The sequence below is a fragment of the Coffea arabica genome, chromosome 1e, assembly GCF_036785885.1.
Source record: "Coffea arabica cultivar ET-39 chromosome 1e, Coffea Arabica ET-39 HiFi, whole genome shotgun sequence".
NCBI lineage: Eukaryota > Viridiplantae > Streptophyta > Magnoliopsida > Gentianales > Rubiaceae > Coffea > Coffea arabica.
Genome location: NC_092311.1, coordinates 44,872,343 through 45,014,305, shown reverse-complemented (window position 1 = coordinate 45,014,305; position 141,963 = coordinate 44,872,343). Strand labels below are relative to the sequence as shown.

The 141,963-nt window shown below is 34.4% G+C and overlaps 12 protein-coding genes across 44 annotated transcripts in view; 6 read left to right on the top strand and 6 right to left on the bottom strand.

Moving 5' to 3' along the window:
• LOC113706063 (protein ADP-ribosyltransferase PARP3) overlaps positions 1-3,661 on the bottom strand; it is a 5,462-nt gene extending 1,801 nt beyond the window's left edge. For 3 of the 4 annotated variants that reach the window (XR_011817776.1, XM_072057680.1, XM_072057692.1), the window contains exons 1-13: positions 3,506-3,642; positions 2,485-2,774; positions 2,096-2,294; positions 1,885-2,001; positions 1,752-1,809; positions 1,608-1,677; positions 1,307-1,481; positions 1,086-1,216; positions 768-945; positions 534-661; positions 380-456; positions 118-278; positions 1-26 (exon numbers count right to left, since the gene is read on the bottom strand). The exon at positions 1-26 is cut by the window's left edge. Coding sequence is in view for 3 of the 4 variants with exons in the window: in XM_072057680.1 (XP_071913781.1) it covers positions 1-26; positions 118-278; positions 380-456; positions 534-661; positions 768-945; positions 1,086-1,216; positions 1,307-1,481; positions 1,608-1,677; positions 1,752-1,809; positions 1,885-2,001; positions 2,096-2,294; positions 2,485-2,774; positions 3,506-3,511 (1,616 nt within the window). In the remaining variant the exon portion in view is untranslated. Of the gene's footprint in view, positions 27-117; positions 279-379; positions 457-533; positions 662-767; positions 946-1,085; positions 1,217-1,306; positions 1,482-1,607; positions 1,678-1,751; positions 1,810-1,884; positions 2,002-2,095; positions 2,295-2,484; positions 2,775-3,505 lie in introns of all 4 variants that reach the window. The other variant, XM_027227956.2, reaches the window with a different exon arrangement.
• A 3,825-nt stretch (positions 3,662-7,486) lies between these two features.
• On the bottom strand, positions 7,487-10,927 carry LOC113706056 (zinc finger protein WIP3-like). Its single transcript, XM_027227949.2, has 2 exons — positions 10,149-10,927; positions 7,487-8,055 (listed from the first exon to the last, which is right to left on the bottom strand). The coding sequence occupies exons 1-2, from the start codon at positions 10,776-10,778 to the stop codon at positions 7,615-7,617; spliced, it is 1,071 nt and encodes a 356-aa protein (XP_027083750.2). The 5' UTR covers positions 10,779-10,927; the 3' UTR covers positions 7,487-7,614.
• A 17,155-nt stretch (positions 10,928-28,082) lies between these two features.
• Positions 28,083-29,155, bottom strand: LOC113689470 (CEN-like protein 2). The gene is made up of 4 exons (XM_027207243.1): positions 28,955-29,155; positions 28,779-28,840; positions 28,422-28,462; positions 28,083-28,300 (listed from the first exon to the last, which is right to left on the bottom strand). The coding sequence occupies exons 1-4, from the start codon at positions 29,153-29,155 to the stop codon at positions 28,083-28,085; spliced, it is 522 nt and encodes a 173-aa protein (XP_027063044.1).
• A 3,605-nt stretch (positions 29,156-32,760) lies between these two features.
• On the bottom strand, positions 32,761-34,669 carry LOC113689462 (CEN-like protein 2). Its single transcript, XM_027207233.2, has 4 exons — positions 34,397-34,669; positions 34,216-34,277; positions 33,271-33,311; positions 32,761-33,160 (listed from the first exon to the last, which is right to left on the bottom strand). The coding sequence occupies exons 1-4, from the start codon at positions 34,595-34,597 to the stop codon at positions 32,943-32,945; spliced, it is 522 nt and encodes a 173-aa protein (XP_027063034.1). The 5' UTR covers positions 34,598-34,669; the 3' UTR covers positions 32,761-32,942.
• Positions 34,670-46,896: 12,227 nt separating this feature from the next.
• On the top strand, positions 46,897-51,775 carry LOC113706046 (uncharacterized). The gene is made up of 5 exons (XM_027227943.2): positions 46,897-47,025; positions 48,311-48,564; positions 49,187-49,398; positions 50,525-50,792; positions 51,319-51,775. Exons 2-5 carry the CDS (start codon positions 48,313-48,315, stop codon positions 51,607-51,609), a joined length of 1,023 nt encoding a protein of 340 aa, XP_027083744.1. The 5' UTR covers positions 46,897-47,025; positions 48,311-48,312; the 3' UTR covers positions 51,610-51,775.
• A 7,223-nt stretch (positions 51,776-58,998) lies between these two features.
• On the top strand, positions 58,999-61,834 carry LOC113706039 (probable lysophospholipase BODYGUARD 1). Its single transcript, XM_027227938.2, has 5 exons — positions 58,999-59,330; positions 59,447-59,709; positions 60,612-60,823; positions 60,916-61,177; positions 61,337-61,834. Exons 1-5 carry the CDS (start codon positions 59,186-59,188, stop codon positions 61,652-61,654), a joined length of 1,200 nt encoding a protein of 399 aa, XP_027083739.1. The 5' UTR covers positions 58,999-59,185; the 3' UTR covers positions 61,655-61,834.
• A 787-nt stretch (positions 61,835-62,621) lies between these two features.
• Positions 62,622-78,912, top strand: LOC113705982 (uncharacterized). Of its 21 annotated transcripts, none has more exons than XM_072057585.1 (16): positions 62,622-62,772; positions 64,280-64,508; positions 64,716-65,171; positions 71,491-71,679; positions 71,864-72,487; positions 72,595-72,689; positions 74,834-74,896; positions 74,993-75,081; positions 75,187-75,246; positions 75,403-75,553; positions 75,644-75,993; positions 76,066-76,137; positions 76,414-76,484; positions 76,569-76,623; positions 77,812-78,076; positions 78,449-78,912. In XM_072057585.1, exons 3-16 carry the CDS (start codon positions 65,104-65,106, stop codon positions 78,760-78,762), a joined length of 2,466 nt encoding a protein of 821 aa, XP_071913686.1. In that variant the 5' UTR covers positions 62,622-62,772; positions 64,280-64,508; positions 64,716-65,103; the 3' UTR covers positions 78,763-78,912. The 21 variants fall into 21 exon arrangements, with proteins under 21 accessions (XP_071913686.1, XP_071913742.1, XP_071913709.1 ...); XM_072057641.1 differs by lacking the exon at positions 62,622-62,772 and adding an exon at positions 68,868-68,919 and having other exon boundaries at positions 64,206-64,508; positions 64,716-64,820; XM_072057608.1 differs by lacking the exon at positions 62,622-62,772 and adding an exon at positions 68,135-68,559 and having other exon boundaries at positions 64,206-64,508; positions 64,716-64,820.
• Positions 78,913-86,401: 7,489 nt separating this feature from the next.
• On the bottom strand, positions 86,402-93,818 carry LOC113705956 (transcription factor TGA9). 6 transcript variants are annotated; one of them, XM_027227859.2, is made up of 13 exons: positions 93,275-93,812; positions 92,982-93,158; positions 92,755-92,846; positions 92,288-92,370; positions 91,900-92,151; positions 91,017-91,061; positions 90,716-90,775; positions 90,524-90,601; positions 90,356-90,404; positions 89,384-89,655; positions 89,071-89,292; positions 87,387-87,529; positions 86,402-86,723 (listed from the first exon to the last, which is right to left on the bottom strand). In XM_027227859.2, exons 2-13 carry the CDS (start codon positions 93,101-93,103, stop codon positions 86,636-86,638), a joined length of 1,506 nt encoding a protein of 501 aa, XP_027083660.1. In that variant the 5' UTR covers positions 93,104-93,158; positions 93,275-93,812; the 3' UTR covers positions 86,402-86,635. The 6 variants fall into 6 exon arrangements, with proteins under 6 accessions (XP_027083660.1, XP_071913674.1, XP_071913676.1 ...); XM_072057573.1 differs by having other exon boundaries at positions 87,387-87,477; positions 92,982-93,818; XM_072057575.1 differs by lacking the exon at positions 87,387-87,529 and having other exon boundaries at positions 93,275-93,817.
• A 10,079-nt stretch (positions 93,819-103,897) lies between these two features.
• On the top strand, positions 103,898-110,099 carry LOC113705937 (transmembrane 9 superfamily member 5). 3 transcript variants are annotated; one of them, XM_027227840.2, is made up of 7 exons: positions 103,898-104,064; positions 105,558-105,598; positions 105,746-106,334; positions 106,478-106,609; positions 107,946-108,102; positions 108,184-108,668; positions 109,473-110,099. In XM_027227840.2, exons 1-7 carry the CDS (start codon positions 103,922-103,924, stop codon positions 109,687-109,689), a joined length of 1,764 nt encoding a protein of 587 aa, XP_027083641.1. In that variant the 5' UTR covers positions 103,898-103,921; the 3' UTR covers positions 109,690-110,099. The 3 variants fall into 3 exon arrangements, with proteins under 3 accessions (XP_027083641.1, XP_027083647.1, XP_071913664.1); XM_027227846.2 differs by having other exon boundaries at positions 103,927-104,064; positions 105,558-105,665; XM_072057563.1 differs by lacking the exon at positions 105,558-105,598 and adding an exon at positions 105,599-105,665 and having other exon boundaries at positions 103,934-104,064.
• Positions 110,100-112,030: 1,931 nt separating this feature from the next.
• LOC113689452 (uncharacterized) lies at positions 112,031-113,476 on the top strand. The gene is made up of 2 exons (XM_027207224.2): positions 112,031-112,590; positions 113,009-113,476. The coding sequence occupies exons 1-2, from the start codon at positions 112,134-112,136 to the stop codon at positions 113,092-113,094; spliced, it is 543 nt and encodes a 180-aa protein (XP_027063025.1). The 5' UTR covers positions 112,031-112,133; the 3' UTR covers positions 113,095-113,476.
• A 2,956-nt stretch (positions 113,477-116,432) lies between these two features.
• On the top strand, positions 116,433-120,468 carry LOC113705911 (cytochrome b-c1 complex subunit 9). The gene is made up of 3 exons (XM_027227818.2): positions 116,433-116,691; positions 116,909-116,956; positions 120,106-120,468. Exons 1-3 carry the CDS (start codon positions 116,566-116,568, stop codon positions 120,151-120,153), a joined length of 222 nt encoding a protein of 73 aa, XP_027083619.1. The 5' UTR covers positions 116,433-116,565; the 3' UTR covers positions 120,154-120,468.
• Positions 120,469-121,622: 1,154 nt separating this feature from the next.
• LOC113705894 (serine carboxypeptidase-like 2) lies at positions 121,623-127,321 on the bottom strand. Of its 3 annotated transcripts, XM_027227801.2 has the most exons (14): positions 126,988-127,321; positions 126,714-126,859; positions 125,778-125,854; positions 125,406-125,528; positions 124,254-124,356; positions 123,739-123,776; positions 123,516-123,617; positions 123,308-123,394; positions 122,705-122,866; positions 122,532-122,603; positions 122,332-122,450; positions 122,136-122,249; positions 121,986-122,031; positions 121,623-121,876 (listed from the first exon to the last, which is right to left on the bottom strand). In XM_027227801.2, exons 1-14 carry the CDS (start codon positions 127,143-127,145, stop codon positions 121,793-121,795), a joined length of 1,431 nt encoding a protein of 476 aa, XP_027083602.1. In that variant the 5' UTR covers positions 127,146-127,321; the 3' UTR covers positions 121,623-121,792. The 3 variants fall into 3 exon arrangements, with proteins under 3 accessions (XP_027083602.1, XP_071913641.1, XP_071913645.1); XM_072057540.1 differs by lacking the exon at positions 123,308-123,394 and having other exon boundaries at positions 126,988-127,320; XM_072057544.1 differs by lacking the exon at positions 125,406-125,528 and having other exon boundaries at positions 126,988-127,318.
• Positions 127,322-141,963: the final 14,642 nt, after the last annotated feature.

Sequence of the window (141,963 nt, the reverse complement as noted above, 5' to 3'; positions counted from 1 at the left end):
CTGACAGTTTCAAACGCAGCTGCACCCTGCGCAGTCATACCAAGGATTCAGCTAACATAAATATATTGCAAGGTGCCAATATCTCGGAGAAAGTTCCCTGGGAAGAAATTGACTCACATGCTCTGCTAGATCACCCAAGTCACGGAATGTAAAAGGCCTTGTAGAGGGAAAAACTGTAAACCATCTTTGGCTGAAATCAGTCCAAAATGCCTCAGCCTTTGGTCCGGACTCCTCCATAAATTTCAATTTTTCAACAAATTCCAGGAGATAACTCTTACCTGCAATTAGAGAACCGCGCCCGGGGGGGAAGAAACTCAGTCCTCCTTAGCGTAAGTACAGCCAATGCTCTTAAATGATAAATTACAGAAATGAGCCTTACATCTATTCAAATGCACATCTGAGAGCATTCCGATGGGAAATTCTGGGTAATCTAGTCCCATCTCCGTCAAAGCATATCTGAGATCATGTAATTAAACTTTAAATTGGTCTCAAAGTTAAAAAAAATTCAGCAACTTATGCACAAAGGACTCTACCTATAAATCTCTTGACTGCACAAGATTTTCATGAAATTTGCCACCATCGGATCAAGCTTACTATGCACAACTGCTAATCCAAGTTGCCTAAAGCCAATTCCCCCATGCCTAACTTCCACACCATCGGCCTATTCCCGTGGTGGCACAACAGAAACATTAGCAAACATGAGTGTCACCGCATATGTTCTGTATAAGAAATGTCTTAGCCTGATTATGATGAGCATTGATGTATACCATGTCAAGGGGATAGAACTTGCCGGGCTTCTTCTCAAATTTCCTCTCTCTTTCCCACGGCTCAAACTCATTCCCAGTCACCTCCTCGAAAATCTTAACAAACTCCATAATTGCATTATCAATGTTTTCCCTTTCGTCTAGCTGATCATCTGCCCTCTCAATGTCACCAATTCTTCCCCTTTTTTGATACATATGTAATCGATTTTCAGGTACAATGATTAATTGCATAATGTGGAAGATGCATTAATTAGATTGATCAGTTTAAACCTGGAGACGGGTTAATAAATCCATAAACATTGGGAAAGGTTAGAGCAATACTTGTTTCCTCGTTTTTGATTGCAAAGAGTAAAAGCGCAATTGTACAGTATACCATCTTTCTCGAATATCTTCCCACCCTCATCCTGCAACTTTGTATCCTTATGGACACCCCTTTTTCCATAAACATTTAGCTGCAAAGGATGTATTGAATATCATTACAAATATGCTCGACCAATCAAAAGTTTTGAGTATGAATCTCCTTTATAAAAGATCAGAAGAACCTCAGCCGCAATAGTCTCGATTGCCTCTTCGCTTGGGTCCTGCTTGTCCAAAGGAATGCCTTTACCGCCTACAGCCAGATCACTCACAATGTCATAAGCATCCAAGGGTTGTGCTTCTTTTTTCTCAATGCTATCAATTAACCATTCCTCTCTAACAACAGGTATCCCCGTCTCACTGGTGAATATCGTTTTACACGAGAGAGAAAGATTTCAAAACTTCAAAATCAAACAATTGAATATATAAATCACAGATGCAGAAACTCATTGTACTTATCTGCTTAAAATACGAATCACCACTTACATTGCCTCAGCCAATTTGCCAGAGCCACCACGTTCTCGCTCAGCCGATGATGCAACTAGGCAAGTGACCCCTGGAATTGCATACTTCCAATAATTGAAGCTGATAAGGACATAACTGCATTAAAGAAGGGCTTTGTATCCTTACCAATAACATGGTTGGCAACCTTCCCCCCGTGCTTCTCAATCTTTGATCTCCAGTGTTGCTATAAATGAAAATACTGGATCAGGAACACCTCAGGGCTATATGACAGTCGAAGCAACAGAGATAAGAAACTTACATGCGTTCGACTTAGACGGCCTGACAGAGAAATCACCATTCCTGTAAATGGTTTATCAGCCAAAGCCAACTCCCTCTGGGGGCGGCTGTTTGAATCTTGATGTTTCTTTATTATCAACTAAATTACCAAGTAGCATGTTAGGCAATTCATGAAAATGGCTTCTCAACTTTAACTCGTATTATAGGTAAGGAAAAGAACAGTGTTGGATTACATCAGAAACCGGAGACTTCTCAACAGATTCAGGTATCTCCAGGGGCTCATTCCTTCTTGGTGGATTCTTAGTCGTATAGGTGCAACTTGACCACTCACTATATTCTCCCGTGCAGGTATATTCCTTACCGTTGCATACCAATGTGCCACCACATATTGGACAGTTAGCAAGTGGACCATAAAACAGAATGTCTTGGCTGCTTACAGAAAAAGGGATAGAAAGAAGACAGTATAAATTAAGGCCAAGAAACTGCTTCCAGATAATCTTGATGCATAGCTATTAATAGTCATATACTGCTAACATAAAAAAAGTGCAGGTCTGACATAATGAGTTTATGTCAATGATGAAAATATATTATTATTTTCATCTAGAAATGGAACCTTGCTTACCATATGGGGACAACAGCATCATCCAAACCAGAAGGATCTTGGCCATTTGCTTCAAGTATTCCGCGCATTTGTTCGATAGACAGATGCTCCCTCGTAGCTTTACAGAACTTGTCGAAATCTGCTGCTATCCCAGAAGTTGTTTTTCCATTATTCCGGTCATTGTCATTCTCTGATTTCGCCTTCTTGGGCGACTGCCCTTCCTCGTGCCCTTTGCTCTCTGCCTTCTGTTTCCTTGTTACCATTCTATCCTCCTCAGCAGGTTGATGAGCATGAGATCCTTTCTCATGAACCTACATATGGACACATCAAACCACATTAACTAGGACCTCATTGTAAAAACGAGTTTTATCTATGCACGCCCGAAGTACAAAGAACAAGTTCATTTTCAGTTCCTTTTTTTCTTTGGAAACATTTGCTTTGGAAAATCTGATGTACTAGTATTTGATTTGAGGAATCCCCAGCAGGTGAGAAATATGATGATACATACATTCCCTAGTCAGCTTTATTATATCATTTTCCCTTCAATTTTCTTATCCTTCTTGTTGGAAGTACCGCTAACCTACATACACGTTTGGCATTAAAGCTGAGGCAAAGTTTGGCCGTTTGTGTTTGCTAATTTTCGCATTTATGAAAATAAAAGCCAAGACTACCGTCCATGTTAATTGCACAAGTACACAACTAGAAACCAACATCTCCTTTTCTAGCTTCTTCTTTTCGCCATGCAAAAAATGGATACTATTCTATAATTCAGAAAAAAAAGAAAGATTTATACCACTAGACTATCCCGTCTTTCATTTGATTATTTGGCTATCTTGTTCTTATTTTTCCCCTTGAAGACGCACCATTTTCCAAAGAAAAAAAATGCTATAAAGAATAATAAATATCAGCTCAACTCTTTCGAGTTCCAAGGGCAAAATCAGCCCACTAACATATTAAAGTTACGGTTAATCATCAATATTTCTTTGAGAACTAACCATGTCTAAAGAAGCAAATTGAACAAAGAATCAGCAAGAATACAAACCTTCATCTTGAACCAGATTTTCTTTCTCTCGGTTTTGTGCTCAAATTCCTAACCAAGAAACAGCAAAATACAGAAAAAAAAAAAACACTGGTTTCTCTTTTTCCTTAGAATCAGAACTTCAGGTAAAGAAGGTTTCTGTAAAACATTTAGTCCTAGGAAGGTACTCTTTTTCACTTCACCAACAAGCTGGTGTTGCATGCACACAGCTCAGTGAACAGACACGTACTCCAAACATGGGTTATCTGTCATCCCACATAGCTAACAAGTGTTGATGAGAATTGCATCGCTTGCCACGACTATCAACATTGCCTAAGGTGCGGACAAGTGTTGGTTTAAACCCAAAGAACTTTACCGTTCGCAAGAGTTCTTTATTAGGTTTCTGGGATGTTGGTTTGATCTTTGTCAGATGCTTTAATTAATGCTACTAGATAAAAATGCAGGGCTAAGGTTTGTGTAATTCGATGTCTATCTTAAATTGTCCTGGGATGTTGGTTTAATCTTGGTAATGCTTAATTTATGTTACTAGATATAAAAACAGGATAATGCATGCAGGAGGACTTGGGATTGGGACTAAGGTTTGTAATTTGCATGCAAGAGTGCAGACAAAGGATGGCAAGCTAGTTTGTTTATTGTAGTAGCAATTCTTTTGACACTTGGCAGCTTCTGAAGTTGCTGAAAAAACCTATCGTGTCCACCAGATAGAATAGGGACTCGGGGCAGTAACGTTCCTGAAGGTCACGTGCATTTTACATACGGCGTAACTCTGTTTGCACCACTGTATAATTTACTTTCAATAATATGTAATTCTATAACAAAATTTTGTGAATCTTACACATGTTATTAAAAATGAGGTACAAGATGAAATTTGAACCTTACAGTTTTTTTGGCCAAATCTTGACCGTAAACTGCTAAGAACGGAAGCAACCGTTCCTGCCCTCTTCCGATAGAATAACATAGATCTTGACGCTGGAGTACGTAATGATGGAAGTATTAGGGGCACAATTATTAGATACAAATTTTTTTTTTGTGGGTGCGCTTTAGACATCAGACTTAGAAGTAACAGAAGTTTCCTCTACAAAAACACCAAAAAAAAAAAAAAAAAAGAAAGAAGAAAAAAGGCAAGAGGATATGGGCTATAAGCCCTTGACTAGTTTGAGAGCAAAGCCTTCTGACCCAAATTATGGGCAGCAACCGGGTAAGAAGTGATTGTTGAGATGAATGATTTCAAGCTATGTAGACTTGATCCATACAAGTTTTTTCATGTTACTATTTGATTATGTGTTAATAAAATCAGTCACTTACCAAAAAAAAAAAAAAAGAAAGTCAGGCACGGACATTTTATAGACGAATGAAAAATTAAAAGAAAATACTTGTGCATTATTAGTTCATAACAATTTATTCGACCATTTTTTTTAGCCCTATGTTAGACGTATTATAACCCTAAAGGCTTTCCACAAATGGAAAGTTATTATCATTTTCTGTTAATGCTCCAAAATTCAGGTCTAAACTGGTGGGAGTTTGCATGTTTTAGAAAATAGGGTTTTTTTTTAAGCTCTAATCCCTCTCCATTAAACACAATGCCAAACTAAACCTTCATGGTGGATTAAAGCAGAACTTTTCTGAGCTTTTTCAAGCTGGGATAACAATTTTGCAATGTCTATATATGCCCCTGTGAAGAAGCCTGAAAGATAGTAGGTATATGTATCTTCTACTATTGCCTTCAAAACTATAGAAATTTGGAACTATTATTAGAACTGAAGCGTTTTATCTCAAAAAAAAGGGAAATAACAACATCCTTTATCTTTTTATTGAATTTCAAATTAATACGGATGGTTTGATAAACACACAGAACTCTACTAACATGATTTGAAGTTCTGGAATAAAGTTTTTCAATTAACCCTAAAATAATAAAATCCTGTCTAGGAAGTTCCTTCTTTTTTCTTTCTTTCTTTTTTTTTTTTAAAAAAATGAACCATTTAAAATTGTTCTTTTCGATCAAAAGATAAAACTCTTCTGCAGTAATTCAAAAATCAACTAAAAAAGGTATGACTCCTAGGACTAGTCCTATTGCTGATATATGTTTGCTCCTCCTTGTATGAACACATTATCTTGTATGCATATAAGAAGCTTGGAGAAGGTGAGTCCCCCCCTCTTTCCACACTCGACAAAGCATAGTGGGGGGGATCCCCATCCCCCCTTGACCCTCATCTTCAAAGTGCAATCAGACTTTTTCCATTTTCACTGCACACCTTTGATTTCATCTAAGTCAAGCCTACCCCATAAACAAAGTACATACATTCGTGTATTCAACTCAGAAGCTTATGGGGATGACACATTTTTTTCTATTAAACACCAAAATTCTTCAAAGATTTTCCCTAAATTATTGACCTAAAATCAACTCCTGCTGCCTTTTTCCGCAATCTTGCATTTATCTAACACGTTTTATACAATCAAAGTAGTCCAGGCAAGGACCAAAGAATTCACGGAAAAGTTAATCTTTTAAAGTAATAATAATTCCCTTGTAAAGATGTCGTTTACCTTTTTCTTTGTTTTTTTTTTCCATTTACGTGTTGTGCCTCCAAGTTGGACTAACTTTTTTCTCATAATAACTTCTCCAACTTACAAACCGGAGCAGTGAATAAAGAAATTGTGGAGAAGGGAAAAGAAGGAGGAGAGGAAGAAAAGTAGTGGCGTTGATGCCGGCTTGACTTGCCAATTGGCTATAGTATTTGTCTCATTTTTCGGTAAAAAAGTGATGTAAACTTTATGTTCTACCTTCATTGCTTAGAATTATTAATGGTGCTTATAACATGGGGCAGGACTGTTCCCTAATCATATTACACGCCTTAGGATTTCCTGGTGGCTGACTTGTATTTGTATGCCAGGAGGTAGCCCAGTTCTATGATTCTACCCACAATCCAAGTTAGAACTTTGTACAATTATCATAGTAACTTGTCTGGTTATTAATTAGTCCTAATGCTGTTTGAGTTATAATCAGTATCACCACAGCGTGTTACTTGTAATCCATACCCAATCAAGAATCTAGCTACTATAGTACTGATAACAGTTACTACTAATTCAGGATTATTATCTCTCCCAAACCTATTGATATTTAAATATATGCGCCCCGTGTTTAATAGCATTGTCATAAGAAACTATTTCAGGGAGTTGAAATGTTTCTCCAAAATTAATTATACAAGTTTGGTACTATTTTGAGTTTTACAAGTATATATAATTCTCATAATCACAATGTATATATGTATATGGTGCTATGTGAGTTACTTCTTTCAACAAATGTACACCAAGTTTATTTATTATACCGTATATTTTGAGTGTTATCGAGACAATGCATGGTTGTGGGAAAAAAGTGGATAATAATAGCACATCATGGTACTACTACGCAAATCCAGATATTGAAAATTACAAGGTAGCCATGAAGCTGGTAGCTTTCCATCAAGAACAGTACCCACAATGGCTTACATGCATAATAGAACGATGGAAAAGCATTGGGATTACAATTTAGCAATGAAGCTGACAAATTTTCTCCATGCCTCACTAGTACAGAATCTTGATCATCAAATACAAAAGAAGAGAAAATTCATCTGCTTCACCACTTCAAGGCAATCACCAACAAACAGTCCAAATGTCTTGAAAGAAAATGATAAAAATTCACATGATGGGATTACAAATTAGCAATGAAGCTGACAAATTTCCTCCATCCCTCAATTACTACTGTACCTTGATCATCGTGAACAAAAGAAGAAAATTCATCTGCTTCACCACTTCAAAGCAATCACCTTATTATGCAAACCCGGATATCAAACCGTGCATAAAAACATTCATAAACACTACTCACCCCATAGAAATTGGTCAAGTGCTCCATAACAAACCGCCCCCTATATGCTTCCTCCAATGGCAGTCAATCGAGAATTTTTTGTTATTGAGCAAATGCCTGTTGGGAGAGAGTGAAGAGAGAAAACCCTCAAAGAAATACTATATAGAGGGTCCCCGACTTTCATCTTTTTTTTTTTTCCCTTCTTCTTCTTGAGAATTTCGAAATGTGGAAAAACGATTTTTTTTTTCAAAAAAAAAAAGCCTTCATGGTATGGTTAATACTGAGCATTTTCATCTTCAGAGCCACCAGTGATGCATTCCTTTTCATCTTCAAAGCCTTCAAGAGAAGGGTGTGGAGAATGACCGTTTCCGAAGGATCTTATATGATCCTTTAATGATCTTTTGTGTTTAAAATCAGAGCCACAGGTGCAATACCATAATTTCCCACAATTCTTCTCATGTGTCCTCCAATCTCCTTTGACTGCAAAACTTTTGCCACATTTTCTACAGTTGAATGGCTTTGCTCCATGCTTTCTCTTGTAGTGAGTTTGAAGGGTTCTGAAGTCTTTCAATGGCTTTGCTCGAGGATGATTGATGTTGTTTTTGCAGCCTTGTGCACAGCAATAGCAAGGAAGCCTAAGCATCGCTGCTGGTTGTGCCCCTCTTAGGGACTCTGGACCTTTTCTAAATTCAGAACCATGACCCCACATGTGCATCTGCATCAATAGAAATTTACTCTTACATTTGTACTCCAGATGATCAAATGGTAGAAAACTATTTTTGCACAACTTTACCTTCTAAAGTATACATTTTGAGCTTTTGTAAAGACAACAATAATGTGTACAGTCGAAAAAGTTGTTTTTATCGTTTTCAATACTTTAGATTCATTAGGCATCCCATGAATTAAGATGTCGTTAGATATAGGCTAAAGTGAGATAATACACATTAAAGAATTTATGGCGGTAAAATGTTATAAAAAATAAAGGATTAAGGTTAAGAACTTCCTAGGACGTTAAAATTGGAGTAAATGAATTTAGGTTTTTTTTTTTCCTTTGGATTGACGGATCTTTCTGTTATTAATTGTATTTGGCATCCATTTTCAAGTAGAAAAAGAATGGATAGGCCACTAAAGTCCAAATGTCAAGAAGGGTACCATATTCTTCCATCTTAGCAATTGCCTTTAGTCACTAGACTCTGAAGAATTTTTAGCATATATGACATTAAGGACAATGGAATCAAAAACTTATAAAGCCAAAAAAACCAGAAGTGTTTCTGCAACATTTTTTGCAACAATAAATAAGATAATAGACATCTGTGTAACAAATGCTCATATTTGTTGTTACAATTGGAGAATGCAAAAGAAAGAACATAAAGAAACGTCCATTGACCCAAAAAAAATTTATAGGTTAGGATTTATCTGTATCAATTCAAACCAAATATTGAACTTAAAAAAAAGATTAATTTCCTTTTACTGAAAGAGTTTGACATATGAGATGAATAATAATAATAATAACAATAATAATAATAATAAAGAGAGAGGCTAAAAATCAGGAAAATTGAATGAAGGCCTTGTGCTATATTATTATTCGTAATAGTACTAGTATAGCACGTATGGAAGCAAAAATGAAAAAAAGAGAGAAAAAGCTAAATCAGTTCATAAAAATGGTTTCAAAAATTTTTAACCATCCAATTGGGGAGAGAGAGAGAGAGGAAAATCATTTTGTTGCAGAAGAATAAGAATATTAATAACTCATAGTCATATTTCTATGTGTGCTAATTTGGGGGATTCATAGCATAGTCGAATTTTACTACTAGACAAGAAGTTGGAAATTGAAGATTGCAATCCCATTTCTTGCTTAGTTCACATTTTAATATCGTTCTCTTATCATCTTGAGGATTCAACATATCAATTCCTAGATCGAAAGAAAGCTTTGGAGGCTAAGGCTAAAAATTCTCCTTCTGAAACCAAGAAAAGGGGGGGGGGGGGGTGGGGTTTGCGGGGTTGGTTGTGTTCCATTGCCATTTGTTTCCATGAAATTCCAAAGGAAGAACCAAAAAGCCAAAAAGGACAGTACTATTAAGAATAAAAAACCCCCCACAGAAGAAATGAGAGCTAAGGCCACAATTTTTGGAATCGGGAAGTGGGCACACATATTGCAATTTCAATTCCCACCTCAACCCAAAGACTTTCCCCACCGGGATCGATCTTCATCCATAGAAAGCAACCATTGCAACCACGTCCAAATCACAAAATTTCCATCCTCGAGGCCTAGAATAACCATACACTTTTCCTAAATTTCGTGAGCTAGTTTGGAAGCACAGACCATGGAAAGCTCGAAAGTCCAGTTCTGCTGCTAGGTCTGCGGTTTATAGCAAACATCTGGTTGCTCTTACACGAGAAAAAAAAAAAAAGTATTCGACCCCAAAAAATATAAAAGGAGTAGGAGGAGGATATATGAGAAGAAGAAAAGCACACGGAAGTAGGATAAAACGTCTGGCTGCTAGAAAGAGGAAACAAACGAGTACTAGATAGCCGATTATACAGATGAAAAATGACCTTATAGTTTCCCATGAAACAGGTTTCTTTTGCTTGTTTACAAACCAGACTTTCTTTATATGGCCGGCAGATTTCTATTCGTAGTATTGGCTCTTTCTTCATGCATGGAAATAAAATAACATATTTATATAGTTTCAAAAAACCATCATGGAGAGTGCATATAAGTAGTGAGTGCCCATCAATTGTATAATTTTGTGAAGGTGAAAAATCAAGAACCAATCCCCAGGAATAAATAAAATAAAATTCACTAACCTGCATATTATTGTACCTATTGAAGGTCTTGTTGCATATGTTACAAGCAAATTGCATTGGTCCAACAAGGATCTGTGCTGGTGTTGGGATCCAAAATCTACTCTCATTGTTGAAAGTACAACCGTCAGTACTAGGACTCTTCTGATAATTATCCACAGGTTTTTCCTTCAAGTTGTAGGGCTTTGTCTCACTGTCAGAAGAAGCACTACCTGAATCAGGCAATCCTATGTGAAGGGCAACTGTTACTTTCTCAACCTTATCTGATCCCTTGATTCCAAATATACTCTCTTCTTGCCCTATTCCATTCTCATCTAATTCCTCTTTCAGTGGTTTTTTGGTGTCGGTGAACTGGCTAAGAAGAGGCAAGCATTGGATGGATTCATGAACTGCTAGCTCTTCTTCTTGTTGCTGATAAAAGAGAGGAAGTTTCAAGAAACTCATGGGATTTGTGAATTGATCAAGGAATTCTTGTTGAGTACTACTTATGGTGGATGAAGAAGATGAAGATGAAGATGAGGATTCATGCGTTGGCTTGAGCCACTCAATGAAGGTTGGAGCTGCCTGAAAGCACATATTCATGTCTTGGACATGGCAGTTTGTTGTTCTAATTCCCATCTTTGGAGAACTCATTTGAAATCACTACCTCTGAAGGCTTATATGTAGAGACCTATGTGTGAGAAAAGCTTACACTTGAGGTTGATATACAAAAGGCAAAAGGTGGTTTGGTTTGTCTTTTTGGAAACTTTTTCCACTTCTCACCATTCTTTTCTCCTCTGGCATTTGCACAGAGAGAGAGAGAGAGAGAAGGGTGAGAGGGATTTAACACACACACACACATACATACACATACTGAGATTAGTGGTGGGGTTAAAGAAAATGACATGCAAATATGTGGCTCACTATATGAAGAGAATCCTAGAATAGTTCAAACAAAATCCAATTTGTAGCAAGTCAGGTTATTGGCTGTGAGTTAATTTAGAAATTCGATACCTGTGTAAATCCATAATCAAATCAAAAGCAAGAAGTATTTGGGATGTTATCAATTAAGTCAATATTACATCAAAAACAAGTAAAAGACGGAGAGGAAGTATTACTATATAGAAGATGCACACACACAAGCATGTACCTCAATTGAAACATGAAAGAAATCAGTTACTTTATCATGTTAGACTTTTGGGCAAGATTTCAGTCAAATTCTTCTATAACATCATGAATATAGACTAAATGGTTTACTTTTGCTTGTAGTTCATTAAATGTATTTAACTATCCTTCATTATGCGTCATATTTAATTTCCCTAAAATCAGTTGAAATGTACCTTTAATTCTTATATGTCCTTGGACTGGACTATTCTTTTGCAACCTTCCATCATCATCATCATCATCATCATCACCATCTCTCTCTCTCTCTCTCTGGTTAGAACAGCTCCCCATCTCAAAAAAAAAAAAAGAAAAAAAAACTAAAAAAACTAAAAAAAAAAAAAAGCGCCCTTTCACCTCTAAGTGTCCAATATGCCTCTAGAACTGGATTTTGTTTGGCTGATGAATTTGGTAGGTATGCCTTAGTCATTGATCATAATAATATCATCCATTGTATTGCATGATAAGTCAAAAGATAAGAGCAAGTACCTCCAATACCTAACGAAAACTGTTGGGATATTTATTAACCAAATAATTAATAGTAAATTTGTTGGTTTAACCTCAAGTTCACTTCTTTCCACATTTTTTTAAACATCCCTTAAAAAAATCAAGAAAAAGAACCGCTTGTATCCCTTAAAAATAAAATTTGTTTAGTTGAATTCCCAGTGGATGAACGAAGCCAATCTAATATGACAAGAGATAGCTCATTTTCACTCTTTGGCTCTGAAAAAAGGTCATCCATAAAGATTCCTTTTTTCGTTGATTAATCTTTCCTGGGCAAGTGTATTAAAATTTCCCTTTCTTTCACAAGGTAAAAACACGCCAACTCTCGTATTTATTACTTGTGAATTAAAATTTTATTTAGCAGCACCCAAAAAAAAAAAGCATTTTATTGGCTATACAAGGTAAATTTTTTAAGCTTTTTTTTTAAAAAAAAATCTGGCTCAAGAGCTTAGACATCAAGTTTATTTACACTGATATGACCTCAAATCAGTTTCTTCGAAGCATGATCAAAAATTTCTGATTCAAGCTCTATGCCAAAGGAATTCTGATAACTCGCCATAATTGCATCTGGAATCTAAATGTCACTATTCTTGCTAAGTACACCACTTTTCCACTTAACAATTTTTAATGTCTTAATCAATGTCTAATGTAAGAATCAGGAATAAAAAAGATCACAGAATTTATACTATCCGCAGAGGAAAAATTGAGCGTTTTTTTTTTTGAGGAAAAAAAAATGTCCAAAAATCACGTGTTTGACCAGAAAATGAAACCACGACTTTTGGCTGGGGCTTGAAGGGGGAAGATACCAAAATTTTCTGTCTATCACCAAATCCATGGAAACAACTTAGGATTTCAGTGTCGAAAATCTACACATTGCTAGCTTCTGTTTATTTTGCTTGATCATGTTTTGACATAATTTTTTGTCATGTTTGACGATCCCATGACATCTGGTGTCAATAATTTATGATTCTAGATTGACGTGTTTGTAGATAATAAAGCTTTAGTTCTTGTCAACTAAAACTCGTACAAGATTTTTAGGTACCCTCCAAAAGGGCAAAGATAGGATCTGCCTCGTGAACATATTATTGAAATTGTCATCCAGTAAAATGTCGCCTCAACAGGCTACGAGATCTCATATTGATTCCCATTATTCATCAAGGTTCCAAATCTTTCTTTCCTTCTTTCTTTTTCTTCAATAGGTCTCCTTGTACGTAGCTGGCTTGAATGGTTATGAACAATGCCCAAAAGGTGGAGATATTTATTTTATCCAATAATTATGCTTAACGTGTGAACCTGTGGAATTAAAAGGTTTGGAAGATGTCAACAAGCCAGTCTCCAAGGCAACAAACAAACACAAAGTTTGAGTTTGATAGCAGCGTACGGCTTAATTTTTTTTTTTTTCCAACAAACGATACCAATTTTATAAATATTAACACTTGATATTACAGCGTACGGCTTAATTGTTGATCTTTGAAAATAATTAACACAAAAGTAATTATTCTTTTGCTTTGACTCTAAATTGAAACTAAGGAGGTATTTGGCTTGCATTCTTTGTTATGAAATTGGGGTTTTACCTATTTGGTTGGAAATCCGAGTGTATTTTATTCTATTAGTGAATTGTTAGTGAATTAACAAAATTTAAAGCTCAAGCAATAAGTGGAGAATAATAATGGGCGGGCAAAAGTGCACATCATTTCTATTGAATGATTTTCATAGTGATTTATCAAACAATAGATATGTGGATATCATTAACTCAAATATTCCTTCTTGACCTTTGTGTCCATTACCAAACACCCCCTAAGATCATACAGCTAGCCCCAATATTTGAGACCTAAATACCTCATTAAGATACCTCATTAAGATTTTGACAAAAAAAAAAAAAAAACACCCTCATTAAGATGCAAAATCTTTTTATTTAGCTATAATTTCAAAAACAAATTAATTAAGGTGTCGAGAATGTAAAGATTAAACATATATAGAAACATGAGTACATGCAAGCCTACGAAAAGAACTTGTGAAATATGAGTGCATTTCATCCAAATGACTAACCAAATGATGCTCTATAATCAATCCTTCCCTTGTAGCTTCATCATTAATTCTCTAATTGATGCACTCTAGTTGAGGTTAATTAAGTGCTATGAATTATCCGACAAGACATCATGAAAGCGGATTTTAAGGAGATTAAAAAGAAGCTGATCCATCTCTATCGGCCTTTTAACCTTTTCCATTTGTATATTATTGGCACTGTGTATGATTCTCTCTGCAACCACCTCTTTTTCCCACTTTTTTTCAAACATAATACTTACCAGACATGTACCCTTTTCTGCTTTGTTTTTCAACCTTTCATACTTCCAATCAAGGAAACCAGGTCCTGACTTTTTGGCATTACATTTTCCCACCATCACTGCCCTCACAAATATCAAATAAAAAGCTTTTCTGCCCTTTGGGCCTACATTTGCTCTATTCATCACAAAAAGGAAAACCAATCACCAATCTGGCTAGCTTAAGAAAGGGTTAATTATCTTTAGGCTGCCCTCAAATTAATTAATAACCTTTGTATAAAGAATAAATCTATGCTAAAGAGTCAATTATGAAGTGGTCGGACCAAGACAAAGGTGTCCATTGATGCATGGTCATGGCTAATTAATTTTTCCTGCTTTTTTTTATATCTTGATTTTTGAACTTTTTTTCTTTGCATGCTACACTATTTTTGCTTACAGAAGTTAAAACGGACTAGCTGCACAAAAGAAATGTATTTCCAATAATTCTCAACTTCAGAGGACATAGTGAAAAAAAAAAAAAAAAACTTCGGAGGGCATGGTGAAGTTACAACACATCGCACTTAAATGATATGAGCTAGTCATATTGTAGTTAATAATTGCCCCCACAATATTTATGCGTTTTTTTCTATTCCGTGCCCACTGTTAAGCACATTAAAATAACTGCTTGTTTGGAAGGTAAGTTTTTTTGGTGTTTGTATAAAATTTTACTGTAAATTACTGTAGAAGTTGTAGAAAAACTTTTGTAAGATAAAAAGTTTTTTTCCTTTTCAATTTCTTTCTTTCTTTTTCTTTTTTCTTTTTTTTCTCTCTTTCTTTTTTCTTTTCCTTCCTCCCTTCCCGCTTCTTCTCCCTCCCCCTTCCCTCCTCTGTACCCTCTCCCGGAGACTTCCATGGCAGCAACTTTCTTTGTCTTTTTTTTTTTTTTTTTTGCTTTTTTTCTCTTCCATGGCAGCCACCCCTCCCTCTCACTTCCCCGCCATCTCTCTTCTCCCTCTCCCTCTCCCTCTCCCCTTCCCCTTCCTTCCCCTGCCACCCCTCTTTTTTTTTTTTTTTGCTTTTTTTCTCTTCCCCTCTCCCTCCCCCGTCACCCCTCCCTCTCCCTTCCTCGCCATCCCTCTTCTCCCTCTCCCTCTCCCCTTCCCCTTCCTTCCCCCGCCGCCCCTCCCCTCCCCCTCTCCTCCCCTCCCCCACCACCCTCCCTCTCCCCCTTCGCGACGCGATCTGGTCGCGTCCCTCCCCTTTCCCTTTCTTCCCCCGCCGTCCCTCCCCCTTCCCCTCTCCTCCTTTGCGATCTGGTCGCGCGACCAGATCAGTCAAAGAGGGAGAGAGAGGGTGGCAGGGGAGGCAGAGGCGAAGAGGGGAGGGAGAAAAAAAAAGGAAAAAATTTTCAGAAGGGCACCAACAGATCGGTCAAAAGGGGAGGGGAGAGGAGGAGAGGGGGTGAGGGAGAGAGAAAAAAAAAAAGAGGAAGGCCGGAACTGGCGGCCGGAATAGTGACCGGCGCCGGAAGCGGTGGTGGAGGTGGTGGCCGGCGGCGGAGGATGTGGTGGGTTGGGTGGGGGAGGAAAAAGAAGAAAAGTTGAAGGGAAAGTTTTTTGTGTATTTTTGAAGTATATAGGTTAAAAACTTTGAATAAGTTTTTGGGGTTCCTGTAGCAAAAGTTGTTAAAAAATTAGTAGGTAAAAAACTTGCTTAAAAACCTGGCTTCCAAACAGGCCCAGTGAGTGCACAATAAAATTCTGACATTATCATCACCTCCTATGTTGGATACATTTTAACAGAGTAAATTTAAATTATGGTAGGCAAACAAAAACCGGACCAACTTTTTGTCTTTAGGGCATATAATAGAAGAATTTATTTGCATTTAACTAAACTTAAGAATTTTTACCTTATTAGATTAGGGTGTGTTTAACAAAACTAAAGTTTGAAATCTAAAATTTAAAATTTGAATTTGTTAATTCACTAAATTGTTAAGTACTAAATTCGTAACATTTTAGAGTATTCTTTATTAAGTGATAGGTGAACAGTTTGTCACTTGTTATTTTGAGTAAATTTTGGCTAAGCAATTCAAAATCACTTAAATAATTAAGACTTTCTATTTTTTGTTATCAAATGCATTTAAACATATTAAGGTTTAAACACATTAAATTTAAATTTTGAATTAGATTATTAAACAGAGTCTATGTTTTAAGGGTTATTATCACTTTACCCCCTTAACGTTTTGTATCACTATAAATTTTCCTATTAACGTTATTTTTTAGTCACTTTACCCCTAAGAATAACAGTGAAAATTAATAGAGTTTGTTAATTCAAGTGAAATGACATATTTAGTCCTTAAAATTATTATCACTTTCCCCCATAAACTATAGCCTTATTATCAATTTATTCCCTAGAGTTAATTTTTATGCAATTTATCGTACTATTAGGCCAACATAGCAAGTTAAAGAACTTTAGAAAAAGTGGCCTCCTCTTTTTGTAATAAAAACAATAAAAAATTTAGAATGACTCTTCTCCTTTTTAGTATCAAGAAGAAAAGTTAAAATATTAATCTTTTTTTTTGGCAATCTTATTAATATTGAAAAAAATAGAAAGATAGAAGGGAAGAGAGAGAGGGAGAGGGGGAGAAAGAGAGAGCTCAATTCTTTTTTGAAAAATTACAAATAAGAAAGAATTCAATATTTTTATTATTTTGAAATTACTTCACTTTTCTATTTACCACCCAATTCCAATCCTAATGCTGACGATATTAAAGTAATATGATAATATTATATTCATCCTTATTTTCTTTCTTTGTAAAATCTAATTTTCTGTTTCCTTCTCTTTTATTTCTTTTTCTTTTTCTAATATTAATAAGTGTGAAAAAGAAATTTTATAAAATCTTTTTATTTTTATATTTTTGGGTTTCTTAGAGTGAAAAAAAAAGAGAGAATAACCATTCCAAAATTTTATTTTTAATTATATATAAAAAAGTAAATACATTAAAAAAATTTTGAACATACTAGTTAGGTTAACAATCAGGTAAAACAGCTAGAAAATAATATTAGAGAGTAAAGCTATTATATCATTATAATTTAAAGAGATAAAATGATAATAACAATATAGTAATGCTATAAAATAAAATGGTATTTTGGTCCAAAATTTGTTAACATGTTAAGGTGAATTACCTATGGAGATAAAGTGACTAAAAGATAACAGCTCTGAAAAACAAGTTGTTCATAAACAATGCTATAATAATACACAAATAAAAACAATTCCAAAACACCACATCCATACAATATATCAAAAACAATCCAAATATACAAAAAAAAAAATAAAAAATACACCACCACCACCAACCACCAAAAACACACCACCACATGTCGCCCCTTCCCCTTCTCTCTTTCCTCCATCCTTCTTCCTCCTCTTCTCTCTTCCCCTTCCCTTCCTCCTTCCTCCCCATGTCTCTCCCGTTGTCCCCCTCCCCCTCTTTGGTCACCCGCCATGGTGACTAGATCTAATCCAATTGCCATGGCCAACAACCAGTTTCTAGTTGCGACTCGCGACTAGATTTGGTTGCGAGCGGCAACCATGGTGACCAGATCTGATCCGGTTGTCATGGCCAGCGACCAGAGAGAGGGGGAGGAGGAGGGAGAGGGTGGGGAGGAAGGAAAAGGGGAGGGGAGGGGTGGGGTAGTGGTGGGTAGTTGTAATATTTTATAAAGTTTTAAAAATATATCAAAATATATTTTTAAAAACACCATTAAAAACATGTACAGTAAAAGTTTTTCACCTATATTATTACAATAAAATATTTCAAAAACATCCCCAAAAATAGCTAATTCAAACGGAGCCAGCATTAGGAATAAATTGATAATAATGATATAGTTTGAAGAGATAAAGTAGTAATAACTCTTTAAATGTTATGACCCAATCTTGCCTTTAGCTAGCTAGACACACAGTAGGAGAAACCGTGTACGTCTTTGAACTTTGGTATTCTTAATTTCACATGTCGTTCTCAACATCACCTTAGAAGCTGGGTTACCTAAAATTCTTTGCTTTTAAAGTTTAGTTTAAAGCCAAGACTTCTCAGCACTGTGTATGATTCACATAACCGCGTAAACTTGTTTATGGTCTTCTCCGTCTATTGTCAAATGTCTCCAAAAACATTCTTGTTTGACCTATGCTTCTGAAATTTGTAGCTAAATTTGGCTTGCAAGTTAGGTGATAAGTCATGAAAATGATTCACAAACTTTGACTTGCTTCTATGTACTGAATTTGCTAGATGCCAGATTATATTTCGTCAAAGAAAATTCTGGGTCCATGTATGCATGTATGTTTATTCTTATTTCTTTAAATGATCATTACATCTCTTTCATGTGCAGGGATGTCCTGGTCCATATTTATGACTAACCTTCCAATATCTAATTTACCTCAAATTCATTAAGCATAATGCATAGTGGTTTTGTTGGTATCCACGACATATGATCTAGGTATTTGCCATTTAATTTTCTATCATGAGTCTCACGCTGCTTATTGAACTGTTTCTTTTGGCAAATATTTTTTCGGTAAATAGAACTATTTCTTTTACCACAGGTCATATTTGGATTGCAAATTTTCTCCAAAAAATTTTTATACTTTCCTTTGTGGATGAATGGGGTGGTTTAGAAGGCGTTTTCTGATTTCTGATTCTTTGATAAACACATTTTTCAATAATTTTTTTACTTCATATATATCAAATCGTTATAGTACATTTTTTTTTTTTCAAAACTCCACAAAATAGCAATTCAAATGGGCTTATTGTGGCCCAAAACTATAAAAGCACTCTCTAGTCTATAGATAAATTTGAGAGTCAAAATTGAAATTCAAATGAGTTTTTGGCATAAAGACCGTAATGCCCTTAAAATTGACACTTTGAAATTGTTGAAAGTGTCCGAGTTTCACGCCTTGAAAAAAAAGAATTTGAGGCAAGTATATATTGAAGTAGGCAAAGTGGGGCATTCTAAAAATTAGGTGGTGTGCATGCTTTGCTGTGATGGAAATTTAGAATTTAGTGGTGTATTCTATTATTCATTAGTAGTAGGCCTTCTCACTCACAAATGAAAATTACAAGTACAATAATATACACACTTCTACAAATAAAATTATACCACTACTTCTCAGCCCAGTGGCTAATAAAATTACACTACTACATTCTAATCATTACAGAGTTTGTTGTTTTTGTTTGAACACAATGGAATTGCATTATGTACAGTAGGAGACTGCTGCAAATTAAATATTGTTGAAAACTCACATCATTTATATTTCATCTAAATTTACAATTGCGGTAAGAAAACATTTAAATTTCCTTTTATCTTACGTTAGTCATCCTTCCACTCAACAAAATTTTTTTTTGTTAAGGTACAAATTGCATTCAAATTTAGTGGCTAAAAGTTCGATAACCCTCTGAATCATACTACTCAAAACATCTTTCTGCTAAAAAACTTTAAAATAAACAATTAGAAGATGGAATTTATTTCCACAGCTTGGAATATTGTGGACAAACTCTTTCTACGCCTTAGGAATAATTAGCCAGGTTTTTATATATATATATATATATATAAAGGACAATTTCAATTCAATATCTGCATTAATGGCATCAAATTTCAAAGTATGGTGAAGACTTAATTGACCTCAACAGTGAAATTGCAATCATTTACTTATTTATGGGCTGCAATATAAATGTTGAGTGCCAAAAATACTAGTAAACGTGAGTGGCAGACTAGTTAAACCCACTAGATACATAATCCAGTCAAGTCAACAATAGGTACACCAAAATGAAATTTTGGCCACCTTTGTGAACTATGACCTTAAAGAAACAAGATTTTAGTCCGATCCGTGTTGAAGTAGACCAATTCCAGGGATTAATTTTGTTCGTGGCATCTGTCCCTCCTTATGAAAGACTACCAAACAAAAGTATAGATTCTTTTTTCTTGGATGTTTTCAAGTCCTAATTAATTTCAATATTTAGGCTTTTTGAAATCTCTTTTGTTCAAAATTCCAAGTTCATCCCTACCCCCTCCTCATTTCCAAGTTCCAACTGGCAATTTTGATCCGGGCAACATTCAGGTCCTCTAGATCATTGACCTCATAGTTGGCTACCTAAGACTATGCAATCGGAATTAATGGCTTTAATTTGTACGGGTGGGAATGAATCGTATCATGTCGTACTCTATCGTGTCATTAATGGGTTGTTTACTTTCTAATACGTTAGTCTAAGCCCTTATGAATTTGATGACTTTAGCCTTTTCTGCATCTAATTGTTGAAAAAGCTTTTCTTAATTGGAATGTAGTTTTTCAACCTCGCATAATTACCAGGACCTGTGATTTCTAGCTCCAAACTTGGTCTAGGCAACATTTAGTCCTCTAAAAGAATTGACTTCATTCAGAATTTACTCAGCCGGTCTTCCCACGGCCAAAGTTTTGGTTGATCCCTTGTCTACGTGTAGACCATAACTTAAGTTTATACCCCCTTTCTTTTTTTGAGGGATTTTTTACTATACATTTAATACTTATATAATCGTAGGTTTACATCAGGTTTACGTAAGAATTGTTTAATTCACCAACATGGTGCACAAACAGTAGCACTAGTCTTGAGAAATTAAATTCCAGGCATGAAAAGTTCCTACATAAGCCATAGGTAATTCTTCCCGTTTATATGGTTACTTTTTGGAGTTTTCGTAGAAAAATTTACTGTAACGATTGTGTATATATATATAATGTAAAATAGTTATTGAAAAATATGTTTTACGAAAAAGATGATTTTTTTTTTTATAAAGAACTGCAATCCAAACACCAAATTCTCGTAATGGACTTTAAAAACTTTGGATATCGTCATAGGTTCAGCCGAACTTTGCGCTTTCAGTGCCCACTAAATCACTACTGTTGTCCAGAGTAAAATATTTGAAGCAGAATTAAGTTATTACATTAAGCATATTAATGACTGATTACATAATTTAGGGTATATTTCTACTCTTATTTTTATATAATAAGGCAATTTATCAGCTAAACCAAAAAGGGAATTTTGGGAATATAAATGTATCTTAACATCATGCATGTTTCGAAGCTGTTGTAAGCTCAGCTAAACAACAATTAATATTCATCTAATTGAAATCATAATTTAAGAAATTTTTTTGCTGACAGGTGTGCCCTAGCACACTTAAATTATATAACTTGTCATGTAATTACGCACAATCACAATTATTACATCCCCTGTATCTAGACATTTCTCCGGATTAACTACACTTTTCTTGAAAAATTAATACTTGAGACCTCCTCTTAACCGCCGGTTAGCCAAACCGATTTAAATAAAGGAGGATTAAGTCAATGTAATTTACCCCAATGAATATGAACGTACCAAGTTCATTGAATGGCCAATCTACCTTCATATCAACCACATATGCCCATAAAGCTAATTCATTAGCCATATTTTCTTTTCTTAATGGTCCAAATCCTTAGATTCAAAAATCCCTTAAATTAAATAAGACTTTGTTATCGGAGTTAGGATGCAATGATCATGTAAACCAATTCTTATGTGTGTATGGAGAATTGTTGAGAACTCTTTTTAGATCTAGAATGGAATTAATGTGTGAAGAAATTGTAGGGCAATTTTTAATTGCATAGGCTAATAAACAAAATTTCACTCAATTCATAGTGCAATACTCGAGGTAAAGGCTCCTAACCTATGGCCCAAATTTCATGGTTTAAGAAACGGCCGAGGGAAGTTCGATCGAGCCCAGAATAAAGTGATATCAAGAGTTCGGCCCAATTGAAGAGTGCTTTCAGCGAATTTAGTGTACTGCTCTCCAGGTTGTGAAAATTTATGCCAACCTCCCACAAAGATTTAGTAAGACAAACCTTTACTATGATGCTTAGCATTCAGAAGAACATTAATTCGTTGAATCAACCATATTTCTAACTTCCTTATGCTATATAAGATTGAGTTTTGGTCAAAGAATAGTTTGAATTTCAACCGCATAGGTGGGGGGCTTTTTGGGAATGTGAAATGTTGTGTATTAGGTTAAAAGCTTTAGGTACAAGTTAAGGAAGCATGTATTTGGGTATGTTTACTGAAACGACCCCATTTTAATACATTTAAAGTTGTCATTGATGAGCCATCTAGGTATTGATGGAATGTGTAATTAGTGTGCAACCGTTTTTGCATTTTGTACAACCCATATATGCTTGTGTGTTAGTGTGATTACCGGAATATCCCTTAACTACCAATAATTCCCCTTTTCAGCCGCAGATAACCGTTTGAGATGTTGCTTGGTCTGAAACGTTTGAATGGCAATTGGATTTAGGAAATAAGCCAATGATTTCTCTATCAATGGTAGGAACCCATTTCTCTATCATATATAATCTGCATTTATGAGCCACAAACGTTGGTCAGTTTATCCCCTTTCAGTTTCAGGAGTTAAGTTTTCCCTTTTTGCCTTTGTCTACAACGATTTGCCTTGTCGTTTTCTCTTCCATCCGAGCTCAACTCAGAAATTACCTATTATTTCGTCATTAATTACACCCAATTCAATTACCGAACCGTTGGTATGTTAATGCCTAAACGGTTGATTATCAGTTTCTCCCTGTTCGCATTCTAGGATTGGGATAATTCTACCTGGCTTCATACTAATCAGCTCAGAATGCTCTTAAGTCCCAACTACTCCTGGTGGTTCAACGTGAGGTTAGATTGTACCCTCCTCAATTTTTCAGTTCCCTCCTTAATTTTGTCGGTGTGTTCTTAGTACCTACAATTAGCGACTCTTATCGCGTTGCCTAACCCCAATTGGTCTAGATTGGTTATAATCTTATAGGTTTGGAGCAATAGCAAGTAAGAGCTCTCGGTGGGGAATCTAGAATAAGGTTAGCTTTCTGTGTTGCTCTGCCTTTCTGCATTATCAATGACCTTCAATTTGACACAGTTTTATTGTAACGCTGTGTGAATTGATTGATTATATCGTTTATCTTTTCATACTAAGTTTTATTTCTTCTCACAATGTACTATTGTTTGTTCAACAAAAAAACCTCCTTCCCCACAGGCATTAAACACCCGCGCACTACCCCTAGTTTTTTTTAAACAAATTATATTTCTAACTACATTGAATTGTTATTTAGGTATCATTGAAGGGTACATCAAACATTATTAATACAACTAGCTGCTACAATCTTTCTTTATTTTGTTTTTCTTTTTATTAAACCTTCAATTAATGCAATCTTGCTTTGTAATGCTGTCTAATCAATTGGATTAATATTTCCTATACTGTCAATGTATACTCCGACGGGGTTGGATGAATATTATATCATCTGAATTTGAATTTAGACATCAAATTTTGTATATATTGAATGCATCTAGGCCTGCTAGTGTATACACTATCAGTATATAAAAAATTTACCCTAATTAATTATGGAAGATAACCATAGTACCATTAGATTTTTTCAAATAACTGAATTTAGTGTAAATCAGTAATAATGACCTTCTGGCTTTTCTTATTATGGCACTACTCTTCTAATGTTTCAAAATATCCACATAACCTCCTATGATTTTAGGTAAAGTAAAATTTGATAAAAAGCAATCTCAATAACGTCATTAGTTGAAATATCACTTAAGTACTTAAATAAATAGAACGAGGGTCTAACTACTTTACATGAAACTGTAAGAGGATTATGTGAAGATTTATGCCAAAAAATCGATGAGATCAAGTGGCTGTTAGTTATACTTTCATCACACACATTTTTCGGAGACGTATAGGTCAATTGGCGTAACCAAAGGTGCTTTTCGTCTATTTTATGCTTTATAAAACTACAAGAATTTCATGTGGATATTTCAAAACCTTAACGAGATCATGTAATAATATGCAAAATTACTAGGGGTTATTTATTAGTATTTTACTCATAAATTTATCTGACCAATCAAGAGTCGCATTTACTCATGATGGTACAGGCGCGCAATTTTCGTGTCCCTCTCCATTCTTCCCCTTGTACAAAACTCGACATGCAACATAATTTTAACGTGGTTAAGGCATTGATATATGGATTTACAAAGCGCAGGTAAACTGGTAAAGGCAATGGTGACCCTCTTCACAAATTATATGGACAGCCACTGATCATGCGCATGCTTGCCTAATCTAGCTTATGCTGAAATTGCTAGCATGGATGAGCTTTCAGTAGACGAAGCTGTTTATGACGTGTTTACAACTCAACAAAGGAGCCCGCTGCCCCCTTCCTATCTAATCATTCTGCTCTAGACACGTTGCATAGAAAATTTAGGCAGATCGATAGCAGCAGACCTTACCCCTTGTAGGATTTGAAGGGTTATGTTTCAACTTTCAACTTTCAAAGGACATGCACAACTAGCAAGACAAGTCGTCTTATCCATACTGGTTAGACTTCTTGGTATCAAGTCTATCTAAACCATCATTATCGATCATGTGGTGATTTTATTTTTGGTCGAAAAGCCTACCAATGCGCTGCCATTGAAGTCCAGTCCTTCCAATCCATGGCTAGGTCCAGGAGTTCAAGCAACTGGCCAGACTTTTTATGCCTAAAAGACCACCCAGATTCATGACTTCTTTTGCTTTAACATCTTTGTAGGCCATGGAATGGAAATCATGACAGCTCCAAGCTAAGACATGGGGTTGAATTGCTGACAATTGTCTACGAATGTCGTACTGCGTTGGATTCTGCTCAGAAGGGATTGTGAACCAATCAGCTTGATCTAGTTTGTGCTGTATAGTTTGAGGAAGGAACTTATCATTTTGTTCGTTTACTTTTGGAATGTGGGCTAGCGTAGCTCCTATCTTGCTAGGCTAGCTGATATGAGATCAGTTAATGTAGAATATTTTACATCAAATGAGAGATTTCTAGTGGAACTGATTACGTGCAGCACACATGCATGATTTTTCAAAAATTTTGGACGTAATCACAAGCCCTAATCCGCCATGATTTTTTTTTTTTTTTGGCTCTCTATGAGTCTTAACTATGCACGTGCAATGCACATGATCAGCACTATTGGAAATCTTCAATTTAACATTAAAAGTCCTACATTCGTTATGTTCTTAATTTTCAACATAAGGGATTAAATTGACTAATCGTGCAAGATAGGAGAACCATAGTATCTCAACGACAAAAGACCCTTTTAATTTTCATAGTTTTTAGGCTAATCCCCAAAGGCGACCCCTCATGTTTCAATTGCATCAATGCCATCCACATCAATTTCCCATTTTTCTCAAACTCCCCAAATCATCTTTCAGATATCATCCCAGCCATTAAACAGATATACAATAATGAAATCAAAATAAGATGATAAGATGAGCTCCATGTTTAACAAGCACTGTACATAGACATTGAAAGTACAAGGAGTGGAGTACTTTTGATGGCAAAACTTGAAATGTTGTAGGGATTTCTGCCTCGATATTTACCATAGACTGGCATACATAAGATGTATTGCTTTGGAATCATCTGTTACTCTTAAGTCTGAAACTCTGCATAAGTCCTTGTAGAATCAGAAATTCACAATACGGTAATCATTCATATATTCATATATATCCAGTTAGCATCTTCTTGAGCTTGATGCAGACTTAACTCTACATGAATGTTCTACATCAGAGAACTGGAAAATGAAATTTTGTACAAGCCAAATAGCAATAATGCCACTTGAAATTCAGTAATTCTTAGCTTCCCAATTAGCCTGCTTGGATTTGTAAAATGCTATTCAACTTCGATATTGAAATTTGAATAGTAGTACCATCACAGACGTCTGTAACATTTAGAGTTATAGACCCCTGTTTTTTAATTTTTTTCATAAGAGCCTTCTAAAATTATAATTTGTAAAAGAGTCCATTATTAGTATTAATCTAAAACTAGCTATCGACGACTATTCATCTTCCAACATATAAAACAAAACAACGGGAGAACAACAACAGTCTTGCTATTCATTTGGGCAAAAAAACTTGCAATTGTTGTTCAAGAAATTTAAACAAGCAAATCAAGATTGTGATTATCTAAACAATTCAAATAAAAACCCATAAAAAAGTATCAAAACCTGCTTATTGTAAGTTTTTTTCTAATTTTTTTTTTATTTATGTCGATGACTTATAATATGGTATGAATATAGTTTAAATACTAATGGTGGATACAGGAATTAATTAAGTGCCATATTGTTATTAGGAGATTTGAAGAGGACCCATTATTTAAGACAATAATAAGAATTAAGTGCTCTTTTCAGCAACTACCATAGGGCGCCCGTAACTTCCAAGAAGTCAGGGACCGTGGTGATGGTCATGTTTTCCTTGAAATTTTTATCTCCCACTCTCTTATTTGGTATGAAATAAAAATCATGCTCATTGTGTCTCCTTCCCCAACATAAGTCAGAATGATCCAACAGAAAACTTCAAAATCTCCTTTCCAGTACAGTTTTAAAAGAGAAGTCTCCATTCCAAGGGTAATCTCCTTTCAATGTATAAACATAAATGTCCTTATATGTGAAAATAGATGTACAACATACACTACTGTTACCACCTAAAAACAGTTAAACATTGGTTTCTACTTTTTGTCCATCAAATTTACTCCCCCACCCAAAGAAAAAAGAGAAATAAAAGAAAAAGAGAATGTGAGAGTACTTCATGTATATGTTATGCTTCTTATTCAGGAATTCATAAAATAATTATCGAATAAGGTATAATATTTTCTCTTATCCCCTAAATACCCGTAAAGGGTTTGGTTTGATGCATTACATTTATTTCATTTGGCTGTAAAAGAGTAGTAAAAAGTATGCAATGAAACCCCAAATAATATGATGAAGCTCAATAGTTGAAGTTCTTTTTTTTTTTTTTGGCAAAAAGAGTTCTTACTTCGTTAATATTCCCTTCTTGTGGAGACTGCACTCAAATCTAGAGGGATATGTTCTCACTTTTCATTAATGAGTTTTTGAACATTCAAAATAAAATATTTAATTATCAAACTAGACTCAGATATGAAAAAAGAACTCCCTTATTTGGATTGCTGCTATTTTTTTTTTTTTGGAGTTTTACAATTAATTATCAAACAATTCTTTGACAATTAAAAAGAATTTACTTCACACTTGTAAAATAAATCCTGCACCTTTCCGTAAAACTTGACAAAGTTCTTAGATATGGTATAGGATGTGTGCCAGTCAATAATAGGTCGTTCCATAGGCTAAAAGATTCCAAAGAACAGAAGGAAATTGTGGATGACTGTAGAATTACCAATAATAGGTGTAACTCTAAGCTACAAGGGCACTGTATGTATATGTAGACTGTCAAAGTCTCTTCAAAAGCTGAGAGCCTTGAAATGGGATTTTAGCTGTTTGACAATTACTATATATAACAATTTGAACACATACTCTTTATCCCCAAAAAAGAGTCTTTACCCCCAAAACAATTCGAACACTTGCATATTCTTCATCCCCAAAATAGAGTCTTTACTATATATAACAATTCGAAAACATGCTTTTTATCCCCAAAATAGAGTATGAGAATATACATTTTCATGATTGATGCCCCTTCGTTCGTGCACAACGGGTTCCTGGTTGAACAAGTACCAAGTCATGGCAAAATAAACCTCAATCCAAAAGTGAAAAACACATTATTATATTGCAATTTCTCTAGTTTGAACAAATCGTTGGCTTAAAAAATATTGTGACAATGCCCCAGTAATTAATAAAATGGAACGAGCTAGAAACTGACTCATCCCATTCTGATTCGATTTTTTTTGCTGTCACCAATTTGCACCAAAGCAAATTTCAATAGAAAAGGGCAAAAAAGAAAGGTTGAAAAAACAAAGGAACATGCTAAGAATAATATTATTAATGGTTGAGCAACTTCTCACCATTTAACTAATCTTGTTGCATATATATTACATAACCTGAAGTCTCTAGAGTAGACAAACTAGTACATAAAAATGGATCTAATCCCACTGTTACATTAGTACTTTTCAGATTTGCAACAGTTTTATTTGCTTCATAACATTTTGGTCCTTGTCTTCAACGCCTTCTTGGTGCTGTTTCCCTCCGGCAGTTGAAGAAAACAGCAGCAACAGGAACGCCAAGTTCATTTTCTTCGGCAAATTTTCTTGTGCTGAATTGATCTCTTAAAAGTGGTGCTTTCACTGTCTGTCTTCCTTTCTGCTTGTACAAAAGGAATACAAACCTGTGGACCCCTATATTTGGGCTTGGCACTTCATAAGTCACCACTTCTCTTCCTGTTGATATATTAAAAAAAAAAAAAAAAACCAAAAAAAGTTTAATAACAAAAGAAAAATTCCCAATGTATGTCTGGTTTATTCCTCCCTGAATGTGAGGATACAAAGAAATAACACATACCAAATAAGGAATTTGTCGTCCCTGGGATGTCTGTAACTATCCTGCCACATGGTCAAATCAAGTTAAGAGCAGTATTGTAACCCTACGGACAAATTTTTCTTTACGAAAGTTTTTCATTCACTTAAGTCAGCTATTTTAGACATTTCACTAAGACTAACAAACCAAGTCTAGCTTAGTTTCTTCAACTACTAACGTGCATGTTTGGTGTTATGCATATTGCGAATTCTCGGCCAATTTCCACACACATATGATGCTCGGTGATTCAGCAGGACGTTTGGGTCATGCTAGCTAATTTAGACAACAGAGATACAAACACAAAGAGGAGATAGATAATATATACTTAAAAGAAATGCATACCAGTGCAAGTGCTCTCTAAGGTATGGATCACTAGGACCAGGAGCATCAGGGTCAGTCATGATCTGTAGGATTAAAACAAACTCACTCAATAAAGTGGTCATAGATACAAAAAAGAAATGCACAAGATAAGATTAGAAAATGGCGAAAATTGGATGCGGAAGGATGAAAGTGTTTACCAGTGTGAAGAAAGATCTCATATCACCTCCAGGAACTTCAACTTTTGGTTTGTTGGCAACTGAGGAAGGATATAGCTCATGCCCATTATGCACTTGCTTGTTCGAATTGTAGGTTATAGTCATCTTTGTAGTTGAAGTGATGCTGTCAACAACATCTCCAACAACTCCACTAATCACAAGAGGATCTGCAACTTGTGCCATTCTTGAAAAGGTAGGAGAGGAATCAGCTACTGCTTGAGAAGGTATTCAAAAATTGGACAATACTATGGGTTTTTCTTTTTGTCTTTTTTTTTTTTGATTTTGGGGGGGAGGGGGGGGGGGGTTGTGTGTGGAATTCTATTGCTGAGCTGAAGAGTGAAGACAGGAGAAACCCAAATTTATAGTGCAAAGAGCACTGCTCACGCTGCTTCAGGACTCAGATGACAAGTCCATTTAAAAACTACTCAAATGTGGAAACCAAACGAAAAGTTCTTCTAACTCACTTTCTCTAGGTTGCAGCACGTTTGATTGTATAGGGAAGCCTGAGAAGATTGATTTCATAATTAAGGTTACTTCGCAATCCTTTGTCCTCGACCGACCATGTGAATTGACAACAGCGACCCCCTCAAATCTCTTGTGAACCGAACCTAAGCGTGAGCGTTGAGGCTGATAAAAGTGTAATAACTTCACAGTTGTTTGCTTTCCTCGATTCAAATCTGTCAGCTTTATCAGTAGAGTTATTAGTTCCACATCAATTGAGAAAGGAAGAATCCGCACAGTTAATTGGTTAGTGATTTCTTCTTAGGCTGGACGAGTGTATCATTCTATACTTGGTATTGGACTCAAGGGTGTTCATCAACTAGTAATTAGTAATTTTATTAAAATCGAGTGTTTAAATTCTTTTTCTACAAGACCAACATATTGGTAAAACTTATAATACAACATATTTTTATAAATTATAACATAACAAACTCATTCCTATAGAAGCATAAGTTATAACCCCATTAATTAACATATTAACATGTAATATAACATATTAGTAGGTGCATAACATATATATGTATATATATAATATACTATTAATGTATAAAATTCCAGAATTTAGGAGTTGAATTATAATAACCATTTCCAAACTGTTTTGCCGAACTTTTAAAATTAGATTGAGTTTTATGGAGATCTGATATCTCAATACCCAATCACTTGATATTTCAATAGATATACATTGAGCCTCTTTCGTACACTCTCACAATTGAATGTATACAATTTTGTGATCCTTAACAATTTAGGGTTGCACCAAATTTCTTCAGAATTTCATTTAATTATTCATGTCAACTGGCTTACTAAATTCTAAAATGATTAGTTGGACCATCCTATCTGTTTTCTCATTTGAAATAGTCAAAATATATGGCTTGTGAGGTACATACTACATTTGTAGGTATTTTTGTTATGTCGTAGAGGAGAAAATAGTATAGTGGTTTAAATGAAGCTTTAAAAAAGTTTGGTGACTATTGAAGCACCTTGTTGGAAAACCTTTTGAAAGCTGAAGTAAAGAATGATAGGAAGACAATCTTCTTTAAAAAAAAAAAAAAAAAAAAATCAAAACGCAAATTATCCTTGCAATCCTAAGTGTTTAGGAAAAATTATTGAAGTGCTTCAACAAGAAAATACCTTGAATCATAAAAGAACAAATGAAAAACTAATATCCCTTACAACAGTGTATTAAAATTATAGCAACTTTTGACCGATTTATTAATATTGTAGCAAATTACTTCACACCAAGTCTACAGTAGATAAATATTAGTACATAAAAAGTACTACTACAACTCTACCAATCACAGGGGATCAACTATTTTTGCCATTCTTGAAAAAGAATGAGTGGAATCAGCTACTTCTTGAGAAAGTATTTTAAAATATTGGATAAACGCTATGGGTTTTTCCTTGTGGAAATATATTGCTGAGCTGAAGACAGGCAAAACCTATATTTATAGTGGAAGCCAAACCGAAAGGTTCTTCTCTCTCTCTCCTTCTGTAGGTTAAAGCACATTTGATTATATATAGTGGAAGCCTGTAAAACTTGATTTTTGATAATTTTGTTTATCCTCGATCCACCATGTGAAGTAACCCCTCGAATCTCTTGTGAGATGAACATGAACGCTGAAGCAGATAAAAGTGCAACAAGTTTTGAAAAAGGAAGACCAAATGCTTAATATACTTGTAGTAACTCACGTGCAAAGCATGTGATTAGATCACCCTAAAACATTATATATGCTATTACTAGATTTTTTTTTTTTGTGAAATGATAATTGTCACAATCATGATATAGTATTTTTCTTATTTTCTTTTACTAATTTTTTTTTACATTGAAATCATACATATAATATTTTATAAAATTTTATCTAGATTTATATATAACTTATAGTTCAAAGTTTGACAAATCAAATATTGGTATTATGATATTCAACCAAATTTATTAAATACTCATAATGTCATTACACTATCATTAAGATTTTATATATATCCACAAAACAATGTTGTTAACCAAGAAAATATAAGTGGACGTCAAGTATTGGAGCAAGAAATAGAATTTATAAATATTAGTAAAATGAAGGTTAAATTTATAAAATTGATTTCTAGAAGGTTATTATAGTAAATGAATTCATTTATTCTATTTCTATCATTCCAAGTCAGTTGTTACGCAGCATGTTTACCCCCTCACCATGATCTCCCAATGAGAGTCTAGATATGCCTTCTTCAACTAAAATGAATGGTGAAAATTTTAGTGAAATCATCAAATTTAAACAATTGAAAAGATGATATTTGACCATTTCCTAGAGGATTTGACATAATTTCAACAATTTAAACCGTATATACAACACAGATATATCTAATCACTCTTTTCACTTTTTTATTTTTTATTTTTCCTAAGAGCAACAAATTGCTAGTATAGTTAAAATGAGTTTATTATTTATAAATTGAATATCAGAACCATTTTTTTTCTTAAGATTTAGGTTTCATGAATTTTCATGTGAAGTAAAACTTAAAATTTGCATAGATGCTGTTTCCATGTTCCACTATGAACACCATTACCCAGTAAAATGGAAAACATATATGTTGTATATATAAAGTCTCATGCATGGTTAATTTTTGTTAATACTATTAGCAACTGGACCTAAGTGAAACAAATTTGAGGAGTTACAGTGTAAAGTGAGAATGGGATAAAAGTTTGATGCACAAAGTGGAATTAGTCCCCATATAAATATGAGTGTAAAACGTATGAGTTTAACTTTTTTTTAACCTACTAGTTTAAGTTTTTATGTCATTGTTGAATTCCAAGTTTTATATTGAGTCTCTTAGATGGACTCTCTCAAATTTTTTACCCTAACAAAATGTGTGACTTCCTCAATCCCCCATTCGAATGATAGAATATATATATATAGTACATAAGAAAGTCCGTGAATTCCTCAGTTCCCTATTCACATGGTAGAATATAGTGCATTACCCTCGTAACAAGAATGTATATTTTTCTGGTACTTAATAATTTAGGCAGAGCAGTTTATCAATAAAACACACATTTTGATGCATCGATGCACTTATATACCTGACGCTTTCATGATTGTACAATTACCAAGTCATTGCAAAAAAAAAAAAAAAAAACCTCAGTACAAAAGTGAAAAAACACACTCATTTGAACAAGTAATTGACCTAATATATCCTTAATAATGCTTTTATCCGATTTTGGTTCGACTTTCATTGTTGTCACCAATGTTGATCCTACAATTTTTAAGAGACAAGGGCGAAGACCAAAGGTGGGGAAATGGTAGTGAAGATGATTAAGCAGCAGCTCAGCGCTTTATTAATATCGCAGCAAATTACTTCACATGAAGTCTAAAGTAGATAAGTAGTACATAAAACTGGACCTAGTTCCACTCTTGTAATCGAACTTGCAACAGTTAATATCTTATTTGCTTCATAGCATTTTGGCTGATATCTTTATGGCATGCCATATCTGTCAACGCCTTCTTGCAGCTGTTTCCCTCTGGCAATTGAAGAAAACAGCAGCAACAGGAAGGCCAAGTTGATTTTCTTGTGCAAAATTTCTCGTGCTGAATCCATCTCTTGAGAGTGGTGGATTCACCGTCTGTCTTCCTTTCTGCTTGAATAAAAGGAATACGAACCTGTGGATCCCTATATTTGGCCTTGGCACTTCATAACTCACCATTTCTCTCCCTGTTGATGAATATAAAAAATTAACAAACAAAGGGAAAAAAAAAAAAGAAGAAAACCAATTTATTTATCTGTGCTTTATTTCTCCCTGAATAAAAAGAAAGAACACATACCAAATGAGGAATCTGTCGTCCCTGGGATGTCTGTGACAATCCTGCGACGTGGTTAAATCAAGTTCAGAGTTGTGTGTCATCATATAGTTTGCCAAATATTTGTGTGTAATCACATAGTATGCCAAATATTATCAATAATGTTTTCTTTGCCAAAGATTTTCATTCCCTTGAGTTAGCTATTTTAGACATTTATGCCAAAAAATTTGCTGATTGAGAGACTAAGATTTAAAACCAAGCCTGGCTTAGTTTGTTCAATTACTAATTAACATGCATCTATAATTTCATGCACAGTGCATGATGTCCGAATTTCAAAGGACTAAGAATTACCATCAAGCTCAAGGTAAGTTCTAAGAGTGTCCATATTATCTTCTCGTTTCTTTCATCTCCTCCCAATTTTACTTTATTTTTTATTTTTAGGGTTTTTCTATTCTTTACCTGAAAAGTGCACAGAACAACAAGCACATAAAAGAAAGGAATTGGCCCATGACAAAATTTTTACATTACCAACCGTCCCCTAAGTTGAGAATGCTTTAGTGTTGAAAATTTGAACTTTTTGCAAGCAAAGTTAAACCGGATCCGAAGAGTACTTTTGTTAAAGATAATCTCTTTGTGGGGGATTGACCATTCCCATGAAGAAGTGATAGAATGATTTCTAGAATATGATGCTAGCTGATTCAGTGGGACATTTAAAACAAGCCAATCAATAAATTAGAAACTATAAGCATAAATTAATGGATAAGTACATAACTAAAAGAAATGCAGCTTGAGCTCATGCAGTAGGAACAAAAAAAGGCAACAGCTCCGTGTTTCCGGGGGGTCTACCAATGAAAGATGAAATTTTACTATTGGAGACTGTTATATTGTGTATAAGTTAAATTTGACAGCTTTATTTCAGATGCTTCATCAGCAGCTAGTATAACATGTTATTTATTCACTGTTTCATACCAGTGCAAGTGCTCTCTAAGGTATGGATCACTGGGACCAGGAGCATCAGGATCAGTCATAACCTGCAAGATCAAAAGAAATTCATTGAATGTAATGGCGACTGATGGAGAACTGAAATACACAAGAAAAGTTTAGTAAATGGAGAAAGAGTTGAAGGATAGGGAAGTATGTTAATTTTTACCAGTGTGAAGAAAGATCTCATATCACCTCCAAGAACTTCAACTTTTGGTTTATTGACAACTGAGGAAGGATAAAGCTCATGCCCATTATAGACTTGCTTGTTGGAGTTGTAGGTTACTGACATCTTTACAGTCGGGGAGATGTTGTCAACAACATCCCCAACAATCCTACCAATTACAAGGGGGTCTGCTACTTTTGCCATTCTTGAAAAAAGAATGAGAGGAATCAGCTACTACTCGTGAACGTACTTGAGAGATTGGACAAGACTATGGTTTTTTTCCTTGTGGAAATCTGCTACTGAGCAAAAGACAGGGAAAACCCATATTTATAGGGGCTAGTTGCACACGAATTGCACGGCTCAGGCACCTTGAGGAAGCAGGTTAAAACTTGAATTCTATTAAAAAATGTTCAAAAGTGGAAACAAAAGGGAAAGGTTCTTCTCCCTTTCATTGGTTTAAGTCTAATATGGGCTTTTGTAGCTGTAGAATGTATAAAGCACGTTTAATTATATCAAAACAACAGGAGAAACTTGATTTGACAAGTTCAGTTACATCTCCCACGCTTTATCCTGTAAACGTACCCCATTGATTAACCCCCTCGAATCTCCAGTGAGGTGAACGTTGGAGCAGAGAAAAAGTGTCACAACTCAGCTGTTAGATTGCTTTGCCCGTATGTGACTTCCTCAGATTCCGATTCCAACTGTAGGATATAGTGCATGCCCTCGTACAAGAATGTATATCTACTTCTTTTGATACTAAAAGGTTTTAAGAGAATTGGGAAGATTACCTGATTCTGTGTGTAACATTGCAGTTTACATTTCTTGTACCAAAAATGTATAATTTCACATAACACCTATTAACGGTTGCTACCATAATCAACTTTTGGGGGACATGTACAAAAAGTAATCTGAAAATTCTGGTAGATATCATATATCTCCACAGCATGATTCAAATTTTTGTAGATATTCTTGAGGTCCCTCATCTATCTTGATTTTATGGTTGTGTACGATTTTAGGTATCTCTCTTTTGTCCATTTCATTTTGTTTTTCACGCAGTTGTACGTCTTAAGCGATGAGTCATGTTACCCTTCATAGTTTTTATGGTATGAAAGGGAAGGTGAAAAAGAAAGTGGCACACATAGTCTCTTATACATCATAATTGACCAATTAAGTCCTTTATCTCGACAACGTGTAGCTAGTGTAGTAGTATTCTTAACAATAAATTAGCAAAATCGAATTACGGATCAAATATGTGCACTGTGCATGTACCTAGAATAGAAAGGGAGGTTAATCAACGTAATGGTTCCTTACATTTTGAAAAACTTCTTTTCCAATCCTTCATATTAAAAAAGGGAGCAAAATGATCCCTTGTTTATACAAAACATGCTATTTTGATCCAAGAACTCATTTCTAGCCAATTTTCTGGCTATAACTTAGATTGAATTATTAATTTATCACCTAAATTACTAAAATCAGCAGCCAAATTATTGCATTTGGTCCACAACTCAAACCCACATAATTATTAACTTAAACAAGTTGGAATCAATTTAATTTTGCTGCTAATCAAAAGTTTAATGGTTAAACTTTGATTGATTCCAGAATTTAATTTCCTTAAGACTAAATTAGTGTTCTAATGGGCAAAAACCTCATATGCTGAGCATGTGACTACTTTGATGAAAAATGTTGTTTTTTTCATTTTTCCTCAAAAATTATGGGCACATGAATAGTTTGTACCCTTTTTTTGGTCAAAAAAGTTGGTTTGGAGACCAAAATGGCATTTTTGCACTGTTTTAAATGTAAGAAACCAAAAAGATATTTTTCTTGAATGTAAAGGACCATTTTGGCGATTTTTCTTTGTGTATTGATGATACACATGAGTGCACATCACCAAATCCATAGCATTTATCCAATTTTCCATCAAGAGTTCTAAGTCGGTTAAATTTTGTCAAGATAATGGACTAAATTAGCTAATTATGATAGATGAGGGACTACATTAGTTAATATACCAAAAAATAAGGAAATAAAACTGTAATTCCTGCTTAGATTCATCATTCTAGCTAATCCTATTCACGAACTTTTGTCGATTACAAAATGGAGACAGTGTAGATGTTTGTTGAGTATTGTACACACGAGTTAAAATTCTTCCTCTACTCTACCCCTACACAAGAAAGGGGAAGCAAAGAGAGAAACTGTTGAACTCCAAAAATGCTTGTTGATGTTCAGAAGTGGTGCATGCCATCGGGTCTTCTTCCACTCGCACACCTTCTTCTCTGGCGCATTCTTCTCTTACAATAAAGTGGCAAAATTTTTCTTCAAAATAGCTTTCGATGCAGGCCTTGTTTGGATTGCAGTTTTCTATAGAAAAATTTTATATTTTTCATGAACATATTTTTTAATTATCTTTTTATCTTATATATATCAAATCGTTACAATATATTTTTCTATAAAAACTTACTTATAAAAGTATCAGTCCAAATGACTCGTAAATGCCAGTATTGCTTTCAATGCATTTTTCCATTACCGAGGACTCAGATTTTCTTCGAGGAGCGTCCAACGAGCTAATACTGTAAAGCAACCTGGTATCGTTCTGTCATATATATTAATGATATTCTGCATCATCATTTGCCCCATACCTTTCACTTGGTTGTGAAATAAAAGCAAAAGGTAGTCTCGTCGTGGTGTCTTTCCTACACTCAATTTTCCTCTGCCCCATATCTAAAATTTGTGGGCCAAAAGTACCTAAGTGTGCGTGTGTGTCCACCACAGTCCACAGGAGCTTTCAATCCAGTTACTGTTGGGACATTCTCAAGCTGCTAAATCATCAAAACTTTAGCATTTAAGGCAAAGGACAGACAAAACCTCCTCTATGGTGTCTTTAGAACTTTCCCAGAGCAGACAAGGTTTCTACTTATGGAAGCCTTTAAAAGAAGAGTGCACGAGGGTATAAAGGAATTCCGTGGAAAATGTCGCAAAGAACGATAGTGAGAGTGTGACAGGTCATTTCAAGAATGGAGGAATTGATTGGTGCAATTTCTCCACTTGAACTATTAAAAAAATGGTAGCACAATACTCAATAAATGGAACCCCAAAATTAACATTTCTTTTTTCTAAAAGTCTGTTAGGGAGAAAAAAATTCTGAGAAAGCCCGCTAAAGAGGCCATCTAAGCGAACTCACATAAAACGGCCAATATATAAATCACGAATTCAATGTAGATCCAAAAGTTTAAACTGCTAGCTCATCGACCTTTATTTACATATTAAGGGTTCTTTCTCTGTCTCATAGACCCATTCTTTTTCAAGATCTAAACACCATTGACTCCTTCATTTAATATCAATCAAATCCCTTGTCAAACTTTCGGTACACCTAATCTAACACCAGTCAATCTTTACGACACTTTTGGTCCATCATCAATAAGAAAATTTCACCAACCCGAATCCGAGAAAAATTCACTTGCCAATGAGTAACCCAACTCATAATCAAAAGCCTCAAACACCTTACCAAACTCTTGGTGCACTTGGTCCAACACCAGCCAAATTTCATGGTACTTTTGGTCTACAACCAAGAAAAGAATCTCACCAACCCAATTCTAATAAGAATCCACTTACTAATGAGTAACCCAACTCATAGCCAGAAACTTTGTTACCACGTCCGAGAAGAATTCATTTGCCAATGAGTAACTCAACTCGCTCACTTTGATGCCACGTTCGATAAGATATCACTTGCCAATGAGTATCCCAACTTGTAACCAGAAGCATTGCCATGCTAATTAGTAGTTGTAACTAGAAGCCTTGATATCACTTTGATAGAAAAATTTACTTGTCAATGAGTAGCCCAACTCGTAACCAGAAGCTAACCAAAAGCCTTGCCAATTAGTAGCTCCACTTGTAACTAGAAGCCTTGATATCACTTTGATAGAAGAATTCACTTGCCAATTAGTATCTCCACTTGTAACCAGAAGTCTTGATATCACTTTGATGGAAGGATTCACTTGCCAATGAGTAGCTCAACTCCGCTTTGATACCACCTTCGAGAAGGATTCACTTGCCAATGAATTAGAAGCTTTGATACCACTTGGACTACTTGTAACCAGAAGCTCCTATTAAGAAGGAAGAAAAAATCCAAGAAAACCCACCAAGTAGGCCAATATGTAAGTTAGAAATCCAATATTAATTCAAAAGTTTAAACTATAAGGTTTCGAATCCTTATTTATATATTGAGCACTCTTCCTCCATTTCTCAAATCAACGTGGAATACAATTCCCTACGCATGAACTTAACAAAATCACTCTTGAAGATCTAAATTTCATGCCTTTCTCAATTGCACCTTTCTTCCTTTTTCTCCTTTGTCGCCACTTCTTTTTCCATCTTTATTATGTAGACCTCACGCTTCCAAAAGAGAATCCACAATTTTGTTCTTGCCTACTTCTAAGTTACCTACTTACCTCCCTATTGCTGGCTAGAGGCACAGTGCCATATGGCTATCAATTAATTTTCTTGGTTTTTTTGTGCTCTGGGGCGTCTAATAAATCTTAATAAAAACTTATGCATCATCAACTTTTATGAGATGAAACTTATCAAAGTTGATTTTTGAGAATCATGATAATTTTCCCTTGATTATAGTGTGTCTTTGTGATTGCAACGTACTTGATATAGATAAACGGCCAAGGATGCAGAAGCTATACCGTAAACATAACGGGAACAAAAGAGATGAAGAATCTTACTGTAGAAGGACTATGCGTGCAGGTTACTGAGCATTGAACTACTCCAAGTAAGTTCGAAAGACTCCAACTCTCAAAAAAAATTTTAAAGTCCAAGATAGTGGTGTTGCTCAACTGTTCAATTGTCAAGTCAAGATAGTAGGTTATTAGAGTTCTCTTTAGCCATTGGCTCTAGAAAATTGTGATTTATATTGTTCTATTGTACTTCAGGTGCTTTTGTTTATGATACAATTCCAATTCGATAGACCCCAAAAAAATAATAATAAAACACTCCTAAGCAAAAATTGAGTGTGAGTGGAAGTAAAAGTAACTCACCAAGTTGCAATAGGTAGGAATTTGTTATGCCTATCTCGTGACTAGCCGTACTGGTTTTAGGATTAATCCCAAAGTTCTTCCACCACTCAGCCTCCCTGCCACCACATAATCAAGTACTTAATGAGCAAAATATTAATTGTCAAGATAATGAAAACAATATTTGAGTTAATCTAGATTTTATTTCTCGTAATGGTGCCACTTAGAGTTAATCTAGATTTTATCATATCAAGCTAAGAATTTTCGTACACTTACCACTAAACTATCAACGAAAGCACTCCACGCTATTTGAGCAACTGAAATGCTCGGATTCTTGAGAAATTACTTTTTTCCTTAATACTTAAATCATCAAATTGAAAGAATGTATTTATCCGGGACCACAAAATTCCAATTATTGTATAGTTTGATAGATTTGCTCCCCACGTAGACTTTGCATGCTAATAATGATAGCTTAAAGTTTACTGTTAACAAACCTTAAGCCATGTACACCACCAATTCTCTAGGAAGTTTTTTTTTAGCACGATTATCACAACCTTTGGACGAAACTGAGATTAATTTACAGATGTATGTATGTACGCTTTGAAGGTGATAGATATTTAGAGATGAATGTATATATGTTGCATGTATATACAGCTAGAGATTGTATGTATGTACATGCATATATGTACACACATACGCGTACATGTATATGTGTGTGTATGAATTGAATTATTCCGGCTTATGTTGAGGCAAAAGAAAAAAGTCAAGCATATTCTCATATACTTTAGGAAATTTAGAAAAGAAAGAAGCAATAGAATTTCTTGTTTCCCTTATTTAAGCCCTCACATAGTAAACAATTTATCTGCTCCTCCTTGGTCATAATTCCTTGTCTTCCATTTAGAATAAGATTCTGTCGGCATAATCTTTAGCTTCTAGAAATTAGTTTGATAATGTAGAAATGTACTTCCGGAATCAAACTTTGAGGTAATGCATAAGGAATCAGTAATTACACTAGAATTTGTAACAAGTCATGATACAATTATCACTGGTTGTGCATTTTCGCTGTAAATGATTATGACGAAACAAGTTCTTGTCTTTTGAAGATCTATTCAGCTTTTGCTTGATATCAATAATAATCTAAGATTCCATAACGTGGACTGATGTGATAATTACTGCATTTAATATGACTAACAAAGTTACCGCCTGACCAATGGAATAAATCTTGGCATAATTAAATATTTCTGCTCTTTTTTAACTAGTTTAAAAGAGTGACCATCTTGATTTTTGGTATCATTCTACTTATATCTATATATATATGTATGTATACATATGGAAAAGCAGAGGTTAGAATGAGTATAAGGGGTTTTTCTGCTTCTTCCTTTGATCAGTTATTGCGCTCGGGAATTTCACTTCACTACATCAAATCTTCTAAAAAGAATGAGCTCAATCATCAGATTATGGCAAAGTTGACATATTGATCTCCAGGCAAAAGAAAAAAGTAGATATAAAGCTATGGATCTTCCTTGACAACAATAATATGATTCATTTCCTCTTCAAATGAGTCTTGAAATTTCAGAAAAAAAAAAAAAAAAAGGCACCTCTTCAAATGTATTGACAACTCCAGTGTCAAAAATGAAACTTACGATTTTTTAGCTATAATCTTCTGGAGTGATTTCAGTTTAGATTTGACTCTTGAAAGCATGCATCCAATTTGGTACAAAGATTATTTGAAGTTGAATATGAACATTTAGAGTTTCAAGGGTTTTTTCTTTTCCTTTAGCAGAGTTTCAAGGGTTTGATTCTTGTTAATTTTTCAGCAGGGAAGGAGATCCATTGTATTTGTAGTTTTGTTGTATTTGATGCATGTATCTATTGCGACTACTGTAATAAATTAGGGATTTCAGACAAAAGAAATCAAAAAATGCCCAAATTTCAATATTAAGATGATATACAACCACCAGATAGCACTTGGTATATTTCTAGATGCTTGCATTATTGGTTGACCAGGTTTATCCAACTCAAGGGAGACAAAGATGTAAAATTTAGTTCTTGCATATACATATAAAAAATTGAAAACGGAATTTTTAGTAAATGTAAATTTTAATAAATTGGATGAAAACCCTTTTTTCTGAAAAAAAAAATTGACTAAGTATATTAACCTGTTAGTGTTGACAATGAAGCGTAACTTAGTTGATAAGACATAATAAGAAGACTCTTCACCTAAATTCGATATTATGACTTTGAACATTAACAATGAAGTGCAATTTAGTTGATAAGACACAATAAGACGTTACGATTTCAAATCATCAAGAGAGTAAATAGGAAACACAGTTGATCTTTAAATATATATTTAAAAAAATATTTACTTGATGGTTTTGGTTCTGTCCAGAGTATAATTTGCCTACGGGAGTCCGCAAATCCATTTGCGAACTTGCACACCCGCAAAAAGGCTTCAAACTTGTCATGCCTGTGGCGCCCAATGTTGAGAAAGCCCAGCCATTCCAAAGCCCAGCCCAAACAAGTTAAAAGTATTTGCTTTTTTTTTTTTTTTTTTTTTTTGCTTATTTTCGTTTTGTATTGAAGTGATCTAATATCTATTTTGTTTTTTGGCAAGGAAAACAAAGTTAAAAAAAAAAAAAAAGAAATTACCCATAACATACCAGCTCTTTATGGAAAACTGACAAGTTTTGTATTTAATGTGCTATTTAACCAATTTTTCATATTTAAACAAATTTACGAAAATTAAAATAACGTATTTGAAAGTTGCGCTTTTTAAAATAACGTATTTGAAATTTTGAGTCTTAAATATGAAAAATTGGTTAAATAGCGCATAACATACCAACTCTTTATGGAAAACTGGCAGGTTTTGTAGTATATTTTGTACCTGCTCTTTATGGGAAATATACCAGCTCTTTATGGGAAAAATTGATTAAATAGCGCCCAAAGAAAAACTAGTATGTTTTGTATTTAACATAAATTAAATATGTGAAAGTTAAAAAAAAAAAAAAAAAGAAATTGCCCATAACATACCAGTTCTTTATGGGAAACTGGCAGGTTTTGTATTTAATGCGCTATTTAACCAATTTTTCATATTTAAACAAATTTACAAAAATTAAAATAACGTATTTGTCCAAATCTCTGGGATCGATTCGTTATTTGATCAAATCTCAAGGAAGGTAAATGTAATTAACCCTTTTCTTTTTCCTGATATCAAGTAGAATCACTAATGTCTCTTAACAGCAGGTGGGTAATTGTTAAATGTCTGGTTATTCAAAGGCGTGGACTGTTATTTGTCCAAATCTCAGGGATCGATTCGTTATTTGGTCAAACCTCAAGGGAGGTAAATGTAATTAACCCATAGTATAAAAGTTCAATTCACTCCAAATTTTATTTTACTTTTTGGAAAAAAATTTGAAACATAAATATGATTGATCTAAATTCGTGAAGTTTAAGATTTTGAAGTCCTACTTATCTAAATACCTCACAGTTCATATGATATGGTCTTAATTTCCACATCATACAGTGATCTAACCAACTTCTTATTATGAACGGGATCAAATTTATATATCTGAATCGTGAAACCGTACAATAGTTACATCGGACCAGAGTTTAAAAACTACAGATGCAATTGTAAAAAGGCAGTAATCACCTCTAAACATAACCCTCTTTAAACAAAATCCATCACCACTAAAAGTTTAAAACTAAAGGAGTATTAATCAGCCAGCATCTATTCATAAATGCCTGGACATATTCCTTATTTGTCCCAATTAAATGACTAGACATCTTCTACTATGGATATCTAAGTTGTGTTTTGACATTGGATTCCGGAAAACCAAAGATAATGAAGGAAAAAATACTGTATGGAAAAAGGTGATAGGGAAATGTGATCACGGAAAACGACAATATTTTTCGACGGAAACAAGCAATCCAAACAAGGCATAATAGTAGAAATGTCCTACTCACTATTCCAAAGTAAATTATACTATCAAGTTTCAGAAGTTTACCATTTTCTTCCAACTTTCTAACACGAACCAAACTTTTGTTGCCGGATTTTAATTCTTCAACGTATTTCGAGAATTCAACAAAACAGTTTATATTTACTTTTCTGGATAGCAGATAGTCTCAAATATAATTTTAATAGCATTTCGATCCGTGTTATCCTTTTACATGTCAATTTACATTTTAGAGAAAAATATATGAAAACTAAAACTAAAGAGTTAGAAAAAAAAATGTCTTAACTTTTTTCACTTATGTTGCTTATGGATTACTCAAGGCATATTCAATATTCTTTTTTTTTTTTTGTCAGCAACGATACATTTGTATAACCTACTCTATTCTAATCTAGGGGGAGGGGGAGCCTAAGGAGGCTGTTGTAGGGGATAGTGGGTATACAGATCCAACTAAACCAAGGGAGTGCTATGGCACAACCCTTAAATTTTTTTTCGCTGCTGGTCCAGTGGTTATATTCAGTATTCACTAATGAAACACCAAGTCAACAATAATGTATCTCAATAATCAATGTCACCATTCTCTCTCAATCACACTCTCCGTTGCATTATTGTACCTCGGTCTCTGTCGTGCAAGTCACTCTCAGCTGTACCAAGAAATGGATTGTCCGCCATAGGTTTGGACATTTGTGGAAGTTACGTGTTTGGATTGCCATTTGAAAAATTATTACGTTCTTCGTGAACACATTTTTCAATCACCTTTTTACCTCACATATATCAAATCGCTACAATAATTTTTCTACAAAAAATTCAAAAAAATGCAATCCAAACATAGTGGTTCAGTTCCTCGGAGACACCTTTTTAAACTTTGCCTCCCATAAAAAGTATCAATTTTTTTAAAAAGGTGAATTACAAAAATTCAATTACTATGGGTGTAAACTTTACCTCCTATCAATGTGCTATTATATGTGATTTTTTCTAAATCCATATGGGTGCATAGTATATCCTCCTGGTTCGATAGTGGTTCAGTTCCCGTTGGTTTCTCTAGATTCCGTTGGGCCACTTCCTCCCCCTAGTGTAAGTTAGAGTAGGAGTAGGAATAGATTAGATTAAATGTTGTCGTCTGATAAAAAATAAAAAAAAAAATAAACACCTATTCTCATGAAAAATGCACAATTTACTAGTTATTATTGCACTTAATAAATTTCTCGATTTAATTTCTCCTTTTTAAAAAATTTGATAGTTGAAGTCCTAGTTAAAGATAATATAGTAGTATAATATAACAAAGATATTATTAAAAATTTAGTATCATTTTAGAAAAGAAGAAATCATATATATATGGACAATGCATACACTATCACGGTTGGATGCATGATACATGAGCAAAATTTGAATTTAAAATTTAAATTCAGATGAATTGTCATGTATCTAATGGTAATGGTATATGTAAAAGATTAATCCTTTAGTAAAGTAAATTATTGTTTTCTTTGGCTCTAATAATTACGAGGAAAATATGAAAGTTTTAGAGTTGTGACTCCAATGTTTGGATTGTAATTTTCTATTAAAAAATTTTTACATTTTCGGTAAGTACATTTTTCAACCACCTTTTTTACTTCATGCACACATTAAATCATTATAGTATATTTTTCTATAAAAACTTTAAAAAATAGCAATGTAAACAAATTAAATTAAATTTCCAAGTCTACCTTCGAGGATCTCCTCAATCAATTTTAAATATCTCTATACATTTTTTTTTTTTTTTTGCTTTGTATATCTCTTTGTCAAACATGGGGAGATTCTGGAAGAGTGAGACGTACAAGGGACCAATTTTTGGTATCCATTTTTTCTTACAGGTGCAAAACTACCAATGAACGGGGCGTAGAAGAAGTTTCCAGAAATTAAGGGATAATATCAGAAACCTCCCTTTTGAAGTTTCTCTTAATATCACTTGGAACCCTTGAAATTTTAGAAATATCACTTACCTCCCCTAGTAATTGTAAAAAGATTATTTTAACCCTCACTTGGCACATAATTCACAACATATCAAATAAATGGAACTCAAAAATTTTAAAAAAATTGAAAGTCATTTTCTTCTTTTTCCTTTTTTTTCATCATTCTCTCTTACTCATATTTTTCGGATAACTATGCAATATTTTATTTGTAAATTATAATAAATTAAATTTTGTTTATCTTTTACTTTTTGTGATTGTGATAAAATGGGATATGATTTATTTGCTTATTTTGAATTGATTTTTATAATGATTAGTACAGTTTAATAATTTGAGTAAGGGTTGAGAAGATATTGGAAAAAAATATAAATTCTTAAGAAATCGATTTTTAGCATATAGAATTAAATTGATACAAGTGTGTTTCTTTTCAAATATCTTTTTTATTTTTCAAATTTATATTTTATGGACTATGGCATTGTGATGCAGTAATACTATAAGAGATTTTTTTTAGGTGATGGTTTTCTTCAAGTGAACTAAGTGATTTAGGAATATTTTTATTTAGCAAGTGAAAGAGTAGTTTAGGGTTTTTAAAAATTTTGTTACACAAATAACAAAAGTAAGAGAGGTAAGTTGTGTGTGTGTTTCTTCCGGCTGTTGAAAGAGAGGTAAGTGATATTTTTGAAATTTTAGGGGCGCTAGGTGATATTAAGAGAAACCTTAGGGGAGGTTTCTCAGACACTTGTTTTATTCCAAGTAGACAAGATTTCTGCATAGCTCAATCGAACCGAAGATGATACTCCCTTTTACGTATAATGATCTTGATTTTTCTAGGTCATTTTCTAGGAGTTTATTGGCAAAATAACTCTTCTTCCAAAATATATATCCAAAGTAACCTTATTTTAAAATTTATTATCTTTATGATCCTTTTTTTGCCACTTAGGCTGCATATGTGCCAGCATGGAGATAAAACCACCCTCCATTCCTCTTTTCCATTTAATATCTTCTCCAATTTTCTCTCTAAACCTTTTCGCATTTTTTTTTTTGGTTATCTTTTCCTCGTCAAATGTAATTCTAAGAAGCCAATATTTATATTAATAGCATCTAAAAAATATGCTTCTCGAATCAATAATCTCGAGGCAAATGAAGATTATTCTCTTATCTTTTCAAGGAATAGGAAGGATAACATAAACAAATATAATAGTCTTGAAGTTTTTGTAATTGTTTACAATTTTTGTATTTTTAAAATTTATTTTTTGAAAAAAAATATATGCAATAGGTTTGATACATTTAAAAAAAATTCAGAGACCAATAATAGCAAGATCAATAATGGTAGAATTTTTTTTTAAATAATTATAAGGAAATTATAAAAGTCATGCAATCTTCTTGTACCTCTATAATAAAAAAAATTAAAAAGTTTAGGTCATGTTAAAAACTATAAAACTAGATTAGAACCTTCCTTCTTGTTATCCTACATGGTAATTAGGATAATTAGATGACAACAATAATATTATTATGGGAATAAAATTTGAAAGTGAATCATATTGAAAATATTTTTTAACAAGAGTGTTATTTTGGCAAAAAAAACTTCATTTTCCAGCACCCAATGTATAAAACATAGGAAACATAGAACGTGGCTGACGGTCCAAAGAGCAAGAAAGTATCAGCTGCATCAGCTAGAGCTTACAGAAGAAGAGCAAAGAACAGCAGCTCTTTTAAGCTTTCTTCAAGTGGGTTTTTCTTATCTTTTCTCGTTTTAATGTTACTAATAGCTATTGCATTTCTTTGCTAGCCTGTTTCTGTTTCTTGGATGTTCTTGATGTTCAATATGTTGCTATACCTCCAGGATTCCATATTGCAATCTTTTAATCTGTAATTATTTTAGTGGATATGCTTTTGAGTAAATTGGATTACAGGACAGTTCTAAGATGCAGTAGTTAGAGCTGCTTGTTGGAGCTTAACTAAGCACTTAAGCTTCAATTTTGGTCTTCAATTTTGCCATACTAATGTTGAGCATAAAGGGTTCTGATTTAGAAGAGTTTTAACTTTGGTGCTTGCATCATGTGTTTTTACCTGGTTCTGGGTCCAATCCCAATTATACAAGTCCTTTGGGTGCAGAGGGCATTAACCTAATGCCAGGGGAAGTTCTCATGTAGGGCTATGTCTTAACATAAATTTGATTTTTTTTTTCATAACAATTTGATAATTTATGAGGTGTATTTTCCCCAGCCAGGATAATCAGGCATTAAGTATCCCATTCATTGGATTCCTAGAGTACTTGTGATTTTCTGGACTCTGGACAGTTACTGAAATGAGTTTTTGTAGCCAAAAGTTTAGGTCTTAAGGGTGTCATTCAAACATTTCTTGGAGTTAGAGCCATGCTCTTTTGTTCTATTAGAGTAATTTTAGTATGCCAGGAAAAAGAACTCGAGAGCTAAATCCAGCTTAGAAATTCCATATCTTGAACTCAATTTCATTATTTGGGTATAATTTAATTACCAGTCACTAACATAATCAGGCTATGTCATACTTCAAGCACATTGAACATATAGAAGCATGAGAAGCAGTATGTTGCTAGATTTTCTGCCCTATTCAGAAGCATTTTCTTGTTCTATCAACTATCATGCTGCATCAATGAGAAATCTATCATTACTTGAGCCCAAAATCGGTCAATATGTGGTACCTGTTAAGTTTATATTGATCAAAATTAGCTTAGATCCTTATTATTGCACAACTAGAACTAGTAAGACTTTCTAGATTTTGGATCAGCAATTACATTTAAATGAGCAGTAAGAATCTTGCAACTTGTGTATAAGCAAATAAACTTTACTGTTAGAATCCTTCAACGTGTCTAGTTGGGTGCTTATTGCTAAGTATTCTCTTACTGATCCATCCCTGCTTGACATTTTCTCTTGTAAGACTTGGTTTATGATTCATGCCTCTTTGCCCGGTCTATAATTGATATTTAAACCAGCGGCAATATGCTGACTTTCACATTTTCATTTCTGTCTCCAGCAATGTTTGCACAAATAGCAGTGGGAATAGTAGGGGGTTTTCTGGTCTGGGCTTATCTTTCAATGAAGCCTGCTCCTCCAAAAATATGTGGTTCCCCTGATGGCCCTCCAGTGACTTCACCTAGAGTCAAACTCAGTGATGGGAGATATTTGGCCTACAAAGAGGCTGGTGTTAGCAAGGAACAAGCTAAGTACAAGATCATTCTCATTCATGGCTTTGACAGCTCCAAAGATATGATCCTGCCAATTTCACAAGTATGTCCTTGTTCTTGAAAATTTAATTTATCATTTACATTTTATGTCCTGTGAGCCTTTAGTTGGGCTTCTATCTGCTTAAAATTATCGTGCAGTAATCTTGGAGGGAATAAAGTTTTCCCTACCCACTTCCCCAGCACTCAAAAAATATAAAAGCAAAGTTGTCTTCAAAGACAAAAGCGCTTGAGTTCCTAATGGGTAGCCAAACCAAATTATTTTTGACAAATTGATGTGTTTTCTAAATGTAAGAATTTGATAAAGTTCTTTTTCTGCACCATGAAATTGAGAAAGTTATTGTTGAAGAGGTGGAAAGTGTGTTTTTGGCTATTCCAGACAACATGGTTGAACCAAAGGCTTAGATGTGTACATCAGGTTCTGGTTCTGTACCACAAAAGACCTGGAGTACTTTGTTTATGCAGCCACTCTAGCAATCAATTTGGATAAGACCTTCTGGGGACAGATTGGAACTAAGTTTAGGTTTCCAAATATCTATCATATGTGCAACATTTAGAATTTATCATGCAGTCTCTTTACATAGTAAAACATATGTAGTTTATAGTCACAGATCTAATTTGATCTCAACCTTATGAAAACATCTAATGACTCCTATTTATGTGTTTAGGATCTGATAAACGAGCTCCAGATATACCTTCTGTCATTTGATCGTGCAGGGTATGGGGAGAGTGATCCATATCCAAAGCGCTCAGTAAAGACTGAAGCATATGATATTCAAGAGCTAGCTGACAAGTTGCATATTGGCCCAAAGTTCCATATATTTGGCATCTCCATGGGAGCATATCCTGTTTGGGGTTGTCTGAAATACATCCCTCACAGGTAGAAACGAATGATTGACTTTTCCTCAGTTATATTTCTAAATAGCTAATCACCCCAGTTCTTTGGTTCAAACTCTCCTGATATTCAAGTGCTACTCTATAATCACATTACTCGAGACATTGGTAGTTACCAGGAGCCTTGTTTCCCTTATTGTGTTCCTCCTTATTTCAACTTCTTACCACTCAAAGCTTGTTTTCTTGTTGAACTATTACCATCATCCTTGAAAAGGCTATTTTTCAGGTCCCAAGATGTACTCTAATGCTGACCTCTGATTGAAGTGCTATAATAATGAAGATGGTGCTGAATGTTTCCCTTTGATTGAAAGTGGTGTTTTTTTCTTATTTTTTTTGGGTTGCCTAATAAGAGCATCATATTCGCCTCGAGGAATGCATTGCTTTGCTGGAGATGAAAATACCCCTCCCCCCCGCCTCCCGGGCCCCCCCTAAAAGAACTGAACAAAAATAATCTAAGCGAGGCAAAATTCTCTTGTATGACGGCATCTGCATAAAACACTCATGAAAAATGTTACCCTGCCTTGGCATGCTTAAACTTGTATTATGCAGAGCAACAAATATAGCTTATTGGGTGACACTAACTTCTTTCTAGCATATTCAGTATTAAATTATATTCTGAAAGACTGATACTCACGCCAAATTATAGTAAAACTAGGTATCAGAATAACCACTGTGATTCTGAAAGTAAAACTATTCTTGGTCCATGTGAAAACCTTTATTTGATTTAGTGCATGCTATATTTCAAGTGTAGTACGTTTTGTAACCTTCCAGTGAAGCACATATGTTGATTTTCATACTCATGACTGAATTATGTTAACACTCACCATGTGGTGTTTATCACCTATTATAAAGGTAAGTATTTGAGGAATCCCTGTTTTCCGTTTTAGTCAAAAGCAATTTGTAACCATTAGAAAGTATATGCTCCTTTTCCAACATTTATCTTATGTACCCCTTGATTGTTAACTGAAAGTATTTGATTGTTAGGAGAGTTGTTGCATGCAAAATATTGACATGTATTGTTTAATCAAGTTGAAGGAAAATCTATTGTTTTGTTCTTTTCAACACTTTGTTGAACAAATTTGTCTAACGTTCATTTCCACCTGTATGTGCAGGTTGTCAGGAGTTGCACTGGTAGTTCCATTTGTTCACTACTGGTGGCCTTGTCTCCCCGCCGAACTATCCAAACATTCCCTTAGGAAGCTACTTGTTCAAGACCAATGGGTATTTCGAGTAGCACATTACACCCCATGGTTGCTTAATTGGTGGATGACCCAAAAATGGTTCCCATCCTTAAGTATAATGGAAGGAAAAACAGATATTTTAAGCAGCCAAGATCTTGAGATATTAAAGCAGTTGTCAGGTGTCTTAAATGATGGACAGGTATTTGTACTCTTTCTCTTTTGTTTGATGTTGATAGAGTGTAAATTTACTATTTGCTTCATGAAAGAGTTCATGTCCTTTACCTTTGAAATGTACCTCTTGAGCTAGTTCTGCATAGGGTAGATTAGATATATCGATCATTCTATTGCTGAATTGACTCTTAAAATCACTCTGATATCAAAATTATTTCACATGATAGGTTGGTTAAGTTGAAATAGTGTAAAAGTTAAAAGCACTAAGAAACTGCAGGAGTGCTTTCTAAGAAATCAGTAGTCTATTTGTAAGATATCGACTTCAGTAGCAGCACAAGAGGGAACAACTGCAAATGAATGCAGTATTTGTTGTCTGGGAAGAAATTTTCCAAAACCTCTACAAGTTGGAACCTGTGAAGATAATAAGCTTTTCTCTTAATACCACCCTCAGAAAACTATGGCATATTACATTGGCATGATTGCACCAGATTGTAATTTTCACAATCATTTTTAAAGTACATATCATCTGTAACTCCAGAACCTTTCTTTGGCAGGAGAAAGTGAGACAGCAAGGTCTTTATGAATCTCTCTATCGTGATATACTAGCCGGTTATGTGCAGTGGGAATTTGATCCCACTGATATAGCTGATCCATTTCCAAATAAGGAGGGCTCAGTTCATCTTTGGCAAGGCTATGAAGATAGAATTATCCCATTTGAAATAAATCGTTACATATCAGAGAAACTGCCATGGATTCGATATCACGAGGTTCCTGATGCTGGACATTTGCTGACCTTCAATGGCAGCTTATGTGAATCCATAGTGAGGGAACTTTTGACTGCATGATGTCGTTCATCCTCATGATGGCTTCAAAAAGTTTTACAAATAAATAATGTCTTCATGAGTACGTCCCCTCGAGTGAATTCAACATATCCATAGAAAGCCTTCTCATCTCTGTATTAATTGTAGGGATTTTAAAAGCAATGCCAAGTTTTCACAAGTTTTAGCTTCACTCTTCTTCTGCTTGTTCATTCTTTGCATGAATTTTTATGCTATGCTTTAACACTTTCTACAACTTTCTTCCCCTTCTCCTTGCTCCCTGGCCGTGGAACCTTGGGGAAGAGTGACAAAAAGGGAAAACATATGAAAGAACAAAGAGACAGTTCAAAGCAAGATAAGATGTGCTGCAGCTTGGTGTCAAATGATAGAGTGCCTACTTTTGGTTTGACAAGAAACCATGCCCCTATTGTCCTACAAATCTAAGCAAGGATCTTTTTTCATTTCTGACTTGTTCCAGTGTTCTCCCAACCATCCTAGAATGTCCAAGTTAGGTCAATTTACAATTTACAGCAATTAACTTAGTTGAACAGTACCTTATGGTTGGTAGACATATAAGATTACTCCATTTTAATGCTAAAGCTAAGTGCAATCATGCATACACGTCCCAATCCTCTTTCTCTCGCAGACAATTGGATAAGGAAACAAAAAGTTAAGCTTGGCAAGTCATGTTCCATTAACTGTTTGGCAGAAGAGCTCTTACTTAAAAGATCATTGAATTTGCCAAACTTGTTATCCATATATTATATGACTTGTCCAAACTCCACTACCATCACCTAAGACTTTTGTTTTGTAACGGGTGTTTAGTAGATACTCGTTGTATATCATTGACGATTTAAATGCACACATTCATAATTTACTAAGTCCCCTAGATTTTAACACTTTCAGAATACTAGCACCTGAATATCTACAATCAATGCCCCTACAATGTATATTCACATAAGGTAACAACTACGTTCCACCTGGGTGAATTCAACTTAGGAAAGGAAATATTGGGATGCAGCTGATGTTGAAGGGGCTAAAATTTTTCCTCATCAACATGTTTGTGTTTTGGATTCATCTTGCTATTTTTTGTGTTTTTAACTAGAATTTCCTTGATTCGATTTATAAAATTAATTGAAAACATGATAGATAGCAAAACTTTTCCGACAAGATCTGGTCCATCTGCTCATGTAGGCCATGTTTTCCTTGCAAGGGAAATGTGTAAGAAGAGATTATAGCAAGCTGTGATACTGCAAAAACATTTGTTATCTGGTTTATCAGAAGGAAGCAACCTAAAGAAGATGACAAAAAGTATCAGCTCAAGGAAATTTCGCCACTTTGCTCATGTTCTCGGGTTCAAGAAGTTGTAAGTACAATTCCCATCACTCATATATTACCACAAAAGGGCCACCAGCCGTCACGACCAAGCAATTAAGTCTTGGTGGTGTGAAAGGTCAAGTGTTCAACTTTTACCTCCCACCAATTTGCCACTGTATGTGGCTGCCTTCTGTGGCTTTTTTCCGATGGTGATTCAACTCTCATCGGCTCTCCCTTCCCTTAGATTAGGATAGATTAGATTATAAAAATGTTACCGATGAATTTTATTAGGTAAATCTTTTCTATGTTCAGCTCTACACAAATCTTGAGCATATTTTAAGCAAAAATGTAATGCCTGCTTGATGCAACAAATTTTTTACAGAGTTTTAATGCTTTGTTTTGATACTTATTAGTCCTCAACAACAAAAATGTCAAAACCCAAATGTTTTACCTTTGAATCTTATACTATAAAACGTTGATTTGATTCCCAGAATGTCCTTTGGTGCATGGACTAGTATTGATTGCCCTCTTCTACTGCTCAAAAATGGCCCCAATTGCTGATGCAAAATGGTCAGGTTCAGATGGTATTCAAATCGCATGAAATTATACAATGACATGCTCTAAAACAATACATCAAATGGGGGCCAAAATCACTATCTCCAATAGATTAAACAGACACAGTAACATCACCGAACGTAATAGAGGAAATGCTCCATAGAATATTCTTAAATCTGGTATAAACCAAACAGATGATTCCATTATTCCCGATTGTGCTAATTACCATATTGAAATATAAATTTGTCTCAAGATTATTTAATTCTAATTTTGTTTTGGAAAGAATTTTATTGTGCTACAAGTTACAGGTGCACCAGATTTTGCAAGCAGCCAAACTTGGCAAATCTGTAGTTGTCATCAAGATGGTTTGAAAGTCTTCAGACTATATTGTCAAGTGGTAAGAGTTGGCAACCGGGTAAATTCCACGAGTCAATACCAAATTAAATTATTACCACTTGCATGTTTAATGATGAAGAAATTGTAAAGGGAACTCTACAGAAGTATAACACATGCAAGATTAACAAACGCAGGACTTTTCTTTTTTCCAATCAGTTTGACTAGCACGTGCCAAATAGGCGACCATTAAGAGGGTTTCTGGTGTTAGTTTTTTTTTTAAGTATAATTAATTCAGAAAAATAGCCAAATACAGGGGATGAGTCGAGTTGGACGAGGTCGAACTTGACTTAAAATTTGAGGTCGAGTTGAGCTTGAGATTGAGCCTACTTGACTTGAGCTTAAAAAAATTATTTTAATTTTAAAAAAATAAGTAAAATAGTAATTTTTCTTAACAAATAATAAAATATTATGGACATATATACGTAATTTCACTATTAAAATAAAAAATAATATTGCGAGTTAACGAGCTAAGTTTTTCTGTGCTCAACCTCAACTCTAATTTGATGTTGATCGAATTCGAGTCGAGTTTTGATTGAATTGGCTCTCAAGTGCCCGCATGTGACTTGAATCGTTTGCAACCCTACATATAAGTGTGTTTGGGAGAAGATAAATAATACTAACAATATATCAATAATCACACGTAATAATAACAAGGCTATCAATTCTTAACTCTTCTCAATTGGCAACAATATTAAGACCTATTTATAAACCCTCTCAATTGACAACAATATTAAAACTCCCTATTTATAGACTAAATGATTTGGTAAATAAGTCTTACAACAACAAAAAATTGAGAGCCAACTAATTCCTAAATACTAAAATTACTACAATTTAATTCCAATAGAACTACTAAAATCTTAATTTGAGTAAAACACTGCTATATAATAATATAAGGAGAAGAAGTGGGGTAGAGAAATTGGTAACTCATCAGGGGGCCAGCTTACAGGCTAGGCCTCTCTCTAACCTGAAAACTAGTATTATTGAAAAAAAAAAAATTTTTTGACTTGATTTAATATGCCAAATGGAATTTTTTTTTTTTGAAGTTTCTTACATATGCTCTTAATACACCTTTTTCACATTTAATTTGGAGTGAGTACAAACCCTTATTTATATTATGTCTTTTATATTTAAACATTACGGATTTAATTTTACTTTTAAGAAAAATATCAGTATCACAGTCCATAACTCATTTGAATAAATGACCTTCTACAACCCACTTTTTTTTTTGTGTAATTTGGAGGTTTCAAATCTAAAAACTCTCACTTATATTTTCTTTTCCTATATCATCTAACACATTCCTTTTCCCTTTGACAACTCATTTTTTTAGTAACATAAGTGGAAGGATTTGAATCGAAACTTATCACTCATGTTTTATCTTTCGATACCACCCAATCTATTACTTCCCCTTCAACCACCCACTTGACAAATCCTTTACAAGAAATAGATTTTAGGAAAGTAGAAAGCTAACGTGAATCATTGAGTTGGAATATTGTATGAAGAATGTCCAAGTGTTCAATGGATGAGGATGTCTTGCCTCCCTCGTCCATTGTCCATTGTCCATTGTCCATTGTATTGGGATTTCTTCGTAAATAGACTGCATCATATAGGCTGGCGGTCACATGTTTAAACTTCCAAGAAAAAAACTGCCTGCTTACGTGTTTCTTTTTTTATATCCAAAATTTCGCTTGACTACTATTGCAGCATTTTGCGCTTACGAAGCCTCCTTAATCATGGAAATAAAGCAAAAGACAGCCAACAACTCCTTGTTTTTAAGCTATTCTAATACCTATATCTATCACGGAGGCAAGTCATGATTTTGTACCAGAGAAGTGAAATAGAAGATAATACACCTCTTTGTTTTTAGCAATACTTTTCTATATTTGTATTTATTGCACAAGCATGTCATGATTTTGAGTTGATTTTTGTAACTTTTTTTTTTATAATAAAACATATTTCATTAAAGGATTGCTGGAAATTGTCCAGCACAATTGAGATACATTGCTACCCTGATGGCAGATAAACATGCATTAAAATTATAGATCTGCAATTTAACAAATACATAGGATTTGAGAAATTAAGGACAGATCTAAAAAGTACCATCAATTTGAAAAACATTTCATCATAGAAAAAGTCGTTGCAGTTCTCTTTGTGCATGCTGTAATCGTCAGATCTGCTAATCAACAGTTGTAAGGTCCAATAAAGATGGTGAGATTTGCCGAGATTGATCCAAATCTGAAATATTCCCTTAGATCTGCTATCCAACTGGTTCAAGCTCAAAACTGAAAGTGAGATCTGATGAGAAGACTGAAAAAATTGTAGATCTAACATATAGATCTAAAAAAACTCCAAGATCTGAAAAAGTAAATAACAAAACTAAATAAAACTCTCACTAAGATAGTTTAGAAGAGACTAAAACTCTCAATAGGACACCCTAGGAGAGAAGAAAACTCTCACTAAGATAACCTAAGAGAGACTTTATTGAATGAAAGGAAGAGCAAAGGACAAAGGAATAGGAAGGGAGACCTTGGTTTAAGGCCAAGATTTCCCTCCTATGGAGGAGGAAGGGTAGAGGAGGAAACCTAGAGAGAAGAGTTGATTTTTGTAACTAAATGTCTAGACATCCCATCTTACATTATAATCTTGATCGACACTTGATTTGTTTTTCTGTAACTGGAACATATTTGTTGCAATTGAAACAAACCTCACTATAAACATTTGTATGCAATATAAAATTTCCATTACAATTAGTTTCATTAAGCCCAATTAATCACTAAAATTGGCCTTGTGATCAGGAGAGAGCTCTTAAAGGTCTCTCCACTGTCACGTTCAGGGTTCAAATCATGGATGTGACACTGTAAGACCGGAAAAGATACGAGTGATAAGTGTCAAACCACCAAAATTAAAATTCCTACTCTAAAAATTTAAATTCAAGTATAATGATGAGTAGAGTTGTCTACTCATGGACTGGATGATTCATTTCCTTCCAAAACACTAAATAAAATGGAAATTTTTGGAAAATTTAAAAATAATTAATTAGAAAAGTAATTTGTGAAAATAAATAGGAATTAAATCAACGATACATATGATTCTAGTCAAAAGTGTAACTTTTTATGTATGGTTCACACAACTAATCATCGATGCAAAAATAGTTTAATTATTAATTAATAGATTGGTTATAACTATTAACAAACTCTGACAATCAACTTTTCTTTACTTTATCGATAATCAATGTACGACCCTTAACTATTTATCTAACCAAGAAATAACCTTGGCTATGACTATATGACTTAATTTCCTAATTGCATTGGAAACTAGAAAAATCCAGCCCTTACTAATAAACATGTTACGAAGGTTAGTTTAAATTAGATCATGTATTTTCCTAATATGAAATCAATCACGCTAGTTGCTACTAGTATCAACCAATCAAATAATTATGGATTTAATCGATTAATATGACAGTAGATTATTAGATTAATTTGAATATCAGACCTTTGACAATCAAACAACGAAACAATCATAAGAAATTAAATTAGAAAATACATGAATACCAATGAATTAAAAGAAATAATAAAAAATCAATTTGATCTCACAGATGCTTGAAACCGTGTTTTCGAATTGACCCTTGACTAGAAAAGAAATCAATTGTTCATCATGGAGAAAAATTCCAACGCAAAAGATGAAAGTATTACAAGGTCGTCCCGTCTTTTCACAAAGATGAAGATACGATGTAATGTTTCCTGCTTGGACAATATAAAAGCCAAACGTTCTCTTTTTCCTTGTCTAATTAGCTTCCTAATTTCTAGCTATCAAGATAAGGAGAATCCCCATTGAAAAAGTAACTCCTAAAAAGATAACCTAAACAAATGATTCCTATTAGGAATTGGAAACGTCTCTGGGAAGAAATATCACGTTCACACTCCAACTCAACGATCGCAACTGCTTTAGTAAACTCGTTTGCATCGGAATCCTGAGTTTTTCGAATTTGACAATAGGATTTAAATGCGTTCGCGCGAATCTTTTGAAAAATCATCTCTTTTATCTTTATTTGCTCCACATTCCTGTAATTAGCATAATTTACCAAATCTGAATGAAATATACCAATTACTAATACAAAATATTTAGTCAAATCAAGGAGAAAATATTCACAAATTCACTAATAGAATGCGCCCTATCAATGAGGAGGGGTGAGAGGTTAGAAAAACAAATGAGAACCCAATTGCAGAAGTTTCTTTCCTTTTGTCAAATGTGAATGCGCATTAGACTTTCAAAGCCTACATTTCACAGATGCTTCCAACGCTCGGAAGTTGGAAACTGCCAAGAATTCATGTAGAATGCCCTCAAATGTGTTGGAAAGAGGCTGCATCTCCCTTTGCTAGTGGGACCAGGAGAAAGAATCCTAGGACAGTAAAGCTTGAAAAAGGATTAAATTGCTAACAATTACAGCCTGAAAAATATGAGGAAGAAGTTTCCTTGGAAAAGAGAAAGTGTGGGGCTCAAACAATTGGGCCAGCAGCCAGTTTCTTGACAACTTGGTATTTTTTTTTTTCAATTTTTATAGCTTTCAATTATCAATATATATAGTTCAATTTTTATACGCTAATACAACAATTAATTGCTGCAAAACGTAGCTTTCACCTGTACCTATTTGTGTATAAATATCTTTTCATTATCGTTTTGAATTCACATTTCGCTTCATTTCCTAGCTCCTTCTTTTCCGTTTTGGGCATTTACAAGTTGATTGGGACAAGAATTAAATTGGCATTATTAAGGAAAATACTTCAACAAATTCTGTATTTTTTTATTATGACATTTTGCGCTCTATAATTGTCTCAAACTAATGAACCGTCTACATGCATAAATACATCGATACATGCATACACGCACATACACCCGTATTACATATATTTGCTTATATTTGGAGTGCAATATTGCAATTAGATTTTTTCCCTTTTTTTTTTTGGGTAATCTTGGTGGGATTTGTTGTATTGCATAAAGGCCCTCGAATTCTCGATTAATAAGACAATAATCCTCTCCTAACCCAAGAATTAAGTGGAAAACCCCCAACCACAACCCCCGCCCTCCCCATCCAAAAAAAAAAAAATATATATATATATACTTAGCACCTACTTCTTACCATTATAAAACCATCTATAAGTTACAATCAGGATTCACCAGGGCATCAAGCAACAGGTTCTTGCATATTGAAAAATATTTGGGCTGATAGTTTAGAAGTGGCCAGTTGCCAGGCTGCACAAGGGGTGACAAATCAATTAAATAGTTTCAATTTTAAACTTAGAAGTGATGGAAGAGTGAAATACACACAAATAATTAGTAAATGAGATCTCTTTTTTTAAAGGTTTCGAGAGTTTACAGTGTCTCCAACAGGACTCCAAGGCACTCCACAACTGCTGACCCCGATAACAAAACTTCCACCGGAGAGCCCATATCCGCCATCGCTTCTGCTGAAAAAGCTGGCTCAGGTGAGCTTAATTCAACCATCCCATCAATTAAACGAAGAATACAAGAGTAGCCCATGTTTCAATTTCCTGAAATCTAATCAGTAAATTTATTTGTTGATGTTTTTGTCATAATTCAGACATGGTCTTTAGGAGATTTTTTGGTATGATGATTGGCTGCCTCGGATTAAGTGATCAGCCTACACTGCCATCTCCTTCTGAGGCTGCTGAAACACAGCCATTAGATCTAGCTGAAGTAAACAAATCACCAAGAATCAGGCTGAGTGATGGAAGATACTTGGCTTACAGAGAAGTAGGAGTCCCCAAGGATAAGTCCAATTTTAGAGTAATTTGTGTTCATGGCTTTGGCAGCTCCAAAGAAATGAACTTTTTAGCACCCGAGGTATCAGCAACTTTTTACTGATCTGAATCTTTTTGATTGATTGAATGAATGGATGTTTCATTGTTTACCCGTCCCAAAAGTTTACTTTTTGAATGTTATAAAGATTTTGGGTATTGCATGTTCGTCAAGTTGGAATCTTGCTTTGAAATTTTATAGGCGTAGCATGAAACGGTTGAAATTAATGTCAGCTTGCTTGAAAATTAGATTGATTGGCTAGTTTTCAGTGTTAACTTGTATTAAGTAAAGGGGATTTTATCTATATCGGATTGATTAATAGTTCTTGCGGGTTCTAGGCTTTCATGTTTTACAGTTCTCTAGATTTGGTTTGCCATGAATATCTTTATTTCATGTGGCACGATTGTAGTATTATGCAGGTCTGCTTTAAGTTTCTGTTCCAAAATGTTCATAGTACAGATGGATGGTATTGGGCTCCAGGGTTTCAGTAGCCGAACTTTGAATATGAAACGCAGATTAAATAAGTCTGCATTTTCACAGTTCAATTTGGAATCATCAATCTTGACTAGCTCTGTTTTGTAAGTTATGGAGGAAATTAGCCTTTTTGATTTAGCAACACAAAGTAATTTACTGATTTAATGATATATGCAATTTACAAGGGTCAAGATAGTGCAGTTAATCTGGTTATTTGTGGAATGATGATGGAAGAGTGTAACTTTATACATGTGATGGAATGACTCACTAATGAATTGTCTACTGAACTGTGAGGGATCACCACTTTCAAGATTGACATACAACTAATATTAATAACAAGTAACTTTGTGTTTTCTCATTTGACTAAGATAATACAAAATGTATAGATGGGGTGGCCTTTACATTTGTCCAGTGAACCATTGTTTCATAAAGATTCATTATATAGAACAATCTCATTGTGTACTAGTCTCCAGGAACTAATGGATGAGTTGGGAATATATTTCCTCTTATTTGATCGAGCTGGATATGGGGAGAGTGATCCAAATCCAAAACGCTCAGTAAAAAGTGAAGCATCTGACATTGAGGAACTAGCTGATCAGCTAGAACTAGGACCCAAATTCTACGTAGTGGGAGTTTCTTTGGGTTGTTATCCTGTCTGGAGTTGCCTCAAACGTCTACCACATAGGTTAGAACTCACCTCAAAAACCGCCTTCAGCAGTTGTCGTGCCTATTTCAAACCAGCAAATTTTACATCTATCTATGATTTATGAGATGCAGGCTAGCAGGTTCTGCGCTCATAGTCCCTATGATCAATTACAAGTGGCGCACTCTTCCAAAAGATCTGGTAAAGGATGACTACCGGAAGAACCTTTGCCGATGGATTATCTGGCTTTTACGCCATACTCCTGGGCTGCTACATTGGTGGTTGACTCAAAAAGTTTTCCCCTCATCCAACGTTCTTGATAAAAACCCTGCATTCTTTAGCTCGAAAGACCTAGAATTCTTGAGTAACACTAAAGGATACCAGTTATTTGCTCAGGTAATTTTCTTTGTGCAATTTGTTTAAAAAGAGAAGGGAAGTTTGTTCTTGCAACAATCTTTAAATTTGTTTTAAACATCCTAAGCAAGGCACTAGTCTGTTGTATCATTTTGTAAAGCTGATGAAAGATTGACCATCTCATTTTACCTATTTGTACAGAATGGATTTAAGGATCGCCACACGTTTGAGTCCATTCGCAAGGACTGCATTGTGGCCTTTGGTAGGTGGGACTTTGAACCGATGGAACTAACTAATCCATATGCTGAAAATGAAAGCTCTGTTCACATCTGGCAAGGTTGCGAGGACAAGGTTGTGCCAGTTAAATTGCAAAGGTATGTTTCAGAAAGGCTACCCTGGATTCGGTATCACGAGGTTCCTGATGGTGGGCATATGCTTGTGTATGACAGTTCGGTATGTGCAGCCATCTTGAGGTCTCTTTTGCTTGGAGAAGATCCTCCAGAATACAAGCCTTATTAGCCAATCAATTGTTGGCTTGTTCTTGTAATCAAATTGATCATTCTGTAAGTAAATTGGATCACAAAGTGACATTTATTTGTTTGAAGGAACTTCCAGTAATGGCGGATATGTTTTCTATATTAAACTGTACATAAGCTAACCAAGTCAAGGGAAAAGGAACGGGAGCTTGAATTTCTTTTCTTTTCTTTTCTTTTTTTTTGTTCTTTAATATATATTTTTTTACATCACCTAGAAAGCAGTAATGTTCTTCTTGCAAGACATAAATGTATCGGAAAGTGTTCTCAGTTGCAAAGCTCACATCTCTTTTATTTGTCTACCATTCTTGTCGTGTGCAAGTTGAAATAGGATCTTGTAAGTGGTCAACTACTGAAATAGAACAAATGTCACGTCTCTGATGTTATAATTTTTGTTTGCTTCCATTAATTTCTATTGTCTGTCCTGAGAAGAGGAAAACTGGAAAAGTGAGATGGACCTCAAGTTAAGGTTTGGTCAGTTTTTTCGTTTGGGCGGCGGAGGACCAAATGTTTTGCTGCAATCTACACCCATATCAAGCATATACAATACAAAAAGATTGAGTGCAGATCAAATAATCAAAACCTAATCCTGTTCAATGAATATTGACTCGTGCATTTATTATCTTTTGCCAAAGATGTCTCAATTCAACCGGATTAAGAACATCAACTCATTGCCATTGAATTTATTCACAGGCTCACCGTTGAATTTCTTCCCTCATACGCCTCCAAAATCCTGCAAAACAACAACAATACATCATTCCTAGGATTGATAAGCTAAATTAAACCACTATTTTTAAAATGCATGACTAAGATTATTGAGCATGGTATATTGTTCATACTGACAAATTTGTGATTTTTGCACCTTATTTTATCGTAGAGATTACAAGCTTCCTAATTTTTTTTTGGTTGATTAAAAAGAATTTATACTCCAGAGAAAAAAATAGGGAAAACGTAAAATGAAAAAGAAAGTAAAGAAATAGAAAAAAACACTCCATATCTTCGTCAACTACTCGGCGAAACAACACCCCTCTTCAAAGTGCTCTGTTGGTATGATACAAGCAACTGCTGCAAATCTGGGCTGCCGCTTGGTCGCAACAATTTTAAGTGAGTTCTTTATTCATTGAAATTGCATATCTTTATTCAAATGGGTTTTTGAGTTGTTTACTTGTTTCTTGAATTCTTGCCGCATGCGACATATAGTTTTTGACTTGAAAAATATCAAATTCTCAAATGGGTCATGCATATTTTCATCAGGTATCCTGTAATTTTTAATTTTTGTGGCTCTGATGATTATATGAGATTCCCTTCTTGCGTAGTAGTGGGTATTGTGTTGATTTCATATAATCATTTGCATAAGGGATAATTACATAAACCTCTCCTGAGGTTTTTGATAATTTCACTTAGTACTCTTAAAGTTTTAAAAATATCACTTACCTATCATATTTTCAAATTTTTGTAACATTCTCAACCCAATTCATATTATATGATTAAAATACTCATTTTACGAAAGAGAAAATAATTTCTTTCCAATTATGCCCTTCATTGCCTTAATTTTTTAAATTGTAAGTATAGTAATTATATGTTTAAAATAAGGACAAAAAGCATGAAGATGTTCTTTTTTTTAAAGGAACAACATATAATAATTGCAACCATAAAAAAATATGCTTTTTTAAAGTACAAACAAATAATAAAATTTTGTTTAACATGTTTTCAAATTACAAAGTAATTTTTTTCCTTTAATGTTTGTCTATTTGGTAATCTAAGGTCACATAGTAAGAAATAAACCTGATATTATTGTTATTATTATTTTTTGAAAAAATGTAGTGTAGATTTCTTCTACAAAAGTTTGTAATTTTGGAGGTTATTATAATTTAAAAACTTCAGTGTTTGTCCAATCTTTATTTATCCATATGTTTATCACATGCCCTTAGATTATCGAATGAGAAAAATATTTCTTTTTTTGTGTAAAATGTTTTGATTGAATCTAATATGAATTGTTTAGAATATTTAATTTTTATTTATTTGAATCAATGTCTTGAAAATTTAGAAAAGGAAAAAAATTAAATTAAATTTATAATTTATTTGAGTTGTTTAGAAGATGAAAAAAGTTATTTTTCACATCTTTACAATATTTCAAATAGTTTTTACATACTTTGTTAATTATTTATGATTTGTCAATTTAGAATTTTGTATCCAAATTATAGATAAGATTTGTTAAAGGATTTCTCAACTCTAAACTTATAATTTTTTTTACTAAAAAACACATTCATCAAGTTTTAACAAATATGAAAGGATTTTAAATTGATTTGTCATTGCAACTAAGGAATCACAATAGAAGGGCAACTTTGGAATGAAATAACTTTCTCTTTAAGTTGAGAGAATGTTACAAAAATTTGAAACTAAGGGGATAAGTGATTTTTTAAAACTTTAAGGGTGCTAAGTAAAACTATCAAAAACTTCAGGGGAGATTTCTGAAATTATCCCTTGAATTTAATCTTTTGGATTATTCCTGACATTCTTCTAGGCCTAAAAGGTTTTCTTTTCTACTCAAGATAAAAGGTTTTCTTTTCTAGCCTTCTGATGTAATCCTTATTTCTCATTTTTTTGGTAGAAATTTCTCATATTTTATGAGCATGCTTCACACACTCATGAAAGCTGTGAGATCAAGAAGTAACGTAGGAGTGATATCATACTCGATGAAAGGTGGTGCAAATTCACTGGAGATTGCGAAATGGGGTTTGAGAAATCTTGGGGACTGTCCAGAACATGCGGAGGAGAATGCTATGATTGTTAAACTGGACCTGAAGAAGCAAGTGTGCATTTCACTTTTGGTTGCATGGGTTAGTATCTGTAAAAAAACAATATATTCAGATTGATGTCTGTTACATTCTTCTGCAAGATATCTTTTTATTAGGATCATTAAATGGTGGATATTATTCCTTTCCATGGGCTTATATCTTGGAACTTACTTCTCTGTCCTTTTGGATGGTTTATCTTAATGCTGCACTCAGTGAACTGATACTACGTATAATCATATTTGTTCGCAGGCAATGTTTGATCAATTCTTATAGTCAAGTCATTTTTCTTCGATTTTGACCTTTGAAGATGCTGATAAAGTTTTATTTTCCAATTCCTTTTGGCATCTAAAGGAGGTAATTCCCGTTTAGCTCATAGAGTATTTGTTCAAGTGAAATATATTCAGTTTTTCTGAACTGATGGCTTGTATAATTCATCTGTTCAACTGCTGTTCTGTTAAAAGACATATTGTATTATTTCCTTTTATTATTTCTTTATTTGCTTTAATGATTCTACATATCAAGGAGACTAGATCAACTATTGTGGAGTCCAGTGCAACTAAGAAGATGGAGATGTCTTGAGGCTGAAATTTGATGATTCTGTTGAACTTGCTACAAGTTTATAAAGCCTGCTCAACAAATGAAACAAGCTATATATTCTAAGATAAATTCCAAGAGTAGGCTGCATGTGTGGTGTTATTGTTTCAGGTATAGTTTTACTTTATTGAGAATCTGCTTGGTGATAGATTGCACTCGTCTGACTTCAGGTGTTTGGATATGATCAGCAGTTATAAACTTGGTGTTTGGCTTGATATATGTGGGGATGCAGCTTTCTATATGCTATCAAACATGCTGCCTCTTTTTCCATCTCATTATATCCCATTTCACTTTTCACTTTGCTGTGCATTAGGAAAATGTATACTGATTAATCTAAGTGAGATAAGAGCAGCACTGTTCTGCATTTTGAAGTTCTCTTAAACCCGCATCAGTGTTAGAACAAATATTTTAACATTTGTTCTATCACTGCTGCTGCTGACATCAGTATTTTAGGGAATATTGTCATCTGTCACTGATACTCTTGTGAAACATTAAGTAATCAGGAACAAGCATTTTTCTCTTTCATTAGTTTTCCTTTCCTGGTGCTGTTAGGTAAGGTATTGTCTTGTCAAGGGAAACCGTAGATGATCCAGAAGAAGGTTATTTGTGTTAGCGTCAGTAATTACAGAGGAATTCTTAGGTTGCTTTTTCAAAGGTTATCAGTGGAAGGCACAAAACACTAGCCAGAGGCTCGAAGATATTGAAAATACTTTTCCATCAGGAAAATATAACAAAAGATGAGTAAACCAAACTATGTTTGTGAAGAATTTCGTAGGGCTTGTTGAGGATACTGATCCATGTTGAAGTCTACTTCAACTGTTCATAAGTGTTTGGAAAGGGATACAAAAAGTTGAAAACAAGCAAAGCAAGACAAAATGTTAGAAGCACCAGTTCTTGCATTAAGTTTCCAATAGGTCATGCTTGCAATTTTACATTGTCTCTCAACCATATGCTAAGGGTGTGGAAATTTTATAGGAGTATGAAGGATGTGTGGCATTCAGACATTGAGATCAGAGAACAGTGCTTGAAGAATTCTAAACATGGAAAAGTATGATTAGCAATATTTGCAGAAAAATCAGAAAGATAGAGATGACATGGGCAAATGAGTAAATTGGAGATATAACTGATTAGCTGGGAAATTGTTGTGTGATTGTTGGGGCTTCTTGAAATACAACAGATTGAGTGGTAACCACAAAGAACAGTGCTACAGAGCATCTTAAGAGTAAAACTCGTAATAATATGTTGTTCTTCTTTACACATTTCCTACTTAAAGATTTCATACGAAGTTGATGAATGGGCTCTCCAATTTTGAAGCATTTCTGGATGTATATTCACCAAGTTTACATTTGATTGAGTGTGTCATCAATTCCATTTGTCCATTTGCATTCTGCATGATGGACTTGTGATGGGAGAAGTTGCACAAAGCAAGGTGTTTATTTCTCTGTTGTTCCTACTTCATTGCTGAGAAATTGGAGTAGTGGCAAAGAAACTTCCATTGCAAGGTTTTAGGGAGACAAGCTGTTTAAACTAATTACCTGTTATCCCCCAGTGGAATATAGGGCTCTTCTTAGACATCAAGAATATTCATGGGCTCTATTCTGCTCTTGCAGAAATAAATGGGTTTCAGGACTTGTAGGAGAACTAGAGGCACCAAGGAGGGTAACAGGCAAGAAGTGCGGATTGTAATGAGATCATTGGAGAGTTAAAGAAATAGACCAGCTATATCGTGTGGGTTATGGTGAAGTATCATAAGAACTTGGGTTGGGTTTCTGTTAATTTATTGAAACTTCTATAGAGGGCAGAAGAAGGTACGCCGTGCAAAGAGCAGTCATGGAGAATTTCTTGGTTTGTTCTGCATACCAACTATCAAAGTAGCAACTGGAGCAATATCAAGGAGGAATGTAGGAATCGGAAGATGAGGGCTTTGGAGTTCAGATTAGGATGTCAAGAATAGGAGCTGCGACCTTCCCATGGTTTGTCATCTAAGCACTACAATTGCAAATCAGGACAAGTGGATATGTAGAGGAAAGATTCATAAATGTTTATTGTGAAACCTGATTGTATCATAAATTAGAAGGAAGACTAGAAGAGCATGGATTTTTGACAATCGAAGCTTCCAAGAAAAAAGTTGTTTTCAATGCTGTGCAGCTTAGCTGGTGATTCTGACAGAGAAGGAATTTTTAGCAAGGAAAATGGGGAAGACAAACCAATTGCTGCAGCACCTTAGATATGTTGACGACTTAAGGAGCATTGGGAAATCTTCTCCATGTTCTGTTTTAGTGGGCAATACTTTAGTTAGCCCAGGAAAGGTGCTGAAAGAACATTGGGAAACATTCAGCAGTCCTTTGGATGATAGGAGGAACATAACGTAAGGTTTTTCAGAGAGAAAGATGAACATTGTGGGCTTCATTAGCTTGCACAGTTGCTAAAACTTAATCTTTGTAATATTTGTTGATCTGAAAATATTTTGTGTTAGTGGAGATAGCCATTGTGGAAAATTTGAGGAGAAATAGTATTGCAAATGTGAAATTACATGTGATTTTGTTTAATAATATTGTTCCTTTTTTTGGGGGTTTTTGGGGGAGGGGGGGGGGTTATGATTCAAGTAGTCGCATTCGGTATATGTAGGACATTTTTGACTATCTACTAACTTGGAGGTTGACCATGAAAAATCACCCCTTTCCAGTATTGCTTGTACTTGGAAATAAATGGGATCAGATCTAGAGATTTACTTTCAACACCCCCCTTTAAAACCAAACCCCCAAATGCAAAATTGAGCTGCAGCAGGCATGCAGATTTTGATTTAAATGTTCACTTATTTATGGATATGGATTTACAAAATTTGTGCATTGAGGACCTGAGACCTATTTCAAACATAATTGTTGTCTTAGTGTGGGATACACTAAAGTTTCACGATCACCTTGATTAAAGAACATGACATCCTTTTCGCTCTAAATACAAGACATTCTCACCTATGGAGCTGCTCTAATGCCAATTTGTCAGGCCAGTGAACTTGGTGGTGTGACCACAAGTCAACCAGCATAACTTAATCTGATTTTGGTCTTATGTTGCAGACCAGATATCTTATGCTGCAAAGCAGTACTGTGGCTCATACTTGTAAGACATTCCAAATCTTCTCCTATTTGATGCAGTCCTCAGACTCTCCTTGTCAAAGAGTGGATGTCCTTGTAGTGCCCTGGCACTGATAGAGTTCTTTTAAGAGGTTGGTTGTCTCCCCTTGGATTGAGTGCAATAGCATGGGTAACATCACCGGGTTTGTTGGGATCTGGGTGTGACAAAATGGTAGTGGAGCAGACCTGTAATACAAGATGTTTACAGGATGAACTTTTCATTTGTTTCTATACTTTGTTGCCTGCCACAATCTCCTGCATGATAGCTTCTCCTGTCCTACTGGTTGGCATGGTCAGCAATAAAAGAACTGGATTGCTTTACTTGTGATCAAGAACTATGTCGGATGTTTCTACCTTCAAATAATGGTGTAAGCAATGTTTTCTTTTTTTAGGATCCTACAAAAATGATAATCATCCTGTAGAAACTGTCTTTGTCATCTTACTTGGATGATATGTTTCCAAATTATGAAGTAATAGATCACAAATTTGTTCCGAACTTATGTGGTGACAATATCCTGAACCTTCAGTTAAATTTTTCAAAAAGAGGAGAGAAATTTATATTGAGAAAGTTGTAAATAAGTGCCACTGCATGGTGGTTCCTTGAGACAATATAGTAGTTGCTTGAAAACTTTGTTTCTGAGTAGTTTATTGATCAATTTGAGACTTTTTTGTGCAGAGAAACAATATGATTGATTCAAAGTTTGGATATGCTACTAAAACTTGCAGAGGTAGAGTAAATAACATATTTGGGACATCTTGCTTGGAGGATTTCTATCATGTCTTCAATCTTGGTTGGAAACTTTTTATCGCTTTTTGGTTGAGTTGTGTTATTTTATTAGTCAATTAAAGTTGCTGGTTTGCTGAGAGTCTTCTCATAAGCGTTAGTCATATAATTTCCTGTTTAAGAGACTGAAAAACTTTATAGTCAAGATAGTTTGGATTGATATTCTGTGCCTTCTTATTTATTCCACCTAAAATCTGGTATGGATGTATGTGCATGAAATTATTGGGGAGCTATTTTTTAAATTTTCCTGTCTCTCCATATAAATTATGGATTTAATGCATGTATTTGAAATTTTTGTATATGCTATGTAAATGAGTCATAGCAAAATCTTTCTCGTTGATTTCCTTTTCTGAAATTAGCATCTTTGAGACATTATATTTGTTTCTAAGATTGACTCTTTTTTTTGAAGCAGAGATGATTTTAAGTAGGGAAACAAGTCAACGAAATGAGTCGGATTAATCAACGCATTATATCGCATTCAGAATTTATAGGATTTAGGTGGTTGTAATGGTTCACTTACTTAAATGTTGGGTTTTACGAGTGACATAGGTGGTAAATTGTATGTTAAAACCAAAGAGTCTTGAGCAAAATAGCTGTAAAAGCGGTTCTGTTACTGTTCCAAAATGTATTGCAGACACTAATCTAAATGCTTCACATTTAGATTAAAACTGGTTTTATCGGGACTTTTGGAAGCTGTGGTTGGGCTACTAATTAGATAAATCAGTTATAAATTCTTACATTTCTAAACACAGCTAAACACAGCTAGGGTTTTCTTCTCCGCCGGCTCCTATACCAAAGTCTTTAGGATTGTTCTTTAACTGAAGAGGCTTATAGATGTGAAGATAACTGTAGAAGGAGAAGAGGAATTGAACTGGCTTGGGCTTTTTTGGGCATCTTCATTGCTGGTGCTCAAAAGCGTATAGATTATCTTATTCTTCCTTTCATTCATTTCATTCATTTCATTAGCTGAAACTTTTCTTGTTTTGTAGTCCCTTTCTTTCCCTCAAGTAAAGATATAATCTGATTGTCGTTGCGCTATTCTGGATTTTTACTTCATTTCTGATAGCACACATTGCTTCGATTTCCAAGAAAAACTTTAGGAATATTTGTTTGGAAAAACTAGGAAAAGTACATGTTTCTCACAATGTTAATCTAATATATATGCATTTACTAGTTTTTCTACGTAGCATTTGTAGGTTCATTGTTTTCATTTCTAGAAAATTTACAGGATTCAAATAGCCAAAACAGAACTAAATGAAGTGGTCTACCATTGATGTTTGATTACTTCCTTTCCCGTCCTGATTTAACTCCAACACAAGTGTTTCCAGAACATTTGATTACCTTAAAAAGAAGTTTCCAGAAAATTGAGATCATCATTTCTCCAATAAAAGTTGCATTCATGAGTGATGCATTTTATGTTTTCATACTTTAATAGGTTTAAACACATGTTTCTGTTTCATTGGACATGTATTTGTTGGTAACTGCATTGATCAGTCGGAAGGAATATTTGAAGCAAGTGATGCCCTTCAATATGAAGAAGGCTTAAAGTGTCTTGCACTGAATTTATTCTTAAAAGTAGTTAATAATAGTTAGCAATTAATCTGACATTATTTTGTATTTGGCTGTGGGTTTTATCAGTAGTGATACTAGAAACTGAGTATCCTGTTATTGGATCTTTTATCAATTTGAAAATCCAGGTTTTCATGCAGTGAATTGTCTAGTTCATAATGATCAAAGTGTTTATAAGTCTGGCTTTCCCACAGACATTCATCATGCTACAAACAATCTTGCTAAGTTATGGGTGTTTTAGAAGTCATTTGAAGTTGCTTGGGATATTGGTATTCTGGAAGTAGAGAGAGAGAGGAGAGACCTGATCGACATTGTCACAGAGAGCTCTCGAGTGAATTTTTGAGGCTGCTTTATATGCTGAGGGAGAGGATGAAGACGTCAATTGTTTTACTAAATCTAGTTTCTAAATCAAGGTTAGAATGAAATATATGCAGCAAAAGGGGGAAAAAAGGAGAAAACAGCAAATGTATGGAACAGAAAAAGTAGTAGTTATGACATCCTTTCTCTAAACCTTGACAGTGCTAATTCGAAAGACAAGAGTAAAAACATTCATTGAGGTTGGTCTAGTATGACACCCAATTTTAGAGCTTGTGACTTTTTCCTTGGGGGTAGGTAGGGAGGATGCTGCCCCTTCCCTTTCCCCAAAGACAAAAGAAAATGAAAAGATCAAAGGAATATGGAGAGTGGAAAAATAGAATGCAGAGAAAATTGAAAAGCTACGTCATATTGTTGATCTACACTAACTTTGGACAAGTAATATTATGATTAGGAATTATAAAGCTAGTTGTAGATATTGAAAATTGATGTTGTAGTTACTATATCTAGAGCTTAGCCTTCTAATGCTGCCTGTGTGAGAAGGATATGTAGCACTGGTTGTTCATCAGTTTTATTCCATATAATTTGTAGCAAGTTTTTTGAGGGTAAACCAATTTTACCTGGCATGTAGAGCAATGGCATTTGGAACAAGTGAAATCAACAAAATGGACCAGTCAATTGAGCCTTCAAAAGTAAGTTCTCCTGCAGCAGAGGGGAATAAGCTGGGAACTGGTGACACTTTGGAGGACCAGATAACAACACCAGAAGAGAAGATGAAAAATACTAGAAACAAGTATGCTGTACAGTTTGAAACTTCATCGTGAGTTTGAGATTGCAAGAAAAGATTAAAGAAAATATTGCTACACATTTTGTAGTTTTGAGAAGGACACATTTTTCTTAACCTATTATCTTTAGTTACGAGGGGGAAAAAGAGAAAATCAGTGTAAATTCTCTAATGCAAGTTCATAGTCCATTGATGCATTCCGTCTGTGTATTTTTTCCAGGCGTACAATCCATGATGAACAAAAAGCCAGCAGTACAATAAACATTGATAACTCCAGGATACCTAGAACAAATTCTATCTCACATGAAGATGGATCATCCTGTCATCTCTTATCTGGAGTTGTAGCGAATCTCAAACTGCCTACAGAAGAGAATGGAATGTCGGCAGGCATGGCCAATAACTGTAAACTTGCGCCTTCGACCATTTTGTCTGCTAATTACATAACCAATTGTGTTGCCCAAAGACAACATTATTCAATGACAAACGATGAAACCCTGACGCCATTGCAAGATTTGGCAACATCTGATCCAGGAAGTAGGTTTTGTAAGAACTATCCCGAAATGGAGAAAAATTGTGGCAATATTTTCTCTACAAATCTTCTTAACATGACAGAAGGATCAGGAGTCACAGAAAACAAATTTAAAGGAAAGGGTACTCATGCAGTTGGAGCATCTGTTGCTGCATATTGTGTAGCTGAAGCTTTTAATGGAGAAAGCAGTAATGATATGAAAAATCAAGGAAGGATTATCTCGGCAACAGTAGATGTCAATCCAGGAGCAGAAAAAGATGAAAGTTTACCTTCAACAAAACCAACTACGAGATGCAGCTCTACTAAAGATAAAAGGTCTTGCAATCTTCACTGCTCTGGATCTGGAAAGGGTTATTATAGTATTCTTTCCTACTTTTTCTGTTGTTTCTTGCTTTACCAAGTATTTGAAATATTGATTTCAGTAAATCTGGAAGTGTACCACCAAAAAAGTTGAGGAAATGTGAGGCATCTGTTCTTACTGGACCTAATTCAAACAACAAGCCTTCAGATATTACAGGTACAGTTTGCCATATGCTCTTGTACATTCATTGAAATGTATCCAAAAAATAAAAGACCTTATTTTTTTTTTATTCTGCTGCCTGGTTGGTGTCAGGAGCTTTGAAAGACTATTTTCATGTTGGAGTTTGTCTAGAAAGTTAGATGTAGAAATATTTTCACCAGCAAAACCCTCTTTGGAAGTTGATGGGATCAAAGCTGATGGTCTGTTTTCATGATGGTTTTGAATGATTTAGGAGGCATATCTGGGTGAATGGAAGGACAATATCTCTAGCCTGACCTGACTGTCCAATAAGGTCACTTTGATACAAATTGCTTGATGACTGTAACAAGCATATTTTTTTCTTTTAGAAAGATCAATTCATGGAGCTATCACGCTTCTTTTTTCTTAAACTGACTCAGTCAAGGGGCAATTGATATGTGAAATTTGAGTATCTATTAACCATCTAACATCAGCATTATATATTTGGAAGGCTGGATAGAAGCAGCGGAAAAACTAAATTACGCTTGTAAATTTTCATGGTTTGGGGTATCCTTCCGGTGACTTCATGTCCCTTTCTTCTAGGAAATATGTAAAATTGGAGCGAGATTAGCCTTCAGTTGTGTGAACATCCAAAAAAAGAAGGTTCTGAGCCTACACATAGATAATTCTGCTATGGTTCAGTAATTGTGTCTCTCTTATGAGTCCAAATCTAGGTTGGTCCATGCATTTGACTCTTGAAGGATGGCAAAGAAGGGGCTGGCCTTGTACATAAGTGGAAGGGCTGACCCTAAAAGAGAGGTTCCTAGCATGAATAGAAATGATTATTGTGTCTTTCAATAGAAAAGTGAATTCAAGGTGCCTGTGAAAGGCAAAATAAATGATGATGCGCTCTAGATGAGGTTGTTTGAGAATAATTGCTGATGAAGGTCTTATCCGTAATCTAGACAAAAGGACTTGTCCTGGTTAAAGTAAGAGTTGCTAATGATCATGCAGGAGTAGTTTAGGAGTGAAGAGGTACCTATATTTGTTTTTTACTTAAATTTTCCTTGAGGACAAGATTTATTTGATGAGCTGATGTAGTTACCCCTGCAATCATATGTATTTCTCTGTCGAATGCTGTTCACAGCCATGATTCCTAGTCAGCTTTCTGTCTCACGTGATTTGTGTCATTTAGCATTTGAGTTCAAGAAGGAAATATTGCTCATAGTAACTCAATGCCACCTAGAATTGGACAGAGTGGAACCATGCCATGTGCATTTTCCACATCTAATCTCCTTTGTATGAGTTACACCTAGGCATTTTAGTTGATAAAGTGCTGGCCCAAGGGCACTCTTGAGGTGGTTGTGTGGATGGGATTTCTTTGTCATGAGCTTATTGCTTCCGGAACTTTAAGTGTAAATACTGTTTCTAAGCAGTGGTGTTTGTCCTATATTTCAAGCTAAGTGCTTGGCAGAGTAAATGTTCTTGAAATACTTACCCCATAATTAAATTACAAAACATGTCAAAGATACTGACTTTTCGTTAGCAGTGGTAAGTTTTCAACCTTCTGAAGTTACTCTCCTTTTGCACTTAAAGCGCTCTCTTTGAAGAACAAAAGGAGATGGCACTAATTGAGTGAAATGTACGATTGATATTTTAATTAATGATTGAAAACTTTGTAATTTGGGATTTACATTGCTGAAAAGGAATCAAGACAATGGGCTTATGGAAGCACTACGTGTGGTACATTATGTTGACTTAATATCAGGGACCTTAGAAGGATGTTAACAGGATGTATATGCCTGAATTCATAGTTTTAAGATGTTCAATTGGAAAGAAAATAGGGAGAATAATTAACACATAATTGAGTAAATCTGCCACTGTGGATGGGAATATGGAGTTAATGATTATGTAGGGGTAAGTATCAGGTCTGATTTACTTGAACTTTTGCTCGTGTTAAAAAAGACATTTATTTGAATTTCTGTCTTCTATGATGTTTGTAGTTGCATGCAATATATTGTTGCTCGTGTCTTGGTGACCTAGTAGTTTCTAGTTCTACAGGATTCTTCTGTAGTTTGCAACGTTGCATTGGGATGAACAGGATAAAGGATGACAGCATTCAGAGAAAATAGTTGACTTGTTTTGAAAACTGTATTAAAACTATTCTGAATGTACTTATCCAGGTGAAACCGATGATGATCACAAAGAATTGTTAGTGGCTGCTGGTTCAGTTCATAGTATACGCGGTACATATCTGAATCTTATCTGTTTTCTTAGACATTTATTCTTCATACTTTCTCAACATGAATGTGATCCTAGTGATATATATGATGTACCTGCAGAAAATGCCTGCTCTTTTCCATTTTGGAAGACAATGGAGAGCTTTTTTGCTCCTGTCACTTCTCAGGACATATTTTTCCTCAAACAAGAAGTAGTACCTAAATAAATTCTCATGCCTGATATATACATTTTGTATTTTGAAGTTTTAAATTCTTGATACAGCATCTATTTCTTACACGTTCTCTTCTTTTAACAGCTGAATTTTGTTGAGAACCTGACTCAGTCTCAGATATTTGGTGATGAATATGATAGACCGGTAATTAGTTGCCCATTTTAATACTCCTTTTTATTTTCTTTCATAAGTTTGCAATTTTCTTAATTTGTTTGGCAAAGATAGAACCAGCAAAATACAGGGATGAATACAACTAAGCTTTTGACTCAAGTAATTTGATTGTTGAGTTTATTTTCTCAGGGTGGCATTAGTAGTTCTCCTCGAAGGGAAGTCAGTAATTCAGATCAACAATCAATAACATCAACTGCTTTTGGTAGATCAAATAAGCCATCAAATATTGTTCCTCCATTGCTTCAAAGAGTCCTCTCAGCGTTCGTTAATGAAGATGGAGGTGCAGACAAATCTAGTTCAAATGAAGTAAGGATCATTTCTTTTCAGTGCATAACTGATGACCGTCATTTGTCTTCCTGTACCTACACAGGTTCTGATCCCCATTGCTGTGAGAGAGTGGAATTTGAACTTCAGCCAGAGTTAGATATGCAAGCTCAGAAGTATTCTTCTGTGTACGGATTATGTTCTAATAAAAGTGCTTCAACGTATAGCACAGGAAGTGTATCCAATACTTTCAGCAATCAAGGGCGACTGCAAGCAGATGAAGGCTTGTCCTATTCAAACGCAGGAATTTTGCATGGGAATAATCAAAATGATCCAATTTTAACACATGCTTCACAAGTAAATGCACCTCCAGGTTTTCCTTTTAATTGTTCATATCAGATGCTGTCTCCCAATGACAAACTATCTCTGGAACCGTGGAGCATTGGTTTAAATGCGGTAAGGATTTGACTGATCAAAGCTCTTTTCATTTTGGTCTGATCATTTTTCTAATTCGTCCTTTTCTAACAGCCTCTTCTAGACAGTAGAGAAGGATGGATTGATCGAGAAATTAAGCGACTTAGAGGGGAGCTGTGGCAAAAGGTTAGAGTGATTTCCTAAGTTTTTCAGTGGTTTTATATCTTAAAGTTTGCCATATTCACTAGCACCTAGTTATACTGTTTTGATCTCTCTCTTTTTCTTTTTCTTTTTTCTTTTTTTTTTTAAAGCTTCTCAGCAGATAATTTTATGCGACTCTGTTTAGGAAAAAGCATGGTAACATGCATTTTGTCACTTAGTGTCAAATTTGTCATCTTTCACAATAACTTGATAGGTGTCAAATTCTTTCATCCCTTACAACAGATAATTCAATCTTGATAGGTTTCAATGGTGAAGAATAACTTGAGGAAAATTGGAAAAGCTATTAAATGTGAGCAAGACTTGGAGAAAAGGTATGGTCACACACTGTTTGAGTCTGAACTGATATCAGGTAGCTCATTCATTTTGTATATGAGAATAATGAGGTTTTTCTTTAGGAATCTTGAAGAATCTGCTATGGATCAGCTGGTTGAAATGGCCTACAAGAGGATGGTAATTGAGATAAGCTGATTCCCATGTTTTAATCTAGAATTTTAAACGATCAGTATTTGATTATCTAGTTCAGGTCTATAGATGAAACTTTGTGTCTTCGTCACTTCCTGGTTACGTGAACCATAGGTGCTACTAGCTTTTTATAAGTGCAAATTGCCTACTAATATCTGGATTGTGGGAAATTGTGATATTTTCTTTCATTATTTCATTTTGATTATGCTAGTATTAGCTCTAGTTTTAGGACAGAAAAGCGTTTAGAGTAAAGAAGCTTTAGCTCTTGGTTGATAACTATTTTTAACTGAAGGTACTTTTGCCAAGAAATTCCCTTGCCATTAGCTTTGCATTGGGAAGGAGGGTTGCTGTTTTAAGGCTTTATGTCACTGATAGGCCCCATGTGCTGTGCTTATTGTGCATGTATAGGGCATGTAAAATTCTACAGTGAGGAAAGGGCATGTATGGTTCTAGAGTGAGGAAACACTTTGCTAAGACTTGCATTCTCAAGTTTGTCATCTGAGTCCCTTCTGGTTGTTTTTTTCCCTGATTTTGCACCATACTTATTTGCCTCATGATGTGCTGTACCTTCCTCGTTCCCCTAGTCCGCACCCAAATACGGGCACCTAGTGCCATCAAGAATGAAAATGTAAAAGAAGAAAACTATTACAGCAGCAATGGATCCAAATGTCACGGATCCAAATGTCCCATTTGTTGAGGCAGATGTCATTCTGCTTAATTGTATTCGTTCTGTATAATCCAGGTTATATTCTTTGGTAAAACCCATGGCCCAGGGAGGGGGGGGTGGGGGTGTCCAAACTGACATGGGAAATCTCATGTCAAAGTGTCCATACGTTTTACATATCTCAAAACTCACAACATAATACATTATTCATCCCACTGGCCTCCGTGGACGCATTTGATTTAAATTACATAACTGGAAAGTAAAAATGAAGTGTTCTTGGGCTACTGATAAGTAACTCAAATAGTCTGTTCTAGTCATGTTGCTTGATTGTTGAAATCATTATTTAAATCATAATTTCTTTGCAAACAATTCTTTTTTACTTTTGTTGCATTCTTGAATATTTTTATTTTCTTTACCCAAATCAAGGAACTCCAAGGTCATTGTTGATCGAATCCCGTCTATGTCATGGAGTCACTTTGAGCCTTATTATTCAAATCAAGTATCTTTTTCAGTTCCAGGGTGGTTGGCGAAGCAAGTCTTCAAGGATTCGTAAAGTCTCTGAACGAGCTGCTTTGCCCTTTGTCAAACGCACTCTTGCTAGGTGCAAGCAATTTGAAGACTCAGGCAAGAGTATCTTCGGTCAGCATGATCTACTGAGCAGTATCTTATATAAACCTTCAACTGAGAAAGATCCAAGGCCTATTGAATGTGATGGCTCTATGATACTTGATAACAAATGTAAACGAGCTCATGGCAAAGCAAAGCGCAAATGTTCAGGTACTACTTTGTAAAAGTCTCTTCGTTATGAAAGAAATAACCAAAATCTTAACATTGTCTTTAGATGAGGATATATTCAGGCAAGAATGTATTCAGTCAGTGTGCTCTGCTGAGCGGTATCTTGTATAAACCTCCAATTGAGAAAGATACAAGGCCTATTGAGTTTGATGGCTTTATGATACTTGATAGCAAATGTAAAGAAGCTCGTAACAGAGCAAGATATTTGGTAAAATGAATGACAAAGTTTGCTTTTTGCTTTATTGTGTAGTCAACAGTCCAGTTTGACGCCAAAACATAATTTATTTTTCTTCTGGCGCTAAACAGCAGTTTTCTTTATTGGGCTATTCCAAATAATTGAGTACTGATTTTCAGAGATTGGTCCTGCGTTGGGTGCAATTCAGAGGCTTGACTCTCAGAATAATAACATGCAGAGAGGTTCTTCTGGGTTACAGGAGACTTCAACTCCATTAGACCCTGTAAAAATCCTTGGTGAGACTGAAGATCTTAGTTCTTTGTTGAAATTTGATGAAGAAGGCTTGTTAGATGGTGACTGTATAGGACTTGACGTGCCAATTCAGAAGTGGAGATGTTTCTGTAATGTTGTGCTTGTGAAGTGGCTGAGTTCTACTTTCCTCAGCATGAACATTATTCCTTCTCTTTTCTTCTGCAGAGCAATTCCTGATTGATACAGATTTTAGGGTCTTCTTACTTCTTGGGGTTAGAATTTTTAAATTCCTGGTTAAGTCTGGTTTGCGGTATTGGAATGTTATTCTGACTGTTTGAACTCGAAATAATTTGACACTTTATTAGATGCTTGAACTCATTGAAATTCAAGATTGTAAAAATCTGGCCCATTACTTGCTTGTCTTTCCAAAGTTTCCAAAATACCATGTGCCATTTAGGCTTCTTACCTGCATATAATCCCTCCTTATCACCAGAACAGAATCGCTGTCCTTTAGGTTCCTTGAATCTTCTTCAGTTTTTACTTGAAAAAAGGCCTTTGAGGTATGTGGTGGCCTTTGAGGTTGTAATAAAGTGGTAAAAAATTATCTGTGGCTTCCCAGACTCAAATGATCTCAGATTCAAGTCCCCTACTATGAATCACCAATGGTTTGTTGTCAAACAAATAAGGCATCACTTTAATTTTCTCTTAAGGTTAGTTTTAGATTTGGTTGTAAAACTTTATGTAGGAAGAAACCAATGTTTGGTTCCTTAAATCTGTGAATTCCATTTGAAGTTGCAAATTGGCCCATATGTGACTTGATATTCCATTAATGTGACTTCTCTCAAATGCCCATATAAATAATTCTGATTCTATTACATCTGCTACATTTGAGAATTAGAATGGTTGCAAGTAAATCATTTAGAATCAACATATACACACAACTAACGATTGTACTAACTCAAATTATGCATGTATAAATTTTAGTACTGTAAGAAAATTTTACATAATATTTTTGGTGTCTCACCATCAAAAAAAAAAAAGGGTAACTCAATAATTTGTGTCATAAAATTTTTAAATTTTTGATTGACGGTTCAATTTGGATTGCTAATCTTAATTATGGTCATTCAAAAGGGACATTTGTATGTGCTACTGGTTACCTATATTTTGATATACAATTGAAAGATTGGAGCACTTCATAAGTTTTTGAATAGAAGAAGACTGTTTCTACATAATCTAGCAAAAAAGATGAATTTTCTTTTTGTTTCGAGTATTAATTTTTAAATTAAATTCGCTTTAACCACAGAATACCATTAGAATTTCATGGACCCAAATCTGTCAACCCACGGTTTAGAAACCTAACATAGCCTTGACGGATTGATACACAAGAAACTCTACAGGCCTACTTTAGTTTGCATTCTGTGAAAATTGCTTCATTTTATTTCTGTTTGAGGATCTTAACAAAGTATATATTTTTTAATGTTCTATCTGTCCTCGAGCCCTTTTTATTCTCAATTGTCAAGTTTAAGATTTGAATTCCGAACCTTGATAGTGGAGAGAACTTGAAGAGCCCTCCCTGGCTATTGAGCCAATTCCAATGGTTTTCTATATATATATATAATGAAGATGTTGTAAGTAGAATTTTCTACTTTTCTAAATGCTTTAACTTGATTAATTGTGCTTGTCTATTTGATTCTATATATTTCTTGGTTGGTACATCCAATCAAATTCTTAACCAACCATAGGCTATTATATGAAAAGATTCTTTCCTAAAGATGCTGTTCATCATTATTTTATTTTTAATCGAGCTATCATGATATTATATTTACACATAATGTTAATCTCTTAAATAGTTGGTTTTGAATCATGATGGTTTGTTTATTTTAGTGGTTGTTGCAATCTCTAAGTACATGAATATTGAGAAGGCTATCTGATTTGGATTAGGTTTTGTAGTCTATGTTTAATCAAAGTAAAATTGATTAGCATCAAGTGATAAAGCACTTTTCTTTAAAAAAAAATGCCAAGGATTAATGTCCATAATTGTCTATCTTATAGTCCCATTCTTCTTTAGTTTTGAAATAGTAGAATATATGTATTACAACAACTTCCCAAAACAAAACAAAAAAAAAAAAATCCAGCCCGCTAAGAGCTTTCAAAGCTTCAAATGGGAGAAGAAATTAGTTAGAGATTATATATTAAAGAACGATGTGTTTAAGATGTATTTCAGGTGTTAGATTTTTAGAAATATAAGATTAATTAGGGAAAGCATATAAATACAAGGGGATTAATTAGGAAAAGTGTATAAATGCAAGAGAAAATAATAATTTTTAGGGTGTGTATATACATGATAAGATAGGATGGAATGTAGGTATGTTAACGTATGGTCACCCATTAGAAAAATTCATTAAAATAAGAGCATTTGGTCAACTGTTCAGTCATTCTCAGAAAAGGAAAGGAAGAGAAAATTTTAACTGCTCAAACACTACCATCTGGCAATTTCTTATTGTTTTTGCCAATTAGTTTAGCATGGACTATTGTCATTTATAACAAAGGAAAATGGAAGTTCCTTTCAAATTTATCTGCTGTTGCGTAGTGTGATAGGAACTAGTACTAGTTTTATAGACAGTTAATTGAAAGAGGTTAATTGTATGCAAAAGCCAAATTAAGTAACTAAAAATAATTGTCAATCTTGTGCTTGATTACTTTGTGAAACATAGCATTGTCACTATCTACACAGAAATCTTGATATATTAAATAGAAACATACCAAATTCAACCTGATGCAATATTTATGTCATTCTCCAAAACAAAAAGAAAATAGAAAAGAAATGAAGACCTTGACTATCATTTTTCACTGTAGTTTCAAATGTAATCACATAATTCATTAGGAATTTAGTTACAAATCTCTATGTGTTTAATTAACTAAATCCTCATTGTGACATATTGATGGGAGTTCAAAATCTTCTTCTCATACTCATAAAAATGCTTGTGGATTGTCATCTTCTTTGGATACTCAGCCTAAATGATTAGCTTGCAAATCCAAATTGTAGCATCCTTTCTAAATTGCCAAAGGCTAATCAAACCCCAAAAACAAAGGCTTAAAAGGAACATAAGAAATGAATGACAACCCCCTTAACGTTTTGTCTGTCTTTCAGGAAACCATTTTGACAAATTTTCCTTGAAAGCAAGCTCCAGAGGGAATTAATGACCAGTAGTTGGCTCCAAAACTAGCATCATTCAATGATCTTTTTTTAAAGAAAGAGGATGTCCATAATAAATAAGAGTAAATCTTATATACTCTTACCGTGTATACACTGTCACAGTTGAATATGTGACACATATGTAAAATTTATATTTTAAATTCAAATTATGTGTCATGTATCCAATGATGAAAGTGTACACACTGTCAGTGTATATATAAAAGATTAATTCAATAAATAACCAAAAAAAAAAAAGTAAATTGAAAGATTGTATAGTACATGCTTATCTACCTCGATGTTGCTATATGATTATTCAACAATTTGTCGGCAATTATATTAAGCAATCAAAGGAATCAATTATTGATCATTCCTGAATAATAATAGTTAAACCGGTTTTGGATATGTGTCTGATATTGGATTTGGTGCCCTTTTGCTTTAGATCTTATCATTTCTTTATGAAAGGTCAGGTGAGCTTTTGCAATCACAGCAGTCCATGCCAAACAAGATGTACTATAAAGATCATTTCATCTACAATTCAAATTGACGAGTTTAGTTATGCAATTTCTTTCTTTCTTTTTCTCTTTTTGGTGGGGAAGTTTTGTATAATTCTTTGGTTATGTTGGAAACGAAGAGAGTCAACCTAAAATTTGTGGGATGAGTTGTGCTTTGGATTTCTCTTATAGTCAATGATGAGGTATTGTCTGCCAAGTATTTTGAGGCGCAAAAATACAGAGTTTCAAGCTGCAAATTTTGTACGTTTTAAACCAAATAATATTTTCACATTTTTTTATAAAAAAAAATCATCATTCATTAAATCTGCAGTAATGACAGAAATTATATCAACCATATACAGAAGCAAATAGATCTGAAGAACAAAACTAGATACTACAGATATGAAAAATTAAGAGAATGTTAGATTAAAAAGTTAAGTATTTTTGAGTTTCTATTTTCACATTTATGTCAATGAAAAAAAAAAAAACACTATCCTTTTTGTTTCTTTTGGCAAAGTGATCATCAAGAATGTTCCAATGTCACAACAACATATTATGACTTGGCAACAGGGAAATCCAGTGGTTACTTGCTGAGTTAAGTTCAATTCCCAAATCAGCAAAAGAGAATTGAATTGTCTTTACATTGTGAAAGCACTCAAATTCCAATTTGCTTTCCTGGCTCGGTAGTAAGTGAACTTGTTTTTGTGGACCACAAGACACTTAAATTGCTATTCCAACTTTTATTAACCCCAAAAGGCAATGATGAAAGAATGATTATATTTGGTTAATCAAAGCTAATTTGCAAATGACGTATTTGATTTATACCCAATAATTTTCTAGGGTTTACAAAAGCACGCTGATAATGACGGGATATTACCGACCTTTCTCTTTATTTTATGTTAAAAATTGCTTGTCATGCTAACCCAAAAAGTAGAGGCCGAATAGAGTCCATTAATCACACATCAATTTAATTATACGTTAATCTCTTTCTTTGACTAATCCAACTTTTGACAAAGAGATTTATCGGCCAAAAGACAGTGTTAGTTAATGTCGTTTGTCGTTTAATTACTTTTTATCAGAAAAATCCATCTTCTCACGGTTGAAATTGCTCCTCCTAGTTATGGTTGATGTCCTTTATAAGCCACTCACACCGACTTGACAAATAAGTCAAATTAAGCTTCTTGATGAGCTATTCTTAATTAATCACTCTTTGCATATAATTCTTTCTTAAAAAGTTTTCAATGTCCATGTTTTCACATGTTGTAAAACTCTAAAGCAGATTTGATCGAAATGATGGATCCGGGGTTGAAACTGTTACTAGTGAAACCGTTCGGAGCAGTTTCATGCATTTGAACAAAATGTAAATGCATTTGTTCGATGTGTAAATCAATTTGAATACAGTGTAAATTTAGTTCATCTTTTATATATGGACTCCACACACATTGTTAAAATGGATGTACGACTTGTAAATTAAACCATACAATCCTTTCTTGACCGATGGAGGCTGTGAAATGTTTAGGAACCGTTGCTATTGAAGCCATTCCTGCCCCAAATCTCAAAAGGATAGACTTAACAAATTCAAACTCATTCAACATACTACTGGTCTGGTTGCATACAATTGGTAATTCTTGGTGTGGGGAAGAAGAATTCTTCCTTACTGTGCACGTAATCTAGCATGGCTAAGAAATAGCTGACAATGCAAAAGTTTTTAATAGATCTATAGCATTAAATTGGCAAATACGAACAGGAAGTGTTTTTGTTTTAGCCATTGTTTGAAGAAATACAAACAAAATATATTCGACCAATAGTTTGATAGAAACCCAAGGCCTTCTCCGATATAGAAAATCAAATTAAGTTGCGAATTTGGATGCAGTTAACTAACCCCATAATTTACGCACTTAGAATCCTCTATCCCGTGTTTATATAGATGCCATGTGTATTGATGCATTGATAACTCAAGCAAACCTTTGACTTGTTGAGTTATCAAGCAAATTTAGTCAATTAGTCAAAAGTTTGCTTGAGTTATCAATGCATCAATACACGTGGCAGCTGTATAAACACGGGACAGACGGGATAGAAGGTAATTTCAGGATAGACGATTTAAATCTAATTTACGTTGACTTTCTTAGCAATTATACTAGTATCCAGCAATTTAAAATATATGTGAAAAGAATATCCTTTGTTCCATGAATTCAAATTCAATTTTTGGTAATACAGCCAAAACGTCAAAACAGAACTTGAATCATATAAAGGTGATCACGTCAAGAAACTGAGAAATTCTCTTATGCCAATCTTTGGGACCAATATGTTCTAGCTAGCCTTCTCTGAGCTAGCTAGTATATATCTCCTTGATATATATTATTTTCAAAGCATTTAGTCAATAACTACTAGGGTTGATCTAGTGATCAGATGAGAGTTTTAAAAGTTCTCTCTGCATGCAGCGAGATTGTAACAATATTGACACATTCATGGCAGACAACAATATATAGCCTATCAAGTTATGAGTTTTTAAAACCACTTTTCTTTTCCCCCTCTTCGAAAATCACTTGTTTTCAGTGAAGCTCTAGAAAACAGAAACAGAACGAATAATAATACGACATTAGACAATGTAGAAGCATATCTAGCAAGTAACGTCCCTAGATGATCCTCAAACATATCAACTGAGCTATGGAAATATCCTAGTGAATACAGTCCAATTGTAAGGTATTCTCTTTTGTGTCCGGATCTTAATTGTTTGATTAAGAACAGAAACAGAAAAAGGTTTGCTGTATCTGAATATTCAGATGAATCTCGTTATAACCCTTTTCCACCTTGTTTAAGCCATAAAGATTCTCCTAAATTACACGATCAAAATTTGCAATGCTGACAAATGCAATTGGAGACTAAATAATAATGATGACATTTTTTAGCCTTTTCTGTAGAGCTTCCAACTAAATCAAGAATTTTCATGACTTCCAGTTCCAGATATGATTTTAGAAGATTTTCTTGCAGAAATATAGAGATCGGTTCTCGATTGCTTTTAGCTCTTCCAAACTTGTAAAAAAAGCTGTCATCTATTATGGGTATTTTGGCGAAAAAATAATCAAAATGTTACTTTGCTTATAAAGAATCTTATTGAAAACAGTTTTTTACAGAAAAAAAGATAAATAAATAAAATTAACAGGCTAAAAAAGAAACAAAAACCAACGTCTAGCTAGTTTGAAAGTATGTTGATACTAATTCAGATTTCAGGTACAATATCTCTTGTAACAAAAAAGTAGTAGGAAAGCAATTCATTCTCAAGCATTTAGTTTGCTTCAAGAAACATGAAACTAAGCAATTTATTAAATTTAAAAATTAGAAAACAATTTTGTCAAACCTCAGCTATTTCGTTGTGTTCTTGATTTCCTCGATTCAATAAATGTGCAACCGAACTTCTTCTGTCCTTTGTGCATTAGTTTTTGTGTTTATCGTCAAATTTTATGATTAAAACCACAAAGGGGACGAGTTTCTCTCTTATCTCTCTAGTATTTGCAATAAAATATCCACCTCCATGAAAGCCATGCAAGCACAGAGTAGCAATATTCATCCCCCTCTTCCTACTTCTGCAAATTTCCTACTCGAAAGAAGACAATATGCATCATCTAACTTCCTTTCTCTCCTTTTTCTTGTCCTTTGTACTTTAAGATAATCTTTATCACAACCACCTCAATTAAATGAAAAGCTGCAACCACCTTCTCATCCTAGTTTTTTCCTAGTTGATTTTCTAAATTGTTGTGTCACAAAGAGGTCCAACCCCACCCCTTCCCCACAACCAAGAAAAAAAATTAAAAATAAGGGAAATGGGCAAAAAAAAAAAATTTTAAAAAAAAAAGAAAAAAGAAACAAGAAAGATATCCTTTCCCTATATCAAATACTTAGTATATATGTTACAATGAAAAAATCTCCAACACTTTTTTCTTTCATGCAAAGAAAGTAGACTCATTTATAGCTAAGTATCAGCTCGCATTGCAATAGCATTGAAGCATTGCACTCTCGAGGCCTTCACCTTAGTCCTCCTTTGTAACTTAGGACTAGAAAAGAACTTGATTGAATACGATATTACAAAATCGTCTAGAAATATCGACGTTTTAAAATTGTTTTGTAAATTAATTCACATATGGAAAAGAACTTGATTGAATATGATATTACATAATCGTCTAGAAATATCGACATTTTAAAATTGTTTTTTTTTCATAAATTAATTCATAGGGAGCTTCCTGATGCAGATAGATCTGATTTACATTTACAAGATCATAATACAAGTCAAGGATTTTAACAAGCTAGAATTTTCAAGAAATGCTACTTCCTCTAAAGTATATAGATTGGGAAGCCCTAAAGCTAAGAGGCATGGGAGGAGGCTATGGGATTTGAACATCAATACTCTATCAGGCTACTCTGAGCTAGGATCAGAAGTTGGCGAATTGATTCTGGGAAGATTGTACCATCTGCAAATCGGTGGTTGTTTGGCAAGAGTTCTCATCACCAATCATAGTCCTGGCAATTATTGAAATCAATGATTGATTTATGACATGCATTAAAAATTGTACATATATAACTAAACAACAGCAATAAATAAAATTAAAGCGCTCCACACAGCAACATTTCAAGATGCTTTAATGATTTCCATTGTCAAGTTTTAGATGACACTACTAACTTTTTCTTTTTAGTACATTTTTTAATTTAAGGAGAATATCTTGTTCTTCTTCATGTACAAACAAACTCGTCATCTTATGACTCAAAAAAAAAAAAAAAATGAGTCACCTTACGAACCTCTTAAAAAAATGGCCACTCAACATTTTTATAAAGTTTATAAACAAGAATTAGCTTGTAATTGGGGGAAGGGAGTGTAAGTTAAAAATTCTGAGTTCGAAACCACCTACTTACACTAAAAAAAAAAAGAAGAAGAAGAAGAATTAGCTTGCAATTAGTTGTATTAATCCTTGATAATCTTCCACTACTTGAGCATTTCCCTCAAAGGGTTTGCAAATCTTAAGTAAAACTTTTGCCATTTGCATGTTCTCTCTAACAAGGAAATCAAACAAAACATAAAAAGATTTCTTTAACAAGCTCCTGATTCTAACTTGCTGATGCTTCTAATTAGTTGATCTATGTCTGGAAGAAATAAAATCAGAAAAAAATTCATCCGTTTTATCTTACTCTCTTGGCCGTGATGCCCAAAGGGAGCTAAGTGCTCGGAGTCGACCATAGTACTCTCCAATGACCAAAAAACATCGTGCCACTTGTCGAACTGTCAATATTCGCAACAGATGATGAAGAGTTTGCTGTCTTAAATTATCGGCCTACAATTCAAATTAAGATTTCAAAAGCAAAACCCTACGACGACACACCATGTTGTCATAATAATGCATAGGCAAGAAGAACTCCAAAAGATGTAGCAAAAGAGTTGAAATCATGTACGTGGTTGTTTTATTCATAGGATTTGGACTATTTTGGTGAAAGATAGATTAAGAAAATGAAGGTTAAGTTTTGAGTTGTCAACTAGCTAGTTCACAATATTCCAAATCCATCTGTAGAAAATTTGGTCGAGTGGTCTAGTAAGGGTTTTTATTTCAACAGTTGTCCCTTTCATCCACCATCTGATAGCAACACATTTTGATGGAAACATTGCATCAAATAATGTCCTTTTTGCACAAGAACATTCAAAATTAAAGAAAGGGACAACATTTAAATTAGTAAAATCACCGCTTAATCGACAAGGCGGGGGTTGTTAACCACAAATTATTCTAGTATCAGGATTAGCAAGGGATGACGAAACCATGACCTATATATATATATATATATATATATATATTTGGAAGTTTGAAAAGAAGTTTTCTGTGTCAATCCCTAAACTAGACTGCCCCTTTTATAAAATGGAACAAAAAAATATATTCTAGCAACGAAGGGATAGAATTTAAGAAATTGGGAGAAAAACAGGGGGATTAGAACCCAGAATCTCTACGTTTTGGAGGACTGCCCTTGAAAGTAATTCATAAAAACTTATTTTCTTCTAAGCAGGTGTCTACATTGCAATTATAGTACTACAAAAAAAGGTTTAATTGCTTTAATATACTGGGTTTTGATGGAACCATGTGTCAAGTCAATTTTTTCTTTTTTTTTCCCCCAACTTTTAAACCAGTCTTTTTCTGCTAGTGCCATGTTTTAAAGACATGCATATAGTCAATTACTTCACCAGGAAGTAATATTCACTCTGACCAAGGCCAAGGGGAAAGTTGAAAGTAGTTTTTTCCTTTCGTTAAATTTAGAAGGATTGACTCCATATTGCTTTGGATAACTTTTTTATTTTCTCAAGCAGAACCAGCTCTAGAGGGATCTTTCCCCTAGAAAAAAGGGAAAAATGAGTAAAGAATTTGATCCTGTTGGCTGTTGGAAAGAAGGGACGCAATGGGTACTCTAAAGAGTGAAAAGAAAACCCGAAAAGAAAAGAGACAGAGTTAAAAGAAGCCAAGATAAACAAGGCCCACTCCCATGCCTCCTCTACAACCTTTACAAACTCTCTTTTTATCTCCTCTTATCTTTCGGGCCATATGGATGCACAAGAACCATTGCTTATTATTGAAATTTTCTTGAATGGATCCACAGATAATTTACACCAAAGTATGGTCATCCAAACGGAAGACTGATGTGATATCGCACTTGTCATAACTTTAAACAAGAAGGATGTTGCATCAGGACACGAGAGTTGATTAAGATTTCTGCCAATTTTGCTCGTTCAGAATTAAAATGTTTTTCCCCGTTCATGCATATGACTAATCCTAGTTCCTAAATGCCAATCACATATAGAATAAACACTGGGGAAAATGCCGTAAATTCGTTTTACCTGACGGACAAAACCTTCAAGATTGGTGAGCTTGCCTAAGGCAACAGCCATGTGATGCATCCCATCATTGACAGTGCCACCGGCTATAGTTTCAATCAGAGACTGCTGCAATTGTTCCAATCCTTGCGAGAGAGCCTCCTCGGCTTGTTGCGAAGAATGTTGGAGACCATATATCCCCACAACTTGCTGCTCCGTTAAAGGGTCTAGTTGCGTTATTAACATCTGACAAAAATCAAGAAAGCCGTATAAAAACGTAAAATGGATTTGTGTGATTGATTTAGCATATGTAAAAGTGGAAGGATGAAAAGCAAACCTTGATTAGCTCAGAGGGACGAAAACCGCCCATCCAAAGAAAGCATCTTTCGGCAGGAGTAGTCCACATTCCAGTGATGAGATGGAATACATCAGATTTGGCTGCTACTCCCTTGAGGCGGAAAATCTCATCATAATGTGCAATGTATCCATCAACTATCACCCTCAGATCACCATCTGATAAGTGAGCTTGCAAAGCAGTTCGAAGCTCTGACATGTGCCTGTGATCATCATCTAGCCATCTTGCATATTCCATATCGAATATCGCAGCTCCTGCATTAAAATTAAGCAGTATTGCAAGTCCTATTAGCCTTATATATACACATGTATAAGCCCACCAGTATACTTCCTTGAGCTTTTTATTTGATTGTTTAAGCATAAAATGAATTTGTCTGATCATTTTTTGTCCTGAGAGTGGTTGCATTGACAGAATTAGTAGTGAGATTTGCAACAGTTTTTTGCTCCAGGGAAACTGTTAAAAATGCAAGGACATTCTTCTTGAAACATGCAATATCTATTGGAAGCCTTGTTAGCATCTAAATCAAAAAGACGATGGAATTAAACAAATTGTGGTCATAGTCATTCTCATATGCCAGGTTACTAAGATTTGACATGTGACGTTTGACAGATTTGACTATTGGCTCATGGGTAGAAATTTCGATTAAAAGGCAGCCGGTGTCAGATTCATGGTTGAGAATATGGGATTTCATGTTGAAATGTAGAGAACAAAGTTTGACAATTTAACTTTATTCCGCTTAGCATATAGGAAGAGTATGACTTACTTTTCCTCACAAGCATGGTACCTAATTTCTACAGTGCTGTTAACATAACTGCCAAAATTTCTTCACTATAAACTTGTCCTAACCACAACTAGAATCTAGAAGATAAAAACAGGAAAAGAAAAAGAAAATCAAAGGTGGATAAAGACAAGATGGTTAAAATGGTAAAATCAATTTGCAAATGATAAACTAACCTGAGCTGATGTTCCCACCAGGAGCACCACCACCACCCAAGAAAAATCCCTGTTGGTGAAAGAAAGTAAGAAACTAGTCATTCCCACTAGTCAGCAAGAATATCAATAAAAAAAAAAGTATTGTCCCTTTGGTTAAAAAAGGAACGTCCTTCTTAGGAACTGACCAACCTGAGCACGGGCTCGTTGAAGGTCTTGTTCAAGTTGAGTAAGCCTTATCCTGCTTGTTTCTAGCTGTTGTACATAGGCCTGCAATACAACACATTAAAAATGTCCAAGTACATAAATATGGAGAATTAGGTCAGTGGAACTTTGTTACAATTTAGTAATGCCCCAATAAGAAGCCAGAAAAATGGCACTGACCTTTTTTCTAAGCCTACTTTTCCTCGCAGCTTCTCTGTTTTGTGCTAAACGTCTCAATGTCTGCAACCACAAAGACAATTATCAATCGTGGATGAACACTTTGGAATTTCTTTATTATTAAACTGTAATTGACACTAAAATATGGCCGAATGACTCAAAAAACAAAAGAAAAGGCCGAATGAAAGAAATTAAGAAAGACAAGGTGGTGACATATCCAACAAAAAGAAGACAAGACTGTTTATATGGGCTTTTATCCTACGTTTTCTTGCATGCACACATATTCCATTTGTGTGTAAACTACCTTAGCATCGAGCACTTTCTCTGAAGTTGAACCAGGCCCTCTTCTCTGCAACATTGAAAAGTGAAATAAAACTATATAAAGAGAGTAGTTTGGTTGAGTTTGAATAGCATGCCTGATATTATAATAGTAAAATGAAAAATAAGTAGTTTACGCAATAACTGCTACATTAACAAGTTAGTAGAACTTTCGTCCACTTCTAATTTTCAAAAGGGTAGAAGAAGTGAAGGGTAACGTGTCAGCAATGCAGAATCTGTTCAAAGATTTGGTCATTTTTATTCCAAAAAATCAAACTCATAATTGTTAGGTAGAGGGTCTAGAGCGAAGACAATGTGAAAGGCATTTTTCATAATTCTGATGCTGATGTGAAAACTGTTTCTTCAAGATGGTAATAATGAGGACTGATCCCATGAACTAGCTAACGTATGCTATCAGCAGCTGTGATTCTTTTCTCGGATTTCGTTTTTCTTTCCCTAATACCAAAAGCAGATAAAGCATAAAAGACAAGTAGTTAAACTAGAGTTCTTGGGATAAGAAAAGGTGGTAATTATTATCAGAACTTAAACTACAGTTATGGAAATCGAGTAAAGGAAGAGAAGCCTCTTTAGTACAAATAAGATAAAAACAAGAACAGTGATACTGCCAGTACTGAAAAAAAGATCCGCTTTTTTTGCCTCTCATGTCAGAAACTGAATCAGAGAATCACTGAGAAATCAGAACAGGCTTCGATATTATTTTCTGACAATTGTTGGGATTTGTGATAATGAAGAGAGAACGGGAGAGTATAAAATTTCCTGAAAGGATGCCAACTTTTTCCTGGATTTTGGGATGTGATGACTGAAGAACTGGGAGACTAGACATGGAAGACTGGGAAAGTGCAAATAACCTTTTCAGTTGTGGGTTTTCCACCAGCTGGTTGATGATCCTGTGGCATTTCTACTCTCGAGCCATCATTAGCCATCTCTAGCTGTTGCTGTTGGTTTGGTAGCTGAAGATGCTTCTGCTCAAGTCCTTGAGGTTCCAATGATGATTTTTTGCTGATGGGGGATTCCGGTTCCAGTCTGGCCTCAGCTCTACTCGATAGTGTGTTTACTGCTGAACCTGAATCAGTACTCTCCTCTCCAGACTTTGAACTTCCCTAAAGTTAAAGAAACGGCCAAGAAAGCGTATTAATACCCCAAAAAAATGACACCCCAGAACATTACTATGACAAGATGTAGGCATATTAAACAGAAGGTAGAAGAATATGAGAGGAGATAGTTGAAGGGAAGTACTCTAGGAGTCTGAATAAGTCTAGTGGGCCAAGAAGGGAACATTTCCAGAGTTGCTGCAGGCCTGACGGTTGCTGCATATAAAGCTGCATAGAATCACAAGCCAAATCTTCAGAAGATCAGCTAAAAATCAAGTCTTGCAAGGACTTTCAAACCTCATAAAAGGGGAAGAACCTAATCTCCCTTTTTGCCCTCTTTCTCTCCTTTGTTCTTTCTGAAGTTATGGAGTCAGTAAGTAAATCATGCAAGGAGGTCAGGTTTCCTAGTTTGTAACCCCACGCCATTCAAGTTCTTTACCCAAGAATGATTATTGCATCAAAAATAGTAAGCCTTAGCCTCCCCGCTGGCCTCAGCAGACCACATATGTAGCTCCTTTTCTCTCTCTTTTTCTGCTTTAGGAGTTTGTTATACTTTGCAAACGTCAGAACAAGGATAAAATGATGGGGAAAGAAAATAAAAATAATGCATACGTGTTTTGGCTTCATCATTGTTGATCTTAACTCCTTGCAGCACAATAGCCTCCTCTAGCTCTCCAAAATCAAAAGCAGATCCTTCTTGATTACTGTAGCATAAAAATATTAACACCCCATGTCAGAATAAATGCAAGACTCACAGATTATTTAAAAAAAAAAAAAAGAGAGAGACTAACAAGAAAAAAGACGAAAGAACTTAATGATCTGAGGTGATGGAAAAGTACATGAAGGATGTACTAGGAGGGTTGAGCCCACGAAAAACAGCGTAAGGCATAGTATTGTGGTGATGATGATGTGAGGGTCCTGAGTTGGAAAAACCAGCCTCACCAACTCTTTGACTCGCCATGCAAGAACCCAAAACTTCTTTATCAGACCATACTTGTGTTTCTGAAAGAAGAAAACTGCAGCAGCCAAGTGTGAGATACAAAATTTTACTACAAGACGGCTGGGAAATGAATGGTTTTAGATGGAAACAAGGATCAGGGAATGGAAAGTCGGAGTTTTCCACATGTTTCACCTCAGTTTTCTATGGGATGCACCACCAAAAAGTCCTCTTTTCTACAAGTTTTGATGCATAGAGCACAAGAAAACGAGAAGGAAAAACAAGAGTGGCTAAGAATCTAAGAGCAAAATTGCGAAAAGGATTAAGGCTAGGGGAGGGCTCCTCCAGTCTTTTGTTCTCTCAAAACATGCCCTCTCTTTTTAAACGGTCTCTAATATACTCCCTCTTGTGAGTTGTGATGACACGCCTTTTCTTGATGATCTTTCGTAGCTCTCTCTATCTATCTGCTTTTCTTTCTCCTCTCCTTCTCTGCGAAGGAAATTGTCAGATTATTCTGTTGTTTGAGTTGCTTTTATCTGCTTCTGGTGTAGATAGAAGTAACGAGGGGTCATTATTATTTTTTTTCAAAAATGAAATGAGACTCCCATCCCACCCCGGATGGTACACCAGATCTTCTCCTTGAAAAACTACTTTGTCTTTGGCCCTCTAGACCTGTGGCTCTGCTCGGCTCTGGCTCTGGCTCTGGCTCTGACTTTGTGACTTTGTGGGGTTTGAAAGGGAAAAAAGAAAAACACAAAAAAAAGAAGAAAATACTAGTTTAAACAAACAAATATTTTGTAGTATAGTACGTCAAAGAACCACGGTGGGGTCTTTGGCAGGAAGTGAACCCACTAGAATCAAGTGACTCCTACTCCACTTCCCTTTCTCTAACCGCCTGAGATATGTTATTGGTCCTTCTTTAGGGGCTCTTCAGAGTTGGAAGTACTAACATGAGGAAAACGATTAAACAAAGTAGTGCATCAATTTCAATTTTCAACATTCCGTTGGAGATGGACAATCTTTTCTTTCACAACAATGTGAAATAAAAGAAAATGGATTAATGTGTTTTCTTGATCTTTCATTGTCTTATGCAGGTAAGAAGGGATTTGAGACACGTAACACACATATTACGACTTACTTAATTTACGGTTCATAACGTGTCTCGTTTTATTATGTTACTATTATTTTCTTTCTTTGTACTTATATTTGTAAGTGCATATTAACTATGTGGCAAAGTGACTTGTCTGACTTGAATCCAAGGATAGAGGTGAGGAGAGAGGTGTGTGCTTTGACAAGTATGGCCCTAGGTGGAGAAAAAAATATATAGAGAAGATAAAGTACTATTTGAGTTTAAAATCTTGGCTTATAGCCTTTCAACCAAAACATTAGAATAATCACCAATGAGAAAACCCACTTGTTTTGATTATTAAGCCAAACTTTGAGATGGATTTGTTTGGTATTATCCCCTTTGTTGAAGGGTCAACATCCATTCCCTGTCATCACCTAAAACCATGCCACAAATTGATTCCTTTCCCTTAACTGGAATTTCTATTCAAACTACTACTATCCATTGGTACAGGTCCATGGCAGAGTGGACTTTATTACATCTTCCAGATCAAGGTCTTTTGGGACATGCATTAGGCATGCTTGTGTACCCTTAATAAATGTTCCCAACCCACCTTCCTTAAGGATAAAGCCCCTGTTCACAATCTATAAACTGCCCTTTTGTTATCTTGAAACATAGTCCCTTGAAGGCTTCTGTTTCCACTCTAGGTTATGGTTCTGGATATTCATGAATATCATTGATGACCAAAACATATTTATTGTGCTGAAACTTTAGATAATGGACCCATAAATCTTATATATAAAGAGGTGGTGGACACAACCATGATAACTACTATTTTGTGTTCATCCATTACCTTTGCTGGTAAAATGCCATCTACCAATTATTCCTTCTCAAAACCAATGATTGACCAAGAAAAGGTTAGGTTAGATGTAGATGTTCTTCTTTCAGTTTCATGGATTAGGTACGCCAGTGATAACTTTGTATCTGATGCCACAATTCCAATATTCCTAGTAAATCCCACATGTTTTTTATCACTACAGTTGCCAAAGATTTAGCCATATGTAATGTATATGTGATATGGCATTTCTTGGATTTGCATTCACCAAAAATGCCCTTGTTTATTGTTTGCTTGCACCTTTGTCTGCAGGATGCTGATTGGCCTGAATGATATGTAAAGCAATTGTCAGTGATTTTGCAATCTTGTTGGACTGGATTAATTCCTTGCTTGTTCCATAAGCATGGAACTTAAACAAACTACAGGTCATGTTCATTATTGTAAAATGTTTCTTCACAAAATGACCAACTTGTTATTAAATCCTCTGTTGAATGTGCCATTATTAATTGAACTGAAGATGGCTGACCAGGAAGCTGATGTTATAAGGGCTTGTACAACAGTATAACTGCTAGATTGTATTACACGATAACAAATCTGAACTCAAGAAAGAAATAATTAACATATTCATGGAGATGAAGTACACATGATTCTCTTGAATGTCCAGTTCTCTAACTTTTGGATCAAAATTTGAAACTAGTTCTTTATACTTACAATTCCAAAGTTTGGAAGTTTTCAGTCTGCAGGTATATTATTGCTTCTTTGACCAGGACTCCTTCAATTCTCAAATACCCTTTTCCAGTCGCTGGTCAAATATTCCAGAGGAACTTGTACAAACTTCACCAAATTAAGCAGGTAGAAGAGAAGTGTTTTAGTAGTTTTAGTGCACTTGATTGTCTTCCAAAGACTTAAGCAGGATATCTTATGCTTCAGAGCTTAAACTATCTTAGAATTGACAGCTGAAATTGAAAAAAAAAAAAAAAAAGACAATAATAAAAGATTGGCTTGCATTTCAGATAGGTGCATTCTGGTTGAGTAGTTGTTTTGTCACGTAGTCAAATTGCAAATGCAGTACCCTGTTAAGCTTGATTCTATATATTTCATGTCTAAATACAAGCAGTGATCTGTTTCTCCAGCTATATCTATATGCTCTGTAAAACAACAGAGATATATATATGCATATTTACTCTATTATTAATTTATTCTAGCTTCCTAGTTGTTCAAATCTCCACAGGACAAGAACTTGATGCATATCTTAGCAGCTAGGAGAAAGATCTTATTCACCAACTCAAATAATTTTTTATCAACAGCATCCCCTAGATATTGGGCCGAATGTTTTACTCAGGTAATCATCCATCATCACAATATTCAATTAGTTTTTGAATGTACAACGTATTAAAAGATAATTGCACTTAAATGGTTAGACTGGAATTAATAATTGATTAGGAAACGACTGATATGAACATCTATGTTACTAGTAAAACATAATTGCAATTGCGTGAATTGACTGGAAAATATATTACTTAATTACACAACATATTGAAGTTTTGACCCTCAGCTATTGCATTGCCGGCCAAGTTCGCAGCAATTTACAGAGATTGATGTGATTCAAGATAAAATGAAAGTAAATTAGTGTTGCTAAGCAACGGATGTGCTGTGGGAACTTGTGTCATCAATATCTATCGCAGGGTTTTCAAGTATAGAATCAAAGGGATGAGACGGTTCTTGCCATAAGAATTTGTTCAGGCTAATTTGTCTAAATTACATAAGAGGAACTAATGCCTTTTACATAGATGCGATCCAGAAGTATTTGTGATATAACAAGTACTATTAGGTTCATGAGTAAAGGATTATATCTCACATTGGTCCGAAAGATAGAGAAAAAACAGTTAATACGTAAGTAATGGCCTGAAATCTAATGGTTTAAACTTTTGGATTAGAGTTGGATTCCTGACTTACGTATTAGGCTCTTTGGTAGACTCTTTCAAGGTGTTTCTCCCTATCAAATGTGTATTAGAGTTTCAATTTGTGAGATTGAGCTACATATGGGCAAGTGGATTCTTCTCGGATTGGAACGGTGAAAATTCTCTTCTTGATGGTGGATCGAAGTGCCAAAGTGCTAAGAAGTTTGGCTAGTATTGGACCAGGTGCGCCATGGGTTTGGCAAGGAGTCCAGTTGGTGTTAGACCAAAGAGCCAAAGGTTGGCAGGGGTCCAGAATGCAGTTTGGATGTTGAACAAGAATGAGTCCATATTTGGGAGAAGAGGTGACCTTAGGTGATAAGATGAACTTGCGTTGAGTATTAAAGTGGGTTTGAAAAAGGACTTGTAAATTTGGGTTTAATGCGGGGTTTACTCATGAATGGGGAGATTTGTTAAGTTCATGAGTAAAAGATTATGTCTCACATTGGTCCGAGAGATAGAGAAAGAGCGGTTAATATTTAGGTAAAGGTCCGAGATCTAATGATTTAAGATTTTGGATCAGATTTAGGTTCCTAACTTATATATTGGATTCTTTTATGGACTCTCTCGAGGAGTTTCTCCCTATCAAATACTAAGAGGCAAATATCTCAATAATCACATCGAAAATATCCCAAATCAAGAAGAAGTATTTGTAATATTTGAGATGGTAAACATGGTGTTGTGTAACACTAAGAAAGAAATCCAAAGAAATGAGAAATCTAACAATAGATAGAGTTGATCTTTACTTCAATTAAAGGGTCCTTTTAGATGGTGTGTTTTTTTTTAAAGTTTTTATAAAATTTTACTTTTAACATACTACAGATAAAAATTGTAGAAAAATTTTATGTATTTGTGTGTTTAGGAAATGTATAAAAGACCTTTTTTTTTTTTATTTCTTCTTCTCTTCATCTTCCTCCTTCCCCTGCCGCCACCTCCCTCCCCACCTTTTTTGCCCTCTCCTCCTTCCTCTCTCTTCCTCCCTCGCCTCCTCCCTCTTTTCCCTTCTCCTTCTTCTTCCTTATCTCCACTCCCCCCTTGTCCTTTACCTCTCACCCCTTTTTCCCCTTCCCCTTCCCTTGCCATCCCTTCTTTCTCCTCCCTTTCGCCTGTCCCTTTCCCCTACCCTCTCTTGCAGGTCGCATGACCAGAGCCGATTGTAGCTCTAGTCGCACAACTAATACAAAAAGGGGAGGAGATAGGAATGGGTGAAGGGGGAAGGGGGAAGAGGGAGTGGTAGGGGAAGAAGAAGGAGAAAGATGGAAGAGAAGTGGAAAGATAGAGGAGGAGTGGGAGAGAGGAAAAAAAAGAGAAGGAAAGGAGAGCCTGCAGGAGTGCCAATCGCATTGATTGGTTGAGGTGGGGAAGGAGGGAAAAATTTCTATATTTTTAGATATTTTGGAGCGTGTATTTTAAAAATTTTAGGATGTTTTTGAAAGGTTACTGTAGACAAAAGTTGTTAAAAAAAAAACTTATCTGTTAAAAACAACGGAGGGCAAGAAACAAGGCTTCCAAACAAAGCCAAGATTGTTTACATATTTTTTTCACAAAAATATTGAATATGAAATTTTAGATTAGCATCAAAATTATTTCTAACAGCAAGCTCCAAAGATAGAATGCACTTCATAATTTCTCAATGGCAATCCAAATTTCGAACTCCAATATGACTAGGGTTACAAACGAATCGAGCTGCTCGCGATCGACTCGAGTCCGAACTCAACTTGGGATCGAGTTGACCAAGTCGAATTCGAGTTTAAAAATACTAAACTCATTAGCTCGCAAGCCAGATCAAGCTCGATTATGTGTGTGTGTGTATATATATATATATTATTTTTTATTTTAATAGTAAAATTACATATATATCTCTAATATTTTATTATTTATTAAGAAAAATTACAATTTTATTCATTTTTTAAAAGTAAAATAATTATTTTTTATATTTTTTTAAGCTCAAGCTCGACTCGAATTTGAGTTGAGCTTGAGGTCGAGTTTGACATTTTGAGCTCGTTGAACTTGAACTTGAGCTCGAGTTTCGCAAAATTATGTTGAGACTCGACTCAATTATACGAAACTCGATTCGATTCGACTCATTTGCATTCCTAAGTTACATGACTACTGTATACAGTGGGCTAGTATACAGTGGACTATAAGATGGACGGAGAACTAAATCTCAGTAATGCAACTTTCAAAGAAAGACAAGCATTATTTACCATTTTCTTGAATATTTGAGATCTACAATCTTAGTGATGTATCTCGATAGAAAGTGGTCAATTTTGTAACAAAAAATATTCATTGATTGTAACTTATTGCTGGTAATATATTCTTCTAGCCACCTTAAAAAAATGGGTAAAACAGATTTTAACCCTCTGAAAAGGAGATGCAGGGTGGACTATTTCGTGTTTTTGACATCTTCAGACTTCAAAAAATCATGATTTGTGGCATTTACTTTTCTCGAAGAAGAGAATTTATAATAACTTAAACATCAGCAACCAGAACGAAGTGTTCTTAATCGGCCAATCAGATAGTTTATGCCTCTCTCGGTCGTTGCGTGCTTCCTGATAGAACGGAAAGTGGCAAAACACAGGTTCAATTTCTCTAGATGCACCTCAGATTAATGCTTTTATTTCATGCACAATTTTGTTTGACGATAAGATACAAGAAACTATGATTTAAGAATCTAGGAATGGTGACAGCCAACAAATGCCTACAAAGCAACACATTACTGAGTTTAAAGGGAAATGTTCATTTACTGATTAGTATACAACTCTGTGCTCTCACAAAAGGTGTATGTGAGGCATCTCAAAGATTTTGAAGTCCAGAGGCTGAAAGAAAAAAGAATTCTGCAATTATTCTATTGCACGTTAACTCATAATTCCGAGCCAAATTGATTTAGCATGCAAGAAAAATTGGCGATTATGGAATGCATGAGGAAACAAAGGCTTCAAGAGCCAAGAATCACCTCATTAACTAGTTGTAAAGATTTAGCACTTGAAGCTTCAATATCTACAACTGCCTCATGTTACGTGCTTGAGTAGATTAGTGTTAAACTAGAGAAATCCATAAAATTTCAGATTTGGTAAATGATCATAAGATAGAACACGGTAGAACTTCAATTCTTGAACATGACATGTTAAAAGAGAACTCACCACCACAAATCGGCTCAGTTGGCAAAGATGAATCATTTCCTTGTAAAAGGTCGTATGTGTGAATTCTGTTGATAATGTGAGGCCATGTTGATGGCGATTTATAAGAATCTCTATAAGCAACTTATGATGCCAGAGGCATTTTCTGGTTCGTGGTAGTAATCGAAATCGAATCCAATCAAACTTTTCATTACCAAGGAAAAAGAAAAATAGAGAACTCAACCAATCGGTTCTTTTTAAAATACAGCAGGATGATACAATGTTCTTTTTACATGAGAATTTTGTCTTTGTTTTGTCTGCTTATCGTTACTTGTCCAGTATTCGTGTTCATGCAAAGCAATAATATACATTAGGAAGTGAAGGTTACGCAAAATTAAGTGGGACAAGAAAGCGCACAGCTACGTAAAACGGGTGCATTTTGCAACCATGTGAAATGGGTACAATCACTTTCGAACAACCTTTGAAGATAGCTGGTACTTCAAAATCAACCTTTTTTTGGCAATTCTAATATATGAAAAATTCATAATTGGAGAATCATGTTGAATGGATCTGGGTTGTCATAAGAGTCCCGAAGAAATTTGGATCATTTTTTTCAAATTTCTATCGTTTATTTCTTCCAGACCTTTGTGGCAAATAGAGAGGTCAATTGTACCAACCTGTAAGTTATTTGGGATTATTTGGGATATTTTTACTGTAGCACTTTTTGTGATGTGATGTATGTGAGATAAAAAGGTAATTGGGAAGATAAAAAGGTGTATTGAAAATTGGAATGATGATGTAAGCAAATAAAATTGGATAAATAATGCTCAATCCAAACAAATATATATTTCAATTTTTTCTGTTTTAGAAGTTTTAAGGTATAAGGGGAGAAGAGACAATTCATATTGTAGTTAAACATCTCATCTCTAATAAAACATAGATTAGAAAATGAAAAAGTAAAGCGTATAACTATCTTGAGAGTATTAAAACCTTGTTATTTTAGTTTCATTTCTAAAAACCGAACAATTTATTAGCATTTGATAACCAATAAGGTGTATTTTCATATCATTCACTCTTAATTTATCAAAACTAGAGTTGCAAATGAATCAAACCCCTCGCGAGCGCTCGTGAGTTGGTTTGATCAAAATTCAACTCAAGTTCAAACAAAAAGAATTCAACTTATTAGTTTACGAGCCGTTCGATTATATATTGAAATTAAATATATATTTCTAATATTTTATTATTTATTAAAAAAATATTATTTTATTTATTTTTTAAAAAATAAATATTTATTTTTTATTTTTTAAATTCGAGTATGTTCGAACTTAAACTCGAATCCGAAATTGACTTCAAACTTTGAGCTCAACTTGACTCAATTCACTTGTAACCCTTATCTAAACAACGGAGTAACATTGCAAAAACTTCAATAATACTTAGCTCCTCATCACTGCTTTCTCTTTTGTACCCTCACTTTGTAGTTTGTGCTGGTATTATTCCCAAAGCACGAAATCTAATGCCACAGCATTCTCTTTGATAAAATGCTTAAAGTTACTGGTCCATCAAATATAGTAAAAAATTAACTTGAATTTTATTTTAACTGTGGTATTAAAATTTTAGTTGTGACAATATCATTTGCCTTGTTTTTGCATCATCAATTTGTCTCTATTGATTAAATTAATTGACTTATGGGCTTGGATTATTTCACTAGATGCTAGTATCATTTTTAGTCATAATAAAAAATTACTATTGATATTTTCATTCGTCTTCCCAAAAGTATATTCCAAAATATTGATTTCAGCTGAAATTCGGACCAAGTGCGAGGCATTTTCATACAAAAAATGGCCTTTTAAAGTAGAAAGGGTTTTTTGTGAATTTCAAGGATATAAACTGGCGTTATTTGATTCTTTCTGAAGTACCTTCTTTTGACTTTCACATAGCCCCTAAGATTCATTCATTTCAGCTCAGTCTCTTTCTCCTAAAACTCTGGCTCCGTTTGGATTAGCTGTTTTTGGGGTTGTTTTTCAAAAACAGTACTGTAGCATTTCGTTTTTGAAATACAAGTCCGTTTGGATTAGTTGTTTTTGGAGTTGTTTTTTAAAAACTATATGAAAAACTTTTACTGTAAATGTTTTTTGAATTATTTTTAGAGGCATTTTTAAAACATATTTTAGGGTATTTATATAATTTATAATTTTTTATATTTTTATTTTTATATACATTAATGCATTTATAATACATTTATAAATATTTATAAATAAATATATAAGTGTATATTATTATAAATGTATAAATATATAATACATAACATAAATATATTTATAAATATATAAGTGTATATTATTATAAATGTATAAATTATAAATGAATATTATATAAATGTATAAATTAAAATTTATAATTTATAATTTTTATATTTTTATATAAATATACATTTATGCATTTATAATACATTTACAAATATTTATAAATAAATATATTTATATATTTATATAAAAATATATAAATGTATTATAAATTTATTATATTATATATAATACATAATATAAATATATTTATAAATGTATAAGTGTATATTATTGTAAATGTATAAATTATAAATGAATATTATATAAATGTATAAATTATAAATTATAATTTTTATATTTTTATATTTTTATATAAATATACATTTAATACATTTATAAATATTTATAAATAAATATATTTATGTATTTATATAAAATACATAATATAAATATATTTATAAACTTATAAGTCTATATAATTATACATGTATAAATTACAAATGAATATTATATAAATGTATAAATTATAATTTTATTAATATATATTAATATTAAGTATAAATGTATTAATATAATTAATATAAATGTACAAATGTATAAATATTATGTATAAATATAAAATTAATATTATGTATATTAATATAAATGTATAAATGTATTATATTATATATAATAAATAATATAAATGTATATTATAAATATACATTAATATATATATTATGTATAAATGTATAATATATATAATATATAATATTTTTTATATTATATATAATTTATATAACATATAATATTCATATAAATATATAAAAATATTTATAATATGTATAAATAAATATATAAATATTTAAAATACATAATATACTTTAATATTAATTATAAATATTATAATATTATAAATGTGGTGTTTATATAATATTTCAATTTGTAATATTTATTGTATTTTTCATTATATAAATATTAATATAATATATAATATATAAATATATAATATATAATTTTCAATTTGTATAATATACATTATATTGTATATATATAATATAATATACATAATATAATATATTATACATAATATACATTATTACATATTATGTATATTATATATTATACATAACATTATTATACATTATTATATACAATAATGTACATAATAATATTATACATTAATAATGTATATATTATAATATAATGTACATAATATATTATGTATAAATATTTACACATTTATGTATACAATATTACATATTATGTATATTATATTATATTATCTATAATATATAGTATTATGTATAATATTAATTTATATAAATATTTATATAATATATAATATATATAATTTTCAATTTGTAAATTTCAATTTATATTGCATAATATAATATATATTTATATATATAATATACAAATTGAAATATACATATGTAGTTGTTTTTGATATAATATTTGGATATGGTGTTTTTGGAGTTGTTTTGGAAATACACATTTACTGTAGCATTTGGAATGTGAAAAACAGTTTTTCAAAAACAGCCCCAAAAACAGGGAATCCAAACACACCCTCTGTTTCAGAGTAACAAATATAACCAAAATGGAATTTTCTAAACTGCTTTTGTCTCTGATAATTCTTCAATCCCTGTTCTCTTCCAGAGCTTCCTCAAGTGATCACATGTACAATGTGGGAGATGAGGTGCCCTTCTTTGTCAATAAAGTTGGCCCCTTGAACAATCCCAGGTAATCACATTTTCCATTCATCACTCTTTCTGCCATTTTTTGTTTATAGTTTTCTCTTCAGTTGCTCAATAAAGTTTCTGTCGTTATGGGCCATTTTATTTTCTGGGATGGGGCTTTTCAAGAAAATACAAGGAGGGATTTGTTGTTGCAGCTAAAAGTTGACTCTTTTCAGTTTTAAGAATTTAATTTTAGGAATTTCAATAATTTCTTTATTTTTTAAGGTTTAAGTATGTGCTAGTATGGTATGATTTAGAATTTAACAGTCCAATTCGTGGGTTTGGGAAAAGAGAAGGACCAATTAAGACTATTCTTGGAAATGCCGATCAAGAAAGCTGGATTACCATTTGACTTTCTGAATAGGAGTTGGTGTCTTGGAGAGTTTGCAAAGTTTTCGAATTCAGTAAAAGCAAATTGATGGGCTATATTATTGAAAGTATAGATTTTTCTGATCATCTGTAGTAAAGTTGCAGGACTTTGTTAAGCTAAGTAGAAGAACTGAGTCCAACTATATTTCTATATACTGAAAGTTTGGTTTTTTATAAATCAGAGTTACCAATCTGAATGTTATTAGAGATTGACATTCGCTGCTTGAATGAGTTGCTCTCTTTGAATTGACATATAATTCTGGTCTTGATCATTATCAACATTGAATAGATGTTAATTGTAATGAAGAGTTAAAGATGCATTGAAGCCCTCCAATTAAACCTATCTAGATTCTACAGACTTCATATTTCTTTTCAACGTTTCTAGTATTTCAAACGACCACAAACAGTTGTGGACTTCTGGTTATGAGTTTATCTTGAGCTGTTTATTGAGCTGATGCTAATTAGTTAATCATAGTAGTGTGATAGTTGTCTAAGTTTTTGAGACAAACTCACTTAGTGGATAAGTATGTTTAGACTGTTCATCAAACCGAGTTAGAACTCGGTTCTACCTAACTCTGTTTTCTTTCATCACGCGTGTGCCAGTGCAATGGCAGATAAGTCCTCAACTTCTTAGCTATCTGTTGCACCTTCACTTGCCTTTTCTTCTTCATTCTCCCCTATAAGCTCAATTTCAGCTCTTCCATCTAAAACAAAAATTATGGCATCTGTTAAGTTGTCAAGACATCCTTAGTAGATCAGTTTTTCAGGGAATTAGTTCACAGCGTTAAGTGTGCCTAAAAGTTTATTAACAAATACACCATGATGAGTATTTTCTTCAATGTCCAGATGGTTCTTTTTCCTGTTGCAATTGTGTAGCAGTCTTCAGCATTAAATTTAACATGTGTCACAGCACCTGTGGAAGATTAAGGGGTCTCTTGTGTGTGAAATGCCAAGGACTTTATCATGAAATGGTTTTATCCTTTTCAGCTGATGGAAATAAAATGCTACAACGTGTTATTCGAAACATCTTATACATGGATGTTTATGTCTATACACACAAATTCTTCTAAGGCATCCTTTTTCTGTAAATGTAATCTTGATATTGTTTTGATTGCTATCCTCTTGCAGTGAAACCTACCAATACTATGAAATGCCATTCTGCCTCCCAGGTTAGCACTTTGGCTTCTACAGAAACTGTGGCATCTAATAAGAATGGGAGAACTCACAATCCATTTGGTACTCGTATGACCTGCTTGTATACCTTGTGGGACCGATAATCATCCGTAAGAAGTATAATTTTCACTCTATATGCGCAGATAAGGTGCTACCAAAGAAGGAATCTCTTGGTGAAGTTCTGAATGGTGACCGTTTGACCAATTCTTTGTATATGCTGAAATTTAAGTTGGACAATACTGATGCCGCTCTGTGCCAAAAGAAGATTAATCAGAATGACATTGCAAAATTTAGGAATGCTATTGCAATGGACTATTATTTTCAAATGTATTATGATGATCTTCCCTTATGGGGATTCATTGGCAAAGTTGAAGACAATAGCTGGTCCATGGATGGAAAGGCCCCCACCTACTTCCTCTTTAAGCATATTCAGTTTAATGCTCTTCATAATAACAACCAAATTATAGAGATTCATGCTTTTTCTGACCCAAATAGTGCAGTGGATATAACTGATGATGTTGACCTAGACATAACATTCACTTACTCGGTGTTCTGGAATGAAACCTCCACTCCGTTCAAAAGCAGAATGAATAGGTACTTGAGGGCCTCACTACTCCCAGTTCACCAAAAAATCCATTGGTTCTCATGTGTTAATTCGGTTGTCATTATTGTGCTCCTCTTTGGATTGCTTGCTTTCCTTTTCATGCAGAACCTCAGGAATGATTTGAGAAGGTATGTTATATGATGATTCTTGCTGCTGCTTTGGATATTTTTCTGTTCATAGGACTAACGTGAATCAGTACCAGTAATAGGATGTGATTTAAAATTATTTACATCTTATAGTGATTTGCACATCTTCGTCATCTTATTTTCAGAAATACAGGTGGAGATGAAGAGGAAAATAAGGAGATTGGTTGGAAATGTATTCAAAATGACATCTTCAGATGTCCTCTGAGCATGCCATTGTTTTGTGCTGCTTTGGGCACTGGTGCTCAGTTATTAACTCTGTAAGTTGGATCTATGACTCATCGATAAATTACCAGTTTGGCTGCTGATATTTTATGGCTGCATCACATGCTTCACAGTGGATTTTATATCTTTCAGCAAATAATCCTGTCTCACCTTTGGCTTTTGTTGCCAGTAGAATCCTGTTTGTCCATTTAGAATACGTGATTCAATTTGAAAAAATTACTTTCTGGGGAAGGTGTAATTAGAAGTTGATAGGCACGCTTATGGGAGACCAGTACTGGATATTCCCCTTTGTGGCTTCATAATATAAAGTCAGCATGTAAGCCTTTTCAAAACCTCTCCTCTTCGTCCCCCCTCCCCCCGGGGGGAACAAAGGCACAGAATGACAATCAGACAGCAATATTTCATCAAAATGTTAGATAAAAGCATTATTATGCAAAACTTTGGATAAACTTATTAGGCAGTGTTTGAAGAATAAACTTATCCCAATATGAGCTGCCAACTAGTCTGATAAATTGGATCAAGTTCACTAGATGACTGAATTGACTGCACAGTGGATATACCTACTGAATGTCCCATAAGAAATTATTGCATTAGACTCTATTCTCCGATGCTCAAACTTTGCAACCAACATCATGGAGGTCTCCTGGTCCCTTTTATCAATTATTGAGTTCCTAAGATGAGCTGAAGTATAGATCACTGCTGGCTTTATGCATTCCCATTTTCAAAATTATGAATCCATCATAGATCCTTGACTATTTTGTTAACTTGCTATTGCATGAATATAATAGCTCCAGCTATCCTTATGAGTGTCCAGAATTCTTGTGCTACAATGGAGTTTCCAGGACAGCTAGTAATATTCTCTGTACTGTTACTCATGATTGAGTTATCTTGACATGGCTGCAATACTACTCACAACTCAGATTTCTCTCTTTCTCTTTCTCCCTCCATACGTACCTCTATGCCTTTTGGCCCTCTTACTGCAGTTGGTTTGAAGTTGTTTTTTCCCATGAATAATTCAACAGACCACATATTGGTAAAATAAGAATGTTGAGGCTGCTATGCATTCAATGCAGGATATCTTTTCCGAGAGGGAGGGAGGGAGTGGGAGTTAAACAAACTTGATAACCTTGGTGTTTTACCAAATGCTTGTTTGTTAAACAGTCATTACTTATTATTACTAGGATGTTCACATTCACATGATTAAGTTCTGTACTTGAATTGGTTCTTTGTTCTTTCTTATCATTAATGGATACTTTCTTGTTGAACTATTATAATACAGTGCATATCTATGTGTACTTGGTTTGTTGGATGTTGAGCTTAAAAATGCTACACTATAACCAACATATGTATTTATCTTTTTGATATTTACAGGGTTTTAGTATTATTTGCTTTGGCATTCACTGGAATCCTCTATCCCCAGAGTCGTGGAGCTCTTTCTACTTCTATTATCATAGTTTATACTCTTACATCTGCAGTTGCTGGCTATACCTCTGCTTCTTTCTATAGTCAATTCGCTAAAACTGGATGGGTAAGAGGCCCCTACTATTTGCTCTGCTTCATGAATTTAATTGTTGTTTTGTTACTCTTGATGGAAATGTCAACTTTTCAGGAAAGGAGTGTTTTTCTTGCTGGAACGCTTTTCTTTGGTCCATTCATATTCATAGCCTTTACCCTTAATCTGGTGGCTGCATATTTTGGAACCACTGCAGCCCTTCCATTTGGCACTATTTTTGTTCTAGTTATTGTGCATATGGTTATCGGGATTCCCTTACTTGCACTTGGTGGGTTGCGTGGCTGCAATTTTAGGCCTGAATTTCAAGAATCTCATACCAATAGGAAATTCTCCAGAGAAGTCCCTCCATCAACTTGGTACTGCAGAATCCCTGGTCAAATGTTTATTGCGGGTCTTTTACCTTTCAGTGCCATAGTTATGGAGTTACATCAATTGTATGCAAGCATCTGGGGATACAAAATCTTTACTCTTCCGGGCATCTTGTTTATCACATTCATGATTCTTGTTCTAGTCACTGCTGTCTTAAGTATCTTGTTGACATACTTTCAACTGACTGTGGAAGATCCTGACTGGTGGTGGCGGTATGTTTAAATACAATTACTTGTGCGCATTATTTTTGTGAGCATTTGTTTACTTTCTGTTGCATGTTGGCTTCTTTTTTACACTCTTGCCCATTTTATAGTTGTTTACCAGATTTGTGATTCTTGTGGGCTTAATATGAATTTTATGATAATAATCAGCTGTACCCATAATTTTAACAAGTTGAACCACATACTTATGATGCGGCAAAAGCAAATGTTATCCCAGCAAACCTTGATTGGAGAAACGTTTCTGTGTCTCCTGATAAAGTTTTAGACATTGGAGAGGAACTCGCATATTGGATTTTGCCCCTATGCATGGCCTTTTGTTGTTCGTTCATTAACACGGTACTAGCATTCATTGTCCAGTTTTAGTACTAAATAAACTGGCTGAAGTTAACATGTCAAAAACTTTATTCTAAAAACAAAGTTTTCCACCATACTTTTGGGGTCTGCATTATCTGCATTGGAAGACTGCCTGCTCACATTCATATTTTTTCTCCGCATGAACCCTTACTCCCAAGCACAGGCAAGAATGTTTAGATGTTTATGTTCCTTCTGCACTGTGTAGAAACTGAGTGAATAAGGCTATCATTCTAACTATAATTTGCTGTTCTAATTTAGCATCAGCCATTGCATTTATTATTGTCATACTCAGCTGTTAGAGCTTAAATTTCATTTTGATCTCTCTGGTATGATTTTCTTCTGGTTTGACATTTTTCCCCTTCTCATTTTCATCATCTCTGCTTGTAGCCATACATGTGACCTTTCATCTTCTTATGGTAAAGCTGTCCTTGTTTGATTCAGGTCTTTCTTACGTGGGGGCAGCGTGGGGATATTCATGTTTCTGTACAGTTTCTACTTTTATTCCAAATCAAGTATGAGTGGTTTCATGCAAACAGTGTTCTATTTTGGCTATAGTGCTTCTATGTGCTATGCATTTTTCCTCATGCTCGGCACAGTCAGCTTTTATACTTCCTTGACGTTTGTCCGCCGCATCTACCATGCTGTCAAGAGTGAATGAGCTTGCTGCTGTGTCTGGCCTTCGGCTACCTATTTTGCTATCTTTCTCCTTCAAAAGCATACACAGCACAAAGGCAATCATTGTTACACCAGTGGTAGTCTCCTCCGATGAGGGGTTGCTCAGCAGGAGGACAATTGGTCGGAACCTGAAATCAAGTTGGAAAGACTAATTTCAATTTAAACTGTCTTTTTAGTATAGCAGGATCCGCTAGAAATGATGTTAAACTTGGATTCCCCTGCCTGCTTTTGTTCTTTACCCCAGGAAAAGGAAGGGGAAATACAGAGCAAAGAGCCTATGCTTGTAGCTTACAAATGTTGTTGGTTAAACTTATTGACACCCAGGAGCAGAGGCCACTGCCAAACATTGTCCTGTTATTCTGATTTAATACCATAACTTCAGTTGCCTGTGAAGCATCGACTGGGCATTACTTTCCCACGTTGCAAGATTTCTTGGCAGCGCCCATAATAACCACTATATCTTTAAGGTTCAAGAAGAGATATTTCGGGAGGGTCTCAGGGAACAGGATTCAGACTGTTTGAGAAGCTGATGCGAGGACACATAATACTCAATGGACTTAAATGTAACTTTATTCTTGGCCAACAAAGAAAATAGAAGAATACAATAATTGTTACATCATATGAGATCGATGTGGCAAGTGAACCATGAGCAAGGGGCAAGAATGCTTGTTATGACAAGCGTTCCCGAACAGTGTAAGGTCATTTCAACAAATTGTAAGATGTGATCGTTTACTCGTATAACTTTTTAATAACCGTGTGATATTTCGTCACTGTTCATGTGGACGTCATTTTTATAAATTGTAAAATACGCTTAGTTACTTATACAACTTTACAACACTAGTGTAATATTCCATCATTATTCACGTGGATCCCATAGATAATAATTACGTCTAGTCTATATTACTAATTATTACAAATAGTTATGCATATCTTATAATATGTTAATAAGCTGTTATACATCTTTACCCATTGAACAACTTCAATTGCAATATGGTGAGAAAGATGAAAAAAATGAAGATTATTTTTTTTGTTTTGAAATTAATGTCGTGGTATTATTTACTTAAATTTGTATTAAACAAAAAAAAGCTTGTGCAAAGCCCTCTATTCTATAGCTTATAATTTAGTTCAAGGTGGTCCATACAGGTGTGGCCACCCTTGAATTTGGTCTGCAGGAGATGGACCAACGATGCTTTAGGAATTTAAGGACAAGAGTTGGTGATCCCATCACCCTGAAACAAATATCTCTCATCCTTTTTCTTGCATAAACGTACGTCCACATCTTTGCCTCTTCAAGGTTAACTCCTCCTGTTCACTTTCTATTTCAGTACTACAGATTTTTATTTTATTTTTTCCTTGTTACAAACTTACAACAGTGCTGATCGAATTGTGTCATGATGTTTCAGTATTCATGTCAATTTGCACTGCTACTCAAGTCCAACAAAATTGGAGACAAGTGTATTGTTAAGCAGCAATACCCAAAAACATATAAGATTCAGTACATTATAGTCAACACAGAACCAAAATACATAAATTTCAGCACATCATTTGTTTATTTAAAATCCAACAAAAATAAGATACTTAATCAATTTGAAAATGCCAACTACTATTTTCTTTATCCCATTCACAGTTCATATTTCATCATCTCAAGGAGTTCTACATTATGCTATTGGTTACAGATTCTGAAACTCCACATGAAGAATTTCTGAGTGACTGTTTTTAAATGGTATTAATACGATGCCTAATTGATTAAAAACAAAAAAGGATTTCAGTAGTAGCACAGACGTTAAAAGCTAACAGATATTATATACATATAAAGCTCCTTCAATCATTGATCTTTACTTGTATCGATTAATAATTTAAATAAATGTGAAAGTTTTGTTTAAAAATTAAAGATGCAAATTACTAAATGTAAGGATAACGATGGATTTGGAAAAAAAAAAATAATGGATACAAGTGGTTTGTATCAAAATCAGTCTCTATAACCTTCCTATTTTTTATAGCAAAAAAAAAAAGAAGATATGCCATATCTAAAATTATGTTACGAGTGTGTTTCGATACGAGATTATTTGGAATATTTTTTTTAAAAAAAAAATATTATAACACTTTTTGTAATATAAAAAAATTGTTGTAACCGTTCAAAACTTGGATGAAGGCCTACCCCCGTTGCGTTTTACGCTAGATGTAGTACTTTGCCTAACATGGTTCCATTCCACCACACATTTGAACCAACAAAAAACTAGGAAAGACACGTTCTGACTTCAAAAGCCATAAAAGCAAACCCTACCTACGTGTAATGCAAATTCCCCACGCATTCCTCTATACTCTCTTTGTATAAATCCTTGACTAGAGACCTTCTAGCATGCAATGCAAGCATTGATCCAGATACTATCATTGAGACCGTCAGTTATATCTTAGTAACCAATATCTATGGCCAACTGTTCTTCATCTATTGCTGCAGATACTAAAACAACCAATATGGCCGCTGATCATCTCTCTAAAACAAGCAAAACAAGTAAAGCCCATGAGGGTTCTTTAGATTTCGACAACTATCAACCAGTGATAGCGTCGCATAGAGTCAGATGTCAAGATGCAAAGCCGAATGACACATCATCATCATCAGTGCAGCAGGATGCTTTGCAACTGATGCCAAAGAGTCCAATTCAGCAAGAGGAATCTGGCCGAGAAAAACTGTTTCGGCATTGGAATGAAGTGGCTGGAAGAGTTTGCATACCCGAAATCTGGGGTCAGGAGGCTTTTCTGAATGATTGGATGGATTGTTCTTTGTTTGATTCGTTGCTTGCTCCCAAAGGAGCTGTTTCAGCTCGTGAAGCACTGATTGCTGAGAGAAAACGAGACAGCACGAGACACTTGATGAAAATGGAAAGTATGTACTGATCATTCCTACCTATTCATGACTAAGCTCTAATGGCGGTAGTAGTTTGTAGATCTCACGGGAGATGGCAAATTCTCCATGTTTTCTAGTGATACTCGATGCTAGCTTATTATATATAGGTTCCTTATCAATGTTAAATCTATCTGTACAAATTCAAGGTGTCGGTGTTAATTAATCTTGCTGATGGTACCTTTTGATTAATTATGATGAATTAGGATGTATTAGTTGCATATCACATGTATTATTACCTATCTCTTGGAGCAATATGACCGAATCTAGAGATGATCGTCTGCTTATGTTGAGGAGAGCTTTCTTTCTTCTTCTCAAACAATTATATGTGCATCTCCATCTAACTCAGTTTAAAGATATAGTAGCTGTGCTTTATTTTCTTTTCTTGGTTTGCTTGCAGCCAGGGGGAACAATTCATCTGTAAGGCAGGGAAGTGGTCGATCTGGTGATCCTAAACCATCTATCGATGCATATACAAAATACTGAAGTATTTCTTTTCTTTTCTTTTGCCCTTTTCTTTGTTCTCAATTTGAAAGATGGTGTATCTAATTCGACTTCCAAGGGACTGATGCAGGAATGGTATTTATCTTGAAAATTATCAAATATTTAGCACAACTTTAAAGAGAGAGAGAGAGAGAGAAATAGCTGATTCTTCACTCTATTGGAAGAAAATCCAAAAAGTGCAGTGTCCCTTGTTTTTTTCTTTGAACAAAAAGGCAATCACTTTAATTTCTTTATATAACTTTAGATTGGTCTCCCTTTATCTTAATTAGGAAGTCGAAGTGGAGATCTTTAGATTTCAGAATGGAGTTTCATCCATTTTGTTGATCAATCTTCTACGTTCTAAGATCACACTTATGTTGGCATCCTTTCTTGGTGATTCTGAATTAGTAGCTTCTCAAAGAAATCCGTTCATAGTCCAGTTTTCAAAATTTTTTTGTTACACAGTTTCACTTGTTGCTTTGAATTATTTGTTAACCGTTTGCTTTAGCTTTTCCTACTTGAAAAAGCTAAAAAGAAATAACTCAATAGGCAATATTATGGCAATATCAACTAGCATGAGAAATTTTGTGAAGTTACAGACGTATACAAAACTCACTTAATTTTTATTTGTATCGTTCGATATTTAAAATATTTGTAAAAGTGTCTAAAAGTAAGAAATGGAAATACCTGTAAAATCAAATCTAGCCTTTTGCCTTTCTGATATTTGGCATACATTAAATGTATAATTTACGTATTTTTTATATTTATAAGATTCTCTTATGTTCATTACAAAATTTTCTTTTACAACTTTATCTAGATGAATCAAATCCAGTCTTTTTTGGTATTTTGGATGAATTTAAGGTTTTACTATTCCGTATTTGTTTCCGAATTTGCACGAGGGAGAGAAAAAACAAATTATTTGAGGACTCCTTAAATTTGTCAAACAAAGAATGTTATGATGCATTTAAGCACCACAAAAAAAAAGGGCAAACTCCAATTTACCCCCCTATGGTTTAGTATTTTGTTACATAACCCCCCCTATAGTTTCAAAAGCTATACATAACTCCCTTATGGTCTGGATTAAAGTGTCAAAGTGACGGACATGATCATTTGTAACGGAGTCATCTTAAATATAAAAAATACCCTTATGTAAAGTTGAAAATTATTTTTTAACCAAAGGGGATTATTATATATTTTGAAAATCATAAGGGAGTTATATGGTAAAACATTAAACCATAAAGGGGTTATGTGGTAAAACATAAAAATCATACAGGGTTAGTGTGTCATATATTTATAAGGGTAATTTTGACATTTTCAAAAGTTCCGTTACGAATGACTATTTCCATTACTTTAACACTTCAATCCAAACCATGAGAGGATTATGTATAGCTTTTGAAATCATAGGAAGGTTATGCAAAAAAACACTAAATCACTGGAGGGTAAACTATAATTTGCCCAAAAAAAATGTTTGAGTATGGTCAAGTTACAAGATTCATTAAATTGGACCAAAAGCTATGGAGGTTCGATGTTGATCAAGCTTGCCATAGCTAATTATCATCAAGCTCAACCAGAATTAAAGTTGCCTTGGTGATTTAAGTTGTGCACAAGCTCAACAAGTTCTTTGTTCATTTTTTTGAAGCAACATAAACGAAAGAAAAAAATGCTGCATACAGAAATTCAGTACTTTTGCTTGAAAAATTTACTGTAAAGTTGTACAAAATCCCTTTGTTTCTGAATTTATAGGACAAAAAATATATGTTTGGCTTTCCTTTTATCTACTTAAAAATATGTCATCTTAAATCTTAATCTACGTAAATATTGTTTACGTATAATTGTTGGTATTGTTTAACAAACAAAATTAAATTTTGCGTTTGGACGGGGGCTCGAGGCCCAAACCAATGTGTTTTTATGCTGCTCTTCCATGATGGGCTGTGTGCAAAAGTGCTTCTGCAAACTACAAGGGCTAACTTCCTTCGATGAAACCAGCAAAACACAGGCCTACTTTGGGAGTTTTGCAGAGAATTATAGAGGAGAAAGTTTAAATTACCAGAGAAAAGAAAGGAAGGGAAAGGAAGAGAATAGATTTTCAAGTTGTTTGGGAATTTAGGAAAGAAATGGAACGATTTTTCACTATGTTGGATATTAATAGTTTTTTAATGGTATTTCAAGGACACATTTGGCATTTTAAATAAGCTTGGAAGCTTTGCGTCCACTTTCCTTCTATTTCTGTTTATTGAGAAAGTTGTTTTAATTATTCATCCTCTATTTTCCCCCCTTTCTTCTCTTTTCCTTAGAGGTGTAAATGAGTCTAATTAAATCGAACACCCTAGTGTTTTAATTTATTTAATTATTTTAACGAGTTTGAAATTTTGTTCAAGTTTGGTTTGTTTAGTTGCTAAATCGAATTTGAACGAGTTTTTTTTATTGAATTTGAAAGTTATCAAACACAAAAAACTGTTCCAGCTTGGTTCGACTAGTTAGTGAATCAAGCAACCTCTTACAAAACCGAGTTCGATTTAAGTGTCGAATAATTTGATTCATCTTTTAACCATCTACTTTCCTACCACTCAAAAACTTCGAAACAAAAGGGAGATGAGGTCACTCCTTCCTTTCTCTTCTCTTCTTGTCAAATCCCTCCATCCAAAATAGGCCTCACACAGTCACACTCCTCCTTGCAGACTTTGTGAAATGCCAAGAAGCCAAGCTGAAATTCCAAATTAAGATGCTATTATGTCCAAAGCTTTTGGATTTTAAACTTCCAACATCTATGGATCTACTATTACATTTCTGAAAACCAGCAAGTTCCAGATTGAACAAGCTAGTTTGGTTGGGCCTAAACCAGTCATTCAATTTTGGCCTATAGAATTTTTAAATGACCACATGATTACACCCCATGAGTCCATGTCTTGTCCTTTGCCTTCTTAAGCTTCTATATTACATTAATCATCTCTCTTGTCTTCTTTTCTTCTTTGTATTTATGTGTCATTCTATGATATCCAACTTTGCAATACCAAAACTTAATCAACATTCACCACCTGAATAATTCACCATCAAAAAATAATGAGTGTGTTTGAATATAGTCTTATTTGAGATATTATTTAAAATAATTATTATAACATTTTTTGTTATATGGTATATATGTAATAAAAATGTAATTAAAAATATGAAAAAATGAGCTGAAAAATGTATTTATAATACAAGTGAAATATGCCCAACTTTCCTTGTACTAAAAAATCCACTATTTGGCGGTCCAATTCGAGTTGCCTTTTAAACCGGAGTGAAATAGCTCCAGCCGGTTCAGCTACCCATCTAACCCGCTCCGTTGGAAAAAGTCCCAAAACCAATAAAATCTCAACTCCCCAGCATTTGTTTTTCTTTATTGACGCCGGCTGCTGAGGATCCAAGAAAGGAAAAGCTAAACCCATCAGAAATCAGAAGGTAAAAAAGGGGAGAATTTGGTCGAAAATTTCCAGAATGGCTTCCCCAGCTGCAGCTCGAGGAAATGGAGGGGGCGTTCTTGAAGGCCTCTACAAAGTTGTTATGCGCCGCACTCCTGTTTACGTCACCTTCGTCATCGTCGGAGCTTTCGTCGGTGAACGGGTCTCTGCCTTTTTTTGCTTCATCATTCACCTTAGATCTGAAAAAAAGAAAGAAAGAAATATAATTTCTGGGTTTTTGCATAGAATCACAGAAAGGAAAAAGTTTGCGCCTTTATGTGATAATTAGTTAAAATTTGTCTATTTAAGTAATGGGTTCGATTCAATTTGACCTAATGGATTGAGGGAATTTTTTTTTTTAATTTTTTAATTGGCTGCAGGTGGTGGACTATGGGGTTCATAAGCTCTGGGAGCATAATAACATTGGGGTACGACAATTTTACTCTTTTATTTCTTGTATTGTTTGCAAGTTTTATGTTGTTTCCATATTCTTAAGGTGCACAATCGGTTCTTGGGTTGCTGAATTTTCTTTTTGGGCGTTAAAAGTACTTTGATTGGTTTATTTGATTTGAAAGATTTGATGTTAGCAAAAGACATTGCGGAACCTTGAAATGTGCTGCTCTACATTGTTGTTCACTTTATAGTTGAACACAGATGTGAAAAATTCTATGTATATGGTTATTTCACCATTTGATATGCGAATGATACGAGATGGCTTAGCACTGAAAATGCTTGGATCGAATGATGCTGATTACTGTTGAGAGCTGCATTTTGCACAGGTTTCTGAACTTCATTTCCTTCATGTGAGAGATACATTTTTTGGTGCATATACATGGGGTTTAATTTTTTTAGTCTTGGTTCTTTTGAATGTGTTGTTCACCTTATTTTTGTGCATTGAGAGTTAAAAGCTCACCCCAATAATGTACCTCCTGCTGTTTTACATGGACTATTCTTGTCCCCATCCATATACGTGTTGCAAATCAGATGACCCTGGTTAAGGTATGCGATATTTGTCCAACACTTCAGACACCATAAAGTTAATGAACACAAGAACAAAAATAGAAAAGAAAATCAAGGTGCAAAGATTGTACATTGGTTGTGTGTGCAAGAGTTAGATTGGAATTCCACGTATAATGTTTATTTTCTCCTACTCTTATAAGTTTTGTTGTTTTTTTGGCAACAGTGGAGATAATTTTCAGACACATACAAGCAGAAATTTTCTTTTAAGCATAGCCATTTCATAATTTAAGTTGTATTTAAGTCATTATATTTTCTTAATACGCTACTTACAGATAGGATACAAGACAGACCCCCTCTAGCCAATTCTAGATCTTTGGCCGTGTACCGATACCCTAGTTTTGAAAAATTCAAAATCGCCTAGATACATAGACTGAATATGACATCTGTACGGTCTGGGCACTGATGGTAATATTTTCAGACAGAAGAGAGGAGATTTGGGGTAAAGGATTTAGGGAAACCATAAGAATAATCTGAACGGGTAGTTGCTAGATATGCTTTCCTGGCAGTTTTTTTTTTTTTTAAATCTCCAATGACCTTGAGTGCTTTTTTGTTTCTATTCTTCTATGTTGACTCCTTTATAGCTTAATGATATCCTTTATAGGGCAATAAAGAATGTATTGTTAGTTATATTTGGTTTCTGAGGGGTCATGAGCTATTGGTAGGGAATGATTTTCTTTAGCATTTTTGTTGTGATGCAGCCATTGGGATGGATCCCTGAATCTTTGGTACATATAATTTTTGGGTTCTTACAGGATGTAGATAGTTCGTTTTTCTGTACTTGTTTTCCAGCTAAATTTAAAGATAGTACTGTTGGTGGTCTTGGCCCTTCTTCCCTTGATCTAACACATTGGCCACACCAGTTTTTAGAATCTTCCTGGGACCAGTTATAAGGTTGATAAATTCGGGAAAAAAAAATAAAATCATGGTTGCAGAATGGCTTTGATACTAGAGGTACAAGGTATATAAATAAGGGATGAAGCATGCTGGGAGAGGTATATTTCTTTGGCAGAGATAGACATTAAATGAAGATGTCCTATAGTTAAGTGATGTATGGTGCTTAGCCATGTAAGTGGATTTTGTTTGTCATAAGGAATTAGGAAAGATTGTTTCTTGGAAGTATTTTGATCAGTTGTATTTTTTTCCCCTTCTAGTTGACTGTCTAATGTTCCTTTGCTTTATTTACTTCAAATAATGCTAATCGAAACATTGTCAATTGGGGAAGGGATGTTTTCCTTTAATTGTTCATCGCATTTTCTCTTTGAGAAAAGGAAAGTGAGAGTTGAATATGAGGTGGAAATACAGTGGAGATTAAACTTGTATTTTCTCCAGGGTAAAGGAAAGTTTTTAGGGGCTGTTGGAAATTGAGAAGGACAAGTTAAATATGATGTGAATAGTCACTTAATTTTTGATCATTTTAGAGGTTTCTGCAATTTCTTTGTGCAAGATTGTAGCATGCTATATAAACAAGACACTGGACAATAAACCCAGCCAACTGATACAAGTTAGATGGTACTAGCTGAAATGCCTAGGCTTAACTTCCTGTTGTTTTAGGAAATAGAGAGAGAGAAGAAAATAGTCATTGTGGTAATTCTGAACTGATGCTTGAAGTGTGTTTTGTGCACGCTTCTCATGATAGATGTTGGATAGTGTAGGATTATAACTCGATGCAGCTGAAATTCATTTGAGATACTGTACAGCATAGCTCTTACAGGCTCAAACAAGTATCATATACAAACAAAGGAATTCTATTATTTAGTCTTTCTTGCGCCTTGTATTGTCTACAGTTTTGGCGTATTGTTTAGTAGTTATCTGCTTAAATTCTCCCTTTTGATGATTTAAGATGCTTGTCACTCTTCTCATGACTACGATGTTATCCAGTGTGGCGCCAAATGATGATTTACCATGTGTTCCTTGTCCTTAGACTTGTACCATGCTTGATTGATGTATAGGAACCTTTGAATTTAGATCCATCTTTTCAAAGATTTATTTTCTGATTTTAGTTAGCTATTTGACTAATTGAACATTCATGAACACTTAAAGACCAAGTCAAACTGTTGATTACTAAAGAACATGCAGTGAATCAGCTGAATTAGATTGAACTCTAATTTTCTATGGTTGCTTCTTAGTAAGAATTGTTTAGATAAGTTTTTTATTAGATCATGCAAAACAGGATTAAGATTTTTATGTGTGATGCTATAGCTGAAATGCTTATGATATCATGCTAATTATTATTTTCAAAATCTGCCATCGAAGTTTCTATTGAGTGATCATAGGTACTTGCCGGATTAAAGTAAGCTTTGAAAATTGTGTCTAGAACTGTATTTGGTACCCTATTCGAGTGGGGTTTGTAAGTATCATAATTGAAATTAAACCTGCGTGTTATTTGGCTCGTGTTCTGCAAATTGTGTCTTTTATAGTCAATATTCTTCTCTGCTTCTAGAAATGGATGCTTCTAGTCTTTTACTTTCCTGCTTTATGTAATGATAGATATGTCTGCTTTACCTTCGTCGTGGTCTTCATGGATGTCTAACTGAAATTCATAAATATTGCATTACAGAAGCGTTACGAAGATATTCCAGTTTTGGGTCAGAGGCAGAGTGAATGAATCAGCTTTTGTACTTGATAGTTTTGGTCGTCCATCATCATTTCAGGTCAAAATCAGACTTCTTGCAATGATCCATTAATAATTAGTTCCTTAATTGGACTATGCATGCAGATTGGAGACTTGAGGTTTCTTTGAACCGTTAGAATACCTTTTATCTGTCAAGATATATTTTCCCTTGTGTGGAAGTTCATCTGATAACCCGATGTGCTTTTGAACATTGATTTTCACGAGAAGTAGAAGTTTATTTGATTAGGTGTTACTGAAGCTACTCCTTGGAGGCTAAGTCAATGGTAAAACTAATATGGTTCTTACAAAGATTGCGCTTATGTTCAGTCCACTGAACAGAATTCTACACAGAATTGACGAATTTCACAAACTGTAATGCATGTAAAGTTCACTTACATAACTGTTTTTTGTTTTTTTTTTCCTTTTTGTTGTAAATGTTTTCCTTCAAATAACGAAAAAAAGAAAAGAAAAGAAAATGACTTGTTTAAAACATTAGAGGGTTATTTGCACTACCTCCTTTGAAGTTTGATCAAAGTACAGATCAAGAGTTGAGGACCTTGAGGTCTAACCATGTTTCAGTCGCCATCCGTTCTGTGCTTTCCTGCATCATACCTTGCCATCTTTCTTTCATACACAGAAAGAGTCCACCCAATACTTGATGAGAATGTTCAAACACTATTCTCTGTTTTCTCCGTCACGCTTCACCTTCTATCTCTCCTCGAGCTTTTTGTTGATTGGGCACGTCTCATCTTCCCATATGAGCCTTGCATTCCTCCTTCCCATATGAGAAGGCAAAAACTTGAGCCCATGCACCCACATGTGCCCCATTTCCCTTGGCACCAGCAGGATTTGAACGATGTTGCCGGGCTCATCATAAATAGAGAGATCTTGATACCCTTAACACGTTCAGCCAAAACTTGGAAGATCCGGTTTTCAAAAATTCAATAGTTCAGATTAAGTTGCACCACTTTTTGAGATGAGTAACACAATTTGACCTATTGAATTTCTAAAGATTGAATTTACTCAAATGTGAGTCAAGTATAATCCTTCGATGACCAGGTCATTCGTGACCACAAACATGTAATTTAGAGTTATCTTAAAAAAAAAAGACTTTTAAGGTACTTTTGAGTCACAGTTTTGCTTAAACAATAATTAGATGAGTCCTAGACATGATGGATTTATTCTTTTGATATTCTTTAGGTTTTAAAAGTGTTCTCAAGAAAATTGCTTTTCAACTATGAATAAGAAATTCCTTTTCCTACTCCTCTTCACCTTTTAAATGCTTTGGTAGATTCCCTCCATTCAGGTTTAATGCAGGAACAATTTTTTTTTTTAAAATATTTGAATTCCTTGCCAAACCTGTACTTTCCTGTGAATTCAAAATTTTATTTATTGCAAAATTGAGGAAATTTAATTCAATGACACATTTTCAAAGTAAAAGCTTCAACAGTCATATAGAAAGGTTTGGAGGCCTAACGTGATTCCCATTTTAACTACTACATTTTATTCACTTTTCTGCTAATCATATCTCCATAAGGCGGCAATCCATTGGAGACTTGGAGTAGAAGCGTCTCATGACCCAAAGTTACAATAATTTATATTTAAGAGTGGAACATTTGATGCTCAGAAGTGATTAGAGAGGCTGATGCGATATCCATCTCTCAAGCATAGTTCTGCATTCGGCAGGCTTGAACTCATAAGCAACATGGCCTCCTCCCTTCACCCAAAAAAAGAAAAAGAAAAAAGGGGTGCTAGTTAGTCCCAAGAATGTTCTAACCTTCTTGTTAGTCGTTACCATGTAAACAAATCTTGCACTGATGCATTGCCTTCACTGTTGCAAATGTCATCTTATTTGCGTAGGTCCTTGTGTAACTGGAAGCAGGAAAACAGAACAAATTTAGATTAGTTGGGTAAAGTTATCTTTTATCTCGTGTTAATGGTAATCAAGAAAGAAACATTTTCAATCTTGAACCAACCCGGCAACTTGGCCTTGATGAATCCACTGTCTCCAATCGTCAATAATTGGGTAATGTAGAGATCTTATCCATGCTTGAGTTTCAATGTGCGGGGCCAACAGATCATGGTCACCACTGAATTACAAAGTACTCCACTTTCAGTACCTAAAATCACTGTTAACCCAAATGCATTAAGATTCAAAGTTAGGTACCAAACCTGTATACAAGGGATCTATAACCTTTAGTGCTAAGGTTTGCATGATATGGTACAACAGTCGCTGCATTTTCTGTGTATGGCAAGAAATCGTTGCATCTTAACCACTGTCCGATAGTTTCCTGCAATGTGATTACAGAAATCAGTTCAGGCTTGCTTCGGCATTCAAATGCTACATACCATAGTGCTCGATTTAGACATACCCTTCGCACATGGAGGGCCACTTGGACACTCTTGTTGTTAGCCCAGTGCTGAACGAGCATAATCAAATCCGTCTACGATTGCCAGTGAACAGAAGAAACGCGATCAGTTGTGCTACTAAGAACTGATGCTCTTATCCGCAAGTTTACATAGAACGATACAAGTGGTATCTTACTAGGCATTTGACTGGAGTAGATTCCCGAACGTCTAGCTCTTCAAACTTCTTATACAACATTTGTATAATGGATCTCCCACCAGTAAATAATTTATTTGGCTCTCGTGAAAGGGAAGGACATACGGGAATCAAGATATGTTGTACCTCAATATTACGAACCAACTGCAGAAGCAAATTATTAACAGCATCATTTGGGTTGCCCGTTCCTTTATTCTGATTCTTCCTACCTTTGTGGCCCGCAAATTAAAGGGAAGGGGTAGCAACCAATTGTTAGTACAACCGTTTCTGGAAAGTGTGTTATTGTTTGAATAAATTATAATTCATTGTTAACTTCTACAATTTCGTAACAGAAGTATGATGTTCAATCACTGCTCGTGTAAGCCCCTAACATTAACTGCAACTCTGTTACGAAATTGCACGAGAAAGTTATAATGAATTAATGCTTGTTCAAATGATATCACACTATTTAGGAACAGTTATACTGACAATCCTTAACTCTGTCACTCTTTCTTGAGTTTAGGGGCACTTTAAGTAAATCCATTAGGCCTTGCCTAATTTTTGAAAATAGAGTCACATAAAAATTGCATAGATATGATTGCTTGCCTCATTGTATGCCTGCATATTTTTCGAACACACTGGATTACTAGGATCTATGATTTCATATTCCCCTTTACAGCTAACCTTCAAGGACTGCATTGTAAATATACAGGTCAATCAGAAAATCACGGATAATTTTACATTGTAAGAATGCATGTGACAAATGACAGTGTTCTGAGATATCAATAGGTAACAAACAAAAGAAATAAGTTACCTCATAGAGTTCATCAGAAATCAGCCCCATCCCATAAGCAAACGGAACTCTATAGTTTAGAATTCCTAAAGCTTTCGTCACTGGATTTCCAAGTATGTATCCCTGAAGCCATAAATGGAAACGTCTCAGTTTTAAACTCAGGATGGTAAATTTTTCTCCAAATAGTATGTAATCAATCAAGATTAGGTAGACTAGAAAAGAGAAGATCATCAAGGGTACAGACCTTAAGATCAATACGTGGTTCAATGCCGTCCTCGTTTCCTGGAAGAACACCAAAATACATGTAAGTTTTAGTGCCTTACTAGTCATAGAGCAACAAAGCATTGATCCTATACTCTCTGTATTTAGCAAACTTGAACTGATCATCTTGTGGCAGGAGATAATGTAGAACTCTGAACTGGTCAAAGAAACGTTTTCTTGCTTTATCCTGGAGCGTCTTATAACTTAAACGTATTGACAGAAAAGAATAAAAAGCCAGCAAATTTCTGAGGGAACTTTTAACCTTTTTTCCCCTCTTAAAGCTCTGCATTATGTTAATAAAACCCATTTAGCTTAAAGTGGCAACTATATTCCTACCTAAAGAGACTTAGCATATACTACAAGCTTACAGAAAGCATTTATAGTATATTCAGATCTCTTACAATGCCTACGTATCTCTATATAACAATTTCAATAATCAGATTGTAACACAACCAAAAAACTTCCCCAGGGTAAAGAGCCACATTGAAAAAATCTTACCATTTGATATAAGTTGAGTTAATATTGGAACAGGAATGCCCCCATACGAGATTCCACTAACATAGAATGGATTCGACTTGTACTCTGGGTGATCATGTAGCCACTGCAGTATAATCAACTATCAAAACCAAGCTTGTAAAAGGTAAACATCTTTTAACTATAATTTCTTTCCCATTTCAAGGGAAATTAAGCTTTTAACTTGAGGTTCAAATGGGTAAAAACGCAACAAATATCGCCTACCCAAGCCTCTATAATTGGCAGTGGTAATTATAGAGGCAGTTGTAATTGCACTGTGTACTATAGGCACTAGCAAACCAATTGTAGACATTAAGATACAACAACATGCAAAAAGACAATAAATTGCCTCGCTTATTGAAATTTGTACCTAAAATTGAATTGTAAGCATCAAATTCAAAATTAGTCATCTTCCACTATATTTTCAAGGTAAAACTGTAAGTTTATTGATATGGGACAAGTTTGTACAAGAGATAGAATATCTCATTATACATGTTAAACTAATTATCATAGGAGCCTGTATCAAAACATTTCACTAACTAAACACTGTGAATGGGATATTCCAATCTAGAGATTGCCAAGTTTCATGAGACTTTGGGATCTTTCCCCATGCAAGAGCCACATGCCTGACCTCCTCCTCTACTCTAGCTTCCATGACGCTAACTGCCAAAACTACTGTTAGATTCATGAGTAAAAGATTACGTCCACATTGATCCGAGAGATGGAGAAAGAGCGGTTAATATGTAAGTAAGAGCCCGAGATCAATGACTTAAACTTTTGGATCAGGGTTGGGTTCCTGACTTACATATTGGGCTTTTTGATGAGCTTTCTTAAGGTGTTTCACCCTATCAACTACCATAGCCAATTATTATTGATGCAACTTTTATTCATCTTCCACTGCCAACTGTTCTATACAATCAAAACTGTGTTCATAGAGAACTTGAATCCAATGGAGGCAATTTTGGGCAGAGCCATGCAGGATTCCACTATTCAGAAGGAAAATAATTAATGATAGTACACTGGTCTTTTTGCATAATAAAGGGTCTAGAGACAAATATGGCATTTTCCTGATTAGTAATTGTCCAACGTTCCATGAAGCCTTACGATTCATTAATTAGCTGACTGATGGGCGTGTACCTTCCTGATAAATTCATAAGCTTGATCAGAGGCTTGAAAATCTGAAGATTGAGAAGCTTTTGCAGTCTTAGCATAAGAAAAACCAGTTCCAACTGGCGAATCCAGAAAGATGATGCTTACAACCTAACAAGGAACAAGAAATGATTCTCAATCTTGCAGTCAACTCGAATTCTTAATCTTGAAAATTAGGTTTGTTTGGATAAAAATTATTTGAACATTATTTCAAAAAAAAAATTTTGAAACCTTATTTATATATGTATCGCAGTAACCTTTTCATCTAGAATACATCACATAATAATAAATACTACGTAACGATTCTATGAGTCTAAGATATAAAATAAAAGAAAAGAGAAACTCAATTCTTGAGTTTACCTTGGTCCAAGTATAGGGATTTAATACCAACTTGGGTAGAGTGCCTTCCAACGACAATGGCTCGAAAGTTACTGGTCCTGCAACAGAAAATCACCGGCCAGTGACTTGATCAAATGCTGGCACTCCAGTTTATCAGTCATCATCACTTGAACATTAAAGACAAATAAAGATTATGACTCCATTTGAATTAGCTGTTTTTAGGAATGTTTTTCAAAAGTTTTATTGTAGCAATGCATATGAAAAAATATTTAGGTGTGTGCTTTTGGAGCTTAGTTTATATTTTGGGCTTTTCTATGTGCATCTTTAATTTGATGTGAATGTGTAGTTAGTTATTGTATGGATGTTTGTAGCAGTTGCTACTCGCGACAAATGGATGCTATTCAATAAAATTAATACTTTTACCCAAAAAACAAAACAAAAGACCTTACACAAAGCTTCATCAACCAGACAACGTCTTTTGTCTTTTTTGCAGAGTTTCAAGTACGAAGTGTGAATCGGAATTGAAATCAGTAATTCGAAATTTTGAAATCGATATTTTTTTGGAATTTTGGCATCAAAATTTCTTATTCGAATTCAATTCGAAATTCAGTAAATTCCAATTTCACAGAATTCAGGAATATAAAATTATTATTATTATTATATAAATGTTATATTACATACACATGAAAAATGAATTTAAAATCGAAATAAGAATTCCGAATTTCGATTTGAAAAATTCTATTACTGAATTTGAACCAAATTTGCATAATTCAAAATCAGAAAACCGATTTCAGTTCCAAATTCTGAATTACTGATTTCGAAAATTTCGAATCCGATTCAAAAATTTTCAATTTTGCACCCTCCTAGTTTCAAGATTCTACAAAATCAAGAACAAAAAAGTGCCGCAATTTTTTTTTTGGTGACACCTAATGCAAAGTGTAAGGCATTAGAATTCACCTGTCCCAAAGAAAAGTGCAATAAATGAGCTGCAGCCAGGGCCTCCATCTAACCAAAGGATAAGAGGATCCGAACGAGGATTTGACTCTGACTTGATAAAAGCGTAGAAGAGCTGCACATCCTCTGATTCACCAACTCCAATATACCTGATAATATCAGAAAATGGATCAACTATTTCTTCTAAGTTTTGATCAATGTTAATTTCTAGTGTTATTATATATATATATATATATATATATATATATATATATACATGTTATACTTAGTGGCTCACCCGGTTTCGAGTTCAAAGGGGAGGGGTCCTTCAAATCCTGGAAGAAACTTAACTATGGAACCAGCCATAGCAAGGTTTGAACATGCTTGAACATAAACTAGCAGCAAGAACAGGTCGCAGAAGATAGGATGCCTTAGAAGCACCTGCAACTTCTCCATAGAGCTTGGCCTATCTCTCGTTTAGGGCACTAGGCAGAGCAACTTTAGACTCCAGACACTTGGATAGAGTTCTTGGAACTTTGGAACTCTAACCCACAAGCTGCTATGTCTACAGAGAATCGCCTTATCGGAGCCACAAATTTAACTGACCCTAGCAACACAAATGTCTTGTTTGCCAACTCATGCATTGCCGGATCGAACTATCATTCGAAATGATAGCTTTACTGTAAAGGGGCATGGAAAAGACTTAGCACCGGTTTTCAAAGATGGTAATTACGTTACATTACTTGGTCAAATGGTATGTGTAATACAATTTCAACTATTAAATTTTTGAAAACTAAGTTTACCTAAATTTTAACCGTATATAAATAACTGTCCAAATGTTTGCGAAAAGAAGAAATCTGCCAAGTACCAATGAATGATCGATCAAAACAAAGCAACTCATCAGAAGAATTTATCAAAAAAAAAACAAAGAAAGGTCTCCCTATCCTTTGAGCTCTCTCATTTTAACGACTTAAATGTTTCAAGCAAATTATAAATTATACAATGCTAAAATCCCCGCACAAGATAACTTCGTTATGGATATTTTAGTTGATGGACGCTTGATATGTGTTAAAAAATTAATATACGAGTTTGGTTTATTAAAGAATTTTTTAAGTTGCCACCCAACTTTCAAGTTACGTGCACTTTTCTTTATCAAGTGTCATACTTAAACTTTTCTTCTTAAAAGGTGGCGTAAGGACGAAATAAAATTTACCTTGTTATGAAAATTGCCTTATTTTTGTTTCAAGTAGTAACATGTAATGAGAATGAGGGAAGAGCTCCTTGCTACGTGAGAAATGTCATAATACGGTTGCGTCGGAATTCAAATTAGATTTTTCTATTTTTCTCACGTATCGAGTTTTGTCTTTATAGATATAGATTTAATAATTGAGTCAAACCACATTAATCTTGTATCTACTCGAAGTTTCATGTTTTTTATTTGCTTTCTTTAAATTGTCATGCACTTAATTTTTCAATGATTCTTCGTTTGCTCTTGGATCTCAGCATCTGGTATAATATCATAGCTAGGTTTTGGTTAATTATTGATATTAAGTGAGTTGCGGTAATTTTTAATTCAATAATTTAATAGAAAAAGAATATTTATGTCAAAAAGGCATTGAAGGGAAAGGATCGAAAGACAACAAACATAGAGGATATTTGATAGTAAAGTTGGGCAAGTGATTTAGAGGGCACGGAAAAACATAGAGTCCAATATTAGATTAGGATGTAATTTAGTGGAAATGTTCTTAACAATTTCGAATGGTATGTACTTGATGTTGGATGTATTTCAGCTTTGTTGTTTGAGCGGTATGACACGTGTATCAAAAAAATCCAAAAAAAAAAATCTAACTCTCATGCATCCCGAGACTCTCAAAGTTACGAGGTTTTCATTAATGGTGGAATTTTAAAAAGCACACATGGGCTAGACAATATTGTGAAGGTAAGAAGTATGGTGATTTTTAAAAAAATAATAATAATTTTTGTTACTTGATTACCTCAATAGTTGGGAGCAGAATTAAAAAAGGGATCCAAGATTACTTACAAGTTGTAAGTGCTAGTGAAAAGGAAAATCCTACAAACTTAAGTCAGCTAAAGGTTGGACTCGGATTAGCTATGTATGGACGTTACAACAACGTAATAATTCGGTATGTATAACTACACATCAAGCTTTTTGGTGGAGATTATTAGGAAATTACTTATATTGTTTAGGCAATTTTTATTTTGTGTGACAAGTAAATAGTTTCTAGTAATTTATATGTATTTGGAGTAGTTGCCAAGAAATTTTGTATTTATATACGTTTGGAAATCAGATAAGTTATTTTTTATTATTACTGAAATATTTGTCAAGTAATATATCCTATAAATTGAAGGGGACTGTCATATCATAAATTAAAGTACACAAAAAGGAGTCATACGTCATAGATGAGAGTGAGAAAAAGGACTTTGGTATATGAGAAATATTACACAAGGTTTGGGTTTAGAATTCAAATTGTATTTTTATATGAACTTTTTTCATAATAAAGAATGGGTTATTACTATGAACATGTTAAATCTTTCCTGTCAATTGTATTTTCTTGTTTTTGACTCATTTCCTTGAATTGTTATTAACTTGATGTTTTATTAGTTGCTTATTTCGTGCTTGGATCCCAATAATAGGTTAGTCGATTTCAATTTTCTTTTTTGGTAAGATAAAAGTTTAATCATTGCTCATTGCAGATTTGGGGACCAACAATGAAGACTTTCCTAGTTTTTGTCAAAATATTTCTTTGACGTTAATTGGCAAAATTGGTTTTAATTTTTTTGTCCTTTGTTTTCGCTTTGCTTCAAATTATCGTGGGCCAATTGCTGTTCATGTATGAGGAATGCGAAAACTCCGTGCAATTATAGTATAGTTCTATGTGAGGTCCAAATCCAATACCATAATTGTGGCCTTACAACTGTAGTACAATTCTCGATCAGTTCCCGAACCTGTCTCGCATGCAAGTTTTTAGTCTAATTTTTAATAGACAAGTTTTTTAACTATTTTGTTTACGGTAATCCTCTATAAACATCTTAAAATTTTTAATGTACACGTCCCGTAATATCTAAGAACACGCAAATTTTTCACTTTTTCCATCATTTTCTTCCTTCTCCCCCACCTCAACCCGCCACTGTCGGTCAGCCGATGCCGACGTCACCAGCTTGCAACCTTCTTGTCCGCCCCTCTTCCCTATTCTCTCCCTCCCCCCACGTCCTTCCCATAGTTCATCAGAATTCCTCATAGAGTTCATCAGAAATCAAGCCCATACTATAAGCAAACGGGACTACATAGTAAAAAATTCCATGAACTTTAGTCGTTGGGTGTCCAAGTATGTATCCCTGAAGACATAAATGGAAATGTCTCAGTTTTAACCTCAGGATGGTAAATTTTTCTCCAAATAATATGTAATCAATCTAGCTTATGTAAACTAGAAAAGAGAAGATCATCAAAGGTAAGTTTTAGGGCCTAAATAATTAATCTTATTGTCATAGAGCTACAAATTGTTGATCTTATGTTCTTTGTATTTAGCAAACTTCAACTGATCATCTCGTGGCAGGAGGTAACATAGAACTTTGAACTATTGAGGTCCAACACGAAAGAGTACAAACGCAATGAAGGTATAAAGGATCCCATAAACTCGCATCCTAAGTATCTCCTAAATGAAAGTTTTCAAAGAAACATTTTCCTTTTTTATCCCAGAGCGTCTTATAACTTAACATATTGACAGAAAAGAGTACAAAGCGAGAAAATGACCATCCCTAAAATTGATGTCATAGATATATTTCATTCTCAAACTTTTTAACATAACACATTAGTATTTAAACTATCAATTATTGACCAATTTCATCTTCAAATGAAAAATTAATCAATTTAAACACTTGAATGAAATGTTGCTTGTCGGATGAAAGGTTGAAGTTATTCCAACCTCGGCCCGATGTGAATGGTAAATTTTGAGTTTATTTTGTAACGATTGTGGAAGCGACAGGATATTTGGTTATAAGTGTGAGGGAAACCTTAACTTTTGGGATAGCTTTTGTGATGAGAAGGCCCAATAACACCCAACACTCGGGAAGGCAACAAGGGACACCCGCCCCCATGGGTTGATATGTTGAATTTTTGTTAGTTATTGTGGAAGCAAATAACGACAGGATCAATTTTTTATCATTCTCTAGCAACCATCCCAGGAGGAGCTAGCAGAAGTAGGAGCAAGGGAGAGAGGAGCAGGGGCAAAGGATGGGGTGGGTGTAGGGGGAGATGTTTGGCAACAGGGCAGGAGACGGGAGAGGGATCCCCCAGTCCCATTGCCATCCCTATCCAGCATTGTTATCGGAGCGTAGTAATGGCAACTCCTCCTACTAGACAATTAAATGCAATGTTGTCCATCGAATAAAAGGTTGATATTGTTCCAACTTAAGACCCAATATGTGAGGGGGAGATAGTTGTGAAAGGTGCAGGATGCCTGGTTAATGTGTGAGGGGGAAACAACACCTAACAAATTTTAACTATATCTATGAATGAACTAACATGTATTGAGATTTAAGAGTACAATTCCTTCTGCCCCATTGGTACGCTGGACCTACAAATTTTAAGTTTCTTGTGTAATTTTTCAATCATATCTCATCCAAACTCATTTTTTGGACAAATTGGACCACACAGGTCGGTTCAACCGACTGAAACAGAAGCAAATATGGGACCAATCTAGTTGAAAGGATATAAAATAGGTTAAAATCGGATAAATCCCATGGTGGAACTTAAGCTTGCTAGAGATTGAAATATAAATTAGACTAACGTACATAATCTTCTTTATCTTGCTGAAAAATTGTCCACGGTTTCATTGTATGTTTGACTCCCAATTACAATTCGTCCATGTTTTCACTATAAGATTGACTCTCTATTATAATTCGTCAACGTCTTCATTGCATGGTTAATATCATATTTTACGCCAATCACTGCCCGTCAACTTTCCATGTCTTCCGTGTAGGACTCAGATCTTGTAGTATTTGTGATTGACCCAGTGTCTCAATCCATTAGATCAAATAACTTTGCCTCCACAATACTCTAAATTTTGTGTGAACTAAGTATGTGCTTATTTATTACCAACACTCTCAAAATTCTCAAAAGCATATGTTTTCAGATCTTGATGTTAATAGTCTAGAACTACATCAATATCTGTTAGATCATTGTGAAATTTATTAAAAGGATATTGGAAAAGTAAAAATTAGATACTCCGAAGATTTTCCAAAAGTTATGAATCAACGCATAAGTACTCAATAAACCCTAATGAAGAATACGACATATGAAACAATACTGCATAAAAGTTTAATAGTTTAATTAACTAAGATTAAGACTCTAAGAATTGGAGGACTTGGATTTAAATCCTTCTTTCCCCTTCCCCCTACTCGTTTCTTACATTCCACCCCTCTCTTGTCTAAAAATAATAATAATAATAATAATTAACTTGCCTACTAAAGAATACAACATTCATATTCGTTCCAACATAAAAGCGTGTAATTAAATCAATTAAGGGTAAAATTTGAAGAAAAATCTAAAGAGTTCGGGTCAAGGCAGGAATCTTCCTTAACTTTAGAGTTAATTTTTGTATAGAAAGGAAAATATGAAAAATTGATGGGGTTAAAAAAAAAGGTGCGGTTCGGAGAGAGAACAAGAAAGGGTCGCATGACCCTTCCTTGCTGCTAGGTCGCCGGTACAACATCGACCACCTCTTGGCTAAACAAAGGCCGGCCTTTGGCCAGCTATTTGATAGGGAAGCCGCGGTAGATCAAGACAGTAGCAGCAGCAACCGCTGCTACTGTTGCACTTGGCAGCGGCAACAATATCAGAGAGAGAAAGAGAAGCCGCTGGTAAGGAAGAAGAAGGTGATGATAGTGATGATTAATGGTGGGTTTCCAAGGAAGTATCCCTAAAGCATCAATTTAACAACGCCGCGACATGTTACCAAGAAGTATAATTATGTAAAATCTAGATAGTGATTTTTGGAGCCGGAATAGAAGATGTAACTTTGCGCCTAAGTGTTTTTATCTTGCTACATAGATTAAGAAGAAAGAAGGTTATGACATATATAGATGTTAAGATCAATATGTGGCTCAATCCTAGCATCGTTACCTGCAATGACACCAAAATGAATCAAAATTTATGAGATAATTTTTCATGTATTCATGAAGCAATAATTTGTTGCTTCTATTTTTGTTTTCAGCAACTTGAACGGATCATCTTGTGATTGGAGATTAAATTATCTGAATTATGAGATCCAACTTGAAGGAGTAATGCCATCAAGATATAAAAAAAATCCCAGAAAATTGCATCCCTAAGTATCTCCTAATTAGATGAAAGTTTTCTTCTTTACACTTCATGACTACTTCTTCATCAAAGGTGAGGAGGAGAAGGAAAAGGGAAAGATACCAAGAGAAAAGAATAAAAAGCTTAAAAACTCCTTAGTAAAGTTTTTAATTCATTTTCCTCTTAAAACTCTGCCTATCAGGTGCAAGCATGAAATATCCCTAGCTAAGAGGCTTTTCAGATTACTGATTTTGTTACTGAATTGACAGCCAAGTCAACCAACTTAACATGGACACAAAAATAAGTGGAGATTTTCGTCTACATGCATGACAAATAGATTAGCGGTTAGGGTTTTTCTTATAGCGGTTGTCATTTTGTTAAAGCTCTCCCATCATCAATTTTCTTTTTCTCTACCAGAGGAAACTGTCATTAGCAAACTACATTGCACGTGGTTGGAATATCCTCAGAGAGAGAGAGAGAGAGAGAGAGAGAGAGAGAGAGAATAGATCTCAACCGTGTACTTTAATTTCTCTTTTTTGCTTTTTGGATCGATCAGAATAGTTTAAATTTTGCCAACAAAATAAATTTTCAAGAAGTAGGATTCAGATAATGTTACCTAACAATAACATAACACATACTTTTAATTGTTAATAATCTTATTATTTCATGTCACTGTTATGAAATTATATAACTTGTGGCTTGTATACAATGAATTATAATTTGTCACTAAAGCTTTGTACCATTTAGAAATTGGTTTGCGCAATCATTTTTGCCCCAAAATTTTCTTCTTCTTTATTTAAAGCTAATTGATAGGTTGCAATTTTATCATTTATTTTATTGTTAACTTCCCCTATTACCTGACCCGATGTGGATTAATTATTAGATTCTACTCACTTTTTATAATTTGCATTTATTTCAGGGAGTAGATCAAAAATATCACAATCAATGCCAATTTGACAGTCATCGGAAAAGAATTCAAATAGAAGGCATGCAGGGGCATTTTTGGGAACAAAAGAGACGCAAGCCCTTTTTGGTCATTCGGCCGAAGTCTTCCTCTAAAAGAAATGGGAGCCGCCGCACATGGCGAGGCTTATTAGATAGAAATTAGAAATGGCAGGAGGGAGCACTACTCTAGAGCTTTAGCTTTGACTTTTCCTTCCTTTGCTTCCTAGTAGTTTTTGTCTTCTCAGATGTTAGGAGCAATTGAAGCATTGAATCATTTCCCTGTAGCTTTTTCGTTTGATTTTTCCTTCTGATCTGTCGTGGATTCCTCCTGCCACATAATGGCCGCAGCTATCACTTCAGTTTTGTATGGGTTTTTCTCATCAACAATGAGCTAAACCCTTTGTCTAGTCAAGGAACAACGGATGCTTTGGTTCGCCTAAAAATTATGAGATCAATTTAATTTAATCTTTTCTTTTATTTATTGGTATTCGCATGTTCCTTGATTGCTATGCTTATGGTTATTTAAATTAATTGATTGTATTGGATCCGGATAATTAGTTAATTTGGTAATCTATTATCAATTAGGGCCTTTAAATCCGTAATTGTTTAATTGCCTTGAAATAGTGACAACTAGCACGATTAGATTTGTGTCAGGGGGATGCGCGGGCTAATTTAAAATAACTTGGTAGTGCGTTATTTGGTTAGAATAGGGCTCCTTTAATACGTAAGGCAATTGAGAAATTAAATCTTACGGGCGTACCTAGAATTATTTCCTAATTAGAACAGTAATTAACGGGCGTACCTTAGTCATCGATACAGTAAGGAGGGGTTGTCTGTCATCGCTTGTTTGGCAGTTATAACCTATTTATTAATAAATAATTGAAATTACTTGTGCATCGATGATCAATTAGGTGAACCATTGCTGAAGTTATTTTTTGACTAGATCTTCCCATTATTATTACCTTGATTTTAGCGAATTGCCATTTGATTTTTAGTTGCCTATTTTATTTGATTTTTAATTGTTTTCTTGTTTTAATTGTTTTAGACCTTCAATTATTGTTACTCTAAGTTTAGTGAATTGTCATTTAATTTCTAGTTAGTTATTTATTTTTATATTTTTATTTGAATTTCTTTGATTGTCACCTTCTGCACAAAAACACCTCCTTTGTTACTGTGAATTTGAAAAGAAATAGTAACACCCAATTCCTGTGGATTCGACCCTGCTTGCCACTATTTACAAGAATTAACTTTAGTTGAGCAGGTTTTTATTATTGCACAGGCTGATAACCTGTCACTAATTTTCTTGTCTTCTTTTTTTTTTTTTTGGATCATTTAAAAATTTTCTTTTAAGTATGAGCCATTTCATAATTTAAGTTGTATTTAATATGCTACTTACAGATAGGATACAAGATAGACCCCCTCTAGCCGATTCTAAATCTTTGGCCATGTACCGATACCCTAGTTTTGAAAAATTCAAAATCGCCCAGATGCATAGACTCATATGACATTGTACGGTCTGGGCACTGACGGAAACATTTTCAGACAGAAGAGAGAAGATTTGGGGTAAAGGATTTAGGGAAACTATAACAATAATCTGAACGGGTAGTTGCTAGATATGCTGTCCTGGCAGTTTTTTTTTTTTTTTTTTTAAATCTTCGATGACCTTGAGTGCTTTTTTGTTTCTATTTTTTTATGTTGACTCCTTTATAGCTTGATATCCTTTATAGGGCAATAAGGAATGTATTGTTAGTTATATTTGGTTTCTGAGGGGTCATGAGCTACTGGAAGGAAATGATTTTCTTTAGCATTTTTTTGTGATGCAGCTATTGGGATGGATCCCTGAATCTTTGGTACATATAATTTCTGGTATTTTACAGGATGTAGATAGTTCCTTTTTCTGTAATTGTTTTCCAGCTAAATTTAAAGATAGTACTGTTGGTGGCCTTGACCCTTCTTCCCTTAATCTAACACGTTGGCCACGCCAGTTTTTAGAATCTTCCTAGGACCAGTTATAAGGTTGATAAATTCTGGAAAAAAAAAAACAAAATCATGGTTGCAGATTGGCTTTGATACTAGAGGTACAGGATATATAAATAAGGGATGAAGCATGCTTGGAGAGGTATATTTGTGTGACAGATGGCAGAGATAGACATTAAACGAAGATGTCCTATAGTCAAGTGATGTATGATATACAAGTTGACATTTTGACAAAAAAAAAAAAAAGAAAAAGTGATGTATGATACTTAGCCTTAAAAGTGGATTTTGATTGTTATAAGCATAGGTAGCAAACAAACTCGTTTAATTAAATTTATCCATATCCGTCCATGAATAGAAGGATATTGGTATCTTAAGTTTTTGTATATGGGCATAAATAGATTATCCCATAATACTCATTTAATAAATGTGTATTATTGGGTAACGTATCAAATCCAATTAATCCATTTGGAATTGTCTTTCCCTAAATCTCCTCTCTTCCACCACCCATTTTTTTTTCAGATTCTTCATTTTGTCATGTTGTTAACTACTTTTGTTTTATTATTATTATTATTATTTATGGATTTTATCTTATCATTTTATTTTCTCTTGGTTTGTTAATTTACTCATTTTTCACCATTATCAATTTTGACAAGTTTTAACATCTTTTCCTACTTTTTCAAAATGAAATTTTAAATTTACATACGAAAAAAATATTAGGAGTTCAAAATTTTTGAATCAAGTTTTTATATTAACTTTTATAATACTTAGATCAAATTTTTATATTCTTATTGTTCAATTATTAAATAGTATGTAATTTTGCGACATAGAGTACGGATGAAAAAAATTTGGTAATTAGGCTTATTAAACATTATAAGTAAATATTTAAAACTAATGATGGGTGCAAAGGGTGGTACAAATTCATAACGTAGTTTACAAAAATGAATTTAAATGAGTTTATGAAAAGTTAAAATAAATGGGTTATAAATGGATAATTGGGTTACCCAATTCATATTTTGACTTACCCATTTATATCCATCTAATTAAATGGGTATAAATGGGTTGACTCGCTTATACCCATTACCCATTTTAACCAACTCAACCCACCCAAGTCACCCATTTTGGCACCTCTAGTTATAAGAAATTAGGAAAGATTGTTGCTTGGAAGTATTTTGATCAGTTCTATATTTTTCCCCTTCTAGTTTACTGTCTAATGTTCCTTTGCTTTATTTACTTCAAAAAATGCTAATCGATACATTGTCAATGAGGGAAGGGATGTTTTCCTTTAATTATTCATTGCATTTTCTCTTTGAGAAAAGTGAGAGTTGAATATGAGGTGGAAATACAGTGGAGATTAAACTTGGATTTTCTTCTGGGGAAAAAGAAAGTTTTTAGGGGCTGTTGGGAATTGAGAAGGACGAGTTAAATATGATGTGAATAGTCACTTAATTTTTGATCATTTTAGAGGTTTCTGCAATTTCTTTGTGCAAGATTGTAGCATGCTATAAAAACATGACGCTGGACAATAAGCCCATCCAACTGATACAAGTTAGATAGTACTAGCTGAAAAGCCTAGGCTCAACTTCTTGTTGTTTTAGGAAATGGAGAGAGAAGAAAATAGTCATTGTGGTAATTCCAAACTGATGCTTGAAGTGTTTTTTGTGCACGCTTCTCATGATAGATGTTGGATAGTGTAGGATTATAACTTTTTGCAGCTGAAATTCATTTGAGATACTGTACAGCATAGCTCTTACAGGCTCAAACAAGTATCGTATACAAACAAAGGAATTCTATTATTTAGTCTTTCTTGCGCCTCGTATTGTCTACAGTTTTGGCGTATTGTTTAGTAGTTATCTGATTAAATTCACCCTTTTGATGATTTAAGATGCTTGTCACTCTTCTCATGACCACGATGTTATCTAGTGTGGCACCAAATGATGATTTACCATGTGTTCCTTGTCCTTAGACTTGTACCATGGCTTGATTAATATATAGGAACCTTTGAATTTAGATCCATCTTTTCAAAGATTTATTTCCTGATTTTAGTTACTATTTGACTAATTGAACATTCATGAACACTTAAAAGACCAAGTCAAACTGTTTATTACTAAGGAACATGCAGTGAATCAGCTGAATTAGATTGAACTCTAATTTTCTGTGGTTGCTTCTTAGTAAGAATTGTTCAGATAAGTTATTTATTAGATCATGCAAAACAGCATTAAGATTTTTATGTGTGATGATATAGCTGAAATGTTATCTGGACCAAGGAGTATAAGTAATTAGCTTCATTGAGTCATTTAGAGAAGTTTTTATGTGTGAGCGAAGTCAAATAATTTTTGTTCTAAAGCAAGGTATATTAGGCAGTTGCACTATCTAGACTGACCATTCATTTCTGAACCTCATGCCATAGATCTCCTAACTTTTTCCCTCTCTTCCTGATCTGCATGCTTCCCTTCTCTCCCCTACCGTATTCCTTTCTGTTGAAAAAGGGGTACCAGTGTAAGCACTCAATATCAGAGTTAGTTTAGAACAAATTACTTTTTTTTCAAGTACTAGTTAAAATAGAAATAAATCAAATCACCAAGTAATAGTGTCAATAGTAATAATAGAATACAAGAAAAATAAAAGGCACGGGACACCAAGATTTTTTACGTGAAAAATTCAAATTGGAAAAAATCACGAGATCTAGTCCAGTCAAAAAATCTCCACTATTACAATAATAAAAATATACAAATCTTTTTGGAACATTCAAATGGCAATAATATCATTAATATCAACCAGCTTAAATCGCTACAAAATCACCTCCAAAAATTACAACTGTCAAAAAATTGGATTTAAAAGGGTGTTATAAAACGAAGAAGAAATCCAAATTTTGAATTAATAGATGAGTAGAGTTTGACAAGAGGATCGCGTGGATAAAATTTCGTCTCAATTAAGTTTTCAAATTGCCCTCCAATCAAGACCTTAAAGTTATTTCTCTCTCTAGTTTCTTCCCAAATTTCTCTCTTTTCGTTTCTCACCGAACAAAGAAAAGTAGCGGCTGCCTTTTTCTTCCTCAGTTGATTTCTCTCGACTGAAACTTTTGTCCTTTCTTCAAGAAAGTAAGGTCAAGTTTTCCAAATCCAATTTGACTTCAACCTAATGGGATTAATTTTGTAGTTTCGCCCACAAATGGGTTGGCCCACACCCAGCAATCTCCCCTTCCAACTCATTTGGGGGCATAGTCAAACCTGTTTCCTATCTGGAAAATAGAGTTTTTCCTTAGGCAATGCCTTGGTCAGCATATCAGCAACATTGTCATTAAAGTGAACTTTCTCAAGTGTCAACAACTTGAAATCCAATACTTCCCGAATCCAATAATATCTCATATCAATGTGTTTGGATCGAGAGTGAAATGTAGAATTTTTACACAAATGAATGGCACTCTGACTATCACAATAAAGACTATATTTCTCTTGCATCATACCTAACTCTTGAAAGATTTTTGCAACCAAAGACTCTTCTTACATGTTTCAGTAGTTGCGATATAATCTACCTCCGTACTGAAAAGGGCGATACACTTTTATAACTTACTTTGTCATAATACTTCTCCTCCTGCAAAAATCATCAAATACCCAAATGTGAATTTTCTATTGTCAAAATCACCTGCTATATCTGTATTGATGTACTCGTTTAATATAGTTTTACCATTACCGAAACACAAATACAATTTGAAAGTTCTCTTGAGATACCTGAGAATCCATTTGACAGCATTCCAATGCTCCTTATCAGGATTAAAGAGATGCCAACTGACTACTCCAACTGTATGAGCAATATCTGACATGATGCAAATCATAGCATACATCAAACTACCAACAATCGAGACATAAGGAACCTTTTTCATGTCTTCTTTATCTTTCTCACTTGTAAGACACTGTTTGATGCCCAATTTAAAGTGACCTGCAAGTGGAGTAGAGACTTCCTTAACTTTACTCATATTAAACCTGTTAAGCATCTTCTCAATGTACCTTTCTTGAAACAACCAAAGCTTCCCATTTTGCTTGTCTTGTGAGATTTTCATCCCAGTATCTGTCTAGCCGGATCTAAATCTTTCATTGCAAAGGATTTATTTAGCTTCTTTTTCAACCAATCAATTTTTATAGTATCACGACCAACAATCAACATGTCATCAATATACAATAAGAGAATAATAAAATCACCATCTGAAAAACTTTTCACATAAACACAGTGATCAGATGTATTCTTGTGATACTCGTGGTCTATCATAAAGGAGTTAAATTTCATATACCACTATCTCGGTATCTGTTTCAACCCATACAAATTCTTCTTGAGACGGCATACAAGGTTTTCCTTGTCACTTTTTTTGAACCCCTCCGATTGCTCCATATAGATCTCTTTCAAGTCACTATGCAAGAAGGTTGTTTTCACATCAAGTTGTTCGATTTTCAAATTTAATCTGGCTGCAATACCCAAAAAATTCGAATTGATGTCATTTTTCCACAGGAGAGAAAATTTCTTCAAAGTCTACACCCTTCTTTTGACTAAATCCCTTCACAATCAATCTTACTTTGTACTTTGATTGTGAGCTGTGCTCTTGAGTTTTCAACCTGTAGACCCATATGTTTTTCAGAACTCTCTTGTCCTTAGACAGTTTCATTAAGTCATAGTGTGATTCTCATGCAGGAACACCATCTCCTCTTGCATGACTCGCAACCAATATTCTTTGTCCTCATGCTCTAGAGCCTCATAGTAAAGCTCTAACTCCCCTCCATCTGTCAACAACACATATTCATGGGAATTATATCTGCTAGAATGTCTCCTCTCTCTGGTAGATTTCCTAATTTCATCTTGTAGTGGCAGTGGTGGAGTAGGTAGCGTCTCATGCTCAGGTATATCAATAGCAGGATCATTACGATCATTCAACATCCTCTTTCGGCTCTATCGCAACTCCCCCTTTATTAAAATCAACAGGTACTAGAATTAGATCTGAATCTGAATTTGAACTAGCAGAAATATTATCTGAGAATTTTGGGTTGTCACCTTTATCAATGTCTTCATTGGTTTGATTTTCATAGAAGACAATATCTCTACTCCTGATCACTTTCTTTTCAACAGGACCATATAACCTATAGTCAAAATTTTTATATCCATAACTCAAGAAAATATACTGTTTTGATTTTATAACAAATTTTGACCTCTCATCTTTGAAAATATAAACAAATGTCCAACAACCAAAAATTTTCAAGTGTTTAAAAGACATAACTTTTTCCATCCATATTCTCTCTGGAATATTACCATCTAGAGGAATTGATGGAGAAAGATTAATCAAATCAACTTTAGTTCTCATTGCCTCACTCCAAAAGGATTTTGGCAGTTTAGCATTGGAGATCATACATCTGACTTGCTCAGTGATTGATTTATTCATCTTCTCTGCTAATCCATTTTCTTGAGGAGTTTTTAGTATTGTCTTTTCTAGTCCGATCCCATGGGACTTGCAGTAACTTTCAAACCGTTCCTTGTACTCACCACTATTATCAACACGAATACACTTTAATTACTTGTCAGTTTCTCTTTCAACTTTGTTAGGAAAATTTTTAAATACATCCAAAACCTGATCTTTGAATTTCAAAGCAAAACATCAAACTTTTCTAGCAAAATCATCAATAAAAATTACAAAATAAACAACACCACCAAGAGACCTATCTTTCATATAGCAAACATCAGTGTGCACCAACTCTAACGGATTTAATATTCTAGATGGAGAAAATTTCTAAAATGCGACTCTATGTTGTCTTCCATAAATGCAGTTAACACAAGATTTAAGTACATTACCTCTAATTCAAGGTAGGAGGTACTTGCGAACAAGTGTCTGAATTCTCCTTTCACCCATGTATTCAAGTCGCCTATGCCAAAGGTCAATTTAGGAATCATGAACTGCATTTACTTCTCTCTTCCCCAACTTGGCTTGCATCAAGTAGAGGGTACTCTGCTTCCTTCCTCTGGCAACAATGAGATTTTCTTTGCTGAGTTTTCATTTGC

Excerpts from the sequence above, each read along its gene's own strand:
- LOC113706056 (XM_027227949.2), bottom strand. The coding sequence starts at position 10,778 with ATGAGTTCTCCAAAGATGGGAATTAGAACAACAAACTGCCATGTCCAA. Across the intron at positions 8,056-10,148 it reads ATAGGTACAATAATATGCAG|ATGCACATGTGGGGTCATGG; the intron begins GTTAGTGAATTT and ends CTATTGATGCAG.
- LOC113689470 (XM_027207243.1), bottom strand. The coding sequence starts at position 29,155 with ATGGCACAAGTTGCAGATCCTCTTGTGATTAGTGGAGTTGTTGGAGAT. Across the intron at positions 28,841-28,954 it reads TGAGATCTTTCTTCACACTG|ATCATGACTGACCCTGATGC; the intron begins GTAAACACTTTC and ends TTAATCCTACAG. Across the intron at positions 28,301-28,421 it reads GACGACAAATTCCTTATTTG|GAAGAGAAGTGGTGACTTAT; the intron begins GTATGTGTTATT and ends ATATATCAACAG.
- LOC113689462 (XM_027207233.2), bottom strand. The coding sequence starts at position 34,597 with ATGGCAAAAGTAGCAGACCCCCTTGTAATTGGTAGGATTGTTGGGGAT. Across the intron at positions 34,278-34,396 it reads TGAGATCTTTCTTCACACTG|GTTATGACTGATCCTGATGC; the intron begins GTAAAAATTAAC and ends TTGATCTTGCAG. Across the intron at positions 33,161-33,270 it reads GACGACAGATTCCTCATTTG|GGAGAGAAATGGTGAGTTAT; the intron begins GTATGTGTTCTT and ends ATTCATCAACAG.
- LOC113706046 (XM_027227943.2), top strand. The coding sequence starts at position 48,313 with ATGTTTGCACAAATAGCAGTGGGAATAGTAGGGGGTTTTCTGGTCTGG. Across the intron at positions 48,565-49,186 it reads TGATCCTGCCAATTTCACAA|GATCTGATAAACGAGCTCCA; the intron begins GTATGTCCTTGT and ends TTATGTGTTTAG. Across the intron at positions 50,793-51,318 it reads GTGTCTTAAATGATGGACAG|GAGAAAGTGAGACAGCAAGG; the intron begins GTATTTGTACTC and ends TTTCTTTGGCAG.
- LOC113706039 (XM_027227938.2), top strand. The coding sequence starts at position 59,186 with ATGAGATCTCTTTTTTTAAAGGTTTCGAGAGTTTACAGTGTCTCCAAC. Across the intron at positions 59,710-60,611 it reads TGAACTTTTTAGCACCCGAG|GAACTAATGGATGAGTTGGG; the intron begins GTATCAGCAACT and ends ACTAGTCTCCAG. Across the intron at positions 60,824-60,915 it reads CTCAAACGTCTACCACATAG|GCTAGCAGGTTCTGCGCTCA; the intron begins GTTAGAACTCAC and ends TATGAGATGCAG.
- LOC113705982 (XM_072057585.1), top strand. The coding sequence starts at position 65,104 with ATGAAACAAGCTATATATTCTAAGATAAATTCCAAGAGTAGGCTGCAT. Across the intron at positions 71,680-71,863 it reads GTACAGTTTGAAACTTCATC|GCGTACAATCCATGATGAAC; the intron begins GTGAGTTTGAGA and ends TATTTTTTCCAG. Across the intron at positions 72,690-74,833 it reads CAAGCCTTCAGATATTACAG|GTGAAACCGATGATGATCAC; the intron begins GTACAGTTTGCC and ends GTACTTATCCAG.
- LOC113705956 (XM_027227859.2), bottom strand. The coding sequence starts at position 93,103 with ATGGCGAGTCAAAGAGTTGGTGAGGCTGGTTTTTCCAACTCAGGACCC. Across the intron at positions 90,776-91,016 it reads AGAAAGTGCTCGATGCTAAG|ACATTGAGACGTTTAGCACA; the intron begins GTAGTTTACACA and ends TTGTGGTTGCAG. Across the intron at positions 89,656-90,355 it reads TGGTGGGAACATCAGCTCAG|GAGCTGCGATATTCGATATG; the intron begins GTTAGTTTATCA and ends ATTTTAATGCAG.
- LOC113705937 (XM_027227840.2), top strand. The coding sequence starts at position 103,922 with ATGGAATTTTCTAAACTGCTTTTGTCTCTGATAATTCTTCAATCCCTG. Across the intron at positions 106,610-107,945 it reads GGTGCTCAGTTATTAACTCT|GGTTTTAGTATTATTTGCTT; the intron begins GTAAGTTGGATC and ends TGATATTTACAG. Across the intron at positions 108,669-109,472 it reads GATCCTGACTGGTGGTGGCG|GTCTTTCTTACGTGGGGGCA; the intron begins GTATGTTTAAAT and ends TGTTTGATTCAG.
- LOC113689452 (XM_027207224.2), top strand. The coding sequence starts at position 112,134 with ATGGCCAACTGTTCTTCATCTATTGCTGCAGATACTAAAACAACCAAT. Across the intron at positions 112,591-113,008 it reads ACACTTGATGAAAATGGAAA|CCAGGGGGAACAATTCATCT; the intron begins GTATGTACTGAT and ends GTTTGCTTGCAG.
- LOC113705911 (XM_027227818.2), top strand. The coding sequence starts at position 116,566 with ATGGCTTCCCCAGCTGCAGCTCGAGGAAATGGAGGGGGCGTTCTTGAA. Across the intron at positions 116,692-116,908 it reads GAGCTTTCGTCGGTGAACGG|GTGGTGGACTATGGGGTTCA; the intron begins GTCTCTGCCTTT and ends AATTGGCTGCAG. Across the intron at positions 116,957-120,105 it reads GGGAGCATAATAACATTGGG|AAGCGTTACGAAGATATTCC; the intron begins GTACGACAATTT and ends ATTGCATTACAG.
- LOC113705894 (XM_027227801.2), bottom strand. The coding sequence starts at position 127,145 with ATGGAGAAGTTGCAGGTGCTTCTAAGGCATCCTATCTTCTGCGACCTG. Across the intron at positions 123,395-123,515 it reads TTTCTGATGAACTCTATGAG|TCCTTGAAGGTTAGCTGTAA; the intron begins GTAACTTATTTC and ends TTTACAATGCAG. Across the intron at positions 122,032-122,135 it reads CATCAAGGCCAAGTTGCCGG|TTACACAAGGACCTACGCAA; the intron begins GTTGGTTCAAGA and ends TCCTGCTTCCAG.